At 34.1% G+C, this 143348-nt stretch overlaps 13 protein-coding genes, 3 long non-coding RNA genes, 3 other non-coding genes and 3 pseudogenes across 24 annotated transcripts; 10 read left to right on the forward strand and 12 right to left on the reverse strand.

Moving 5' to 3' along the window:
- Positions 1-9043: 9043 nt before the first annotated feature.
- On the reverse strand, positions 9044-10584 carry LOC106446652 (probable sarcosine oxidase). The gene has a single exon (XM_013888435.3). The coding sequence runs from the start codon at positions 10489-10491 to the stop codon at positions 9160-9162; it is 1332 nt and encodes a 443-aa protein (XP_013743889.3). The 5' UTR covers positions 10492-10584; the 3' UTR covers positions 9044-9159.
- A 5647-nt stretch (positions 10585-16231) lies between these two features.
- Positions 16232-16942, reverse strand: LOC106448605 (glutathione S-transferase T3-like). The gene has a single exon (XM_013890468.1). It carries the CDS (start codon positions 16940-16942, stop codon positions 16232-16234), a length of 711 nt encoding a protein of 236 aa, XP_013745922.1.
- A 2368-nt stretch (positions 16943-19310) lies between these two features.
- On the forward strand, positions 19311-20745 carry LOC106423168 (glutathione S-transferase T3-like). The gene is made up of 4 exons (XM_048755979.1): positions 19311-19351; positions 19478-19559; positions 19624-19628; positions 19962-20745. The coding sequence occupies exons 1-4, from the start codon at positions 19311-19313 to the stop codon at positions 20743-20745; spliced, it is 912 nt and encodes a 303-aa protein (XP_048611936.1).
- A 6270-nt stretch (positions 20746-27015) lies between these two features.
- LOC106446653 (serine/arginine-rich splicing factor RSZ22A-like) lies at positions 27016-29488 on the forward strand. Of its 2 annotated transcripts, XR_001288809.3 has the most exons (7): positions 27016-27162; positions 27266-27354; positions 27440-27528; positions 27615-27864; positions 27950-28075; positions 28204-28406; positions 28496-29488. XR_001288809.3 is itself a non-coding variant. In XM_013888436.3 (6 exons), exons 2-6 carry the CDS (start codon positions 27266-27268, stop codon positions 28238-28240), a joined length of 591 nt encoding a protein of 196 aa, XP_013743890.1. In that variant the 5' UTR covers positions 27016-27162; the 3' UTR covers positions 28241-28509. The 2 variants fall into 2 exon arrangements, 1 of the variants encoding a protein (XP_013743890.1); XM_013888436.3 differs by having other exon boundaries at positions 28204-28509.
- Positions 29489-29703: 215 nt separating this feature from the next.
- On the forward strand, positions 29704-35270 carry LOC106449924 (probable cyclic nucleotide-gated ion channel 14). Its single transcript, XM_013891585.3, has 7 exons — positions 29704-30821; positions 31087-31630; positions 31726-31938; positions 32373-32674; positions 32752-32863; positions 32946-33182; positions 33302-35270. Exons 1-7 carry the CDS (start codon positions 30793-30795, stop codon positions 34049-34051), a joined length of 2187 nt encoding a protein of 728 aa, XP_013747039.1. The 5' UTR covers positions 29704-30792; the 3' UTR covers positions 34052-35270.
- Positions 35271-35523: 253 nt separating this feature from the next.
- LOC106446660 (ubiquitin carboxyl-terminal hydrolase 19) lies at positions 35524-39365 on the reverse strand. The gene is made up of 11 exons (XM_048756396.1): positions 38981-39365; positions 38185-38374; positions 38008-38096; positions 37833-37918; positions 37572-37734; positions 37375-37498; positions 37076-37233; positions 36883-36967; positions 36592-36807; positions 36439-36500; positions 35524-36321 (listed from the first exon to the last, which is right to left on the reverse strand). The coding sequence occupies exons 1-11, from the start codon at positions 39232-39234 to the stop codon at positions 35817-35819; spliced, it is 1932 nt and encodes a 643-aa protein (XP_048612353.1). The 5' UTR covers positions 39235-39365; the 3' UTR covers positions 35524-35816.
- Positions 39366-41154: 1789 nt separating this feature from the next.
- Positions 41155-42794, reverse strand: LOC125586361. The gene is made up of 3 exons (XR_007322854.1): positions 42614-42794; positions 41505-41700; positions 41155-41377 (listed from the first exon to the last, which is right to left on the reverse strand). It is a non-coding gene; the product is annotated as an uncharacterized LOC125586361 (long non-coding RNA).
- Positions 42795-43020: 226 nt separating this feature from the next.
- Positions 43021-44616, forward strand: LOC106446663. Its single transcript, XR_001288810.3, has 5 exons — positions 43021-43174; positions 43329-43658; positions 43745-44062; positions 44151-44222; positions 44344-44616. It is a non-coding gene; the product is annotated as an uncharacterized LOC106446663 (long non-coding RNA).
- Positions 44617-44841: 225 nt separating this feature from the next.
- Positions 44842-49464, reverse strand: LOC106446657 (B3 domain-containing protein REM14-like). Of its 3 annotated transcripts, none has more exons than XM_048756398.1 (8): positions 48950-49464; positions 48584-48869; positions 48382-48503; positions 47883-48296; positions 45946-47794; positions 45602-45863; positions 45245-45450; positions 44842-45165 (listed from the first exon to the last, which is right to left on the reverse strand). In XM_048756398.1, exons 1-5 carry the CDS (start codon positions 49001-49003, stop codon positions 47531-47533), a joined length of 1140 nt encoding a protein of 379 aa, XP_048612355.1. In that variant the 5' UTR covers positions 49004-49464; the 3' UTR covers positions 44842-45165; positions 45245-45450; positions 45602-45863; positions 45946-47530. The 3 variants fall into 3 exon arrangements, with proteins under 3 accessions (XP_048612355.1, XP_048612356.1, XP_048612354.1); XM_048756399.1 differs by having other exon boundaries at positions 45245-45445; positions 45578-45863; XM_048756397.1 differs by having other exon boundaries at positions 45578-45863.
- On the reverse strand, positions 44923-45806 carry LOC106446658 (B3 domain-containing protein REM14). Its single transcript, XM_048755980.1, has 3 exons — positions 45578-45806; positions 45245-45450; positions 44923-45165 (listed from the first exon to the last, which is right to left on the reverse strand). Exons 1-3 carry the CDS (start codon positions 45804-45806, stop codon positions 44923-44925), a joined length of 678 nt encoding a protein of 225 aa, XP_048611937.1.
- Positions 49465-55123: 5659 nt separating the features above from the next.
- On the forward strand, positions 55124-55270 carry LOC125586802. The gene has a single exon (XR_007323330.1). It is a non-coding gene; the product is annotated as a small nucleolar RNA snoR2/U65 (small nucleolar RNA).
- Positions 55271-55322: 52 nt separating this feature from the next.
- LOC125586756 lies at positions 55323-55407 on the forward strand. Its single transcript, XR_007323291.1, has one exon. It is a non-coding gene; the product is annotated as a small nucleolar RNA snoZ7/snoR77 (small nucleolar RNA).
- Positions 55408-55465: 58 nt separating this feature from the next.
- Positions 55466-55553, forward strand: LOC125586769 (annotated as a pseudogene).
- A 166-nt stretch (positions 55554-55719) lies between these two features.
- Positions 55720-55812, forward strand: LOC125586765. Its single transcript, XR_007323298.1, has one exon. It is a non-coding gene; the product is annotated as a small nucleolar RNA snR60/Z15/Z230/Z193/J17 (small nucleolar RNA).
- Positions 55813-57343: 1531 nt separating this feature from the next.
- On the reverse strand, positions 57344-59891 carry LOC106446655 (B3 domain-containing protein REM14). Its single transcript, XM_013888437.3, has 7 exons — positions 59598-59891; positions 59220-59502; positions 58954-59063; positions 58590-58860; positions 58389-58483; positions 57848-58297; positions 57344-57768 (listed from the first exon to the last, which is right to left on the reverse strand). Exons 1-7 carry the CDS (start codon positions 59649-59651, stop codon positions 57502-57504), a joined length of 1530 nt encoding a protein of 509 aa, XP_013743891.1. The 5' UTR covers positions 59652-59891; the 3' UTR covers positions 57344-57501.
- A 1374-nt stretch (positions 59892-61265) lies between these two features.
- Positions 61266-63812, reverse strand: LOC106446656 (annotated as a pseudogene).
- Positions 63813-69782: 5970 nt separating this feature from the next.
- On the forward strand, positions 69783-77124 carry LOC125586362. Its single transcript, XR_007322855.1, has 2 exons — positions 69783-75756; positions 76060-77124. It is a non-coding gene; the product is annotated as an uncharacterized LOC125586362 (long non-coding RNA).
- Positions 77125-80462: 3338 nt separating this feature from the next.
- On the reverse strand, positions 80463-82241 carry LOC106448608 (B3 domain-containing protein REM12-like). The gene is made up of 4 exons (XM_013890471.3): positions 82101-82241; positions 81280-81441; positions 80790-81170; positions 80463-80714 (listed from the first exon to the last, which is right to left on the reverse strand). The coding sequence occupies exons 1-4, from the start codon at positions 82239-82241 to the stop codon at positions 80463-80465; spliced, it is 936 nt and encodes a 311-aa protein (XP_013745925.3).
- Positions 82242-86582: 4341 nt separating this feature from the next.
- On the reverse strand, positions 86583-90764 carry LOC125586363 (annotated as a pseudogene).
- Positions 90765-91206: 442 nt separating this feature from the next.
- Positions 91207-99022, reverse strand: LOC111205417 (B3 domain-containing protein REM14). Of its 3 annotated transcripts, XR_007322856.1 has the most exons (4): positions 96009-99022; positions 95538-95671; positions 92405-94836; positions 91207-92302 (listed from the first exon to the last, which is right to left on the reverse strand). XR_007322856.1 is itself a non-coding variant. In XM_022701197.2 (2 exons), exons 1-2 carry the CDS (start codon positions 92456-92458, stop codon positions 91997-91999), a joined length of 360 nt encoding a protein of 119 aa, XP_022556918.1. In that variant the 5' UTR covers positions 92459-92847; the 3' UTR covers positions 91220-91996. The 3 variants fall into 3 exon arrangements, 1 of the variants encoding a protein (XP_022556918.1); XR_007322857.1 differs by lacking the exons at positions 95538-95671; positions 96009-99022 and having other exon boundaries at positions 92405-94623; positions 94747-95524; XM_022701197.2 differs by lacking the exons at positions 95538-95671; positions 96009-99022 and having other exon boundaries at positions 91220-92302; positions 92405-92847.
- Positions 99023-116360: 17338 nt separating this feature from the next.
- Positions 116361-119688, reverse strand: LOC106448610 (B3 domain-containing protein REM10-like). The gene is made up of 7 exons (XM_048755981.1): positions 119678-119688; positions 119403-119524; positions 119176-119277; positions 118820-118980; positions 116901-117183; positions 116693-116802; positions 116361-116591 (listed from the first exon to the last, which is right to left on the reverse strand). The coding sequence occupies exons 1-7, from the start codon at positions 119686-119688 to the stop codon at positions 116448-116450; spliced, it is 933 nt and encodes a 310-aa protein (XP_048611938.1). The 3' UTR covers positions 116361-116447.
- Positions 119689-124704: 5016 nt separating this feature from the next.
- On the forward strand, positions 124705-127812 carry LOC106448612 (glutamate receptor 2.3-like). The gene has a single exon (XM_048756401.1). The coding sequence runs from the start codon at positions 125489-125491 to the stop codon at positions 126179-126181; it is 693 nt and encodes a 230-aa protein (XP_048612358.1). The 5' UTR covers positions 124705-125488; the 3' UTR covers positions 126182-127812.
- The last annotated feature ends 15536 nt before the right edge of the window (positions 127813-143348 follow it).

Below are 143348 nucleotides of genomic sequence, written 5' to 3' on the forward strand. Positions count from 1 at the left end.
ATCATAGACCCCGACCGACCTGACGGAACTCTCTGGTATGTATGTTACATTAATTTTTTTAAATTCATTTGTGACTTTAATAAATATTTAAAACTTTAAATTTGTTTTTTTTTTCAGGTTTGGGGTTGATAACTGCCTTGCAACAGAAGTAACCGAGACGATTAAAGGTTACTTCTCCATGGCACATCCCAACTGGAAATCCACTCCGATCTACATCAGAAGGACGTGGTTCAAGATTTACGCTGTAAGTTTTTACAATTTATTCCTGATTTATATTTTTTAAAATTTTATTTTTCTAAACTAATTATTAATATTTTTTTTTTTTGCAGCAAAAATTTAATTGGTCCATGGGGGTCACTGAGAAGGTGCGGAAAGAGTTTATCGACAAGGCGAAGAAACGTTTGTTGGACACGGTCTCCAACTGGAAGGGTGACTGGATCGTGAAGGGCTATGAGCGGGGCAAACCCTCAACCATCACCACGGACGTGTGGGATGGCCTCATCCGTTATTGGAGGGATCCTGATGCCATGAGAGTCGCCCAGTCTTGCTCCGCCTCCCGTAACTCGGTAGATGAGCACGGCCACAGGGCGATGCAACATAGTACGGGCCAAAAGCCACACGCCCGCGTCCGTTTGGAAATGGTACGTAATTTAAATATTTAACTTTTTGATTTTTAATATATATATATATATATATATATATAATAAAAACTTTCTTAACTGTTTTTAGGCCAAGGAGTTGGGACGTTTACCGACTCTTATGGAACTTTTCGATCGGACCCACAAGAACAAGGCGGGCGGATTTGTAGATGAGAAGTCTGAGAAGATCTACAATGATGTGGCAGCTCGTATTGACGAGCGTGAGACCCAGCTGGCGCAGGAGTCCGCCGACGGATCACCCGTCGTCTTATCCACAATAGAAGTGGATAGAATTTACGAGGAGGTAAATTTTATATAAATTTTTTATTAATTCCATTTTACTTTAAAATTTAAATTTAAATATATATTTTATTGTTTTTTAAGGTCGCTCCTAGGAAAAAGGGACGTGTGTTGGGGATTGGTTCCGTCAACGATGTTCCGAGAGCGACTTCCTCTTATGGCCAGAGACGGGATGATGAAGTCTCTCAGCTGCGCGACGTGTTGGAGACGACACAACATCAGCTGACGTCGACACAAAACGAGTTGGCCTCGACAAAAACGTCGTTCACAGCTCGTATGAGTGGTCTCGAGAACTTCTTGGACGTCATAGCGGCCACAAATCCGGAATGGGAGGCCATGTTCAGGACCATGAAACAACAAAACCCCATTCCAGGCGAGACATCCGTGCAAGTCAACGAGGCAGATCTCTCGAGAAGGAGCGAGGAATTCTACGACGCGGCAATGCAGCATTAGTTTTTTTTTTTGTTATTGTATTTTAAAATTCAAAACTTATTTATATATTATATAATTTCATTTTGATTCGGCCAAAAAAAAATTTTCTATTCGATTTAATTTCAATTAAAATTTTATTAATAAATTAAATAAATATAATTTTTATTTTATTTTTATTTATAAATTCAGTAAATAGAAAACAAAGTAATTTCGTCGCTAATTCCCGATGTATTAACGAGGAAAATTAACGACAAAATCTCGAGGAACTATTAACGAGGATTTTACGTGGATTCTATTTCGTATACTTTACGATTCAATTACGACGAAATATTTTCGTGTTCTTTACGTTTTTATTACGACGAATATATTTAGAGGTTTTTGCGGGTCTTTTACGACGAATCCTTTTCGAGTTTATTACGAGGAAGCACAACGACCGCGTTACGTGGAAAGCCCACGTGGTCTTTACGAGGAAAACTTAATTCTTCTTTACGAGGAAAATATAACCTCGCTAATGGACGAGGAAATGGCGACGAATCTTCTCTTACGACAAACGTATAACGACGAAACGCCTTTTATCGCCATTTCCTCGTAACTCTTCTTTTACGAGGAAACAACGACGATTTTGGCCGTCGTTAAATTTGTGTTTTCTTGTAGTGTATAGTTTAGAACCTTACTTTAGATATGATGTATAAAGACTATCTCTAACTTACATCTATATTTATCTCTATATTTTAAATATGTTATAAAAATGGATTTGCTTCAATATGTCTTTATAATAGATTTTTTTAGAAGAAAAAAATATATATATAAATGCTATTTCCATTCTAAATATAGAGGCCAAAGTATCATTCCTATATATTTTTCCTAGAATTAGAGCAATTTTATTATAAAATTATATATTGAAAAAAATTCACCTCAATAATAGAGTTTTCTATTTTAGAATAAGATATTGAAATGTACATTGGAAATGTTTTAAATTCTCAATTTTGAAATACTTAGTTATGTTATCCAGATAATTTTTGAGAACTCCACCTAAATACCTCCAATAATCATACTACCTCCGTTCCCGAAAGTAAGATGTTTTAGATTTTTTTCTTGTTCCACAAAGATAGATTTTCTATATTGTTAAGGTACTTTTTTATACTTTTGAGGAACATTAATTGAAAATATTTGAATTGATTAAATTTCATTGGTGGAAATTTATTGGAAAGTGCATAATAAAGTAAAAAATAAATTAAATTATAAACATTTATTAAATTCTTAATAAGCGTGCATACTCTATAAAATCTTACTTTCAGAAACAAACAGAGTATGTTCTGAGACACGCTACGACTAGAAATTAATTAACGTCACTGAGAGTGTCACTTTTCCCGATTAACACTTAATTATCATCTTACGTAAATTTGTAACATTATCAATTTCTAAGCACTTGAATGTAAAAATAGAAATTATCTGATTGATTGCGCGGGCGAAGTTGATTTAAAATAATACCGAAGCACTAGTCGTATCACGAAAGATTATTTGGTTGAGGATTTGATTCTTTTGTTTCGACCAGTACATTAAACATCCACCATCCCTCTCTTTTAATTCTTTTTTCTTATCTGCACAAAATATCATATGTCCTTAAGATCCATACCTAACTCATCTTATCGTGCCTTTACCAAAAACACTTAATTTTTTTTTTTTTTTTTTTGCTAACCGAATAACCTAGCCCCACCGAAATGGTCCAGACTAGAGACCGAAGTGAGCATGGACGCTGCCAGGGCGTCACCATGTGGCTCACCGTGTAACGGTCTTCGGTCTCGGGTGCTGCAGCCCACATGTAAATTCCGCGGTGGCCAAGGCTCGAACCCAGAGGCGGACACTACAGCTGGAACTCGTATACCACTAGACCAAAGCAACTTGGTTAACACTTAATATTATTATTATTATTATTTTTTTTAACACTTAATATTATTGAAACATATGCCTTCTGAGTCAACCCGACAAACTGTTCTCCTCGGTGTCGTTTGTTCTTTCGAGTGTCGAACTTTGAAATAAAAAAAATACATGTTTACTAGAATTATCTTGCAGTTTGGTTCCCAAGAGTTAGGCTTTGAAATGGGGATGGAAGTTGTAGAACCTTATGTTCGCCAGCAAGAAAAGGATTGCACATATGTTCCTATATATTCAAGGGTAGATTTTGATACATTTTTCACAAGTTAAAAGAGATGATTACTTAAATAACAGTTGTATGTTAATTATATGGTTTTAATTATAAAAATTTATTCAGAACAGCCTAAATTTATATTTTTATTATTAAACTAACACATTCTACTGAAGACTTTATCAGAATGACTTGCAACTTCTGATAAAAAGACATTTCTATCAATTATCAAGTTATCTTCCTGATAATTATAGCCAAGCCATTTTAATTTAGTTTTCAACTAAATATATTCATTAAAAAATTATAATTTAGCAATTAACATTAAAAATATAAGATTTGTCAACACAACGATGCTCCCTTCTACTCGTTAGTCATTACCAAAAATGCTCTCTCATTGGGGAGCCTGGCCCTCATTTCATATTTTCGGCGGCTCCAGTTTCTCTCAGTCGCTTCACCTGCAACCACTCCATTTCTCGAGCTAGTCCTCTATTTTGATCTTTGTTGTCTTCTCGTTGCTGATCATCACAATCTGCTTCTTTTTAACTATAATAAAATTTGTGTAATGTGAAATAAATAATGTTGTATGTAACTAAGTGGTCTTAGCCTAGTGGTAAAGGGGTTCCAGCCGGAGCTTCCGTCCTAGATTCGATTCTTTTTGGCCACCCATAGACGCTTTAAATGGTAAGAAAATTTAGATTTTTATGAACCTCTTGGTGATTAGTTCTTGGGTCTAGAAAACCTTTGGAATCGTACCAAAATCATCAAAAAATAATAATAATAATAATGTTGTATGTTTTATTGGTAAATTCGAAAATAATTTGTTTGATATTCGATTATATAAATGGATATGACTTTGTGGAATTTGTTTGTTCTATTTTCTGCCATCGTTTCTTTTTGGTTTCTGCGATTCATGTGCATTGGAGTTTTCTCTCTCTCTCTCTCTTAGAATTGGTATACTGGGTGTGATTACAAGAGTTATGACCCTAAGACTTGGATTTTCTTGGACAGCAAAGTGTTCATCGCAATGGTAAATAATATCCTCCTGATTTAGTGATAACAAGAAGCGCCTTACTGATATTGATCACTTGTATGCAGGCCATTTCATAAACGTGAATCATTGTGTTGCTCTGCACATTGAATTATGAATTATGATAGCATTCTGTTTATGTTCACTGCTAAAGGATGAGAAGGAAGTATTTAACTATTGTACACTATTCACTAGAATGTGATTTCTTCTACTGTTCGGAAAAGAGCAAAATTATGGTGGAAGTTAGCAGCAGGTATATAATATTTGACGAGATGGGATAGCCACATATTCCTATGTCCAATCCATTTACCTGCAGTGAGTAAGAACACATCCAACCATGGATTATAGACAAAGAATCTCAGAATAAAAAAATAAAAATATGAAAAACATGAAAGAGGAGAGAAGTAGTATGAAAGAGGCAAGAAAGAACTTCTCATTTTAGAACTTTAGTATATTTTTAAGAACCCCATATGACCATATATCCATTTCTAATTGGATTTACTTAATAAATAAAACATAATTAATTATTAAATTAAAAAGATTTAATTAAGACTAGTTTTTGTTTAAGATACCCAATTTGAGTATCAACCGATAAGGTTGCCCTAATTATGGATTCACAGAAGTAGTAAAAATTAGGGGTGGGCGTTCGGGTACACATTCAGATTCGGTTCGGGTCTATTCGATTTTCGGGTTTTCGGTATCAAAGATTTCAGCTTTATTGGGATATTTCTATATTTTGGTTCAGGTTCGGTTCGGATCTTTGCGGGTTCGGTTCGGGTTTAGATAACTCATTTGTTTTTTTAGTTTTTTAAAAATTCATTATATACTTTAAATTTTTCAAACTCTATAAAAAATAATACATACATATAAATTTGAATAACATATGTCAAAATACCTAAACTTAACATATAATTTGGTTTGGTTTGAATATTTTGGAAACAAATCAATAGATATTTCAAGTATTTTTGGTGTTTTGAGTTTTTTTTGGGTGAAATTTTAAATTTATTGATCAATCATGAGAAAAGAATTACATTTACAGAAGAATCAGGCTATGAAGAATATACCGATATAAAAGAATGAATAAGAAAAAACTATAGAAAGACCACATTCTGCCTAACCCGTGAGCTGAAACCATCTTTGTAGAAGTCCATCATTTCTATGATGCGGACCATACTTCAGCGACACTATTCTGTTTCTCATTGATCTATTAATAACCTTATGCATCTGGTTCGTAGACGTCCATTTACCTTGATGTCACCTGGAATTTCTTTCTCTCCAAATGTGATAAATGACTGTTTGGAAGATCATCTTGATTAGGATGGAGTCAAATCTATTTACCCTCTTGTGTTTAATCGTATTAAGTGTAATAGACCAGTCAGGGTTAGTCATGCTGCCAAAGAATCCTCTCACCAAACCTTCCCAAACAATGAAAGAGTAGGGACAAGCATTTACTTTTGACTATTGATATATAATTTTAAGTATTTGGACAACTTTAAAGTATCTTATATACTTTGAATGTTTTTAAATAATACATTAAATCTAAAAATAATTAATATATTTAGGTATATAATTTTTTCGGATACATTTGGGTATCCAAAATACTTTGGTTCGGGTCAAGTTTGGTTTTGGTTCTCTAGATACCAAAATTTTAAACCTGTTCGAATATTTAATCAATTTCGGTTTGGATTCGCTACTTTTTTTCGGATCGGGTTTGGTGGATTCTTTAGATTCAAGTTTTTTGCCCAGCCCTAGTAAAAATGATGTTAATTTATTTTGTCATTTACAACTCGTTCTTTGATTTGTTTGACGAATTTTCTCTTTTTCTTGTAAATTTTGAATTGCTCACATAATACATGTTTCATTTATTATTCATTTCAGAACTGTACTGTGATGTTTTAACTAATTTCTTAATAGCAATTCAGATAAAAAGAGAAAAACTGTTAATGAAAAATCTTGGTTCATGATTTTGCAAAAAACTTTAACAGAAATTTGCTTTCCAAAATTTTATCTTTTATGTTTTTTGAATTTTAGAATTCGTGTTATATTTTTATATATATTTATGAAGGTAAAAATATGTATTATATATGTTCTACGATATTGTTTTAAATTCGTAAAACATATTGATAATGGAGAATACATATTCTATACTATTAAAACATATTATTTGTCCAAAAAAAAAACTATAAAAACATATTAAAGGTTATACGGAATACAGAAGAATGGCGCAGGGCCTGTTCTTAATTTTGTAGATATTAATAAGAAAAGAACCTTTTTGTACGGAGCAGCCCATTCGGAGCCCCTATGTTTGAACATTTGAAAAGATATAAAGTTTGTGTTTTGTGTTTGTGTGTTTATTTTCGTTGAGGTTCTCTTATATGTAAAACATGTCTCTGTTTTGTGTTTTTCTTTTTATTTTCGTTGAGGTTCTCTTAAAGTTTTGCCTCAAAGGAAGTGAATCATCGATAGTCTTAGACGCATATATGACTGTGAGAACGGAATCATCAGGATGAACCATGATATGTCAAAACTGTAGGTCATACTGATTTATAGTCTATAAAGCTCATGACATAATACTTTTGCCATTCACTCATTCTCTTTGCAGGTTTCCAAAACTATTAAAGTAGATTCAAATATAAGTGTGGTGTTCGTGTCATTAGTATGTGATTATGGTAGCCTTTTTGGTCCTAAATTTCTTATAGCTACTTGAATATCATTATTTTTGTTGTCGGTAAGAATTAGTAGAATTTAATAAAACGAAAATATTAATGGCTGCTACTCATATTCGTGTAGGTGTTCACTGATACATATTACAGTGGAGCTGTGAATAAGTTCTTTGTGACTTTTTAGTTTCTGATTGGTTGTTTATGGCTAGTCCATCGGTTCTCATGTAGTATAGAATTGTTTCTGGTCTAATAAAAGACTATTTTTTTCTTTCAGGCTTTCTTGTGACCGAACACGTATGAGTTGGATGGCTATTATTGTAATGAATCTTCGCTGTCTAAATCTGAGGTGTCAAGTTACTGCCTAGGCTCAGAGCGATGGCGCGGTAAAGATTTAATTTGGTTAGAGCAACTCCAATGGTAAGAGGGACTCTAATGAATAATTTTATAGTTAATTGGATGATTTGAAAAGTTTAGAACTCTTGTTAGTGTAATTGATTTTTGTATGGTCCAATGAGAGAACTCTTGTTAGAGGTTCTTAATTTTTTTTTTTTTGATAACTTAAAGTAAAATACTGTATCAAAGAGTCAATCATTCACCAATTGGTCATAGCACGAACAATATATACTTGCCCAAAATCACTAACTAATAACAAAACCAAGAGACAGCTGAATGAGATCATACCTGCAATTTGCTTTTAGCGATTGAAAGTGTTGTGCCGCCAACTAGCAAAGATCTCATCTCTGCACTCAGACTATCCTCTTTCGTTTTAACATCTTGTTCAGTGAGTTTACAAGCAACTGATGTCTTCTCCACAAACATCTTTCTTGCTTCCGGCCTCTGACGCATCTCTTCAAGTTCATTAGTACGTCTCAAGCAATTAAAGCTCACTGAGTAGATAAAAACAAAATATAAACTTCTTATGGTGAAAAGTCTTGATTTTTTAACTAAGTAGTGCATTATTAACAACAAAAGGCCACTCCTTTACGGGACTATGTCCACACTACTAGTCCTCAAAACACATCTAATTTCTTTGAGTGAGTTTCTACCTAGCTTCAATCACATTCCTAAAGACACTGTCAATAATTAAAAATTGATGCTTTACACTCTGAAATTGATCAAAAAAGCAAATGGGTAAGAGGAAAAAAACCTGAATAAGCGACTCAAGTTTGGGCTGAAGGGATAGCTTCTTCTCCGTGGCTAATTTGAGAGCAGAAGAAAGACTCTCCATAGCCGCGTTAGCTCATGGTCGAACTCTTCCCACTCAATAACCTTCACATCCTCTTCTTCTCGATCGCTTCTTCTCAGCTTTTGGGACGAGTTTGACCCCGTTTCTCTTTCCATCAACAGTTCTGTCGGAGACTACGTTGACGCAAGTCTCTACGATAAGATCCATATATCTTCTTCGTTCGACTTTCATCACCAATTTTAAGGAGCGTGAATCGGATCAGAAAATATCGAAAACCCTAAATTCGATCAAGTGGTGATGATTCGTTCGACTTAGCAAGAAACGAATAAGAGAGGTATGACATGGATCCGTGGAATCGAAGTATTGAGGATGAAGAAGCTTCTCAAGCTTATCTGTCCTTCAGATTTTGCATAATTTTTTTGAAGGTTAGGAAATGCGGAGAGAGAATCTAAAAAGACTACAGCCAATACGCATGAACCACGTAGGGGTCTTTACTGATTCTTCTTCCTCTTAGTTTAGCACCGGTTCCGTCTAATTATAGCCTTTTTCATTTATTTTTTTTCCTTTTTTTTCTTTAGAGATTCTGCCTAATCATTCAGAAAAGATTATCACCACACGTTCTATTATGCTTTATGTAAGTGGCAGTTGAAAAAGACTTGAAACATATATATATATAATAAAAGTTTTACACTCTTCTTCTTCAACAAGCTTGTATTTTTATTCAACAGTTGACACTTTGTAATCAAATGTAACAATACAAATTTTATTCAAAGGCAACTACCAAGTATCACCTGGTCAGGATACTCTTTGGCATTCCCTTTAGGATTCTCTTCAAACCTCCGGAGACTAAACTGCTTCATCTCAACTCCTCCTCCAGCTTCTCCCTCCGTCGCCAGCTCCGCCAATATCCTCCCCACCGCAGGCGCCATCTTAAACCCATGACCAGAAAACCCGCCGCCGACCACCACATCTTTCCCAAACTCCCCACCGAGAAAATCAATGACAAAGTCCTCATCTGGCGTCATTGAATACATACAAAGCTGAGTCGCTACAGGTCCTTCAGTATCAACCATCCCTCCAAACCTCTCCTTAATCCACTCTTTAAGCTCTTCTAGCTTCACTCCCGGCCCCCATGGCCTCTTGTCTGGATCGCAGAGGTAACCACCGTGAACCGCCACTTTGATAAGTCCCGGATACTCCAGAGATGGAGTTCCATACACGTAAGGAGCTCCGTAGGACGCGAACGTAGGGAACTCTGAGTCTATCGCGAACTTGTCCTCGTGGCCTTTTTTTATTCTCCAGTAACACACCGTCGTCTCAAGCGGCTCCACCGGAAACTCTATCCCGGCCACCGTTTTCACCAGCTTACCTATCCATGCACCGGCAGTAACAATACACTTTTTACCGTGGAACTTCTCTCCTTTCACCGTGCTGACTATTACCCCTCCCTCGTTTTCACCGTCTTTCTTTATGTTAGCCACTTTGGTGTTGTCTCTCAAAACGGCGCCGTTCTTTAACGCCAGCGTCTGGAACATGGAGACGGCTTTGGTCGGTTTGATAACTCCGCCAAGGTCCGTCGAGACTCCGATCCAGTTCTCCGGGATATTGATCCTCCCGGAGAAATATTCAGACACGGTCTTTGAGTCCATGACCCTGTGAGCTAAGCCGTGTTTACGACACGTGGCGACAACAGAGAGGAGGCTCCGCTGGTCCTTAGGGCCCATGTCGAACTGCTGAGTTGGGAAATGGACTTTGTATCCGATCTCGGACTGGGCCTGAGCCCATAACTGAGCTGACTCGGAAACCATGGTGTAGTAGTAATCCTCCGGGTAAGTGGCGCGTATGGTACGTGACTCGCCGTGGGAAGAGCCACGGTGGTGGAGGAAGTCGAATTGCTCGAGGAGGAGAGTTTTGTGGCCTCTTTTGGCCAGCTGGTACGCTGCAGAGCTTCCCATAACTCCTGCTCCGACGATAATCACGTCGAATCGGTGGTCGCCGGAATATTCCATGAGGAATGTTAGTGAGAGAAACAAAGAAAGAAAGAGAGAGGGTTGATTGAAGGTCGGATAAGCGTATGGTTGGTAATGGTATTGCTGCATTATAAAAGCAAAATGTGTGACAAGTGGACAAAGCTGATATTATAATCACGACACTGCCCTTTGGTCATGTCTTTTTCCTTCTACCTTCTTCGTTGAACATGTCAAATAATCATAACAAAATCACGTTATGCATGACGGAAACAAACAAACAAAAAGAAGCAAAAAAACTAAAATGTCTTACTAAGACAAAATCGTCCAAGTACATTAAACTTAAAAGTTGTCATAAGGCTTGGTATCTTTGGGATATTCGATGTTGTAAGTGGCCAAATTTGTACTCGATGAAGCAAATATCACGTTCACGACAGTTACTATTTCGAGACGGCTTTTATGTGGGGATGGATGAAAGTTGCCACAGTTCATGAATGTATTAAATTATTAATGACCTTTAGTTATCTAATAAAATATTAGTAGTAGTTAACCACAGTCAGCAACAAGTAATCATATTTATGTTTAAACACAGTTCTTGTTTCTTTTTCAACAAAAATAATTCTACCTAAAAATTTAGGTACCCAAATTGGTGATAGATTAACAATTGGTGAAATAGAAAACTGAAAATCGCATACCCTTTTCTGTTTCTGAGTATGTTTAACCACAGTTTAAGTGCCGATTATCCCAATATATATCTTCCAGTGTGATGAATAAGCCAATAATATCGTTAATCTATAAAACAAATGGTACGATATTAGTCTCAAGAAATTTATATATGCTTTCCCCCAAGTCAAGTTGATTTTTTTTATAAATACGGTACATTAATCTTTTTAGTTCAAAAAAAAGTGTGCGCTTGATGTTGGGTTAGGATGGGTTGGGTTTTATTGGCGTGAAAGGATCGCACAGATGATTCTGAGGCGGATTGTTCCGAGCTGCCAAATAAGTAAGAGAATCAATTGGCTTGGCCAGCTTTTTCACGGAGCTATTTCCAAATGAATAAGTTCAGCGATCTTCTATTTGTTTGATATTCCGTTGTTTTTTTTTTTTTTTGTAATAATTATTGTACTAGATTATCTTGATAAAAATAACAATAACACTTTTAAAGCAATTTTACCTCTTTGAAGGGATTATATCCCTACGAGTCATTAATATATGGAGCTTTTTAAGTCAAAAAGAAAAACAATTGTGCAACTTTGTAAAGCTATTCTTATTTATAACACTAACCCGTAAACACACTGTTTTTGTGATTTTCTCCTAACTAGAATTCAAACTCTACAGTTGTGTTTTTTTTTTAGGAAAAAATCTACAGTTGTTTGATATTCGATATTTCAGTTTCACGATCTTTAACAATATAGAAATGATAACAACAACATTTTTTGTGAAATCGTGATTCTGAAGTTTGTTTTTACTAGTTGTAGTCTCGGGGAATATGATAGAATGAATATAGAGTCATTCCCTCTTTTCTTAGTGCTCACAATTCGTTTTCTTGAAAAGACAAATCCCTTATCCAGTTGCTTATTAGATCAATATCATAAACGAATATTGAACATTCATAAGACACTCGTACACTCATTGGCGAATCTAGGTACACCAAGAAGGTGGCAAGTGCCCCATAAAAATTTCAAAATTGCATAATATACCTCAAGTTTTAATTAATTTTCCCAATTAAATATCATATTTTAGCCATGTTTTATGTTTACATGTGATTTGCCCCCATTAAAACAAAATTCTACATTCGCCACGGTACACTCCAAACGTATATGTAGCTTATTAGCAATAGACAAATCATTATTGTCCACAATTTACAATTAGCTAGATCTAGTGTTGACAATTTGTTATAGGATTTTGAATGTATATATTCTTTAAAAAAAAATTGTGCAACATTATAATACACATTAGAAAAAAAAACAGTAAACTAAAATGATTTGTTACAAAAACAGTTTTGTCAAAACTTATAGGTTCAGTTGTGCATAACTCATGTGTTGTTTTATAACTTCATATTTTATTAATCATAAGCTTGTGTTTACATAGTCTTGATGAAGATCTATTATAGTTGGAACATAATAATGAAAGTAGTAAGGAGGACTTGTTATTATCGATCTGATTGGTAATTGCCGTAGTTTTAAAAAATTTGCTGTAGAAAAAATTCTGTAGACTTTTTGTTGTGGCTTTAGATTTTATTGCTGTAGAGGTTTATGGAAAGCTCCAAAAAAATGCTCTAAATTTTTGGCTCTACAGAGCACTCGTACAGATGTAGGTTATTTTAAAAGCTGTGATTTTTAAATTTTTATTAAAACTTGATTGCTGTGAATTTAGTGCTCTAGAAATAAATAGAGCTGTGGACAGCACCCACAACCACTTCCAATCACACTCATGCGTATAGAGCATGATTATCCCATGACTCTTAAGGGGATTTCTTAATGATTATTTTAAACTTTAAATGTAATTAAGTGGGGTTAAGAACTAGGGGTGTTCAATCCGGATATCGGTTCGGTTTCGGTTCGGTTTTTTCGGTTTTTCGGTATTTCGGTTAGTAAAATATAACTACCATTCTAAATCCATATTTACTTCGGTTCGGTTTGGTTTATATACCGTCGGTTTTTGGTTTATTCGGTTTTATACCAAAAAACATAATTCTTTATTTTGGGAACATATTATATGAATTTTAGAGTCTTGTTGTCAACACATTCATTTATTAAAAAATATTATAAGTTTAAATAAAAGAACAAAAATAAAAAACGTTTCTATCATCTAATAAAATAATCAAATCTATAATTAAAATTAAAGCTCAAAATTTTGATGATAAAAATAATTAAAACAAAAAATAAAACATAAGCACGAAGCACAAAAAATAAGTTATTATATTCTTTCATATTTAGCGTTCATCAAAGTCATGTTTCTTCTATTAAACACGAAACTCTATTCGTTTATAGATAATAAAAAAATTGTGAAGAATTTCCACTAATTGCTATCATCAAATTTATAATCTTTATTTTAATTTAGTAAATGCTAAATTAAAGCAAAAAGATCAAAAGAATACTAAGAAAATAAGAAGCATGTTTGCGATGAATTGTTATTTAATTATAGTTCAAGTGTTTTACAAATCAAGACTATTTTATTACTGTAAAAAATATGGTAATAGTTATTAGCAAAAAAATTAACTTATGATTTTCATACGTTGTTATAAAATATATACATATTTACATGTTTCTATTTTTTTATCGGTTTTATTCGGTTTATTCGGTTTTATCGGTTATATACCGAATCATATCCAAATACTACGGTCTTTTAAAAACCATATCCATTCGGTTTGTATGGTATATACCAAATCCAAACCATGTTATCTATTTCGGTTTGGTTCGGTTCGGTACGGTTCGGTTTTGCCATATTGAACAGCCCTATTAAGAACTCTAGTTAAGAAACTCCCATTTTGAGCGTCCAATGGGAGTTTCTTAATTAGGGTTTCTTAAAAAAAAAAAAAATTTAAGATAAAATTTATTTATTAAATAAAACATATTAAAAGATAACATTTAAAACATAGATTTAAAAAAAAAACATAAAAATAAAGACTAGTACAATAATCGAGAATAATTTGGAAACACATCTGAGTTTAGTAATTGTCTTCTTGACGTCCAAATTTACGACATATATGTTCAACCAAATCAGCTTTCAGTTGTTGATGCATTTTTCTATCACGAATTCTTGTTCGAACACCCATCATATTGGCGATATTTGTAGGTATATCTGTAGAATACGTGAGATCCACATGTGAAGTTCTGGTGTCTCCTCCTTGTTGGAACTCTAAAACATCAAACTGAGTGTATCTATCTCGTTCGTCTCTACTATCATATATGGAGTATGATACATGCTCTCATAATCTTTCCGATTTTGACTTTATCCCAAAAAAACGCTGGATTTTTAACAATGGCTAAGCGAGCTTGCAAGACTCCAAAAGCACGCTCGACATCATTTCGGACAGCTTCTTGATGTTGAGCAAATAATCTCGCTTTCGGCCCTTGTGGTATTGGAATAGATTGGATAAAAGTTGCCCATTTCGGATAAATACCATCGGTGAAATAGTAAGCCAAATGATACTCACTTCCATTGACAAAGAAAGTGACTTGAGGAGCTTGACCGTTTATTATGTCATCAAAATCAGGTGAGTGATCAAGAACATTTATATAATTTAAGGTACATGGGGGTCCGAAAAACGCATGCCAAATCCATAGATCATACGAAGCAACCGCCTCTAAAACGATTGTGGGTTTTCCTGAACCACATGAATATTGACATTTCCAAGCGGTGGGACAATTCTTCCACTCCCAATGCATACAATCGATGCTTCCAATCATCCCGAGAAATCCTTGACGCTCACCAATATCAAGCAGACGTTGGAGATCAGCGGAGGTTGGTCTTCTTAGGTACTCATCGCCGAATAAATATATTATTCCTTCCACAAAATGTTCCACGCATGATCGAGTCGTGGTTTCACCGAGTCGGAGGTATTCGTCAACAGCATCAGCCACAATACCATATGCCAAGACACGAATGGCTGCCGTACACTTCTGCAGTGGAGAGAGACTAATCCTTCCGAGAGCATCCTTCTTTTGTTGAAAGTATTCAACTTCATTGGAGAGTAGAACAACAATATGCATGAATAATAGCTTACTCATTCAAAATCGTCGTCTGAATAGATTTGCGAGATATGTTAGAGTCTCACTGAAATAATCATTCAATAAACGTACATTGCCTTATTCACGATCTCTTTCGATGTGAACTCTTTTTTCCTCTTTTTCCTTGCATCTTCTTTATCACCGTAATTAATGGAAAATTCTCGAAAGCTTGATCAAATTGTTGATCAAAATGTTGATCAAAATATTGATCGAAATTTTCATCATCTACTCCCTCAAACGTGTTATGAGAAGAAGATGTCATATATTTGATCAAATTGTAGAAAGTTTTTTTGATTCTTTTGGGAATAAAAATTTGAAGAAGAAGAATGAGAGATAGAGATAATGGAACTTTAAAGGAGATTGACAGATAAGAGTGTTTACGAATCTTTTGTGAATATTATTTGTGTTCAACGAGAAGGAAATTGAGAGAATGGAACTTTGAAGGAGAGTTGATAAGAGGTAAGTCGAATCTTTTGTAAATATCTTTGGAGAATGAGAGATAGAGTTGGTGACTTCTAAATATAGAGAACGAGAGTTGGTGATATCATATTGCACACATGACATAAGTTCATAATAATACAAAGGAAACAAACACTCGTGACTTGTGACACGTACATAATAATACAAAGGAAACAAACACTCGTGACTTGTGACATGCATAAAACAACAAAGCACACAAGTTCTCGTGACTTCTCCTGCACCCGTGACTTCTCTTGCACCCGTGAATTCTCTTGTCTATCTACACCATTGAAACAAGAACATTCGAACAAGAACAAGAACATTGAAAGAAGAACATAGAAACTGCTCCTATCTCCAACTGACCATTGAAACATACATTATGCAACATAACACATAGTCCGAAGACACCTAGAGCAGAAACACATAAAACATAACCGGTAACAGAGCATAAACACATAAAACATAATTGGTAACATAACATAAAACAGAACATGATAGACTGAAGACACATAGCCTAAAGACACTCGTTTTCTACCCCAACATCTCTGTAATTAGCTGAGTCTTTAGAGCTTCCTCCACCTCAGATATGAGCTCTTTTTTTATAAGAGACGATCAAGCAGTCCCATCTTCGTGAGTCTTTCTTTCATGGCCAAGTCTTTCTCTCTGATAGTCCACATGCTCTAAAGCTGAGAGACAGCCGTGTGATCCACTACACTCCTCTTACCAGATGCTCCTTTAGCCACCTTAACACCAGGAGGACGTTTTGTTGGATGATAACCTAGGTTCGTAGTTGCTTGAGAGCTTTTGGATTGTGCTCCATCCGAACACCTTCTCTTCTTACCGCTTACATCCATCTTAGCAGTTGCAAATTCGCTCCATTTCTGGTCATTCCTTAGCTCCTCCCAAGCGTGGTGAAGGGTAAAATTCTTCTTATGATCATTGTAGAAAATCTCGTGGGCCAGTTTAACAACATCAGACTCACTCTGGCCACTTGTTTTTTGTCTCGTTGCAGCCTCATAGGCTCCACAAAACTTACAAATGAGATCATTCAGTTTATGCCACCTCTGCTTACACTGAATTGCCTGTCGCGTTTCACCTCTTCCAACCTTTGGAGAAGCTGCAAAGTAAGCAGCAATGCGTGACCAGAAGGCACCTGCTTTCTGCTCATTCCCTACAACCGGGTCCTTGCTGGTGTTTAGCCATGCGCTAATGACCACTACATCATCCGAGACGCTCCATTTCTTCCTTTCTCTCTGATCTGTAGGTGAGTCTTCGCAGAAGCTTGAGGTTTTTGTTGCTTGAGGTTTCTGTTGCTTGAGTACTAAAGAAATGGTGTTCTGATGACCAGACATCCCCACCATGTGAAAACCTCTCATAAGGAAAGGGTACATGGACAGTATCTTATTGATTGTTCAACAGATCAACAAAATTTGAGGGCTGAGTATATGAATTCGGAGAATCCATATCCTAAAATTTCAGAGAAGATAGAAAGAACAAGAGATGTGTTTGAAGACGAATGAAAAGGGAGATAGTGTTAGAAGATGAAAAGAAAGAGAGAAAGCAACGGTTTTAATAGATGAAAAGAGAGCAAACCATATCTTAACTCTATCAGTTGAGATGAGTTGACACATATCTAAAAACCATTTACAGTAAAAGAAGCATTCATCACAAGCATTCATCTTCTCATACTCACTAACCACAACCTAACCAACATTTATTAACCTAAGGACAATTCAGACAGAAGCATTTAACAAAAAAGCAAGGAAATGAAATCAAGTTTTACCTCACTGACAGTTTCAAATTGGAGTTGTGGTTATGGAGCTTGCTCGGCTACATCACTTGTTGTACATCCTCACCTTGCCGAAAACTGCTCAGTTTAGAAACACCAGTTATGGAACAAGAAAAAGATGATAACAACATCACTAAAAAGACTCACACTTCCCTCTCGCTATAAACTTAAAGAACATGACTTAAAGAACATGACTAAAATGACTCACATTAGATTGTCACCATTATGTCTGGTAGAGACGAAGCCAATGCAGAAAGATGTTCCTTGGAGTCCTGTTGAATTGAAAACCATCATCATTAACACAAAGTATACACAGTCATAACCAAAGAACACAGAAAGAGTAAAAGCTATTATCACCTAATTAACGTAATCATCATCCAAATCACCACAGTTATCAACATTTCCAAAGATAAGAATCGAGAGAGGCGTCGTTGGTGGTGGGTGGGTTTCGATAGCTCTTCTGACGGAGATCACGAGAGAAGACCGTCGTTTTCGCCGTGACTTGCCGACAGAGTCGTCCTCTGTTGTCGGATTCAATCGCTCTTCTTGGAGAGAAGACGAGAGAAGCCGGAGGAGACGCTGGGAGGAGCGACACCCGCTTCGGTCGTCGGCGGTGATGGGTTTCAATCGCTGAGAGACGACGGAGGAGACGCCGTCACTTGCCGACAAAACACAGAGAAGACGCCGTCTTTGGTGGGTTTCAATCGTCGTCTTTGGTGGGTTTCGATACACTGTCGGACGGAGAACACGGAGTAGACGCCTTGTGTACCGACACCCGCTTCGATCGTCTCTCACGGAGAAGCCGAAAGCAGAGGTTGTGGATTTCGATCACCGCATGCGGAGAAAACAAGGGAATAAACAGAAAGAATCGAGAGATGAGAAAAAGAGAAAAAGAAAAAAAAAATTAAATCCCTCCTCTCGCTGACACATGGTTGTGAAACCTCTTTCAAAATCGGTTTCCAAATGCCCAATTTAAAAATCGGTTACTTTGCTTTTAATGAGTTTTGATTTAATTAAATCTATCTTTAATGCTAAAAAACTCTGTTTAGAAACAGCGATAATTATGGTTTTATATCTGAGTTCTTATTCTTACTCAGAAAGGAATAGATCATAAGAGCATGTTTATTGCTGTATCTTAACAGCATATCTTACATTAAATGTAATTAAAAGAATTAAACCAAAAATGAAAAGCAGAAAACGCGTCTCTTAATTAAGAACAATAAGACACGGTCCCTTAGGGGCACGTGTCACGCCTCAGTTTGGCAGAGGATAGGTGGAGACCTTGGTCCCGTCTCATTTGTCGCGTCTGTTTCTCTTTCTCTCCGTCTCGATTCTCTCCGAGGCGAGAAGACGATCTCTCATCGTATCGGCGGTGAAGTTTCTGTCGGTGACTCTCGTGGACGAAGGAAGACGGCGGGTCTCTTTCCGGTGCTTTCCTCCACCCAGGAAGCCGGGGACCTCTCTATCTTGGTGGTTCTCTGAGGCGAAGACCAAACGGTGAATCTCAATCGACTGCTCCGCCGAATCGAAAGGTAAAGCTTCGTTGATATGTATATATGTTTGAAGATTTCGATTATGCATGTCTCATATCGTGTCTTAATTTGAATATCTATATTTGAATGTTAATTTGTTTTGATATTTTATGTCTTCCTGTCTTTAGATTGATATATCAAGAGGCGTGATGAAGGGGTTAAGGGACGATGAAGAAACTCGACACTGATGGTTCCAGTTGTGCATCAAGGTAAAAGCCATCAATTTCCTCGGTTGAATTTGATAAAAATCATGTCTTAGGTGTCTTTAATTGGTTAAAGCAAAGTCTTGTAAATTATGGTTAAATATATCGATTAATGATGTCTTAGATTGTGTCTTAACATGAATCTCTATGTAAAGAACTTTAATTTGTTTTGATCTTTCATGTCTTTGTGTCTTTGGATTGAATGATCAAGAGGCAAGATGAAGGTTAAGGGACAATGAAGAAACTGGAGACTGATGGTTCCGATTGTTCATCAAGGTAAAAGCCATAACTTCCTCTATTGAATTTGATCAAAAATATGTCTTTGCTATCTTTAATTGGTTATAGCATTGTCTTGTGCCTTATGTTGTGGTTTATGGTTGGGTTTTTATTGTCTCTATGTAGACTGGAGCGTAATGAAGACCACATGACTGAAGAATTCTCCACTCTGACCACAGGAAAGAAAGCTAAACGATTGTTCATCAAGGTAAAAGCTTTCTCTTTGGTCTGTTGTATTTAATAAATGCTATCTCTTTGGTCTGTTGTTATAGGTTTGGTAATAAATTCTCTGTTCAAGTGGTTAGTGTTAGATTAGAGTTGTAATAAATAGATTTTTATGGTTAGATAGAAATCAATTGTTAGATAGAAATGAATGGTGTAGATATATGTCAACTCGTGTGATCAATGCTTTCATCCAAGGTTTGCGTCTTTAAAAATCTTCCCTTCTCCTCTTATTCAAACCGTGTTCTTGTCACTTCTTTTCACTTCTGTTCTTCTCACTTCTGTTCTTCTCGCTTCTGTTCTTTTGTTTCTTTCTCCCTTCAGCGTGCTTCAGTATGGATTCTTCTCCATCCACGCATACTTCAAAGTTTGTTGACTTACTTAACAGTCAACAAATCATTTCCTTCGGTAACTTTGAAGATTGTGTTGAACAATCTTCAAACTTTGGCCCTACTCCTGCCCAGCGTAGAGAAAGGAGGAAATGGACGCCTACGGATGATGTTCTCCTCATCAGCTCGTGGTTAAACACGAGCAAAGACCCTGTAGTGGGCAACGAGCAAAAATCAGGAGCATTTTGGACACGAGTTGCGGCCTACTTCGCGGCAAGTCCTCAAGTTGCTGGCTGCGAACAGAGAGAGGCAGCCCACTGCAAGCAGCGTTGGCACAAGATGAACGACCTCGTCTGCAAGTTTTGTGGATCATATGAGGCGGCTACTAGAGAGAAAAGCAGTGGGCAAAATGAGAATGATATTCTCAAATTGGCTCATCAGATATTCTACAACAACCACAACAAGAAATTTACACTTGACCACGCTTGGAAAGAGCTCCGGAACGACCAGAAGTGGTGTGAGCAATCCACTGCCAAGACCGAGGGAATCTCAAAAAAAAGAAAATGTGAGGACGGTGCAGATTCATCAACCTCTCGAGCAACTGAATCCACCCGTCCTCAGGGGGTTAAGGCTGCAAAGGCTAGTGGGAAGAAGCCGATGGTAAAGGAGAAATGGCTTAATGATTTTCAGACAATGTGGTCTATAAAACAACAGGATTTGGTCATCAAAGAACGGTTGTCTAAGATGAGTCTACTTGACAATCTTATTGCCAAAAAAGAACCGTTGGGGGAGTCTGAAGAAGCCCTCAAGAATAAGCTAATTAATGATTTGTTGTCTAATTAGTTTAGCTCTAAGCGTAGTTGTTTAAATTTCCCTTGTTCTTGTTCTTGTTATGTTGTTGTTGCTATGTTGTTCTTTGTTCTTGTTGTTGTAAAATGTTATGTGTCGGTTATGGCTAAAATGTAGTTGTTTAAACTTCTTGTTGTTACATGTTCTTGTTGCTAAAATGTTTCTCGGTTATGGCTAAAATGTTTCTCGGTTATGGCTAGTGGTGTTGATCAAATGTTCTGTTCTAAAATGCAGGTGTGTGTTCACAGCATGGAGCATTGGGAGTCCGTGTGTGCTGACTTCTTGTGTCACGAAAATAAGGGCATAGCTGGTACTCTTGTGTTGCTGTCTTCTTGTGTCACATTATTTATGTTGTTGCTGTCTTCTTGTGTCACGAGTTTTGATTATCAGAGCATTTTTGGCTCTTGTTGTTGTACCCTTGTCATGTATGTCTTCTTGTGTCAAGTTATATATGTGTGTCATGTATGTACTTTTTATAAATTTCAGATACAATACTTCTCTTTATATATCAGAAACAATCACTAAACTTTCTCACATTCAACTCTCTCATATCTTTCTCCTCATCATTCTCGTTTATCATTCTTCTCTTTACCATTAACCAATCACTAAACAATCATTCTTCTCTTTATCATTCTCGTCTCACATCCTTCTCACCATTCTCTTCGCTTATCATTCTCGTTTATCACCATTCGCTTATCATTAACCAATCACTAAACAATCACTCTTCTCACCAAATAAACCTCTCATGGCATCTTCTTCACATCACAATTTCGACCGATCACTTGATGAAGCTTTTGATGAAGCTTTTGATGAATATTTCGATAAAGCTTTTGAAAATTTGTGTAATGTGAATGGAGATCAAGAAGCTGAAAGGAAGACAAGAAAAAAACGAGTTTTTATCGAACGCAATCGTGAAGAAGGCCATATCCGGTTGTGGAATGATTATTTCAGTGACACTCCAACATATCCTGAAAATCTATTCCGACGACGATTTAGAATGAACAAGCCATTGTTCATGCGTATTGTTGATCGTCTCTCCAATGAAGTTACATTCTTTCGTCAAAAGAAGGACTGTATCAGAAGGCTTGGTCTCTCTACACTTCAAAAGTGTACAGCAGCTATTCGTGTGTTGGCATATGGTTCTGCGCTTGATGCGGTCGACGAATACCTCAGGCTCGGTTCAACCACTACTCGGTTATGTGTGGAAAATTTTGTGGAAGCAATAACAAATTTGTTCGGCGATGAGTACCTAAGAAGACCAACACCAGATGATCTTCAACGTCTTCTTCATATTGGAGAGCTTCGTGGATTTACCGGAATGATAGGAAGCATCGATTGTATGCATTGGGAGTGGAAGAATTGTCCCACCGCTTGGAAAGGGCAATATTCTCGTGGCTCGGGCAAACCCACAATTGTTTTAGAGGCGGTTGCTTCATATGATCTCTGGATATGGCATGCGTTTTTTGGACCTCCAGGTACCTTAAATGATATTAATGTTCTTGATCGCTCACCTGTTTTTGATGACATAATAAATGGTCGAGCTCCGCAAGTGAATTTCTCGGTCAACGGAAACGAGTATAATTTGGCTTACTATCTCACCGATGGTATTTATCCGAAATAGGCAACTTTTATCCAATCTATTCCAATTCCACAAGGGCCGAAAGCAGTTTTATTTGCTCAACGTCAAGAAGCTGCCAGAAAAGATGTCGAGCGTGCTTTCGGAGTCTTACAAGCTCGATTTGCCATTGTTAAAAATCCGGCACTTTCTTGGGATAAAGTCAAGATTGGAAAGATTATGAGAGCGTGTATCATACTCCATAATATGATAGTAGAAGACGAACGAGATGAATACACTCAATATGATGTTTCGGATTTCCAACAAAGAGAAGGCAGCGGAAGTTCACATGTCGATCTCACATATTCGACAGATATCCCAACAAATATCGCCAATCAGATGGGTGTTCGAACCAGAATTCGTGATAGACAAGCACATCAACAACTGAAAGGTGATTTGGTTGAACATATATGGCGTAAATTTGGACATGATCAAGACAACAACTGAGCTTCGATGCCTCTTTCAAATTATTATCGTTTTTAAGTAATCTTTGTTTTATGTTTTTATGCTTTAATGTTTTTATTTTAAAATTTATGTTTCAAATAATATGCTTAACTTTGTTTTTTTAAAAATAAAATTATGTTTAATAATTTTTTATTTTTAAGAATCTCTAATTAAGATACTACCAATAAACCACTAACATTAAGGATCTTTTAACAAAGTAGCTTAACTTCACTTAAATACTAAAAAAATCATTAAGAGCCCTTGAGTGGGGTTTACCAATAAACATGCTCTAAATGTCATAATTGAGTGCCGATTTTAATTTTAAAAATCTTTAGTTGAACTTGTCTCCATCTGAATAGAAAAAGAAAGAGAACGGAATAATTGCTGTCGTCATACTCTTCAAGTGGATTCTCGACGTCATTTCAATAATACACTAAATAAAACTAATCTATAATCCCTTTCACTAAAACGTTGTCTTGGGTCTTGCTTAACCAAAGGTGCGCACTAAACAACAAATAAGTAAGAACAAAATAATATGATCAAAAAAGTTATCCTTTCTATATTAAAAGATAAACATTATAATATTTGAATTAGCCATGTATCATCACCACAATGAGTTTTGCAATCCTTAAAAAATATATTGGTCCATTTTAATACATAATAAGTTTTTTATTTATGATTCCCTATATATTAAAAGAGAAGCATTACAACATTTGAGGTAGCCTTTTACCAAAAAAAAAACATTTGAGGTAGCGATGTGTTATCACCACAATGACTCTTAGAATCCTTAAAAAAATATGTCGGTCCATCTAAATATATATTAAACTTTTTAATAAACTAACCACAAATTCGTTATTAATGTTTTTAATTTTTCTTAAATAAAAATTACGAAATTACCTAATGTGGCTAAAGTATATACGGAAATTAATGATTTTGAATAATAAAAATTTGATAAAAATTAATGTATTCTCTATCATATTTGTTTACTTTAAATTAATAAAATAAATTAAATAACTACATTAACCATGTAATAAAAATTTAATTTTTTATGTATATGTTATATTTTGATTTTTTTTTAAACGACTATAAATTACCAAAACTATTAAAAGGCTCACATTCAATTTTTTGTGATCCATGGTTCAAAGGTTTTTGTTATGATCAAATATAAATGATTACAAAATCAAATAAGCAAGAAGTCACATTTAATAAATATTAAGTGTAAACGATATATATATTAAAGTTAAAGTATATACCATCTAAAATATATAAATATTTTAATTTCGAAATTTGCTTTGAACAAATATTTTGGTAAAAATTATTGAACAAATATTGACAACTTAATATTTAAATTTTAAACTTAGCTTTGAATTTTCTAAAAATTACTAAAACTATTAATCACACAATGAAAATTTTGGTATCAGTTATTTAAAGTTTTTGTTATAAAAAATACAAATGATAAAATAACCATATGAGTAGAAAACATCATTTAATATATATCAATACTAAAAATACATACTATATATATATATATATGTTAGCGTCATTTAAATTTAATTATATACAATATAAAATAGAAAAAGTAATTGTGTAGATTAATTAAATTTATTTATGTGTTGACATCAATTTAATTATATATGTAATAGTTACAGACTTTTTAATTATTTAATATATATTTATTATTTTATAAATATGTAAAAGAACATATAATATATAAAAATAATATATATAACGTTCGTCCCGCGAAATACGCGATCTTAACCTAGTATATAGTTATTGCTTTGGAGGTTATTGTATATTATTGGTTTTTCCCAAACTAGTCTATGTAATTAATAGATTGCCACGTTAAACTTTTTATTTTCGCATTTTGATTAAAGGCTTGATTGGTTTTAAAGTACAAGTTGTAACTGTAACTACGAAGATTTGAGAATATGGATGTATGTAGTTATAAACGTTATTAAGCTATTTATACAATTATTATCACAACATTTAGTAGTTGGAAGCTAATTCACGTTAATTTCAAAAGTCAATGAATTTATCTTTTGTAAAATATTTATTGATTCACAGTATGTCTTCCCATATTTATAGAATCCGTATATATTTTTGTGGGATGATTTATCGAGATTAATATTAACTTTTGGCTAATATTGTTTATGTATTTTCTGGATTTGTAACTCATTTTTTATGTGTTATAGTGTCATATTTTGGATTTGTCATTTTGATGTGTTATTGTGTGACTGTGGAATCTCTTTTATATTTTATTATATGGATAACAATCTGGATACTAATATTTCTTTCATAGTATATTTATAATTGTTTTCAGAAAAGTGAAACTGAAAAAATGGCTTTCACGTACCATAAATTGGTTTCGTCATCTCAACTTTATACATGAGTTAACTCTAGTATTTTAAAAGTTATGATTAGTGAGTTAAAATGTAACGAATCATTATTTCAATGACACCATAGTCTGAAAAAACTACAAAATCAGTAAATATTCAACTTTTTGAATAGCAATTTTTTTTAAAAAAATTGAATTACAAAACCATCACATCAATAACAAAATTTTATATGGAATTGTAAAATCATCACGCCAATAACACAAGACTTTTAAGAAATTAAATAATCATATTACTAATAACAATAAGATTTAAGAATTCTTCAAGTCTTTACAAATCAATCTCCCACTGACCCTCCTCAAAAATTGGTGCACCTACAAAATACTTATGATGAGTTTGACTATCAGATACAACAACAATTTAATAATAAATTATCAATATGTTTAGCAAAAAAAATATCAAGCAATATAAAATTATTAAATATTAAAATTTAGCTTAATAAAATTAATAACAATCTTATTTTTTTTGTTACACATAATAAAAATATATGGTTATTTTCATTGATTTCAACTTTAGATGAAAATTACAGTTTTATTTATAAGACTCGAATTACCCTATATTTTCTCTCTGAAATATTTGAAAACTAAAATTATTTGAAAACTAGAATTGAACCAGAACCAGATTGGATTTGAATTTATTTTGGGTATTATTCGGTTCTCAATTTTATTATCCGAATTAAAATCCGAAATAACCGGACCAAAAATATACGAAATCTCATAAATAACCGATAGATCCTACATCTCTAGAACATAAAACCCCGAAAATGAATTAACATAGTCGAATGGAAAACTGAAATGCTGAGAACTAGGCGTATATATCAATATTAATACTTTTATGTTTCATTTTAAGTATCATTGCAGGATAATTATTTTTGTTACAATGTTATTTTTTGTTTTTAATGCAAATTTTTTTTTACTAATCTATCACTTTTACTCCTACACAAATTAAGAAAAATAATAAATGTAATACAATTTTAATAATTAAATAAGATTTAAACTAAACATTTAATTATAATTTTTTAGTTTGTGTTAAAAATCTAAAGCGATATTTAATTTAGAAAACGGAAAAGGGTTCAGCTAATTTTCGTAGAGCCGATCATGTGAAAACGATCTAACGTCTTCAACCGTCACATGAAAAGCGGACATACTCTTCATGTGTGCCACCATTTTTTTTAAGTACTTATATATAAAATCTATTCGAAGAATCGAGAATCAGATACGGTCACAAGCTTGTTTTGAACAAAATGTCGAAATCTGACTATTACAAACCTAGCTTCGCGCATCCACTAAATCCGATACGTTCCGCTAGTTTTTTTTTTCGAAATCCTTCGATATCGGTAGCTGTTCTCAACCATCAACGTGACTCTCAGAAAAGTGAGGTTCTCCTCGTTTTCTCGGATGCCGGGAGTTCCTTGACGTTTCCGGAGTAGCTAGTTCCCACCATTTCTCTCTCTTCTCACCACCGCTGATTTTTTTTTTTTGGTAAAAGTGCCACCATTTATTAAGAGGCTATTCAAACCGGAAAATTGATTTATGTAGAGTGTAATGAATTTAAAAATAGATAAATTTTTAAAGTTAGTTATGTGGATTCTGCAAATACTATAATTTCATATTTTATTAGATATTTTAATTCCGAAAATTTCAATAAAATCTCAAAATTTTCTGTTTTGCCATCTCTCAAGATTGTATATTTTAAGAATTCATTTACAAATAATTCCATGTGTTTAAAAAAATTTCAATGGGCCTTATCGTTTTGTTTTATTTAAAGGTTATATATACTGTGAGAGAAAAAGTATAACTGTTTTTTGATCAATGGAGGCCCATGTAAGCCCAAAATAAGGAACGAGGACTTTAAAATTGACTTCCATCCCCATTCTTGGATTCGATAACCTCATAACCCTAATATCACACGCCCGAGGAGAAGCCGTCTCTCTCTTCTCACCACCGCTGATTTTTCCAGGTGATCACTCTCTCTCTCTCTCTCTCTCTATATTCAATCGAATCTGAATTGGATCGAAATATTTGAATCGAAGTAAGTTTAATTTGCTGAGGTGATTGAACAGATGTCGCGTGTGTACGTTGGTAATTTGGATCCGCGAGTTACTGAGCGTGAGCTGGAGGATGAGTTTCGTGTCTATGGAGTCATCAAGAGGTAAGATTCTCATCTCATTGAAGGGCTTTTGAGATGTAAAGTTTGCATTTTTCATTCTTTTGTTTTGTGTGTGTTCTATGTGCAGTGTTTGGGTTGCAAGACGTCCACCTGGTTATGCCTTCCTTGATTTTGAAGACTCAAGGGATGCCCGCGACGCCATCCGTGATTTAGATGGTAGCAAGATGGATCTTTTGTGTTATTACGGTGCAGCTGATGAGCTATTATGTGGCTTTAAGAGTTTGATATACTGTTTGTGTTAGGCAAGAATGGATGGAGAGTAGAGGAGTCTCATAACCGCGGTGGTGGTGGAGGCCGTGGTGGTCGTGGAGGAGGTGATGGTGGTCGTGGCCGTGGTGGTTCTGATTTGAAGTGCTACGAGTGTGGCGAGCCTGGTCACTTTGCACGTGAATGCCGCTCTCGTGGCGGCTCTGGGAGGCGTCGCAGTCCTTCTCCCCGTGGTCGCAGCCCTCCTAGATACAGAAAGAGCCCAACCTATGGAGAAAGGCGCAGGTTATTGTCCCCCTCTCTTCTTTCTGACTTATCAATGTGGGTCTATCTCAGTGAACTGATTCACTGACTTGTCTTTTGGTTTCAGGAGCTACAGCCCTCGTGCAAGGTCTCCTCCTCCTCCAAGGCGTCGCAGTCCTTCTCCTCGTGGCCGCAACTACAGTAGGTCACCACCACCTTACAGAGGACGTGACGAGGTGCCATATGCTAATGGGTAATCTCCCTTTGGCTCCAGTTATTTACTCTAGAGATAGCTTCATATGTATATTGATCCTTCATAGGCTTATATGTTAGGTGTTGGTGATAAATACAAAGTTCATGTTTGTGTAATTGTTTATGTAGAAATGGCCTGAAAGATGTGCGCAGAAGCCGGAGCTGAGTGGTGAGGGATGGATGAGGAAACCTACTGTTTGCTTGCGACGTCAAGAGGACAGCTTAAGGAAAACTAGTATATGTATTTCACTAAAAGAATCATGTTTTTAGCTGTTGGGTGGATTTGGATATGCTTGCCTACTTTTGTCTTCCGTGGTTATGTCTACCGTTAGGTAAAAGTATTTTTTAATATTCCTACTGAAGTTCTTAAAAGACTTAAAAAACACAAGTTCTGAGTGTTTTTGTTTTTTATTATGTCGAGGTTTCTTCCGTGTTTCTACTGCTTCATTGCTTATCTCTGCTTCTCTACTCTGCCTTGGGGCTTCTTCGTTGATTGATTGACCTGCAATGGCTTCTTCATAATAATTTACTGCATTGTGGATCATAATGTTTTTTTCGGATCTCTCTCTGCTGCTTTGTTGCTATCTCTTCTTCTCTGCTCTGCCCTGAGGCTTCTCTTCTTAGGTGATTGACCTGCAGTGTCATCTTCATTGTAGTTTACTACGTTGTGGATCTACTTGTTTCTGCTTCATTGCTATGTTCTTCTCTGCTCTGCCATGAGACTCCTTCATTAATTGATTGACATACAATGGCTACTTCATAATAGTTTACTACGTTGTGGATCTTAGCGTTTTCTTCGGGTCTCTACTGCTTCGTTGTTCATCGCTTCTCTGCTCTGCCCTGAAGCTTCTTCGTTAATTGTTTGACCTGCAATGGCATCTTCATAATGGTTTACTACTGTAGTGAATCTCTACTTGTTTCTTCTGGTTTCTACTGCTTCATTGCTTATCTCTGCTTCCCTGCTCTGCCCTGCCCTGAGGCTTCTTCTTAATTGATTGACCCCCCGATGGTATGTAGTTTACCACATTGTGGATCTCCACTTGCTACTGCTTCTGCTTCCTCGTACGTTTGGAAGCTTCGTCAGCTCTGATCCTACCTTCTTCAAAACTCCTCTGGCCTTTCTTCTGAGAGTTTCTGAGCCGTTTCAACTTTCAAGCTTCATTTGTTACACACTGTGGCAGGTAGTTATTACATTCCAGATGTATTCTTTGAAAGCATGATAGCTTTTGACCAATGGCATTATAAAAATACTCTGTTTTAAGCCTGTTCCTTACAGGTTGGTGCAAGAAGTGTTTTCTTTTAATGGCACATACTCTAGTTTAGACCAGGTTTTATGCATGTCTTCTAGTAAAAGTTGATCTGAGTCTTGCAATGTAACATTTTTGTAACAAAGATTGTTTCGCTTGTTGTCTTCCTTCTTTCGACCAAATCCTTTATTCCGACTTTACTCCCTTTTGTTAAAGACTGTAGTACACATACAAGAACCGGATTTCAGACAAGTCGTTCGAACCAACCCTAATGGGGATGAAACCGAACCAAACGTACAGTCTGGAAAATTGTCCTAATGCACTTAATGCCAAAATACTCAAAACTTATAAGACCTAACCTGAACCCGAATATGATATCTGAATGCCTTATCCTCTACATACAAGTAACCAAACTCTGTTTTCATTCCTTTATTAACGAAAAGTTTCGGTATCACTGAAAAAAAGAACAGAAATCCAAATATATTAATAAAATATTTTTTGTCCTCTTTCATGCTTTTCTTGCAAATAAATCGGTCTATTCACATGGCCGGCTGATAAATGAGAAACGAATTTGGGAAATAAATCACAAACTGCCACTTGTTAGAGATACTCTCTCAATCATGTTGACTGAGGTATGATAAACCAGTATCCTCGTCTCATATATATGACATTTACTTTTCAATCTCATTCCATTCTTACTCATATATGTTACTATATAACTTTGTAATGAAATCATTTGTTACCTTTTTTGAGACCATAAGAGTTTAAATTCATTGAGTCTATCACAAATAGTGAGCACAAACGATTCTTCCTTTAATAATCAAATTAATAAAATAACATCAAATCCGTTTAGTATGTTATAACCGGCGTCATCGTATTAAATTAATCTTAATTGTAAATATTGTTAAAAACTATTGAAAAGGGAAAATTCTAAAAAAGATTATTGAGATCCACAGGCATCAGAAAACCTTCAGAAGAACTGATATCATCTCTCTACCAAAATATATAATTTACATATTATATACAAATGGTTTTGTTCTCTACTGTTTTTCTTTAAAGTGGATTCATGAATCTTTCTACACAAAACGAGTGTTGATCTTAGAGAGAACCGTCTTCTGCAGAAACTGTTGGTCATTGATCGTCTTTATATGCGTTAATGGAACGCACGTTCTCTCTCTCTTAAAAACATTTAAATTAATCAAAACTCAACAAGTAGTAGTAGTCTTTCACTCGTTCTACATCTCCTAACGTGAGCTGTTTAATTAATCTCTCTCTTCTCCCTCTCCATCTCTTTTGTTCTTTCACGTGAAGTCAAACTCAATAAACTCTGTTACAGCCCATGAATGATCTCCTTCTCTCTCCCTGCCCTTGTCTGAACATGAAGAAGTCTGCTCAACATCTCATCCTCTGATTCGTTTCCCATTACCCTAAACAAGCAGAAGAAGAAGCTTCTGCTTTCAACATTACACACATGGAGTTCAAAAGAGACAATACTGTCAGGTTCTAGATTTTCATCAAAAACATCTTTTTAGAAATTAAATAAATAAAAAAAGATTTAGATCTTTGGGTTCTCAAAAGTTGAACTTTTGCAATCCCAATAAAGTTTTGATCTTTTCTTTTTGCCTTCTTAGGGTTACCTTTATGATTTTTTTTGTTCCTTTTGTAACAAGTTTCCTCTTGGATTGGACTAAGTCTTTGATTATTGATTTTTTTGATCTCATTGTTAAACCCCAGTTCTTGTTGTTGTTTGTTTGGTCTGAAACAGATTCTATGGAGACGAGAAGCAAACCCTAGAAGTAACAGAGAAGCGTCTACCATTACCAATGTTCAAATCATCAGCAGCTCCATTTCAAAAACAAGAGTTAGGAATCTCGAAGAAGAGTATCTTCAAGATCCCTAGGTTCGGTAGATTCAAAGTCTTCCCGGAGAATTTCGAGATCGAGAGAGACAAGATTCTAGATCCTGGTGGTGACGTGGTGCTTCAATGGAACAGAGTTTTCCTCTTTTGGTGTCTCGTCGCTCTTTACGTAGACCCTTTGTTCTTCTTCCTGTATTCAGTCAAACGCACTGGACGATCCTCTTGTATGACCACGGATTTGAATCTTGGAATCGTCGTTACTTTCTTCAGAACGCTAGCGGATCTCTTCTACGTCTTGCACATTGTCATCAAGTTCAGAACGGCTTACGTGTCTCGCACTTCGAGAGTGTTTGGTCGTGGAGAACTTGTGAAAGATCCTAAGTTGATTGCTAGAAGATACTTGAGATCAGACTTCATCGTTGACCTCATCGCTTGTTTGCCTCTTCCTCAGGTATTGTATTACTACTCAAAAAAAAAAAAAAACCATTGACTTGTTTTCTATTAGAGAGTTTGAAAATGAGTATAATCAATTCTTTTGATATGCAGATTGTTAGTTGGTTTATTTTGCCATCAATTAGAAGCTCTCACTCAGATCATACAACAAATGCACTTGTCCTCATTGTTCTTGTTCAATACATTCCTAGGCTTTATCTCATTTTCCCTCTAAGCGCTGAGATTATCAAAGCTACCGGAGTAGTCACAACCACAGCTTGGGCCGGTGCTGCTTACAATCTTCTTCAGTATATGCTTGCTAGTCATGTGAGTCACTAAGTCCTCTCTCTAAGCAATTCACATTTAGTCACATGCTAGTAATATTAGTCACTGAGCTTCCTTCAAAGTAAACACATTATGTTATCCTTATACTGTTGAGAAAATTCGCGAATTAAACTCGAAGAAAGCAAAAGGCAACTAAATCAAATTCGATTGAGGAAAATACCCATTTTAGAGTTTGTTTATTGATTTTGTGAATGAATAAATTATAATCCTAAGATCCGTATTTAAATTGCTAAAAACCCGAGTTTTCTACAAAAGCTGATTTTCTAATCCTAAAAGTAAAAACTAAATGTGGTCTTTTATTGATGCACCGAGATTTAAATAACTTCTAAAATCAACATATGCATTCACCTAAGTTTAAAGGTTGGTTTTACTTTTATGTAATGTTTTCCTTATGCATTCACATTGTTGTTGTGCAGATTCTAGGAGCGGCGTGGTATCTACTGTCGATACAACGGCAAGCTACATGTTGGAAAGCAGAATGTCATAAAGAATTTGCGCCTCTAGAATGTGTTACAGATTTTTTTGACTGTGGTACATTGCACCGACCAGACCGGAATAACTGGCAGAACATAACAGTGGTCTTCAGCAACTGTGATCCTTCGAATGATATCAAATTCACTTTCGGGATCTTCGCGGATGCTCTCACCAAGAACGTGGTTTCTTCGCCGTTCTTGGAGAAGTATTTGTATTGCTTATGGTTTGGATTACAGAATCTAAGGTACATTCATTCCTCTTATCCATCGCTTACCTGTTTTTTGTTGTTGTTTTTATCCTAACGTGTCTTTCTTGTTAAAGTTCTTACGGACAGAATCTTGATACAAGCACCTCTGTTCTTGAGACCATGTTTGCTATCCTCGTGGCTATCTTTGGTCTTGTTTTGTTTGCTCTTTTAATCGGAAACATGCAGGTAAAATGTGAATCTTATTTCTTGTTATCATTGGCTAACAAGATCGAAAATGCTTGACTTATGTTTTGTTTAATATATTTAGACGTATTTGCAATCGATCACTGTGAGGCTTGAGGAGTGGAGACTGAAGAGAAGAGACACAGAAGAATGGATGGGACATCGTCAACTACCTCAGGATCTTAGAGAACGAGTGAGACGTTTCGTTCAGTATAAATGGTTAGCTACTCGAGGAGTTGATGAAGAAACCATTCTTCATTCATTACCAGCAGATCTTCGAAGAGACATCCAACGACATCTCTGTCTTGACCTTGTTCGTCGTGTAAGTATATTCTATAAGGGACAAAGTCCCACATCAGAACTTGTCATTTTCCCGTTGGTTTTGAGTTGGAAGCTCATCTAACTTTATATATTTATCGTTGAAATAAATATATTTTTCAGGTACCGCTGTTTGCGCAAATGGATGATCAGTTACTAGACGCGATATGTGAACGGTTAGTGTCATCTCTAAGCACACAAGGGAACTACATTGTACGCGAAGGTGATCCGGTGACGGAAATGCTCTTCATCATCCGTGGAAAGCTCGATAGCTCGACGACTAACGGAGGCAGAACCGGTTTCTTCAACTCAATCACACTCAAACCAGGAGAGTTCTGTGGAGAAGAGCTTCTTGCATGGGCACTGCTTCCAAAATCAAAAGTAAACTTACCATCATCTACAAGAACGGTGCGAGCTTTAGAAGAAGTTGAAGCCTTTGCTTTACAAGCAGAGGATCTCAAGTTTGTTGCTAACCAGTTCAGGCGTTTACATAGCAAGAAGCTGCAACACACGTTCCGTTACTACTCTCACCAGTGGAGAACGTGGGCTGCTTGTTTCGTACAAGTGGCTTGGAGACGGTATAAGAGAAGAATGGTGGCTAAGAGTCTTAGCTTGGCTGAGTCATTCTCATCTTATGAAGAAGAAGAAGCTGTTGCGGTTGCAGCTGAGGAGATAATGAGCCAACAAGGAGAGAGACAGAGCAGTAATCCATCGCGTCATTCTACTTCTATTGGGAAACCACATTTTGCTGCAACGATACTTGCTTCGAGGTTTGCTAAGAACACGAGGAAGACGGCTCATAAGTTGAAAGACGTTGAGGTACCTATGCTTCCTAAACCGGATGAACCTGATTTCTCTGTGGATGGAGATTAACCCGTTTTGATATTAATCAAAATCTATTTAAAGTTAGAAAACCATTTTGTTAAAAATCAAAACTTTGCTGCTTAAAGTTAATTTCAAAAATGGGTAGCAGTTTGTATAAATACATACTACACATCTGACTTTTTTATATTCAGATTCGAGATTGTTTTTATCAATTTTTGTATGAATTATATTCGGATCAAACAAAATTGTTATAAGGATCTGCATACATTAAGTTTATATCGAACTAATAAATGAAAAACAAACTACCAATAAAAATAAAGAAAGCTAAAAAACAACCTATTTAGAGCTGATTCTTTCATTAAGACAGTAAAAACTCCATAAAAGAATAGTAGTATTAAAACTATAATACCCCATCTGTTCCAAAAAGATGTATATTTTAGAATTTTCACACTTATTAAAAAAATATATTAAATTTAGTTACCAATGTAATATTTTCATAATTAATTATTCTCTATGACTTTTAACCAATACAATTTTAATATATACTATTATATTTTTAAAATTTTACAATTTATCATTAATTAATGCTTTAAAAAAAATATATAAATTTTTTTAATGAAAATTTATTCTACAATATGTTTTTTGGAATGGAGGAAGTATTTTATAAATTAAATTAATCATAAAATTTCATATATTAACATGTTTTTATGTGAAGTAAGAATAATAATTGTTTTTACTGTTAATATGTTAAATACATTTTATAAGCTTGTTTTTTCATATTATTCTTATAAAATTAGTTAGAATAAAAAGTATATGCATCGTACATATGTGTTAAAGGCAATTATGAATGGATTCCGTTGTGCCGATGGGTCAAGTGTAACTACGATGTATCTCACCATAGAGGCTCCCAACCCTCAGGTATGGGTCGGATTATTCGAAACCATTTAGGCAATGTACATGAATGTGGTATGGATAAATTTGAAGGACGTCACACAGTGGAAGAAGGAGAATCAACGGCATTGATTTGGGCTGTGCAAGCTACATTTTCCTTGGGTTACAAGAAAGTTATTTTTGAAGGAGAAAATATCCATGTGAATAAATGCATCAAGGGTCAAGCTTTCAACTTACGCCTTCCTCAATTTATTCATACCATCGCAGCTTGGAAGAATCATTTTGAAACAACTCAATTTGTTTATAGGAATCAAGCCTCAAACTCATGTGCTGATCTATTAGCTAGGAAATCAATTAATTCTGAAAATCTATGAGTGTGTTCCATACTTGTCTGAGATTTTTAATCTCCAATGTAATGACAGATCAATCTCCATATAATAATAATTGTTTTTACCTAAATATGAAATCATGCTTTGAACCTTTGAGCCGTTTTATAGATTCGGTATACTATACCGTGTTAATAAAAAAAAAATGGACTGACCAAATACATCTTTGTGTACTTTATTTGAACCAAATGAGACGAGGAAAAAAGGAGAGTGATTCACTGATTCCATTCCAAACCATGCTAATAGTCTAATTCGAACCGTATTTAACCGGTCCAACAACCAGAGTTTGATTTCTGTATTTTCCAAACCAAAACAAGCACAAAGGTATCACTGAGTTCGTCCTCCACTAATCGTTCTTGCTATAAGAGTTTTGGGTCCAATGGTAAAATCTATTTAAAAGGACAAATAAAAGTCAAAAGAATAACTCACTACGTACTTCCGGATCCTGAAGTTTCTATATCTCACACATGACTAAGTAAACTTCAGGCACACCAAGTCGCAGCGGCTAAAACAAATTTGCCAGCATTATTGTTAAGTTAGAAGCTCCCTTGCTGATCTTCACCATCCTTTTGGATAGATTCAGCATTATCAATCATCTCAGTGTCTGAATCCTCTTTCTCTCTGTGTTTGGACTCTGTAGTAGCAGACAGAGATGAATTAGTAATGTCCGAACAAGGAGAATCAACAGCCGGATTTTCAACCGTTGGATCTTCTTTCCCATTTGCTACTGCTGCTTCTTGATGATCTGTTCCAGAATCATGTTCTATGTCAATAGAAGGGTTTGATTCAGAATCTACTGTATCAACCCTTTCAGCAACTTCAGAGACAGTGGATGATGCCGAAGATGATGAATCTTTTTTGCATTCAGGGTTTTCTGAATGTGAGATGATGCCGTTGCACATCGAAGACACACTGGCACCATTTGTTCCCTCCCCGGAACTCTCAACAAAGCCATCTTCGCCAGCCTCTGAGTCCACTGTATCTGTTTTCTTCTCGTCTTGAACTTCTTCTGATCTAAGACTTGATGGTCTGGCCTGAACCCTGCACCAACCAACAACCAACATAAAGAAACCATAATCTGTTAAAGCTGATTCTCTTAATACAAGAGGAAATATATTTTTCTTGTCAACAAAATAGTTTATAATGTCAAGGCTCTACCTGCTGTAGAGAAGCATGTATGCTCGTTGAGAAAGGACATCTTCTAGTTCAACTTTTTCCACCTGCGTATATTTTGAGACGGGATTAGAACATCTCTGAAACATTCTAGTTTTCTCATAATGGAATCCTCGTTGGTAAAAAGATGATTCCTACCTCAGAATCGTCTATTCTATACCAGTCTCCTCGGAAGTCCTTAACGTAGCAGATGTAGTGGCCGAAAAATGAGGCATTCAACATATCTAAATGGACAATCACAGCGTAGAGTTTGTATACATCTGATCCTTTTCCTCCACAACAGCTCATGTAAGGGCCAAGATCAAATGTCTCGGGAAAGCTAATTCTTTTGTTCAGTTTACCAAACCTCCCACCCTGTAGATAGTTTTAGATTTATTAGACAACCAACGTCACTAACAGACAGGAATGTGAGAGGAATGGAGCATAAACCTGGAATCTTTTTAAGGCAACTGTAAGTATATTAGGGGCAGAACGGATTGAAAGGCGCTTACATGCCTTCACGTAGTCATTACATCTGGAAATGAGGGAATAAGACTTTCAGAAACATTGTCCATTCACAAGATGAGCATATCAACCATGTCTCTGCTAAAACCTAAGGCTGTAGAAGGAATGTAAAAAGTACCTATCACATTTGTAAAGGTTATCTCCCTGAAGCCATTCTTTAGCTGTGAACTGGTCGAGACATTCCTCCAATGATACCGCATCCCCGTGGATCTCAACGGTTAAGTCCATCATATTTTCGTATTGGTCAGAAACATTACTGCAAACAGTACACTGGACCTGCAAAGGTTAAATAAAAAAGCTCAGCAGATGAATACATCACAAAAAGTGTTATGATGGATAAATAAGTCAACTAAAGTGATAATCTGGCATCTCTAAATATGTATTACTTAACGTGCTACTGGGATTGGGAAACATCACCTGTGACTGAAGGAGACCACCAAATATGTATTGTATAAGGGTTGTTTCTTGAGCACGAGGAGGCACCACCTTTTCTCCACCGAATTCGTCAAGGCAAACAGATTGCATCATGTCAATTACAAACCTGAAGTTTATAAAAGCATTAGCTGAAAGATTGACAGAAACTTCACCAGCGAGTAACAATAAAAATTGCTGACCTCATCAACTCATGAGCATCTTCCTGTCTCCCATACCCAAGATTCCCACCAATGTTAGGTAACCGCGAAATAATGTTCATTGGTGAAAAAGGAAACCGGCTTATGTTTGCTCTTTCGAGATGAGTTTCAAACTCGCAGAGAAAGCACCAATCATTGCGCCTGCCTGTCAAAACAAACCACAGACTCAAAGTTGAAGCACATACAGAAGCCCCCAATGGAGGAGATGTGAAGCATTGACATTCCCTTCAAACAGAAACTCACATTCTCTCTTGTGGCCTCTCTCTAGTAGGTACGCAACAAGAGGGCGTGTCCAGGAAAGGCATTGCAGAACCACATTAGCAAAACAACTGAAACAAGATTAACAAGATCAGACTGACGCATACAAAATGAACAATTTGCTTTGAAGCTAAACTATAAACACAGAAGAACGCAAAACCTGTTTCCACAATTGGTGAGCCCACAAGGAGCCAAACCCGGTTTGTCCCAGTTGAAGTACTGAACAAAGGTTTCATATGGGAAAAGAACCTGCAGACAGAACACATCAGACTTGTCACAATCAAAACTATCAAGAAGAAGGGTGTCAACATCAGATGAGCAAAAGATGAGACATTACGCCTCCTGGCTTGATGATTTGGCTCAGCTTAGGAGACAATGCAGTCTTAGACGCAGAGCCATTCCCAAACAGAGAAGCTTTCAAACCGAGATCATCTCTTCTCACCGGTGATGAGCCAGTAGTAGTCTTAACCACCTTGCACTTTAGTTTATGCCCCCCGTTCCAGTCTGACCTTTGGCACTCGGCAGAACTAGTAAACAATAACAGAGAGAATAAATGAAACGAATTTAAGAAACAGATGCAGTAAAGCATCACAAATATCAAAACTTTAAGACAAAGCAAGACTGTCCTGTCCTGTCCCAACATTATAAAAAAGCATTGATAATTTATAGCAAACAAAAACCTAAATATCAACACTTTCGAAAGCAAGACTGTTCTGTAATAACTTTGGAAAGCACAATGTAAAACAAGTAGTATGATGACTTATTAGGTCAACGACGGCTTCTTTTCAGACAATCTTGTTCTGTAATAACAAAGCAAGATTGCTCTGTAATTGCAAAAGGTCATACAAACTAACTTTGGTCAAACAATTAGCAACGACCATGTTCCAACTCTATCTCCAGCTACGTCAACATCAAATCCAAGACTGTTCTGTAATAACTCTGAAAGCACAAGTAGTAATGATTCCTTATAAGGTCAAAGACGGCTTCTTTCAGACAATCTTGTTCTGTAATAACAATTAGTAACGACAATGTTCCAATTCTACCTACGTCAACATCAAATCCAAAAAACCCTAACTTGGGGCGATTGAGAATCTAGAAACCCTAATTCGGAATCAAGGAGAAGGAGGAGATACCAGTAACGAACGGATTTGCAGCGAGAGCACTTCTTGGTGGTGAGATTCCCGCAGACAGAGCATTCAGACGCGTCCGGAACCATGAAATCTCGGCGGAGGTCGCTGTCGAAACCGCCGGAGCCGCCGCCGCCGACCTCGAAGTACTTGGCCGCCGTTCGTTTGACAAAGAAGAGGAGGCCGAAGGAGAGGAGGAAGAGAGTGAGGACGAGCTGCGTGAAGGAATTGAGATCCCACGTCAATCCAACTTCGTGCATCTAATATCCTCTAACATCGATCTCCAAGCTTAGCTTCTTCCTCTTTCTCAGATTCGATTCGGAGATGCCGAGGGAATCTCCTCTGCTTTTCTTTTAATACTCTGTTTTGTTTACAAATTAAACAAGATTGGGCCTCATAATAAATCATCTTGTCATTACGACCATGACATGACGGCCATTTAATTACATTTATTTTCTTTTACTCTATTTTTTTTTTTTTCTAAATTCATTTGATTTAATATATCAAAATTAAACCCATTTTACGGATCATTTAGCTAGGTTTTATTTATAAATTATACCATTAAATATTTGATATATATATATATATATAGTAATATAGTAAAACCAATTTCTAACTGATTAATTCATAATATTACTATATACTATAAACATAACTAAATTATGAAACCACATAATAAATATAGTTAGTTAATTTAATAATTTTATCAGTTTTATAAATTTAAAATAAAATTAAAGATATACACATAAAACGTAAATTCATTTTAAACATATCTAAATTTAGAAATGTGAATAATCTAAAAATAATTATTTAAAATTAATATCACCTAGCTTGTAAAATATAATATACCAAATATCAAAAATAGATTGATATATTTTAATTTGTTAAAATAAATGTTAAAACTATTTAATACTTTTATTATTTAATTATATAGTGAGACAAATTACAATTTTGTTTAAAATTGCAGTTTTTGCAGATTATTATATTAAACATGAGAATATTTAAACTATTATAAAACAAGTTAAAAATATTAATTCATTTAAATTATAAAATATTAAATCTTACACTAATGCAAAATGCATTAAATAAACGGATTATACGATTTTGACTATCACATAATTATATTTGTATAAAGTTCTAAATTTAGTTATAAAATTATCAAAAACGTGTATATTAGAACAACATTATCGGTAAAACTATGAGGAGTTCTAAAAGAGAAAAATATAATAATATTCTAACTACATGATTGTATATTTATTTTTTAGAACCTATTGAAAAGTTAACAAAGCAACATATGTTCTTTTGCGATCTGTACCGGTTCTAAAAGCATGTTTATTGCAGGTCTCTTAGGTTAGAGTTTTTAGCGTAATATAAAATACAGTCTCTTAGCTTTTAACTAAAAAACTAAGAGACGTCTTTTAAATAATAGATATAAGAGCATGTTTATTGCAGGCCTCTTAGGTTGGGGTTCTTAACGTAGTATAAGATACGGTCTCTTAGCTTTTAACTAAAAAAGCTAAGAGACGTCTTTTATATCTCTTATTTAAAAGACGTCTCTTAGCTTTTTTAGTTAAAAGCTAAGAGACCGTATCTTATATTACGATAAAAACTCCAACTTGAGAAACCTGCGATAAACATGTTATAAGAGTTGAGTTTTACGACTTTTACTCTTTTTCTCTTTTGCTTTAATGATTTTATCTTTTCTTTTATTTCTTATAACTCCTACTAAAACGTAACGTTGGAGGTGCTCTTATACAGTTTGGACTTCAAGTTCAAGTACATCAATCGTATGAAGGAAAAACCTTTTTGTAGGTGTGGTAAGCTGGCATATTAGTAATAGTGTAATACTAATGTCACCTTAAGGTCTATAACGTTGACTCTCTTTGAAATGAGAGCATCTTCAGACTAGAACTAGTCACATATCATTCACATATTTCACACCGTAATGGCCAAAGGTTTCCCACGGGAAACTTGTACTTAATATACTACAATAGTGCAACTGAACCTTGCAAAAAGAGCATGTCCATTAGTAAGAGACTATTAAAAGTTCTGATGAATTATTTATTAGTTAATTTTGTGATTTGAAAACTTAAGAACTCTTGTTAATCTAATTAAATTGTTTCTTCTCCAACGGGAAAACTTTATTGAGGTTTTTAAATTTTTTTTTTTTTTTTTTAGAAAGTTGAATGATTTTATTTATAAGATGAAAGAAAAGTTTGATCAAAGGTGTGAATGAACAAAGAGTCATGATAAGAAGTTTGATCAGATGGTATCAACGAATGGAACATGAAGAAACATGCAGACAGATTGTAAAGTGAATCTCACTACGAGTCACCTGATAAGCCTCTGCGTTCCAATCCACCATCAGGATCATCCTGCTCTTCATAGCTTACATCAGAAATCCTTGACCGCAAAAAGTAGAAAAAACAACTCATGAACCCAATGATTAATGTGTAAACAGTCTTAAAACTAGAGGAAATTGCAGAACCTTGAGTGAACACAGGAAGATGCATGAGCGTAACAAACATACCAAAGAAACGAAAAAGCCATTAGCCCCATAACTGTGATGGTCCACCAGTAACATGTCAAAGCTATGTCATTATATCTTCCACCAAACATCTTTTCTCTCAAAATCCTTCTCCGTCTAGACAGTAAAGTCAGCAGAAAAAACATTGTGATCTTCGATTGAAACATCTTTTCTTGTTTCACATGATTTGTTCGGTGCTCTGTTCATAGAATGAAAAATGTAACCTTTCACAAAAATTGGAACAGTTCTCACAAAGAGTTTATTTCCTCTAGTCAAGATTTAATATACAGAGAATCCCTCATCTTATACCTTAACAACCTGAGTTAAAATTCTCCAACGCATAATCATAACTCGTCATACAAGTAACTAAACACCTCAAAACCTCACTAATCTCTCCCACCATTAGCTTCCCATCATCATCATCACCACCCCCTGAAACAAACTCAGAAGAGCCTTCAGAGAAACGTCGCATAGTCCCAACTTTGTTGCAAGCGCGACATCTTCCCCACCATTGCCCTTCCGAGTGCCCACAGCTCTCGCAAACCCAGGAAGTTTTCACTTTACCTTTCTTCTTGTTCATAACCACTTCACCTGGATCCCATCCCCGAGCACTTGAACCGGCGGTTTTTCTGTGCTTCTCCTCGGGTTTGTCTTCTCTGCTCGAAATCGCGCCTTTTGCGATTCCACAAGTCGTCTGTGTCTTTGAATCGACGTCTGAGATGGAATTGGCGGTTTGATTGGAGAGAGAGAGTCGAAAGCGGAGGAGAGGCGACGGGGGGATCGTGACTGGAGAGAAGGAAGATCGGAGGAGGAGGAGAGAGTTGGCTCGAGTGTAGAAGCATCTCAAGCTATTCATATTTGGGATTGACATCAACCACCCCCGGAATCTTGGCTCATTTTATTGAAGAGGAAGACTGAGAGATCGAAGAAAGAGGAAGAAAAGAAAAGAAAAGATGAGATTTCACGGAAACCCCGACGAAGGAGAGAGAGACATTCATTGTGGTCGAATAGGAAGCTGCGACGTATGGGTTCTTAGGCCATCTTTAACGGGGTTCCTTAAGCCCAGTCTCTTAGCATATTAAGATTTAAAGAAAATAAAAAATAGCAATTACCCTCAGGAACGTCTCTTGATCAAGAGACAGAAGAGACCGTCTCTTCTGGACACACGTCGTTCTCCGGACTCTCTTCTCCTTTTTCCTTTGTTCTCCTATTCCTGGCGGCGATTTTCGAAACAGGTGGTACCTTGATTGCTTAATTGATTAGGGCAGAGAGAGAGAGAGAGAGAGAGAGAGAGAGAGAGAGAGAGAGAGAGAGAGAGAGAGAGAGAGAGAGAGAGAGAGAGAGAGAGAGAGAGAGAGAGAGAGAGAGAGAAGAGAGAGGAGAGGAGAGAGAGAGAGAGAGAGAGAGCTGAGAGGAGAGAGAGAGAGAGAGAGAGAGAGAGAGAGAGAGAGAGAGAGAGCTCTCCTCTCTCTCTCGCTCTCTCTCTCTCTCTCTCTCTCTCTCGAAGAGAAGCTCTCTCGATAGAGAGAGCTCTAGAGAGAGAGAGAGAGAGAGCTTCAATTGAGGAAGACGATGAAGTAAAGCAAAGAAGTAAACCTGATTCTAATGAAAGAAGAGAAGAAGAACCAGAAATTGGTTGTCCCTCGCATCATCCTCCGCCTCCACCTGATGAGGTAAATCTACGCCGGGACTCTTTGCTCTCGATAATCTCCCTTTGAGCTTAATTGTAAAAACTAAGCTTAATTGTAGTTTCTTCGTACTCTTTTTTTTTAATCATGGGTTATGTTGATTGGATTGAAAGTTGTGACCTTTGTATGTTTCTGGCAGTTGTTCGACCTTGATACTACAATTGATCCTAGCTATGTAATCTCACTGATAAGAAAACTCCTTCCAGTCGATTCTGGAAGTGAAGAATGTGATCAAAGAACTGAGTTAAGGCATATGAATGCCAACAATGCGGTTTAAGCTCGGTTTGGAGATGAGTTTGTGGATGCTGCTTCTAAGGGTTATCCAGAGAACATGGACATTGGAAGTAACCATAACGAATCCACTTCCGAGGAGAAGGACAAGGCAAGTTCATCAGTGGAAGAGGCATGGAAAGAGCATGGATGCGTTTTGTGGGATCTTCCCACCAGTGAAACCCACGCTGATCTTATGGTACTACTTTACACTTTGAAGTAATGCCTTTTTCATTTTTTATGGTACTACTTTACACTTTGAAGTAATGCCTTGCGAGAATCAAGGTATATGCTTTATCGATCTGCTTAACCCACCAGCAGAGCTTGAGAAGAGGAAGCACAAGCTCAAGCATCTTGTTCAATCTCCCAACTCATTCTTGCTTCCAACCGTGGTACTGTCATGGAGCTTGGTATCACTCTATTGTCACTTATGGTCTCGTGATGCAGCTCTTAGCTGGGTCTAAGATCATTGAGGTTGAAGAGGTGGGCAGATACTTCTTCATCTCGTGAAGAACATCCTCCTAACATAGATAAACGCTCGCTTCAGGATCTGCTCTTCTTTCTCCATGTTCCTCGAACTGGAGGCAGGACTTATTTTCACTGGTGATGATCTCTCTCTCTTACCAAAAGTCTTTTTTTTATGAGTTAATTGAAAAAGATTTGTATTTGATTAATGCTTTGTTTTTGTTAGTTTCTTGAGGACGTTGTATGATAACGCTGAGGAATGTCCTCGTTCTTACGACAAGCTCCACTTCGATCCAAGGTATCATCTTACTCGATGGATTGCTAAGTTGACTTTTAGATAAACTTAGCACAGACATGAGATCAGTAGATAGTTCGAAACCTTTTCAACATTTTGGCTCATCAGTTACTGACATTTGTAGGAAGCAAAAGTGCAAGTTGTTGGCCACGCATGATGATTATAGTTTAATGTCTAAGCTTTCACTGCAAATCCACCTTTCAAGTCAGTTTCTTTATTTTCTTTTCATCGCTCTCTGTCTATGAATATGAATGTGTTTGATATTAACTTGGATTGTCTACGTTGATGTTTTCATATGTTTGTTCTTTCTTCTTTTTCTCATGTTCTTCCTTAACATGTGTTCTTGTTAATTCTTTTGTAAGAACCTATAAATAAGAAATTCCCATTGGAACATAAATATGTTGGTGTCTCTTAACTAGGTTTCTTAATTAACATTTAATATTTAAAAATGATTAAGAGACCTAAAGTGGGTCTTTGGGATAATCATGCTCTTACCACCTCTTAAAATCCCAAATTAAAGATCGGTTCTCTGCTTTCTTTTTCTTTTTCATTTATTTTTTTCCCTTTATTTGTTTGGAACCTCTTTTAAGAACTCCCAATGGAGTTGGTCTAAGGCCAGTCATTGATTCACGTCTTTGGCACTTAAACAAAAGACAAAACATTAAACTCATATACAATTTCATTTAGTTGCTAACTTTTTCACCTAGGAGCATAACTTAAGGACACAACTTGTGTTTCCATCCCAAATCAGCTTGAACTTGATCGATTCACCTATCTTCAAAAAGTTAGCTTTGAAGAACTTTTTCCAGCCTCCTATCATTCTTAATCTTTTACCATTGTACTCAGACCTCAGATCTGTAGGCCACTTCACATCGTTTTTATCCAGCAGAGCCAATTTTGTTTTCACATTGATACCACTGTCCTTCGTGAAAGCCATGGGAAGATACTGCGACAAAGATTCAAACAAAAGATTCAGTATCGAGAGAGTGTAAAGAAGACAAATGGCTTGGATTGATAAAACTGACCAGTCTAGAGTTTTTGACGTCCCAATATCTGATAGTCAAAGTCACAAATCTGCTTTGGGATGTTAAACCCTTTTTATCTTCTCTATCTATACGTTCCTGTGAGCTTATGTGGTTGCTCTCTTCATCGCTTTCCAGTCTGACATTAGCCACAAAACAAGAGGACTCTGCTTCTTCTCTTTTTGGGTTCTTCTTCTCTTGAATCTTCTCTGAAAAATGAAGAAGATTAATCTCACAAGTAAATAGTTGGAACTTTGTTACTTGAACACATCTCTTGTTAAAACTGTCAGTCTCAGACACACAGCTTTTGAAAGAGACAGAACACAAAGAACTGACCGAGGTTGTTGTCTTGGTCTATACCCGATCCATATTGAATCTCACAACAACTGGGTCCGAACAGTGTCACGTGGAAAGACATGTCTTTCTCTTGTCTGAAAACGACAATGTCACCAACTCGTAGATCATGTGCAAGAGCAAACTCTTTCCAACCTTCAGTGAGTCTCCGGCCATCTTCTATCTTCACTTTCCAGGTCATCTCCGACGCCTCTGATCTCAGCTTCGCCATATTTTTATGCTCGTTTCTTCCTTCCATATGCTTGGAGAAGAAAGCTACAGGAATTTTCTGAAGCAAATACCAAATCAGAGAGAGAGAGAGAGAGAGAGACATGTATAGAAAATGGAGGGGAGACGGAGAGAAAGAGTACCAAGTGGGTGTGGAAGCCAGGAAGAAGAGGCTGAAAGAAATGTTTATTTGCCATTCTCCGAAGCTTCAGTAAGACTAGAAAGGAAATATGAACAGTCCTTAGCCAAACCCTTGACTAGATAGAAGCTTTGAAACTTCAAATCACAGAGATGATCCGTCTTCTAGCTCCTCCTCAAGTCAAGTGCCTGGGGAAAGCTTAATTCATTTTTCTAATGGGCTTTTGGGCTTATGAAATTTAAGATTTTTATCTTTGTAATTTGTAAACATATTTTATTCCAATTGTTGATTTTTTTTCTTCCTTTTGGGGTTTATGAAACTTCTTATCTTGTAATCAAATAAGAGCAAATCAACGAGTTCTTATGTAAAAAATGTAGGGTTTTTTAGAATAAAAAAAATACAATAATAATTAAAAGTGAAGAGAGAAAATAGAATAAAGTTTTCATATGATAACTTTTTAGAAACCTATTAGAACCCATATGACACTTAGAAACTATAGATTAACTCAATTTATATTTTACAATTAATTTTTAATTATTTAATTATAATTTTATAAAATGATAATATATTTTTGTTTAAGAAACTCTTTTTGAAATTCTCATTGATAATGTGACTCAAAGCATTTTTGGAGATGTTTGGCTCAAAAGTTTGAGAAACTCCAAAATATTATATTTCTTGTTTAATGTTTTGTTGATAATTTAGTATGAGGATGCTCTAATCGGTGTTTTATAAGTAGAGCCGGGGATTTAAATGTTTATCCGCGGGTTTTGTCTCGTTTGATCCGCTGCGGAACGGATGCATGTTCACATATTCAAAAGATTTAATATACGGATGCTGGTTGAGTGAACAGACGAGTCAGAATCACGGTATCTGTAAACAAAATTATAAAAAGAGATATTTCTTAAAATATATAAAATATTAAAAATTATATGATTTTCATTATAAATATATTATTTTTATTATTTTTTAGAAAAATAATTATTTTATTAAAAAAATTATTATCTGCGGGTTCCGTGCTTACCCGCAAATTTGAACGGAGCAAGTGCGGGTACATAAATTTTTCTTCTTCAACACAGCAGAAAAAATGACTCGACCCATTGACATGCAACCCCAGCTCTAGTTACAAGAGAGGTGCTCTTTGGTTTGTGGTAGGGGGATTTTAAGAGATCTTATGCAATGGAGAAAACAAGAAGGTTCTCCTTCTACACAGCAGAAACTGATCAAGGAGATTGACAAGGCCATGAAGAACAGATTTAGCTCGCTGAGGAAGCTGTGAGACACTCGGTTTGAGGAAGGGCTACACAACTGGCTAGCCTCAAGACCAAACAGTTGACGATATTATGGTTTCATAGTCTGTAAAAAGTTAAATTTCAATTCTTGATCGCATGACTCGGATGTAACAACGTTTTTTTGTTTGTTTGAATAATTTAACATTCATACAAAAAAAAAGAGAAAAGAAGAGTGGATAGAAGTTTTTGGAATGATTGGTTCATATGGTGTAACCAAGCTGGCATGACTTAAATTCATTTCAGGTCCTCTAGGGAACTTACAAAAAGCTTAAACATCACACTCAGAAATCAGAAACAGTTTCATCTAGTCTCTTGCTTCACCTTAGAGCAGAACTTAAGGACACAACTTGTGTCTCCATCCCAAATCAGCTTCACAATGATCGATTCGCCCATCTCCACACAATTAGCTTTGAAGAACTCTTTCCAACCCCCTACCAGTCTTATTTTGTCACTTCTCTTCTCAGACCTCAGATCCGTAGACCACTTGACACCGTATTTGTCCAACAGTGTCATTTTAGTTTCCTCATTGATGCTATGCCTCCTGGTAAATTGTACAGGAAGATACTGCAACAAAGATTCTAAAAACAAATTAAAAATGATTCAATACTCAGATAGAGTTTAATCCGACAAACTGCATGTCAATGAAACTGACCAGTGTAGATTTTTCAACTTCGTAAGGTTTGAGAGTTAAGGTCACAAACAGGTTTTGGAATGATGAAGATGATGCTTTCCATATTGAACTAGTCTTCTTGAAGCTTTTAGATTCTGTGGAAAGAGGCTCTATTTCATCACCTTCTGAGCTATCTTCAGACTCTGTGGAGGAGGGAGACTTATGTAGAAAAAGAGTTCCTCCTCTTTGTATCAGTTTGAAAGTGAAGAAACATCCAGCTTTAAGTCCATTGGCTCTACAGAAGCGTCTCCATCCTCGTGTGATATACATAGTTCCACATGAATTCTTTCGTTTCAAAATTAAAGTCCACGAAGTACCCTTTTCATTCATCAGAACAATGATCTCTCCACTTCTTGACTCTATACCATTAGCCCTTGCAAAACTCTTTGGAATATTCTGGCAATTCATTACAAAAATGGATTTGATCAAAATCAGACCCAATAATGCGAGTTTTTGGTTCACATTAGGAGTAGTTAGATACCAGCATGTCATATCGCAGGCTTGAAGGCGTGACGTTAGCCACATAACAAGATGGCTCTAGTGTACTAGACTCTGCTTCTCTTTTTGTATTCTTCATTTTCTTCTTGCTGCTTTGAATCGTCACTGCAAAAGACAAGAATAATACTTCAGTCATGTCTTGAATGTCAGTCTCAAAGTCACAGTTATTACAGAACAAAACTCACCAAGCTTGTTCTTGTCGTCCAAACACGATCCATATTGTATCTCACAGCAACTGGGTCCGAACAGTGTCACGTGGAAAGCCATGTCGTTCTCTTGTCTGAAAACGACAATGTCACCAACTCGTAGATCATGTGCAAGAGCGAACTCTTTCCAACCTTCAGTGAGTCTCAGGCCGTCTTCTATCTTCACTTTCCAGGTTATCTCCGACGTGTCTGATCTCAGCTTCGCCGTGTTTTTATGCTCATTTCTTCCTTCTATATGCTTGGAGAAGAAGGCTACAGGAATTTTCTGAAGCAGCATGCAAATACAAAAGTAGAACCATCAAAGAGATAGAGAAAGATTCAAAAGGAAGGAGAGAGATTGAGTACCAAGTGGCTGTGGAAGCCGGGAAGAAGAGGCTTGAAGAAATGTTGATTCGCCATATTCTCAAAGTTCCTTTACCTCTTACCATCTACACTGCAACTTCATAGTGGAAAGAGTGTAATAAACGCAACATTTCACTAAGATCAGAGAGCTTTTAATGAATTTTTGTGTCAGAGTTTTTCCTGAACTTCGAGACGGTTTCCATTGGTGAAAGCTACCAATGATAGTTAGTAACTTAATACTCCCTCCGGCTATGAATGTAAGATTGTTCTATATTTTTATTTTGTATACAAATGTATGATGTTTTGAAATATAATTAATGTATTTATTTTTAAAATTTAAACATAAATTGAAAAGTAAAATTATGAGTAGTGAAATTTTCTTGATATAATAAAAAAATAACAATTAAAATAGTGTATCTATTGTTTCTTAATATGTGTGTAAAACTTTAAACATCTTATATTTAAATCCAGAGGGAGTATGTACATATTTATTGTTGAGCTATTTGTTTAGTTTTCTTATTATGTATATTCATTAAAGGGCTTGGTTTCAGAGGAAGACTTGTGAACTCTACATGCAAAAGTGACTTTAGACTTCAAAAATTAGTAGTCAGCTGAAGGAACAGAACAAGCATGCATGAACTGAAGTCCCCTTAACACTTTATATATATATATATATATAACTATATTATTAAAAGAGAAGTACCCATTTGAAAATGCTCTTACTTCATTAATTAAACTTCCTATTTTTTGTTTGTCCTTTTCAGTTACATTAATGAAATATCCTTAAATGAATTTAAATTACCTATTTTATTTCTTGTCTTTTTAGTTACATTAATGAAATATCCTTAAATGAATTTAAACTAGCTATTTTATTGATTGTCTTTTTCAGTTACATTAATGAAATATCTTTAAATGAATTTGGACGTAATGTCATTTAATCAACAAAAAACTCATAAGTTATCTTTACGTGCATAATTTTAATAATGGAGATTTTTCAAAACGTGCATCATTAAAATGTTATCTAAAACTTGCAGCACTAATATATAACATGCATCAATAAAACTAGATTTTAACCCACATAATCGAACGTGTATTATTTTTTAATTGATTAAATTTAAAAATTATTATTTATTCAAAAAATATTTAAGAATTGATATGTTTTTTAAAAAAATTTATGGTATTTGCTCCTATCGGTAGTATAACTTTAAACAAAATTTTAGCATAATATAACTCATTTGTCGTTTGCTAAATTTATGGCTTTTATTTATAAATTTTATTATTTAATTATAATATTTTCATTTTATATTTGAAAGATGAATGAAAATTTTTTTCTAGCAATATTTTTTGTATATATATATTTTTTTAATCAATTTAAATTGTTATTATCATTGAATATAATTATTTTTGACATAATTTTAGTTTTCGTTTACATAAAAACTAATCATATTTTAGGATAATTATAATTTAAAATATTAATTTTCAGATTTTTCAAAAAACGTCTAAAAATATTTTCAAAGGTTTTGTTATAATTGTTTTTAAAAAAATATTGAGTTGCATTTCAAATAAAAATGTAAAGATATTTAAAAATATTTCTATTATTAAAAGAGAAGTACCCATTAAAAAATACCCCTAAGTTTTCTAACTTATTTACACTTCCATGCCATTGAGAATTAAATTAAACTACCTATTTTAATGCTTGTCTTTTCCAGTTAAATTAATGAGTTTTCCTTAATCAAATTTAAACTTAATGTCATTAAATAAACCTACATAATTTAATGCTTGTCTTTTCCAGTTAAATTAATGAGTTTTCCTTAATCAAATTTAAACTTAATGTCATTAAATGAACCTAAAAATACATCATATTTAACGTAGCTTATTACGTACGAGTAAGTCCCAATAATGAACTTGAATTTTATTTTTACGAAAACGTGAATCACTTGACTTATGTAATATTTAAAATATATTAACTACAATATAACAAATGCATATAATCTACCTATACTTTAGTTTGAAATGATCATGTTCAAGTTTTATATAGTCAACTTATTAAATGCATCGATCGATGTACAATATTCAAACCACCTATAGTTTTCGTTTTCTTTATAGGATGTATCAACCAACCATCATCCCATTGATTTTCTAAGCTTAAAAAAAACAAATTAATAAATACAAACTCAAAATCCAATATCTTCTATTAATCAAAATATAATATCTTCAATGTCATATCTTTAATGTACCTATTAAATATAGAAACTGTAACCATAATTACACTAATTATAAGAATAGATTTGATTCCAACCAATTGATCTATTACTTCGGTAATTGATTTGCTTGCAGAAGAGGAAACAATAAATTTAAAATTTATAAGAATATAAAGATATAGAGATTCCAACCAATTGCCTATATTTGCGTATGATTTCCGCATAATAAGCTTCAAATTGAACATTGAAAAAGATAGAGAATTTTTTTTTAATATTTTACCGACACTAACTTAAACCAAACGAAGAGTTAAATGTAATTTTTTTTGTTACACTTCCCGGAAAAAACGGTTACAACATGAACTTTCATAATATGGCTTTTTAACATATTAATGTTATGGACATTTAATAATTATCTTGACGAAAAACAAAGACTATAAATAATTTATTATTAATAAAATTATGAAATTATTTACAATTTGATGACTAATTTATCGCCCTTTTTTATGTTAAATTTTTCATAGAAGTTTAAAAATTATTTTATTTTCTTTAAACATGTATAACTAATTTATAATCTTTTATGCCATACTAAGTCATAATATAATATTTCTTCATATTTTACATTAATAACCATTGTTTTTATATATCGTCTACAATTCTCTAATTACGTCTATTTGTTCAATTTTTTATATGATATCAAATATTCATCGTAAATAGATGGTTTAAGATGCCAAAAAATTATTTACTTGGTGAATATAATACATCAAATATTACAAATACATTATTTAGTTAAATAAATAACCAAAAACCGAAAATTCAAATCCGCGCTGGCGCACGGGTCAGGGTCTAGTATTTTTTTTAAACATTTACTCACTAAGTGGTAACTTGCGCCTTGCGCGGGGTGATGGATTAAAAGAGATTATAACTTTAAAACTATATAGACTAATTTATTGGGGTATTTTAATTATATTTTATGGAAATACATCTAAAAGCGTAAGTAAAGACTTATATAAATTTATTATGAATTTAAGATGAAACAAAAAAAAGCAAGAGCATTATTGTTTTCATAATATAAATTATGAATATAAAATAAAATAAAACATATGCAACAGAATAATAAAATATGAAAGAAACAAATTTATAAAGAAACAAATAAAAAATTGATAAAATTACCACAACTACTGTTAGAAGTGTCTTCAGAACTCGTGGTTTGCAATTCTATAGAAAGCCATAACAAAGTATCAACTTACCAAACTAAACACATATATTTACCAAATTCAGTAAACGAAATGTTATACCTCTTTCTGAAAACATCGATTTCTGGAACATCGTTAGGTTCAAAAATAATTTTTGAAACCCATCATTGTTAATCACATTCTTTAATCGACCTTATCATGATAAAAAAACAATGTAAGCAAAATCAAAGACGAAATTCATGAATTTTTTTTTGTATGTAGAAAAATAGTAGGTTTTGATGTGGATGAATTTCAGTCTAATGTTATATACAGGGATCACTTATAGGGTTTTGCTTATGAAAGATTAGAGAGAAAAAAGTATTATCTCGCCTAAATCAAATCGAATTAATCCCTAACTTTTAGCTACCAATTTTAAAATTATGGAAAGTAATATAATTAAGAAATCAACATATATGAAACAAAATTAACTTTGTAAATTAACTTGATCGAATATAACCAGACTGACGTGTTGTGATGGGTTGAGTCCTTAATTTCAGAATCTTGGTGCTTAATCTAAGGAATTGAATAGAATTTGTATAGAACTTTAAATTAATAAATAATTGTAGCACAAATTGTTCTAATTTCCATACGAATACTGGTCTGAGTCAAAACTTTCCTATAATAATTTTTCGAATGCTAATTTGTGAATATATAATGGAAAGTAAATAAATTTAATAATATTTGCCCAATATATATGACATTCAATGTCGATCTTCCGCGTTCTAGTGTGAATCAAGAAATAATTTTTCGAATGCCCAATATATATGGCAATTAATTTATACATTCAATGATTTGAAATATTGGGCAAATATTATTAAATTGAATTGAAAAATTGCCATATATATAGTCACTAAATTTGTTTGGGCACCACCTAGTACATACAAGATTAAAAAAGGATTAGATTATGCATTATATTATATATAATATTTAAACTATACGCTTACATAGTACGTATACCATTAAAAAAGAAGTTAGATTATGCATTATATTTATGTAGTAAACTATAGTTTATTAGAAATATAGCAACTTTCTACAACGTTGATCAATATATGGTCCTATTTTTTTCAAACTACGAAATGTGTTATCACTCCATATAAAACTCATACACCAATATTTTATTTTGTAGAATGTAAATCATCCAATAAGAAATATATGAAATAAAAACTTGTTTACAATGCGATAATGATTACAATACAGTTGACTACTATTGTTAGGTTGCAAAAAAAAAATACAGCTAAGAAATAATGAGAAGATATAAGCATGAAAGCAATAAATACATTTTTAAAACTCGTATGAAAATAAGAGATATATGTATAATCCATCAAAACCAATTATATTATGCATAAACATGAAACTTAAATGTCCAATGGCACTATATGTAATTAGTCTAGACAAGCAAGGGTTATTCACTAAATGCTACGAGAAGAGCTCTCATGATGACACATAAGTAATGGCAATCTTGATAATAACACATGAGACAAAGGTTTATTATTTAGAATGCTCCTCGAATAATAGTAAAGGGATGTTGTTCTGACTATCAATGGAGATCATGTGGATCACTAGTTTCTGTTTATATTAAGTTACTAGCAGAGTCAAATGCAAGAATAGAAGTTGTCTTCAGTATGGCATAGTGGAGGACATCGCAGCTAAACCTTCAGAAGCTATGGCAAAATTAAAACAAAATTTATCGGAACAATATCTAACAAAAAATAGACATACCAACAATGTGACACCCAAGAACACAGCCGCTTAGGAGACAACCATTTACATAGACAAGGTTGTGTGGTGTTGATAGTTTGGATCCAACAATTGACATTAATTGATTTCTCTTAGTCGTCTATATTTATAGGTGTTACTTACATTGCTGGCCAGCCGGTGAACAAAATTGAGTTCTGAGTCAATCCACAACCATCCTGAATCTCTTTAGCCCTGCATGAGAAATATATATGCCTATAGAATTCTCAACAAACTTAAAAAAATTCATCATGGAATGCTCACAAATGTTGGCAGCATGTCACTCAGAAGGCATATAAAACCTCTTTTCACACTGAATTTACAAAGTTGCTGTCCTGATTATTATGATCACTGTTGATATGTTTTTGGCAGATATTCTGTGTAGCTGATCCTTGTCATGACAAGGCACTGCAGCAGTTTTAGAGCTTCCTTTTTGGTTTGGTATCGGAAGAGAAATTAGAGCTAATGGCTAAAAAAAATGTAGAACTCTTTTACATGAATGTGACAGGAACTGGTTTTGTCTTTTTGTATGAGCTACTGTCTTTTTGATGAAATCTCTAATGTCAAAAATATGAAACTGAAAAGTACATACTTCTGCGGATGTTCAAAAACCTTTTTGTTATAGTTCATCATCAAACACAGTCCACAAAGTATTAAGAAGAGTGGGAATCACCATGTCCTCTCACTCAAAAACAAATGAGTAAATTGACGACAAAAAAGGAAAAATGGTAAAAGAAAATAAATAAAATCAACCCCAAAATATAATAAAATCATAACTTTAATAAGCTTGTGTATTAGGGTTTTTGTGTTATGCCGCCTCCTACCCTACCCACTCTATATATAAAATCGAGTTTGTCTTCTTTGTCTAACATATCTTGTTTCTTCTCTTCTCTTCTCTGATATCATATTCATACTAGCAGCGGCGGATTGAACCAGAATTGCATCCGGTTGCTGTTCAATTCCTTTCGCTTCAGGTTCGAAGCTTATTTGGCTCTGATTCTGATGAAAACTGTCCGATGCCACGTCGACGATAGCTTTTTGCTGGCTGTGATCGTCGATGCTACATTGGACATAAACAGATGTTTGTGTTTCGCTTTTCTGATAGGAACCTGTTGATCGATCTTGTGATCTACGGGGCCATTTCGGCGATTACATTTTTTTTTTTTTTGTTAATCAAAATTGTATTTGATTTGATTAATGGGGAAGTAATCGATGATGATTATTGCAAAAAAAATATGGAATTACCGTCTGAGTTTTAATTACTTTGATGTGAAAAACGCTGACTTTACTGAGATTACTTCCCAAAAGATTTGTTTTTGTTTTTGTTTTGTAAAATTGATTTTGTTTTCAGAGGACAGTGACGATTAAAAGGTCTCGTTCGTCGTAATATCGGCCGTAAAAGGTCTATTTGCCGACCATTCTGTTATATTCTCTGAGTCCTAATTGTTTTTTGTTTTATTGTTCTGTTTGTTGATTCTATTAGCATCGGCCGATGATTAAATCGATTAAGACAAGCATATGTCTAAATTAATTCGTGTTGATAAACCTAATCATCTCAATGAGGCGTATCTATTAACTTTCTGCATTGTTTGGTTTAATTACGAAGGAGGGTCAGGTGAGGAATAATAATGCATAGTTCAGATGATCACCATGATTACAAATCTGTAGCATAGTCTTTCGCTCCTATCTGATGCCCCTCCTATAACTTTTGAGTTTTGATGTTTGGTTTGTTATTCTTCTTCACTCTGTAGTCATCAATTTGCTCGTTGACTTATCTCTGAGAACATTTGGGGGTGGCCTCAGGTATCTAACTTGTTGGTTTTCTCATGAAACCTAGCAAAATCGTCATGTTTATTTTGGGCTTTTAGTTGTTTGACCTGGGTAGGGCTTTGGCACAAAAGTTTTTATCACTTCGGCTATCAGATATTCTTGTTGGGTTCCTGGGATTTTCTATTGACTTAGCTTCATCAAGTAGGACAAACTTTGGTGGATTCTTGAGATTCGTTATGGACTCTTTTGATCCTTTTTTGATTGAATCTCAAGGTGGATTCTTGAGATTCGTTATGGACTCTTTTGATCCTTTTTTAATTGAATCTCAAGCGGGAGATCCATTCGAATCCAATCATTGATGAGAATATCCAGGAACATTGTTTTGCTATGGATTTACGACTTCATCAAATTTTTGTCTTTTTCATTACAGTTTTCCGCTTAGATTTGCATGTATGTGTCAATGTGAATAACACTTGATTAGACCACACATGAATGTAACCCTCATATTGCAGACTAGTTCCAATATATGATATAGTTCTCCATTAGTCTTGTGCCAAGCATTGACAATATGCTAGACACCACGAAGATCTTGGTATCTTATAAACATTTTTTGCAGGAATGTTGTAAATATAGTGATGGTTTGCCCGGTAAACTTGACAATTTTTGATCCAACCACAAAAAACGCATTAAAAGACTCGAGGGCTTCCTTCGCAGTTTGTAAATCTCCCATTAGAACTTTCAACTTGCATGACAGTTTCAATAGACCAGGCAGATACCGGTCTTAATCTCATACTGTCTCAACGTTACAACTTGCGACGAGATGATGGATCAGAAGACTGATACTAGCGGAGTCTCGTGTAACTTGAAACTCTGCATGCTTCCAATGACAAATAATACTCAGGATCCTACCTTGTAATTACATTCGTGATTGTTAAAGCTATTATATCGTTTTTTGGGCGAGAGAGAAGATTCTATCAAAAATTTGATTGTTAAAGCTACCAACGAAATTACATTTTTAACTACACAAACTATAAAAGTTACGTTTTATCTCAATGCCTTTAATGTTTCTCTAGTATCTTTCTTTGGTGTTGTTTTTTCTGTATTATCTTCGAGTATATTTAATACTGTCTCACTTTCGTAATAGTTGATGTTTTAGAAGATGTTTGTTGTTTCAAAATAGATGAAGTTTTGATATATTTATATTACTGTATTTTTAATTTTATTGAAAACTGTGTAACCAATTAGATTACTGCCTCTTAATACATAAATTCAACTAATAATAAAAATGTATGAATTATTTGATTAGTCACACAACATAATAAATGTAAAAGGTGCTTTGGATTATGCAAACATCTTACATTGTGAAACAAACATTTTTTGGTAAAACTACTTGCATATCAAAACAGAGAGAGTATTATATTTGCAAAATTATTTTTTAGAGAAAAATAGATTTCTTAATATTTGTGCAATGAATCAAACATCTTGTATTCTGAAACAGATCCGGTTGACAAAAGAAAAACATTCACAAATCCCAAACAACAAAAAGGCCAAACGTTGATTCATTTTAATTCGTCATGGGAACTTAAAGAAAGCTAAAACATAGTACACAGATACAGTTTCATTCGGTCTCATGCTTTACCTTAGAGCAGAACTTGAGGATACAACTTTTGTCTCCATCCCATATCAGCTTCACAATGATAGATTCACCTGGCTTCACACAGTTAGCTTTGAAGAATTCTTGCCAACCTCCTACCAATCTTATTTTATCAATATTAGTTTTCCCAGACCGCAGATCCGTAGACCACTTGACACCGTTTTTGTCCAACAGTCTCATTTTAGTTTCTTCATTGATGCCGTGCCACCTGGTGAAGCGTAAAGGAAGAAACTGCAACAAAGATTCAAAATAAAGGATTCAGGACTGAACAGAATGTAAAACGACAAAGGGCTTCAAGTGATGCACTAACCAGTAAATACTTTTCAAGATTGAAAGGTCTAAAAGTAAGTGTCACAAATCGGTTTTGGGATTGTGAAGATGAAGCTTTCCATGTCGATCTATGCTTCTTGATTTGTTTCTCATCTTGGCTCCCCTCTTCATCGCTTTCTGGTTCTGTGGAAAGAGACTCCACTTCATTAGCTTTTAATGAGCAATCTTCTTCTTCTTCTTCAGTCTCTTTAGATGACAAACGTAGAGCCAGAGTTCCTCCTCTTTTGATCAGTTTGAAAGTGGAAGAACTTCCAGCTCTAAGTCCATTTGCACTACAGAAACTCCTCCACCCTTGTGTGATATACATAGTTCCGCATGATCTCTTTCGTTTCAGATTTAGCTTCCACGATCTACCCTTTTCATTCATTAGAACAATCTCTCCACATCTTGCCTCTAGACCATTTTCCCTTGAAAATTTCATTGGAAGACCCTGAAAAATTCATTTATAATAATACAACATGAGTTCTATCCAATTCACACCATTGGTATATTTTATCATTCAAAATTAATAGATTAGATACCAGTGTGTCATAACGTAGGGTTGCACGCGAGATATTAGCCACAAAACAAGAGGGATTTAGTGAGGAAGACTCTGCTTTGTTCCTCTGAATCTTCTCTGAAAAAAAAACAAATCAACTAGCAGTCAAACTGATTCTCTCTACTTACAGACCCATGTTCCAAAACGAGCACCATTAGTATGACAAAGAACACAAGCAACTCACCGATGTTTCTCTCTTCTAACTCTGACTCTGTGGAGGACAAACGAAGAACCGGAGCTCTCCCTCTCTTGATTAGTTTGAAAGTGTAGACGCCTCCAGTTTTAAGACCATTGGCAATACAGAAACTTCTCCACCCTCGTCTGATGTAAGTAGGTCCAGATAGCTTTTGTTTTAAAGCCAAAGTCCATGATTTACCCTTTTCATTGATCAGAACGATCTCTCTTCCACATCTTGTCTCTAGACCATTTGCCCTCACAAAACTCCTTGGAAGGTTCTTAAAATTCATTACAATACAACATGATTTTCTTATATATATCAGATTTTAGTATATGTTTTTTCTCGCTTGTTCAAATGAAGAGTAGAATACCAATGAGTCATAGCGTAAGGACGAAGGCCAGATATTAGCCAAGAAACAAGAAGGATCTAGTGAAGAAGACTCTGCTTCTCTTTTTGAATTCTTCTTCTTTGGAATATTCCCTGAAAAGAAAAGAATAAAACTCACATGCAAATACTCAAACTAAATCTCTCTGCTTCGACATGCATATTACAGTTTAAACTTTGTTAGTTGAGCACATTTTCTTAAAAGCCAGTATGAGATTCAGAGTTTTAGACAGAGACAGAACACAAACTCACCGAAGTTGTTCTCTTCTTCTGAACACGACTCATATTGAATCTCACAGCCACTGGGTCCCAAGAGTGTTACGTGGAAAGCCATGTCTTTCTCTTGCTTGAAAATGAGAATGTCGCCGATACGAAGATCGTGTGCAAGAGCGAACTCTTTCCAACCGTCAGTGAGTTTCTGGCCATCTTCTATTTTCACTTCCCAGGTTATCTTTGACGCGTCTGATCTTAGCTTCGTCGTATGGTGCTCGTTTTTTCCTTCTATATACTTGACGAAGAAGGCTACAGGAATTGTCTGAAGAAACATGCAAATACAAAACCAAACCCATTTCTCAGTTAGCTTCTCTGAGAGACATAGACAGATATAGAAAAGGGAAATAGAGAGAGTACCAAGTGGCTGTGGAAGCCAGGAAGAAGAGGCTTGAAGAAACGTTTGTTCACCATCCTCGTAAACTTCAGAAACTCTGAGGCTTCAGTTCTTGGAAAAAATAATGTAATAACCCAACTTGAAGACAGCGATCATTTATTGTAGAGCTTCTTTCTTTTTGGTTGGTTAAAGTCAAACAAGGGATCTTTAATGCTCTTATTTATTGTCATCACTTCTTCTCATCACTTCTTCTCATCACTTTAACATATTTTTGTCTAAATATTTGCATTTATTAGTCTCCTGAGAACATAACTTGACGACAGGAGCTGCTTTGTCATGTTCATTAATGGACTTCAAAGGGAAAGATTCTCCTAACTTTAGGCCATTTCGCTTCACAAAACCCATCGCAACCATTTTCCAAAGCTAGTTCGGTGTTCCAATCGGATTCGTTTCGGTTCAGATTTTTGGTAGCATTCTCATAAGTCGCATTTGACTAGCATTTGGTTCGATTCTTTCCAAGTTAGGTTTGGACCAGATCATAACCAATGTTTAAAACAATTCAAAAATATTTTTAAAACAGAAAAATCACATAAAAAACTTTGAACCTTTTTCACTAATACTTTTAACTTCAAAGTGACGTTTGTCACAAGAAACCTCTAAAGTCAAAAGTTGACCAGTTGTACATGTAAAAAGATGATGTGTCAGGTGTTTTTCAAAAAATTAATTAATTATTTAATTAATAATATAAAATAAAAAACAAATTCAGAAAATAGATAAAAATCAGAAAATTAAATAAAAATTCAGAAAACCAAAGAAATCAGATATTAAATAAAAAAATCAGAAAATTAAATAAAGATTTATAAAAATTAAATAAAAATAAAAAATAAGTAAAAATTCAAAAAATAAATAAGATTAAATTAAAATACAAATAAATAAATAAAATTCAAGAAATTAAGAAATTCAAAAAATATTTTTTTAATTCAAAAATTCAAAAAATATTTTTTTTACATTACAAGATTTAAAAATATATATATATCATATCATCGTTGACAATAACAGTTTCAAATATATCACCAATGACGATGATGATTTCTCACATATAACCATTAATAATAACGTTTTTGGAATATCTCCAATGATAATTTCTGACATTATCGTTGAAAATGACAAAAATTACTTTTTTGAATTTTGATTTTTTTACTTTTCTGTACTTTAATTTGATCTTATTTATTTTTCTAAAATTTTAGTTAATTTTTTTGTTTGTATTTAATTTTCTAAATTTTTATTTAATTTTATGATTTTTTTTTTAAAACTGAACTTTTATTTAATTTTCTGATTTATTATTATTTTTTTTTTATTAATTAAATAATTATTTTTTAAAAACAAAATTGACACATCATTTTTTACATGTTTAGCCGATCAACTTTCATTTTTGGAAGTTTTTATGATACAAATGTCAATTTGAAAGTTAAAAGTGTTAGTGAAAATACTTCAAAGTTTAAAGTGTTAGTAAGTTACACTTCCGAGTTTTTTTATGCAATTTCCACTTTTTAAAACTGTTCAATTTGACCAAAAATATATATATTTTTAATGATTCCAAAAATGTAATTAAAAATTTGTCGTTCTATTAGAATTTAATTATTTTATAAATATTATATCTATGTATAATTTTTTTTTGCAGAAGATTCGAATCAATCAACATTTTAGGTAAATTGAAATATCTCAAGTTATATAAAATTTAACCGATCAACATTTTGAACTAAAGTTAGTCTAACGTTCACAAATCCCACAAGTAGGCAATTAGACTTCTTGAGTTAAAGCCAATCATTACAAATCTCACATAGAACGAAAGCACAAGCACTTGATTCAGTTAAATTTGTCTTGCACAGTGGGAGCTTACAAAAAGCTTAAACACTAACACAGTTTCATTATGTCTCATGCTTCACCTTAGAGCAGAACTTAAGGGCACAACTTTTGTCTCCTTCCCATATCAGCTTCAAAACGATCGATTCACCTATCTCCACACAGTTAGCTTCAAAGAACTCTTTCCAACCGCCTACCAATCTTACTCTATCACTTGTTTTCTCAGACCGCAGATTCGTAAACCATTTGACACCGTTTTTGTCCAACAGCGTCATTTTAGTTTTCTCATTGATGCCATGCCTCTTGGTGAAGTGTAAGGGAAGAACCTGCAACAAAGATTCAAATACAAGATTCAAGACTCAACAGAATGTAAAAACACCGATGGTTTGGAGTGATAGATACTAACCAGTTTATAACTTGTGAGATTGGAAGGCTTAAGAGTTAATGTCACAAAGTTGTTATCGAATTGTGAAGAAAAACGTAGAACCAAAGTTCCTCCTGTTCGGATCAGTTTGAAAGTGAAGAAACATCCAGCTCTAAGTCCATTGACCCTACAGAAACGTCTCCATCCTCGTGTGATATACATATTTCCACACGATCTCTTTCGTTTCAGATCTAGCTTCCATGAAGTACCCGGCCCTTTTCATTTGTCAGAACAATCTCTCCACATCTTGTCTCTAGAGCATTTGCCCTCACAAAACTCTTTCGAAGATCCTGAAAATTCATTATAACAGAACATGGTTTTGATCAAATTTATAATGAAAGAATTTGGCTCAAATTAGGAGTAGATACCAGTCTGTCATCTTGGAGGCTTGAAGGCGTTACATTAGCAACATAACAAGAGTGATATAGTGAAGAAGACTCTGCATCGTTTTTTGGATTCTTCTTCTTCTCTGAAAGAAAACTCTAAATCAATCCATGTGGTAATGTAATAGTCAAACTGATCACAAACATCTCCATATAAATAGTTAATGTAATAGTACAACTCACCCAAGTTGGTCTTGGTCCCTTCATCACTTTCCGGTCCTGTGGAAAGTGATTCTACCTCATCACCTTCTGAGCTCTCTTCTTCTAAGTCTGAGCCTGTGGAGGACAAACGAAGAACCGAAGTTCTCCCTCTTTTGATTAGTTTGAAATTGTAGAGACCTCCAGTTTTAAGACCATTGGAACTACAGAAACTTCTCCACCCTCGTCTGATGTAAGTAGATCCACATAGCTCTTGTTTTAAAGCTAGCGTCCATGATCTACCCTTTTCATTCATCAGATGAATCTCTCCACATCTTGTTTCTAGACCATTTACCCTCACAAAACTCCTTGGGAGGTTCTGAAAATTCATTACAATACATACAACATATTTTTGATATATACCATACCTCAGTTTAATACAACATATTTACAGCATCACAATCATTTTTGAGTATTTTTATTTTTTTCAAATCAGCAGTAGAATACCAGTTTGTCATGACGTAGGGTCGCGGGGGAGACATATGCCACAAAACAAGAGGGGTCTAGTGAAGCAGATTCCGTTTCTTTTCTTGGATTCTTCTTCACTTTCTTTTTCTCTGGAATATTCCCTGTAAAAGAAGAGATAAGTCTCACATGCAATTACTCTAACTGATTCTCTATACTTCCGTATGCACATTTCTTTAATGTCAGTCAAAGATTCATTGTCACGCGCAGAGTTAGACGGAGACAGAACACAACTCACCGATGTTGTTCTCTTCTTCTGAACACGACTCATATTGAATCTCACAGCCACTAGGTCCCAAGAGTGTCACGTGGAAAGCCATGTCTTTCTCTTGTCTGAAAATGAGAATGTCGCCGATTCGGAGATCGTGCGCAAGAGCGAACTCTTTCCAACCATTAGTCAGTCTCCGGCCATCTTCTATTTTCACTTCCCAGGTTATCTTTGACGCGTCTGATCTCAGCTTCGCCGAATGGTGCCCATTTGTTCCTTCTATATACTTCAAGAAGGCTACAGGAATTGTCTGAAGCAACATGCAAACACAAAACCAAACCCATCTCTCAGTTAGCTTCTCTGAGAGACAGACATAAACATATATAGAAAAAAAGGGAAAGAGAGAAAGTACCAAGTGGCTGTGGAAGCCAGGAAGAAGAGGCTTGAAGAAATGCTTAATCACCATTTTCGGAAGCTTCAGAAGGCTTTAAGAACTCTACTCTGCAATCCCATGGAGAAAATAATATAAATAAACCAACTAGAAGACGACGTTTCATTGTCCTATTTATTGTATATCTGGTTTCTTTCGTTATATGTATAGACCTAGGACAATGACACCAAATTTGATATAAAAATTACAATAAATTTAGTATTTTGATGTTATAATTTTTTATCATCTTTAATAATGACATCAAATTTTACACCAAATGTAAAATCATATATTATTTGGTGTTTTTAGTTTTTAAAGTTTTATATTTTTATTATTTGTAATTAATCAACATTATCTTGTCACATTTAAATTCTTATTTATATTTTTTATTATTTGTAAGTGATAAATAATAATAGTCATTTAGTGATTTATTTTGAAAATAAAAATTAAAAAAATATTTTTTAATTATTTGAAAATAAATAAAAATATAAATAACATTATATATTTACAATAGCAATAAAACTTTTTATTAAATGAAACATAATAAAATATAAATTTTAAAGATTTGGTGTGATGAATAGTATTACACCATTCATATTTTATTTACAAATTTGGTGTAACACTATTCGTCACACCAAATCTTTAAAATTTATATTTTATTATATTTCATTTAATAAAATTTGGTGTAATACTATTCATATTATACTAAATTGGGTAGGATAATATAAAATTTAATATTTTGTTAGAGATAAAATTACACCAAATTTAATATTTTGGTGTTTTGTTGGAGATGGCTTTACTGAAAGAAAAAAGGTCAATTCTGAATACAACAATTTTCGTCGTGATTTTTTTCTACCTCAACTTTGATTTCATCTTAAACTAACATTATTTCAAATAAATTACTTGAATTATCAATTTTGATTTTGGCTTAGTTTGATAGTTCATGTAATCTATACTAATAAAAGAGACTAATCGAGGCTTCCGAGAACGTCCATATTGTTTTAGAAATCTTTTTCGAAAATAAGCCATGTGGCATGACTAATATTATTATCTTATTACGCTAAATCACATTACAATACTACACATTATTACCATATATACATTAAATCATACGAAAATATAACTAAATCTACATTTAAATATGTAAATATATAATATGCGAATTATATATACAATAATAAGTAAATACACAATTTAAAAAAATATATAATATACAAAAATAATATTAATAAGTAAATACATAATATAAAAAATAGAAAAAATATATTAAGCATTAAAATTTATCTTAAAATGTAAATACACAATTAAAAAAAATTAGAAAAGTACATTAAACCTTAAAGATCTATCTTAAAATATAAAATATAGATATTAAGTGAACATATAATATACGAAAATAATATTAATAAGTAAATACATAATATAAAAAATGGAAAAAGTACATTAAGCACTAAACATCTATCTTAAAATGTAAAAAAAAAATAAAGAATGGAAATATTACATTAGATATCTATCTTAAAATATAAAAATTAAATATATGTAAATATACATTTAAATATGTAAATATATAATATACAAAAAGTAATAATAAGTAAGTACATACGAAAATATAAGTAAATATACATTTAAATACGTAAATATATAATATACGAATTATATATACAATAATAAGTAAATACACAATTTAAAAAAATATATAATATACAAAAAATAATATTAATAAGTAAATCCATAATATAAAAAATAGAAAAAGTACATTAAGCATTAAACATTTATTTTAAAATGTAAATACACATTTAAAAAAATAGAAAAGGTACATTAAACCTTAAACATTTATCTTAAAATGTAAAATATAGATATTAATTAGGGTGAATTTGCTGAATATTCATAAGAGGCAAAAGAATGAAGAATATAGCCATTATATAGTAATTCAAGATGGATGAGACAATTTACGCAAAACATAACTAAAATCTCTCTCCAGGTGCCTGCGCTTGATGTTGAAATGCAGAAGATAAAATTATCATACTATACTACACACTATTTAGTATAGTCACACGAATAATTTCACTCTAACTATACTATATTTCATTTAGAATAGTATGGCAATTGATGTTGGTTACCAACATAATGAAACACAACCAAATAAACCCTAAACCCGCTACCTAAACCCAATACCTAAACCCAAACTCTAAACACTAAACCTTAAACTCAAACTCTAAATTCTAAACTCAAACGGTAGATCCTTAAACCCTAAACCCAAACCGTATACCCTAAACCCAAACCCTAAACCCAAATTCTTAACCCAAACCCTAAACACAAATTCTTAACCCAAACCATAGACCCAAACGGAGCTACCTAAACCCTAAACTCCCCTAAAACCAAATTCTAAACCCTAAACATAAACCGTAAACCCTTAAACCAAACCCTAAACCCAAATTCTAAACCCTAAACCCAAACCGTAAACCCTTAACCCAAACCCTAAACCCAAATTGTAAAACCAAACCATCACCCATAACAGAGCTATCTAAACCCTAACCTTGAAGGTCTAAACCCTAAACCCAAACCGTAGACCCTAAATCCAAACCCTAAACCCAAACCTTAAACCCAAAACCTCCCTAAACCCAAACTCTAAACCCTAAACCCAAACTGTAAACCATTAACCCAAACCCTAAACCCAAATTGTAAAACCAAACCATCGCCCATAACAGAGCTACCTATATCCTAAACTTGAAGGTCTAAAATATACTATATTTCATTTAGAATAATATGGCAATTGATGGTAATTACTATATTGATGAATGGGAAAAGGAGAAAAATGGAGAGGTGAGGAGCAGGAGGGGAGAAAGAGGAAGGAGGAGGGAGGAAAGATAGAAGTATGGAGGAAAGAAAGGAGGAAGGGAGAGAGAGACAGAGAGAGACCGGGGAAGGGAGGAGATGAGAGAAAGAGTAGAAAGGAGTGTAAGAGTGAAAGCGACATAGGAGGAAACTATACTATTTTGATGAATAGATTAGTATACTATAATGTAATGTTATTCAAATATTGTATTAAAGCTATATAAACTGTCAATACAAACATGTTCGTGAATCTCCATTAAGTTAGAGCATTCATTCAACACAATAGCAAAATAATACCCTTTATAAAGAATGAAATTTCAAAACGCAAATACACATTACCACTCAATGTATAAATTAGGTGAACTATTCTATTTTAATATAGTATAGTATAAACTTCGGTCGAAATGTTTAAAATATCCGATTAAAAATTTTCAAATTATGATATATGTAAAAAAATATGTATGTTTTTGCCAGCATAGTTATTTGAATGAATTATGTTTGACATAAAAGATATATACAAAAAAAAAATTGACAGGGGGAGAAGAAAAACAAAAGAAATGAAAGAAGAAAAAGAAAGATGAACATATGATCAAACGGCTGAGGATGATCAAGGGTAAGTGATGTAATATTACATAAGATATACAAAATATTATAGCATGCTTGTTACTATGTGCATAAACCTAATTTTTTTTCTGCTATGGATATGTGTCCTAGTTCCCCTATTAAGTAAATATATAATATACGAAAATAATATTGATAAGTAAATACATAATATAAAAATGGAAAAAATACGTTAAGCATTAAACATCTATCTTAAAATGTAAATAAAAAATGGAAATACTACATTAGACATCTATCTTAAATTGTAAAAATTAAATACATGTAAATATGCATTTAAATATGTAAATATAATATACAAAAAGTAATAATAATTAAGTACACAATTTAAAAATAAAAATACTACATTAAAAAGTATTATACAATATAAAAAATATAAATACTGCATTAGTCAAAATAGAGTTGGTATAAATTAATCTATCAATAATAGGAATCCAAAAGAATGTAAAAGAATTATCTTTTAATTGTAAACATTGCATTAATTTTCTTATGAAATTGTTAAATTTATAAGAATTATCATTTTATAATTAATTATCTATTTTTCATATTAAAAACTAAGTGTTTTCCATATACCGTGCACATAAATATATAAATCTATTTATCAAAAGAAGCCACATGGTATTATAAATAGGTAATAAATAAATACACAATATAAAAAAATAATAAGTTAATATATAATATCAGAAACATAAATATTACATAAAACTTCTATCGTAATATTATAATTCGATGTCAGAAAAATAAAAATATATAATAAGTAAATATTCAATATAAAAAATATAAATATTACATTAACATTTGAAAATCAATATAAAAGCAAGAAAAAATAAACAATATAAGAAATGAAAAAACTAAATTATACATAGATCTGAAAAAATATATAGTAAAATAAATAGTAAGTAAATATGAATATAAATATTACATTAAGCATCTAAAGTAATATTAAAACTAGATCTCGATCCGCGCAACCGCGCGGATTTTTGTTTTCATTTATTTTTATATAAATATATTGTTTTCAATTCTAATTTGGTATATATTATAATAAATATGTGTCTATCAATTTTTAAAACATAATAAGTTTACTGTATATTGTTTTCATTGAATAGATTGTTTCAAACTTTCACATGTATTTGTATCTTCTATATATATATTTTCGGATTATTATTTCATTATTATAATCGTAACTATATATATAAATATTAGTAAAATATTGTTTTATTGTTATATTCAAAGATATTGTAACATTTCACAAATTTAGAAAGTTTTTAAAAAATTAAAATTTTCGCTTCATAGATTTATATTATTGAGTAAATAATTAAACATTTAATTTTTGTTAAATTTTTAAAATAAACTATATAGTTTAAAATTTGTTTTTATTTGTTTAAGCTAATAAAGATTAATCATTGTTAGATAATATGATTTTTGTTATTTAAAAAAAAATCTTTATAATTTTAAAAGTTAACATCGACAAATATTTAAATATTTAGCATATAGAAGTATAGTATTACAACATTAAATTAAATCTATTTAATTTATACTATCTATAAATCCAATGGATCATCTATTGTTTAAATCCAATTATTGATAGTCCAATAAAATTTTCTGGTAGGCCCAAAATTTAAATGATAAGGTTAGATGTTAAATGTAACAAGACTTTTCAGGAATAAGTCCATTAAGTCCATTTTTTTAAAAAATCACACATGAATTTCAGCAAAAAAAAAAAAATCACACATGAATCAATGTTGTGACTTCTGTTTTAATATATAAGATAAGTAAGTTAATAATATAAGAAAAAAATAATACTAAATAAATATAAGTATAATATAAGAAATATAAATATTTCAATAAACATCTATAATGTTATTATAATTTGATATAAAGCAAGAAAATTAGAATAGGTATATATACAATATAAGAAAAAAATAAATAATAATTAAAGATAAAATATAAAGTTGGAAAAACTAAATTAAATATCTATCTGAAAAATGTATATAAAAAAAAATATACAATATAAGAAATATAAATATCAAATTAAACAACTATCATAATATTAAAATAAATAAATATACAATATAAGAAATAAAAAACTACATTAAACATCTATCTGAAAATTGTATACTAAAATAAATAATAAGTAAATAAAATATATAAAAATAAAAATATTACATTAAATATTTATCATTATATTACCATTAGATATAAAAGTAATAAAATTAGATTAAGTAAATATACAATATAAGAAACAATCAATAATAAATCCCTTTATAAAAAACAATAAATAATAAGTAAATATACAATATAAAAAATGGAAAAACTACATTATCCATCTATCTAAAAAATATATAATTTTACAATTTTATTATTTCCAAATTTCTAAGTAAATTTATAATATATAAATCAATAATTAATAAATATAAAATATAACAAATAAAAATATTACATTAAACATTTATCGTAATATTATCATTTAATATAAAAGCAAACAAATTAGAATAAGTAAATATAGAATATAAGAAAAATAAACAATATGTAAATATACAATATAAGAAATAGAAAAACTAAATTAAACATCTATCTAAAATTTTTATAATAAAATAAATAATCAGTAAATATACAATATAAAAATATAAATATTACATTAAACATCTATCGTAATATTAGAATAAGTAAATATGCAATATAAAAAAAATAAAATAATAAGTAAATATGAGTAGAAGAAATACAAATATTACGTTCAAAATTTATCTCAATATTGTTATTTAATATAAACGGAAAAATATTAGAATTAATAAATATAAAATATAATAAAAAACTAAAAAAAATTAAATGTACAATATAAGAAAAAGAATATTACATTAAATATCTAGCGTAATATTAGTTTACGTAAATATACAATATAGAAGAAATAAATAATAAACAAATATATAATATAAGAAGTAGAAAAATTATATTAACTATCTATCTGAAAAAATGTTAAATTAAATAAATAATCAGAAAATAATACATTAAAAATATATTTTAGTATTACCATTTGATATAAAACAATAAGAATAGTTAGATAATTAACATTTGAAAATTAATATAGATCCGCGCGTAGCGCGGATAAATCCCTAGTTTTTCTAAAAATAAATAAACTTTAGTTTAGGATGAAACTGACACAGTAACAAAGTTGAGGTTGGAAAACGCACAACTAAACTTGTTAAAGTTGGAATTTGTTAAATATTAATTATCTATTAGGAAAGTGATAAGTTCAAAAAGAGATAATGCTTATCATATTATGTTTTGTCTTCTTGTCTAAGTCGGTCTAATCACACCGACTTGTATTTCCTATATAAAGACTTTGTACGTGATGAATGAAATGATGAAAAACAAGTCTTTGGACTCTCTCTTTTGTAATACATATATTTCTTATACAAGTCAACATCTCATATCCCTCTCTCTCCATCGATCAACATATATTTATATATAAAGAAAATAAACAACATCAGATCCTTATTATACAACACGTTATCAGCACGAAACTCTGACCAACTGAAGCTTATCAATCGGAAAGTTCTTAAACCAGCCGAGGTAATTTTTAAATTTATGTATTTCAATATATTTAATTTATTTAAATTTTATTATTATTTCGGAGTGAGAGGCTGGACCTTCTCCGTTTATTTTTCGGGATGATAGACGCTGTCTTCCCCGACTGATCGTTATGGTAGGCTATTCCTTCACGATCATAGAAACACGTGGTAGGCGTTGCCTCCGTGAATAAAAAAAATAAAATAATGGTAAAAAATGGTAGACTAAGTCTCCTCGGACCTTGAAATAAGTAAAAGTCAAAATGGTAGACCATGTCTCCTCGGACTTTGAAAAAATGATCAATATGGTAGTCTAAGACTCTTCGGATCATGTGGTAGGCTAAGCCTCCAATTATATATATGCTCTTTAAATTTCTATAATTTAAATTTATGCCTTTAGTTTCTGCATTTCAATTTCCGTCTTTATATATTATTGTTCTATGAATTCGGTTATCATATCAAATTTGACAAAGCTCAAAATAAATGCCCTTGATATTACGGGAAATAGTTATATGACCTGGGCAGTGGGTGCAAAGATGCACCTGAGAAAAAAATGAGCATTGAGAAATCATCGATAAGTTGAAACTATATCGGATGAGAAAAAGATAAAGCCATGATAATTTACACCACTTTAATGATGGTTTATAAGATGAAGTGTATCATGAGAAAAATCTAGAAGATCTTTGAATAATCAAATCCTTGAAAGAAAGGATTCACCAAATTGTTCGAGTTGATGTAAATCCTCCGTGAGAATTGAAAAGAAAAGAAACTCATGATACTAAACCATCAAATCGGTCCTTCTTGAAAAGGACAAGGGTGTGGATGCGGTTGAAACCGCTATCGTGGTCGTGGAAGAGGACGAGGAAGAAGATTCCATCCCTATGAAAATAATGGAAACTTCCACGAAAAATGAAAGTGGTCGGGTGATAAAAGGCAAACAGAAAAGGTTTGCTATAGATACGGCCAGATAGAAAATTGAGTACGTAGTTTTCGTACGCCAAATATTTAGCCGATCTATATCGAGATTCAAAAAGAAAAAGACAAAGGAAGTGAAATAAACTTCATCTCTTATGAGCCCGGACCATCTTTTCATAGCTTGAATACTCATCTTGATGATTCAGATTTTCTGGTTGGTCCAGAAAATGAAAATAAAATATCGATGTGATATGAGAATTATCTTCCTGAATAAGATTTTGAGATTCAGGATGAAGATAGATGTACCTGGCAGATATTGGGTCATCGTACATTACTACTAAAGGTAACAAATATTTCTCCTCTCTTAAAATAAGTAAGTACAATATCTATTACTATAAAAATTATTATTGGCTCTAGAGGAGCTTATGATGAAAAGACATGCATAAGAAAAGGATGGCAAAAGTATAAATGAGTGGTAAACCTGAAGTTTACTGATATATAGCCATCTCCAATAATGTTATCCACATTATTGTGAAATACTGAAAAACTAGAAGTTTTTCACATATAGCATGTCAAGAAAATAAAGGAAGCCATCATGAGTGTTGAATCATCAAACAAGTTCATAATATGTGATTTCTTTAAGCAGACCCCAAATTAAGATCTCACTCAACGAGAAAGAGCCGACGAAAACATTTAAAGATAATTCGGCTTGTGTCCCTCAACTCAAATAAGGTCACATTAAGATTGACAGAACGAAGCATATCCCTCCAAGATTCTTCTCGTACATAAGGGAGCTCGAGAAAAATAAAAAGGTGGATATCGAATATGTACGGTCATGCGACAATCCGGCAGACTTGTTTACAAATGTTCTTCCTACGACAACATTCTGAAAACACGTGTATGGTATCGGAATGCGGCATTTCCGTGACCTATGAAGAGAAACCTATGCCCACTATTCCCAGGGGGAGATTACGACAGTATACTCTTTTTTCCTTGTCATGGTTTTTGTCCCAATGGGTTTTTCCATGACTAGGTTTTTAACGAGGCACTACGTAATACAAAATAGATAATTAAGGGGGAGTGTTAAATATTAATTATCTATTAGGAAAGTGATAAGTTCAGAAAGAGATAATGCTTATCATATTATGTTTTGTCTTCTTGTCTAAGTCGGTCTAATCACACCGACTTGTATCTCCTATATAAAGACCTTGTACGTGATGAGACCGACTTGTATCTCCTATATAAAGACCTTGTACGTGATGAATGCAATGACGAAAAACAAGTCTTTTGACTCTCTCTTTTGTAATACATATATTTCTTATACAAGTCAACATTTCATATCCTTCTCTCTCCATCGATCGACATATATTTATATATAAAGAAAATAAACAACATCAGATCCTTATTATACAACAGAATTGATCATTTCCGTGTTTATTGAATACTTGATTTCTATTAGAGATGTTAGATGATCCATAGTCTGTTTATGGCGATTTTTTATTTTTATTTTTCAAACCATGGGGACTGGCCTGCTACAGATTGCAGTTCTAGAACATATTTCTAAGCCCGTACTGATTTGTCTAGCGGGCTTGCCCATTGGTTATAGAAAATTTGATTCAAAAATTGTTTGAATGTGGAAATCCCTTTAGTTTAATGGTTTAATTGATAGTTTTATAATGTTTTTACTCTATAAAGTCTGAGTTTCAAATCATAGAAAAATGAATTATACGGATCAAAAAATAAAATAAAAAACTATAGAAGATTTTCAGTATGGTGTAATCAAACGTGAATCCTCATAAATCATATAAATTGTTGGCTTAAAAATATTTTTTTTATTTTTCATTGTAATAACATAATTAACTAATGTTAAAAAACTGTTTGAATATGTTTTGTGAAACTTCATGAAATACGCTAGCATCTCTAAAACTTATTGTCAAATTTTCTTGTGGAAAACAAATGAAATATTTCATCGGCATGTAACTATTTCCATTCATAGAAAAATTAACCAAAAATTGACTGATGTTTGTAATTCTGGTAAGAGCTATATTCTGCTAGGCTCTGTTAAATTTCAGTTTCAAGTCTTCATTCGATTCATATGGCTTCAAGCCACTATGTAAAGATATATACTTGTTGATGCACTTACATTATTATCTACCAAAAATGTCTTATGTTATGCCATTACGGCATTGAAACCTGGAGCTGTACGTCTATTTTCAGTAAAACTGAAATCTTCTACTTTATTCTCAACCGAGATCTATGAAATCAGATCTACCATAATCTGATCGCTTTTTATGAATATGCTAAATATTGTATCCTGGCATAAATAAATTAATATAAATATTTCCTAATTTTCACAATATAGAAGAAATAAATAATAAACAAATATATAATATAAGAAATAGAAAAAGTATATTAACTATCTATCTAAAAAAATGTTAAATTAAATAAATAATCAGAAAATAATACATTAAAAATATATTTTACCATTTGATATAAAACAATAAGAATAGTTAGATAATTAACATTTGAAAATTAATATAGATCCGCGCGTAGCGCGGATAAATTCCTAGTTTTTCTAAAAATAAATAAACTTTAGTTTTGGATGAAACTGACACAGTAACAAAGTTGAGGTTGGAAAACGCACAACTAAACTTGTTAAAGTTGGAATTTGTTAAATATTAATTATCTATTAGGAAAGTGATAAGTTCAAAAAGAGATAATGCTTATCATATTATGTTTTGTCTTCTTGTCTAAGTCGGTCTAATCACACCGACTTGTATTTCCTATATAAAGACTTTGTACGTGATGAATGAAATGATGAAAAACAAGTCTTTGGACTCTCTCTTTTGTAATACATATATTTCTTATACAAGTCAACATCTCATATCTCTCTCTCTCCATCGATCGACATATATTTATATATAAAGAAAATAAACAACATCAGATCCTTATTATACAACACGTTATCAGCACGAAACTCTGACCAACTGAAGCTTATCAATCGGAAAGTTCTTAAACCAGCCGAGGTAATTTTTAAATTTATGTATTTCAATATACTTAATTTATTTAAATTTTATTATTATTTCGGAGTGAGAGGCTGGACCTTCTCCGTTTATTTTTCGGGATGATAGACGCTGCCTTCCCCGACTGATCGTTATGGTAGGCTATTCCTTCACGATCATAGAAACACGTGGTAGGCGTTGCCTCCGTGAATAAAAAAAATAAAATAATGGTAAAAAATGGTAGACTAAGTCTCCTCGGACCTTGAAATAAGTAAAAGTCAAAATGGTAGACCATGTCTCCTCGGACTTTGAAAAAATGATCAATATGGTAGTCTAAGACTCTTCGGATCATGTGGTAGGCTAAGCCTCCAATTATATATATGCTCTTTAAATTTCTATAATTTAAATTTATGCCTTTAGTTTCTGCATTTCAATTTTCGTCTTTATATATTATTGTTCTATGAATTCGGTTATCATATCAAATTTGACAAAGATCAAAATAAATGCCCTTGATATTACGGGAAATAGTTATATGACCTGGGCAGTGGGTGCAAAGATGCACCTGAGAAAAAAATGAGCTTTGAGAAATCATCGATAAGTTGAAACTATATCGGATGAGAAAAAGATAAAGCCATGATAATTTACACCACTTTAATGATGGTTTATAAGATGAAGTGTATCATGAGAAAAATCTAGAAGATCTTTGAATAATCAAATCCTTGAAAGAAAGGATTCACCAAATTGTTGGAGTTGATGTAAATCCTCCGTGAGAATTGAAAAGAAAAGAAACTCATGATACTAAACCATCAAATCGGTCCTTCTTGAAAAGGACAAGGGTGTGGATGCGGTTGAAACCGCTATCGTGGTCGTGGAAGAGGACGAGGAAGAAGATTTCATCCCTATGAAAATAATGGAAACTTCCACGAAAAATGAAAGTGGTCGGGTGATAAAAGGCAAACAGAAAAGGTTTGCTATAGATACGGCCAGATAGAAAATTGAGTACGTAGTTTTCGTACGCCAAATATTTAGCCGATCTATATCGAGATTCAAAAAGAAAAAGACAAAGGAAGTGAAATAAACTTCATCTCTTATGAGCCCGGACCATCTTTTCATAGCTTGAATACTCTTCTTGATGATTCAGATTTTCTGGTTGGTCCAGAAAATGAAAATAAAATATCGATGTGATATGAGAATTATCTTCCTGAATAAGATTTTGAGATTCAGGATGAAGATAGATGTACCTGGCAGATATTGGGTCATCGTACATTACTACTAAAGGTAACAAATATTTCTCCTCTCTTAAAATAAGTAAGTACAATATCTATTACTATAAAAATTATTATTGGCTCTAGAGGAGCTTATGATGAAAAGACATGCATAAGAAAAGGATGGCAAAAGTATAAATGAGTGGTAAACCTGAAGTTTACTGATATATAGTCATCTCCAATAATGTTATCCACATTATTGTGAAATACTGAAAAACTAGAAGTTTTTCACATATAGCATGTCAAGAAAATAAAGGAAGCCATCATGAGTGTTGAATCATCAAACAAGTTCATAATATGTGATTTCTTTAAGCAGACCCCAAATTAAGATCTCACTCAACGAGAAAGAGCCGACGAAAACATTTAAAGATAATTCGGCTTGTGTCGCTCAACTCAAATAAGGTCACATTAAGATTGACAGAACGAAGCATATCCCTCCAAGATTCTTCTCGTACATAAGGGAGCTCGAGAAAAATAAAAAGGTGGATATCGAATATGCACGGTAATGCGACAATCCGGCAGACTTGTTTACAAATGTTCTTCCTACGACAACATTCTGAAAACACGTGTATGGTATCGGAATGCGGCATTTCCGTGACCTATGAAGAGAAACCTATGCCCACTATTCCCAGGGGGAGATTACGGCAGTGTACTCTTTTTTGCTTGTCATGGTTTTTGTCCCAATGGGTTTTTCCATGACTAGGTTTTTAACGAGGCACTACGTAATACAAAATAGATAATTAAGGGGGAGTGTTAAATATTAATTATCTATTAGGAAAGTGATAAGTTCAGAAAGAGATAATGCTTATCATATTATGTTTTGTCTTCTTGTCTAAGTCGGTCTAATCACACCGACTTGTATCTCCTACATAAAGACCTTGTACGTGATGAATGAAATGACGAAAAATAAGTCTTTTGACTCTCTCTTTTGTAATACATATATTTCTTATACAAGTCAACATTTCATATCCTTCTCTCTCCATCGATCGACATATATTTATATATAAAGAAAATAAACAACATCAGATCCTTATTATACAACAGAATTGATCATTTCCGTGTTTATTGAATACTTGATTTCTATTAGAGATGTTAGATGATCCATAGTCTGTTTATGGCGATTTTTTTTTTATTTTTCAAACCATGGGGACTGACCTGCTACAGATTGCAGTTCTAGAACATTTTTCTAAGCCCGTACTGATTTGTCTAGCGGGCTTGCCCATTGGTTATAGAAAATTTGATTCAAAAATTGTTTGAATGTGGAAATCCCTTTAGTTTAATGGTTTAATTGATAGTTTTATAATGTTTTTACTCTATAAAGTCTGAGTTTCAAATCATAGAAAAATGAATTATACGGATCAAAAAATAAAATAAAAAACTATAGAAGATTTTCAGTATGGTGTAATCAAACGTGAATCCTCATAAATCATATAAACTGTTGGCTTAAAAAATATTTTTGTTATTTTTCATTGTAATAACATAATTAACTAATGTTAAAAAACTGTTTGAATATGTTGTGTGAAACTTCATGAAATACGCTAGCATCTCTAAAACTTATTGTCAAATTTTCTTGTGGAAAACAAATGAAATATTTCATCGGCATGTAACTATTTCCATTCATAGAAAAATTAACCAAAAATTGACTGATGTTTGTAATTCTGGTAAGAGCTATATTCTGCTAGGCTCTGTTAAATTTCAGTTTCAAGTCTTCATTCGATTCATATGGCTTCAAGCAACTATGTAAAGATATATACTTGTTGATGCACTTACATTATTATCTACCAAAAATGTCTTATGTTATGCCATTACGGCATTGAAACCTGGAGCTGTACGTCTATTTTCAGTAAAACTGAAATCTTCTACTTTATTCTCAACCGAGATCTATGAAATCAGATCTACCATAACCTGATCGCTTTTTATGAATATGCTAAATATTGTATCCTGGCATAAATAAATTAATATAAATATTTCCTAATTTTCACAATCTTAATATTTCTATAATTTCGATAAGTAGAAAATGGACATTTTAACTTATTAGTTTTCGTCGTTTATGGTTTTCGTAGTGCCAAACCCATGTTTATACCGTTTGCATATTCTTGTCGGAGGTTTATCTATCTAAGAACAAAAATAATTAGAACAAAACATGTATTTTGTCAATTGTTTTGAATGAGGGAATATGTATTTATAGAATAATGTGAATGTATTCCTGATAGATTTCTGACGAATTACAAAAATTTCATTAAGAAATTTGAATTTATGGATATATTATTTCTCGGAAATCCGTTCCAGAACTTCGTTTGAAAAGCACTTTTTCATCGGAAAATCATACGTAGTGATATATCTTTCTGTGGAGAAATTTTTGACGGAAAGAAAAATTCGTAAAAAAATCTCGCTAAATTTATGACAATTTCAGACAGGTTGATATTCCGTCAAAAAATCCCGCTAAATTTGTTTGTATTTTGTAAGTGATTAATTTGTCATCTTCTCTTTTGAGGAATTTCTCAACAGGTTAAATTGGACTTGTTATTTCAAGACATTGTCTTGATTTCGTATTTTTTTATTTAAGTTCTTTTTATAATTTTAAAGGTTTAAAGAAAAATACGGACCATTTGGACGAACTATATATTACTATCAGCTTTTTATAGATTTAGAGTAAGCTTTTATAGGGCGTCTATTACTATCAGATTTTTAAATTAAAACTTAAGTTATTATTAATTTCTGTAACTTCTTTATATTATTAATATATAACTAATTAATACTATCAATAATTAGTAGTTTGTTAATTTTTTTTATTTTTATTAATTCTAAAAGTAATTATCAATTTACTATTTTAAAATAATTTAATCTTTCATTTATTCTCTAATATTTTAATTTTATATTAAATTTGATTTAAAACTAAATTCAAGTTATACAACAAAAAGTTACCATTATATATTTTAATAAAATAAGTAACTCATATTTCTATTACAAAGTTACTATATAATTTACTGTCTTTTACCATATAATTATTACTCAAAAGTTGCATCAAATCACCGTATATACTGTATAAGATTTAATTAGTTTTTAGATTTGGTTTAGGTTTAGTACTTATGCTCAAAGTTTATCTTTCTTTTGTTAGCTTAATACTCTGTCACTAGGATAAGACCTGCCTTTGCGCAGGGTGAGCTCATATATAAAAATTTAAAATATATAGCATTGACAAATTAAATATGTATATGTGTTTGAATTTTTTTAATATGCATACAGTTATGTTTTCTTTATAAAATCATCTATATGTTGGATTAAGCATTTGTAATTGTAATTTTGGACCGAAATCTATTTTGAATTTATGATGAGCTTAATCGATTTGGGCTTAAAAATTTTATTACCATGTTTATACCTATAAAAACAATAATATGGTCATCAAGTAAATTTTTATTACAAAAACAGGTTCTACAATTTTTTTAATACTTTACTTTAACATCATTTAGAACCATTTTAATGGTTTTAGAACCAGCAGCGTAGTATTATTTCCAAAATCGATTTACTTTGACCTTAGTCTTCCACATAGTTTTGAAGGGTTTCAACTGGATAAATTGATGAAGCCCATTTTCTTGCTTTAAGTCGTTAGCTGAATATATATATATACATAATTTAATTTGAACATTTATTAAATAAAAAACCATATTAATACAATTTTATGATCATTTGTATATTGTTATAACAAAACAAATTAAGAATTTCTAATAATTTATTGTCGTTTTTAAAAATTCAAAATGTAACATATAAGAAAATATTTTTTTTTAATTATATGGTTAATATGATTGTTTAATATCTTTTAATAATATAAAATTAAACAAAAAGAGCTAAGATACAAAAATTGTTATCAAATATTTATTATTCTTAATCATTAATTGTCATATATATGTTAATCATATTAGGTAATTCCGTAACTTTTATTTAAGGAAAGTGCGAAAATATTTTTTTGTACACTATTTATCAATTTGATAGTTAGTTTAATAAAAGTATAATATAAATTAAGATGGACCAATCTATTTTTCTAAAAATTCTGAATTTTATTCTCATTGTGACACGTGGCTACAAAACAATGTTGTAATGTTCCTCAATTAATATATAAGAGATTGTATTGTTATGGTTTAAGGTATGGATTTAGCATTTAACTTTCCTTTATTTAGTCATATGTTGTCTCACCACTGTGAAATTTTTAAAAGTTGAGTTTAGGCTATAAAATTTAGGGTTTAAGATTTGGATTCCGAATTTATGATTTATCTTTTCTTGATTTAGGATATCAAACGGACATAGACTTATTAAAAAAGTTTCTCATATGGAAAATGAGAAAGTGTTAGGGTATGCCAAAAAAACTGATTAACGAAAGACAATTGCTTGAACTTAATTGAAACGATGCGATAAGATGAAAGTTTACCACGTTCAGAACTAAACGAACTTGGACAAGAGACAGCTTGTCCAATAACATGAGTCACAGTTTCATGAAAATATATGAGATATAATCATATGGCCATTTCGATATTAGTTATTTATCAGAACCGAAAAACATAACAATATGAGATACATAATCATATGGCCATTTCGATATTAGTTATTTATCAGAACTGAAAAACATAACAAACGAAAAGAAAAAAAAAACATAACAAACGAAAAGTCTTTGTTTGATGGGAAGAGTAATGGAAATTCAAATGCTTTTAATTAAAACAATTTTTCTCAGTTCCCGGAGTTGGGACTGAACTTGAATACCGGACCTGTGTCCTCTTCTTCGTTAATGAATACTAGGCTGAATGAATCACCTAACTTTACACCATTAGCCTCACAGAAATTTCTCCAACCAATTCCAACAGCCACGGTTCCATCTCTTGACAAAAGACATCCCCACCACTTCATTCCATCCTTGCCAAGCAAGGTTATCTTTCCAAGCTTCTTGATGCCAATAGCTGTCACGAATTCACTTGGAAGATGCTGCAAAATATATAATTTATTTAAAATACAATTTCTAATCCACCTCTTTTGCAATAATTGTTTTATTAAACTTACCAATGTACATGCTTTGACATCTTTAGTTTCAAGGGCCAATGTCACTACTCGGTTTTGGACGATTGAAGATGTATCAGTACTTCTCTCTTTCTCCATGGCTTTTGAAGGCTCACCTCTCTGCTTTCTGTCACTGGCAGACTCTGTGTTGACCAAGCTGAGCATAGGAATTTCATTTTCCCATACTAACTCCAAGGTAAAGTATTCACCCGTCTTTAACCCGTTTGCTTTAGCAAACTCTTTCCACCCCTTTCCAAGACACAGTGAGCTTCCGGATCTCTCCTCGTAAAGATTCACTTTCCACTTTACACCATCTTTTCCTACCAGAGTTATCAGCCCTGGTTTGGTCATGCCATTTGCTCTCATAAATGGCACTGAAAGATACTGAAAAATGTTTAAGCGGATTGCGTAAGATTAATTTCAGAGAAAGTACCATGACCAAACTAGGGTTGATCTAACCATGAATAAGAGTTGATTGTTAATTAGAACTCACCTGTCTATATTTTATGAGGCTGTCATGTGCAAGTTTTAACTTCATAAACTGTTTTTGGCTTGGGGAAGTTGGAGGACGTCGTCCCCGACGCTTCTTCTTGTTATTATCACCTTGTGTACCATCATGGTTAGATTCTGTGGGGCATAAATCTTGTCGAAGACACTGCACAAAATATATTAAAGGTTCAGACCTTTTCAGCATTTACTCATGATGCCAAGCTGTAGAATATTTAACAAAAAGCTCTATTCATGACTTAACGATGATATAGCTAGAACCAGATACTTCTCTACGCATGAAATAAGGAAGGGGAAGTAGGAAAATAAACCAAACCAATCCACTACAAAACGACATGTTGTGTTCAAATATTTTGCACCATCTTCAAGACATGCACAAACTAATCGGGAAAAAACTAATATTACATGTTGTGGTATCGTGTTTCGAAGGATTATGGATTTCTCCTTCAGTCTTTCTGTATTTAATAAAAAACAAAATAAACTAATATTTAATTTTTTTTGAAATCTAATCAAAACCACGTTTAGGTTAACTATTGAATTTCTTTGGAAAGACAAAGGAACCAAAACCATGTCAGTGTTTCCAGACTAAGCCACAAGCATAGGCAAAAGAACGGACAGCTTAGAGCCATGATTTTAAGCGACAATTAATGGTATGTAGGGCATTATAAATAATAAGGGCACAAAGTTTTTAAGTGATCATATAAGGCATCAATTTTTTTTTTGAAAATGTTGGACCAACTATTACCATAATTTTTGTTTACAATATTAACGAAAGACTAAAAGACAATATGCAAAAAGTACAAATACCTGAGTATCTTTGCGTACATTCGAAGCCGTGACAAGAGCCAAAGGACAAGGATGGTCTGATGAAGAAGAATCAGCTTCTGTTTTAACTTTTGTTTCTGAATTGTTCATCTTCGCTTTCTTTTTCCCTAGCAAGTTCTGCATCAGTAAAAAACGACCATGTTAAAACAAGTTATGTATCGAGATGTAATCTGCGTTAACACATAAGTTGTATAGATATTAGTTGTATAGATACACACGTCTAACTCAAGGCTATTTTGCAGATGCAGGAAATCAGAAATCTTTCTTCAACGATTTAAAAGACTTTATATCACTATTTTCCAGGAAAGGATTTTTATTTCGAATATTTGAATCAAACAAAAAATAACTATTCTAGAGCCGTAATTTCAATATAAAATGTTGTTTAGTCACATACTACAAAAGATAAAATTGTTTACAGACGATATGATTCTCCACGCTTAGAGAGATGAAACAAACCTACGATGCGGCAACAAGAATAAAGGTGAGCTCCTCCGACAGAAAGAGAGGCGGTAATTTCCTAGACCTTATCTTGAAATCTGAAATCAGAAATCTGGGTGCTTAATTACACCAATGGTATATGATATAAATATGGCAAAGCTTAATAACTTTTAGTTGTCTTTTTGCAATTTAATTCATAGTGTAGACAAAAAAATTAATTAATTCAAAGTTAATAGTATGGAAAACTATAAACTCTGGTCAACAAGTACAGATATATTACTGAAATTGAAAATGAAATACCAACTTTGTGGTTGACTCTTATCATATGTATTACTACATAAAAGATTGCAAGTTTTGTTTTGTTTTTTTTTTACTAAAGATTGCAAGTTTTGTTTTCTGATTATTATGAAAGATTTCTTTAACTGTTTGCGTATAATCTAAAATAATTTGAAAATCCTATCAATACTATTAAAACAGAAGACCATTTTTTGAGGTGTCCTCTTATTTTCAAAGTAATTACATAACTATGCCACTGATTTTATTTAAACCTATACTTTTACTTAAATAGTATATGCCACGAAATCCTTTTATTCCAACAAACAAAATATTGCCTTATTTCTCAATGCATTTCAACTAAATCATAAAAGCCTAAATAAAAACTATCTATATTATGTGTATTAGCAATATCAATCATAAACCATATGTCTGACGTTTCGAGGAAGATGAAGATCAAAGTTAGGCGTTTTGCACGAAGTGATTACGAAAGCGATTTCTCTAAGGTTTCCTCACAATTGACGACAGAGGTTTTGTTTGAGGTTCAATTAGTGTTTCAGGGGGTTTTTCCTTGTCTTCTGGCGAGTTAATGGATGTTGAGAGATCTTTTCGCTGAGCATCAATATTTTCTAGAATCTCTGGTTGCATTATTAAGGCCAGGTGAAGATACGAGAATCGCTTCCATTAAAATTGACCTCAAAGGTACTTTCACGTTTACAAGGAGACAGAGGTTTCATAAAGTTTAGCGTGTGGTAAAACTTTGGATCAGTGATTGGGATGTCCAAACCCGAGTGAAGCTAAAGCAAAATAGAGATTTCATTTGAAGATTTTTGGCACTATAAGAGATTTGAAGCTTCTATTCATAGGTTTCGAGATGCCTTGAGACTTGCTTTTTTTTAAAGAGGATATCCATATTTGAGGTCTTTTCAAGGTTCTTTGGTTTAACTGTAGGGGATGATGGTGATTTTTGATTTTGTTATGACTCTTTTGCGATTAAGCGGCAGGGGAATGATCTCATCTAAATCTCAGAGTAGAGAACCGTACTTGGAAGACTCTGCAGCTTTATTCAACAGATCTCTGATTACTTCGGTGGTGTTGGGGAAAAAAGAAATTGGTGGTTTCAGTTTCTGGAAATGAGGAATACAAGAACTCATAAGTCATAAGAGTGTGGTCAGAGAACTGAGGTTACAGTTTAAGGAATGGAAGAAATATTTTGGAAGGATCATAGTGTTCACGGTGTCTATAATAACGGATTGTTGCAGTCAGTTATTCTCATACAATTGAGTTAAGCAAAAAGAGGCACTTACACTCTATCTGGTTTATTGAGGATGATTAGAAGTAACTGTACCTTTATATTTTTGCTTTAGAAATAAAACTGTAAATTTTTTTTTGCTGCGGCTGTAGATAATTTTGCTGTAGAATATCAGCTGTAGGTTTAAAAAGATTCAATGACTTACATATAAATTTTCTAAAGCAAAAAATAAGTGCTCTAGATTTATGGCTTTCTACAGTTATAAATAAACAAAAAGGAAAGAAAAATCTGTAGCTTTAAAAAATCTTTAGAAAACATGATCGGGAAAAATTTAGGCTGTAGAAATAATTTAGGCTGTAGAGAGATCTTACAACTCTTCTAAAGCACTTGCCAATCAACTCCATTACGTTTTGGGAAGATATGGAAATGGGAGAGTTTGGGTGCGAATGCATAAAGGTTATGTAGTAACAACATATATATTTAAGTATTAATATTAAAACACCAAATCACCAAAGATATTGCTTATGAGAAAATTGTAACAAGGAAGTTTTCAAATAATAATGTTGTAATAATTAAAAATAAAATAAAATAAAATAAACAAAAATATTATTAGCTCCACTATTTTGGTATTGATTACAATCTACAAATATATTAAAAATATTATATTATCTATTAATATATATGAACTTAATTATTGGTAAAAAAAGAACTAAAATTTTGTTACGATTATTAAATTATTGAATCCACAATATATATCAACTTTCATTGTATCTATACAAATATTCGTTGCAATATTATTGACCTTCTAAAAACTTTTAGCTACACTATAATTATAAATACAAACTTACCTAACGTTTTTTAAACAGCACAATTCCAACAAAAAAAAAACACTCATATAAGCAATACATTTCTACATCATGATAAACTATGGATATCATCTTAGCATATGAGAATGTAAGTATTCTTAAGCCTTTATTTCTCTTAAATATATACAATTTTATATTTAGTTTTGTACTAACTAAATCGAGAACCAAAAACGTAGTATTAAAACAGAACCAAAAATGAAACCAAGCAAAAAAAAATGAAACGAAACCAAATCGATGTTTAGAAATATATGAACGGTCCATGTATCTTTGAAATAGATAAACGGAAACCAAATCAGAACCAAACCGAAAAATCAAATGGGTACTAAGATATAGTTTATGTACCTAAAAGTATTAAATATTTATTTTCCAATTATCAAATATTCTAAAATTACTACCTATAAACCGAACTACCAAAAATATCAGATTATTTTATTAACTTTTATCCAAATATTTTAAATTATCATAATTTCCAGATAGAACTGAATCACCCAAGTATTTTTTTTATCAGGAACATCTAATTTATCCGAGTTAATCTAATTTATCCGAGTTATCTGATACCCTAATTGATTTTGACACAAATTATTGAAAATTATCTGAAAAATAGAAATCGAACCAGAACAGAGAACTAAAATATTAGCTGGTTTTTAACATTGTTATCCAAACCAAACTGAAAACTAATAACCAAAATCCAAATTCATAAATAATTGAAAGGTTCCTATATCTCTTGAACTAGAAACAAAAAAAAACGGAAACCAAAACATAACCGAATAAAAAAAACAAATAGTAACCAAAACTAAACGCCTAGGTCTAAACAAATTAATGAACAAACGGACGGATTAATAAATATGTCAACAAAAGATAATTTCGCGCTTTCAAAGCGCGGATCAAAATCTAGTTTTTATTAAAATAGAAGTCACTGAAGTAATTTGGTATATATAAATATCACTTATATAAGATTTTCTAGATTATTATTATAACCTACTGAAAAACGTACATGAAGATATTGCACATCACTCAAGTCAGAATATGAGAGATATCTCTGTTGATGTTATGTAGATGGAGTTTGGAAATAAATGAAATATCTTCACAAGGAAGTATGGTTTTGCAACAAAGAAGTTTTCATCGATAACATGATGGGATCCATGAATATCCGAAGAAGTTTATTATATTTACATGCAGAATGTGAAGCTTTGATATGGACAATGAAGTACATGAAGATCATGTATATCACACCGGATGTGATATTCTCACCGGACTATTCTCATTATGTTCTATACCAACCGAATGCCCGTCTTTCACTACTTAGTTAAAAGAATTGCAATGATGTAATCATATTTTTAAATTTTGCAATCCAACATATTCCAATTGCAAAATAATATAATGGCTGATAAACTTATACATGGTGCTTGGAATATGATTTTTTGCTATGGTGTATATTGATACAGTTCCACTGAGTTGGCTTTTGATTGTAAAGCTACTATCAAAATTACATTTTTTAGTAGAATTAATTTTTTAAAAATGTTCATGTTTCACAAACTATCAAAGTTACCATTATCTCAATGCCTCTAATGTTTCTTTAGTGTCTCTCTTTGGTGTTGTTTTTTCTGTGTTATGTTTGAGTACTACTAAAGGTAATATAACATTCACAAATCCCGTTGACAAAATAAAAAACATTCACAAATCCCAAACTACAAAAAGGCCAATCGTTGATTCATTTTAATTCGTTATGGGAACTTAAAAAAAAGCTAAAACATAGTACACAGATACAGTTTCATTTGGTCTCATTCTTCACCTTAGAGCAGAACTTGAGAACACAACTTTTGTCTCCTTCCCATATCAGCTTCACAATGATTGATTCACCTGGCTTCATACAGTTAGTTTTGAAAAACTCTTGCCAACCTCCTACCAGTCTTATTCTATCACTAGTTTCCTCAGACCGCAGATCCGTAGACCACTTGACACCGTTTTTGTCCAACAGTGTCATTTTAGCTTCCTCATTGATGCCGTGGCTCCTGCTGAAGCGTACAGGAAAATACTGCAACAAAGATTCAAATAAAGGATTCAGGACTGAACAGAGTGTAAGACGACAAAGGCCTTCAAGTGAATGACACTGACCAGTATATACTTTTCAAGATTGAAAGGTTTAAGCGCTAGCGTCAGAAATCGGTTTTGGGATTGTGAAGATGAAGCTTTCCATGTCGATCTATTTTCTTGATTTGTTTCTCATATTGGCTGCTCTCTTCATCGCTTTCTGTTTCTGTGGAAAGAGACTCCATTTCATTAGCTTCTGATGAGCAATCTTCTCTCTCTTTAGGGGACAAACGTAGAACCTGAGTTCCTCCTTTTTTGATCAGTTTGAAAGTGAAAAAACTTCCAGCTCTAAGTCCATTGGCACTACAGAAACTTCTCCACCCTTGTGTGATATACATAGTTCCACATGATCTCTTTCTTTTCAGATTTAGCTTCCATGTTCTACCCTTGTCATTCATCAGAACAATCTCTCCACATCTGGTATCTAGACCATTTTCCCTTCAAAATTTCATTGGAAGACCCTGAAAAATTTATTTATAATAAATAAAACATGAGTTCTATCTAATTCACACCATTGGTATATTTTATCATTCAAAAAATTAATAGTAGAGTACCAGTGTGTCATAACGTAGGGTTATTAGCCACAAAAGAAGAGGGATCTAGTGAAGAAGACTCTGCTTTCTTCCTCTGAATCTTCTCTGAAAAAAAAAAAATCAATTCAAGTGGTATTGTAGCAGTCAAACTGATTCTCTCTACTTAAAGATCCATTATTTCAAAATAAGAGAGACACAAAACAAAACTCACCGACGTTTCTCTCTTCTGACTCTGACTCTGACTCTGTGAAGAACAAACGAAGAACCGGAGTTCTCCCACTATGGATTAGTTTGAAAGTGTAGACGCCTCCAGTTTTAAGCACATTGGCACTACAGAAACGTCTCCACCCTCGTCTGATGTAAGTAGATCCACTTAGCTTTTGTTTTAAAGCCAAAGTCCATGATTTACCCTTTTCATTCATCAGAACAATCTCTCCTCCACATCTTGTTTCCAGACCATTTGACCTCACAAAACTCCTTGGAAGGTTCTGAAAATTCATTACAAATTTACAATACAACATGACTTTTTGATATATATCATACCTTAGTTTTAATACAACATATGTTCAAATGAAGAGTAGAATACCAATGTGTCATAACGTAGGGACGAAGGCCAGATAGTAGCTAGAAAACAAGAGGGATCTAGTGAAGAAGACTCAGCTTCTCTTTCTAAATTCTTCTTCTTTGGAATATTCCTCCCTGAAAAGAAAAGAAAAGAATAAATCTCACATGCAAATAGTCAAACTGATGGGAAACTGATTCTTCCTTCTCCCACATGCACATTGCAGTTTTTTTTTTGAGCAAACACATTACAGTTTAAACTTTAAACCTTGTTCGTTGAGCACATTTCTTAAAAGCCAGTCTGAGATTCAGAGTTTTAGACAGAGACAGAACATAACTCACCGAGGTTGTTCTCTTCTTCTGAACACGACTCATATTGAAACTCACAGCCACTAGGTCCCAGGAGTGTTACGTGGAAAGCCATGTCTTTCTCTTGCCTGAACATGAGAATATCACCTATACGAAGATCGTGTGCAATAGCGAACTCTTTCCAACCATCAGTGAGTTTCTGGCCATCTTCTATTTTTACTTCCCATGTTATCTTTGACGCGTCTGATCTTAGCTTCGCCGTATGGTGCTCATTTGTTCCTTCTATATACTTCAAGAAGAAGGCTACAGGAATTGTCTGAAAAAAACATGCAAACACAAAACCAAACCCATCTCTCAGTTAGCTACTCAGAGAGACATAGACATATAGAAAAAGGAATAGAGAGAGTACCAAGTGGCTGTGGAAGCCAGGAAGAAGAGGCTTGAAGAAACGTTTATTTGGCATCCTCATAAACTTCAGAAGCTCTGAGTCTCTCGAACTATAGACTTCAATTCTTGGAGAAAATAATGTAATAACCCAACTTGAAGACAGCGATCATTTATTGTAGACCTTCTTTCTTTTTGGTTGGTTAAAGTCAAACAAGGGATCTTAATACTCTTATTTATTGTAGAGCTTCTTCTCTCTACTTTACACATTTCTGTCTCTAACTTACATTTTTGCATTTATTAGTCTCCTGAGATCATAACTTAAAGACTGGAGCTGCTTTGTCATGTTCATTAATGATCTCCAAAGTGAAAGATTTTCCCAACTTTAGGCCATTCGCTTCACAAACGATTCTCCAGGTTTGGTTCGGTTGATCCATATTTTCGGTACTATTCTCATAAGTCCTATTGGAGTTTACTAATTTTCGGGTAGGGTTAAGAACGAATTATAACCATTATTTAAATTCATCCAAACAATCTTTTAAAAACTAATTAATTTGACCAACATTATTCAAAATATATGAAATTTTCCAAAAAATCTGCAGATTATTAATCAGTTATATATTGTTATTCTGCAGATTTTCGTATATGTGCATGAGATTTCAAAAGATTATCCGTTATGTTTGTCCATGCAACTCCAAACTATCATCATTTAGTTATATTTTATTTTCTCAAAACAATATATACAATTTTTGGAAGAATATATACAATTCAACATAAAAAAAATTGATAACTAAACTGATCCAAAGTTTTATATCCAAAATTCAAGGTTTAATTCAGATAACAACATAATTTTACTGACTAGTTATTATAGTTATTACGATTTAGTTATATTATTTCAAAATATTATAGTCGTAATTTATATTATATTCTCAATATTATATTATTTTTATTCATATAAATTACAACTAAAAACTCTAAAACAAATGAAAGTAAAATATTGACTAGTTATTACAATTTAGTTATTTTATAAATATTTATATTTATATACAATTTTTTGAAGCAGATTTTGAACCGACATTTTAGTTTTTCCTAAATTTATAAAATTAAAACATCTCAAATTACATAAAATTTAACCGATCAACATTTTGAACCAAAGTTAGTCTAACGTTCACAATCGCAAAGTAAGCAATTGGACTTCTTGAGTTAACGCTAGTCATTACAAATCTCACATAGAAAGAAAGCGCAAACACTTGATTCAGTTAAATTTGTCTTGCACAGTGGGGACTACAAAAAGCTTAAACATTATTACACTCTAGGGATGTTAATGTAGGGTAAAATAACCCAGCCCAACCCAACTCACAAATAACCCAACCCAGTTTATACCCAACTTGCAAAAACCCAGAAACATCAAGGTTGAAATCCAAACCAAGAAAATAACCCATTATAGTATAGGTTTACCCGTGGGTACCCAAAGTATTATCTTATTTACTCTGAATATCATGTAAAATATTAATATCATTAATGTGAGCTTTAATATATTTGCAATTTTATAGAAAACTTGTTTCAGCGCAAAAACTCGTTTACGATTTTGGCGGAAAAACTCGCTTTTTCGGAAAAAAAAATATTTTGCAATTTTAACCGGAAAACTCATTTTGCGGTTTTAGCAGTAAACATCGCTTTGACAGGAAAACTCATTTATGGTTTTAACGAGAAAACTTGTTAAGTTGTTTTTGTGGTTTTAGCGGAAAATTTTCTTTTTGCGGTTTTTGGTCGGTAAATTTTTTTTTTTGGTTTTGGTTGGAAAACTCGATTTTTGAGGTTTGCGGGAAAAATAATCTTTCTGGTTTTAGCCAGAAAACTCGTTTTTGCAGTTTTGGCGGAAAAAACTTGTTTTTACGGTTTTGGCAGGAAAATTTGTTAGTTTTGGCGGGAAACCTGTTTTCGATTTTGGCGGGAACAATCTTTTTGCAAATTTTTGGCGGAAAAACTCGGTTTTACGGTTTTTGCTAGAAAATTCGGTTTAGCGGTTTTGGCAGGAAAACTCGGTTTTGCGGTTTTGGCGGGAAAACTCGGTTTTGCGGTTTTGGCGGGAAAACTCGATTTTTCGTTTTTGGCGGGAAAACTCGATTTTTCGTTTTTGGCGGAAAAACTCAGTTTTTCGGTTTCTGCGGGAAAACTCATTTTTATTTTGACGGAAAAACTCGATTTTTCGGTTTTGGCGGGAAAACTCGGTTTTTCGGTTTCTGCGGGAAAACTCGTTTTTATTTTGACGGGAAAACTCGGTTTTTCGGTTTTGGTGGGAAAACTCGATTTTTCGGTTTCGGTGGGAAAACTCGGTTTTGGTTTCTATGAGAAAATTTATTTTACGGTTTTGGCGGAAAAATTTATTTTTTGGTTCTGACGAAAAAAAAACATTTTTGCAAATTTTATATAATTTAATTGAAATGGTCAAAATCTATATATATAATTGAAAACTCATGGGTACACCATTACCCTTTTGTATTTACCCAACATAAATATGAGTTTTAAAATTAATACCCATGGTTGACCCAATTAATCTTAGATGGGTTAAAACCCAACCCATTGTTATTGGGTTTTATTGGGTTTGGGTAAACCCATGGGTAATTACCCATGTTAACATCCCTAGATGTAAGAGCACCCTCAACGCGGGATGCAATGAGGGTTTTTAGGGGAAAAGGTGGTGTGGGGTCCACCAAAAAGGGAGAGACGGTTTTCTCTGCGACGTATTTTGCACTGTTTTGCGGGTCTCACTGACACGTGGCAGCCCCATTTGATTCATTTTTAATTTTTTTTTAAAATTAGAAAAAAAAAATAGGAAACCCAAGTTGGATATTTGCGTTGAAGATGCTCTAACTATTTCTACATAGCTCTTGTTTCAAAGCCAGCGTCCATGATTTACTCTTTTCATTCATCACAACAATATCTCCACATCTTTTCTCTAGACCATTTGCCCTTACAAAACTCCTTGGAAGATTCTGAAAATTCAGCATCACAATCATTTTGAGTATTTTTATTTTGTTCAAATCAGCAGTAGAATACCAGTTTGTCATGACGTAGGGTCGCGGGCGAGACATAAGCCACAAAACAAGAGGGAGACAGAACACAACTCACCGATATTGTTCAGTCAAAGATTCATTGTCACGCGCAGAGTTAGACGGAGACAGAACACAACTCACCGATATTGTTCTCTTCTTCTGAACACGACTCATATTGAATCTCACAGCCACTAGGTCCCAAGAGTGTCACGTGGAAAGCCATGTCTTTCTCTTGTCTGAAAATGAGAATGTCGCCGATTCGGAGATCGTGCGCAAGAGCGAACTCTTTCCAACCATTAGTCAGTCTCCGGCCATCTTCTATTTTCACTTCCCAGGTTATCTTTGACGCGTCTGATCTCAGCTTCGCCGAATGGTGCCCATTTGTTCCTTCTATATACTTCAAGAAGGCTACAGGAATTGTCTGAAGCAACATGCAAACACAAAACCAAACCCATCTCTCAGTTAGCTTCTCTGAGAGACAGACATAAACATATATAGAAAAAAAGGGAAAGAGAGAAAGTACCAAGTGGCTGTGGAAGCCAGGAAGAAGAGGCTTGAAGAAATGCTTAATCACCATTTTCGGAAGCTTCAGAAGGCTTTAAGAACTCTACTCTGCAATCCCATGGAGAAAATAATTTAATAAACCAACTAGAAGACGACGTTTGGTTCTCCTATTTATTGTATATCTTGTTTCTTTCACTATATTTATAGCATCTATAACAATGACACCAAATTTGATGTAAAAATTACGCCAAATTTAGTGTTTTGAAGTTATAATTTTTTGTCTTCTTCAATAATGACATCAAATTTTATACCAAATGTAAAATTATAATCCCCATATTTCAATATAGATGATGTTTTAGAAAGACTATTTTGTTTCAATTTACATGAAGTTTTGAGATTTTAAGATGAATTTTAACTTTATCGGAAACTGTTCAACCAAGTAGATTTTACTATTATATTTTACTGTCTCTTTTATAATAGGTTAATTGATTTTAAAATTATATCTTTATAATACTTTTTTAGAGAAATTTAATTTTCTTAATCTTTGTGTATTACTACGAAACATCAAGTATTATGAAATGGAGAAAGTATATCATTTGGTGTTTTTAGTTTTAAAATTTTATATTTTTATTATTTGTAATTGATCAACATTATCTTGTCACATTTAGATTATTATTTATATTTTTATTATTTGTAAGTGATAATCTATTTTAACTTAAAACTTAACTCATATTCTTTAAAACTTAACTCATATTCTATAACAAAAAGTTACCATCATCTATTTTAATAAATAAGTAACTCATATTTCTATTACAAATTTACTATATAATTTACAGTCTTTACCCTATAATTATTACTCAAAGTTATATCAAATTACCGTATATACTGCAACTCAACTTTGATGATAAAAAAATATACTGCAACTCAACTTTGATGATAAAAAAATATACTGCAACTCAACTTTAAGATTGATTTTTTAGATTTGGTTTTAGGTTTAGTAATGCTCAAAGTTTATCTTTCTTTTGTCAGCTTAATACTCTTTTATTGTATTGTTATGGTTTAAGGTTTGAGTTTAGCATTTAACTTTCCTTTATTTAAGATTACTCATATATGTCTCGCCACTATGAAAGTTTTAAAATTTTAGTTTAGGCTATAAAATTTAGAGTTTGGGATTTGGATTCAGATTAGGATTTATCCTTTCTTGATTTAGGATATCAAACGGACAGAGACTTATAAAAAGTTTCACATATGGAATATGAGAAAGTGTTAGGGTATTCCAAAAAACTGATAAACGAAAGACAGTTGTTTGAACTTACGTTAAACGATAAGATAAGATGAAAGTTTACCACGTTCAATAGCAAACAAACTTGGACAAGAGACAGCTTGTCCAATAACATGAGTCAAAGTTTCATGAAAATATATGAGATACATATATGAAATTATATCAGAACAAAACAACATAACAAACGAAAAGGTATTTGTTTGAAAGGGAAGACTAATGGCAATTCAAATGCTTTTAATAAAAACATTTTTTCTTAGTTTCCGGAGTTGGGACAGAACTTGAATATCGGACCTGTGTCCTCTTCTTCGTTAATGAGCACCAGGCTGAATGACTCACCTAACTTTACACCATTAGCCTCACAGAAATTTCTCCAACCAATTCCAACAGCTACGGATCCATTTCCTGACAGAAGACATCCCCACCACTTCATTCCATCCTTACCAAGAAAGGTTATCTTTCCAAGCTTCTTGATGCCAATAGCTGTCACGAATTCACTTGGAAGATTCTGCAAAATATATAATTTCAGATAAAATTTCTAATCCACCTCTTTGCAATATTTATTTTAATAAACTTACCAATGTACATGCTTTGACATCTTTAGTTTCAAGGGCCAATGTCACTACTCGGTTTTGGACGATTGAAGATGTATCAGTACTTCTCTCTTTCTCCATGGCTTTTGAAGACTCTCCTCTCTCCTTTCTGTCACTGGCAGACTCTGTGTTGACCAAGCTGAGCATAGGAATTTCATTTTTCCATGCTGACTCCAAGGTGAAGTAGTCACCCGTCTTTAACCCATTTGCTTTAGCAAACTCTTTCCACCCCGTTCCAAGACACAGTGCGCTTCCGGATCCCTCCTCTTTTAGATTCACTTTCCACTTTACACCATCTTTTCCTACCAGAGTTATCAGCCCTGGTTTGGTCATGCCATTTGCTCTCATAAATGGCACTGAAAGATACTGAAAAATGTTTAAGAGGTTTCGTAAGATTAGTTTCAGAGAAAGTAACATGACCAAATTAGGGTTGATTGTTTAAACTAATTAACCATCTGGAATAAGAGTTGATTGTTAATTAGAACTCACCTGTCTACCTCTTATGAGGCTGTCATGTGCAAGTTTTAACTTCATAAACTGTTTTTGGCTTGGGGAAGTTGGAGGACGTCGTTCCCGACACTGCACAAAATATATTAAAGGTTCAGACCTTTTCAGCATTTACTCATGATGCCAAACTGTAGAACACGTAACAAAAAGCTCTATTCTTGTCTTAACGATGATATAGCTAGAAACAGTTATTTCTCTACGCATGAAATAAGGAAGGGAAGTAGGCAAATAAACCAAACCAATCCACTACAAAACGCCATGTTTTGTTCAAATATTTCGCACCATCTTCAAGAAATGCACAAACTAATTGGAAAAAAACTAATATTACATGTTGTGGTATCGAGTCTTGAAGATTCCGAGTTTCTGTTCCAAACTTTTGGATATTTAATTAAAAAAACAAAATAAATTAATATTTAATTTTTTTTGAAAGAGAGGTTTTGTCAAATCAAATCTCAAAACCACATTTAAGTTAACTATTGAATTTTCTTGAACTTTTTTCCAGACTAAGCCACAAGGGGATTTAAGACACGAGGGGATCCAAATCCAAAGCATAGGGAAAGGAACGGACTGCTTAGGGCAATGATTTTAAGCGATAATTTAGTTTATGTAAGGCATTATAATTTTTTTACATGAATAATAAAAGCACAAAGTTTTAAGTCAGCATATGGCATCAATAAATTTTTTAAATTTTGGACTGGCATAAATCTGTTACCATCATTTTTTTTACAATATTAACGAAAGACAAAGAACAATATGCAAAAAAGTACAAATACCTGAGTAGCTTTGCGTACATTCGAAGCCGTGACAAGAGCCAAAGGACAAGGATGGTCTGATGAAGAAGAATCAGCTTCTGTTTTAACTTCTTTTTCCGAATTGTTCATCTTCGCTTTCTTTTTTCTAGCAAGTTCTGTATCAGTAAAAAATGACCATGTTAAAACAAGTTATGTATCGAGATGTAATTTGCGTTAACACATATATGATAAATATAAGTTGTATAGATACACACGTCTAATTCAAGGCTATTTGCAGATTCATGAAATCAGAAAATCTATCTTCAACGATTTAAAAGACTTTATATCATTATTTTCAAGGAAAGGATTTTTATTTCGATCGAATAATTGAATCAAACAAAAAAATATTCTAGAGCCATAATTTCAATATAAAAATGTTGTTTAGTCACATAATACAAAAGATAAAATTGTCTACAGATGATCTGTTTCTCCACGCTTAGAGATGAAACAAACCTACGATACGGCAACAAGAAAAGGTAAGCTCCTCGCAGAGAAAGAGAGGCGGAAATTTCTTAGACCTTATCTTGAAATCTGAAATCTGGGTGCTTAAAAATTTCTTACACCAATGGTATATGATATAAATATGGTAAACTTAATAATTTAGTTGTCTTTTTGGAATATAAAATAATTCAAAGTTCTGACTAAAAAAGTATGGTTCTGGTCAACAAGTATAGATATATTACTGAAATTGAAAACGAAAATACCAAATTTGTGGTTGACTCTTATCATATGTATGACTACATACAAGATTGCAAGTTTTGTTTTCTGATTATTATGAATGATTTCTTTAACTATTTGCGTATAATCTAAAATAATTTGAAAATTCTATATTTATTAAAATAGAAATCACTTAAGTAAATTTTGTATATATATCATTTGTAGAAGATATATAGATTATTTATTATAATTTTACTGATCGATATTTTTATTTTGGGGTTCGAGGAAGCTATGTGGATTTAACAACGGTAGGTTGAGCTAGTGGTTTAGTCGTTGGAGTAAGTTCCATTGCACTCCTAATTCGATTTCCGTTGGGATGAATGCTTTACGCCATATTCGATATTAGCCCAGACACTTAATGGTTTACAAAAAAAAAGTTATGTGGGCTTAGACATAAATTAACAATTTAAAAAGCGTACATGAGGATATTGCATATCACTCAAGTCAGAATATGGGAGATATCTGATGATTTTATGTAGATGGAGTTTGGAAATAAATAAAATATCTTCACAATGAAGTATGATTTTGCAGCAAAGAAGGTTTAATCGACAATATGATGGGATCCATGAATACCCGAAGAAGTTATCATATTTACATGCAGAATATGAAATTTTTATATGGATAATGTAGTGCATGAAGATCATACGTATCACGGATGTGGTATTCTCACCGGACTATTCTCATTTGGTGTCTACACCAACCGAATGCCCAGCTTTAATTACTTAGTTGAAAGAATTTCAATGATGTAAGGATTTTTTTTTCATATTGCAATCTAACATATTCCAAATGCAAAAATACATATATATAATGACTGATAAACTTATACATGGTGCTAGGAATTTGTTTTCTTTTTCTATGATATATATTCAGTTCCACCGATTTGGCTTTCAGATTTCCAATCTATATAGAATTATCCTTTGTTCGAAAAAGAAATGTGACCTATTTCTATGAACGTGTGTATTAAGGTATAAGTTAATGAAATTGAATTTTACATAGAAATCCACGTATGTATAGAGTTATGTTGTTATGTTTCATCTTAATATTTTTTTTTGTGTGTTTATGATTTAACTACAAGCATGAATTTATTTTTCACATGTACTCATATTTTTATTTTAATAAATTATTAGTTAATTAGGGGTAACTGTCTTGGTACGAAATGAAGTAGTTGTGCTATGTGAGTGGGATGACTGTAACATCTCATTTCTTGTATATGGTGGTGCATGTGTAGAAATCTTAAAAAGTTGATATGATTATGTCACCAAAGTGCATTTATTTTTTTTGTCACTTGTCAAAAGAGAACTCTAAAGCTAAACATTTTTGAGTTGGACTAGCTATACTACCACACAACAATGTGGGGTAGTATTTAGGGTTCGAATCATCACGGATAAAGGTTACACTACCGATCTACGGGAGAAGAGAAGAGCTAGAATGAACAAAAATTGTAGAAGAGAATGTAAAAGAAGTAATGAAAATGAGAGTTAAATTTATAAACTAAAACCTTTGGCAGCGGGTAATTCTCAAAAAACTTAGATCATCAAAATGATTGCTAAGCAAAGAAATGTAATTATTCGAACTCAGACAACTTGATTAGATTAGACTTCCCTTGAATTACTGATCCCTATGTGAGGACATGTGAAGACTAACTTATGTTGAATCCAACAACCTAAATATTTATTATAAACATGTTCGATTTGTTCACGAAACTTCTAACATAAAATTTCATTTTCTAAGATTATTCCACTAATCTAAGTTCATTAATACATTTTTTTTTTGATCAAACTAAACTTGCATTAATTTTAAATGTGTTTACACTCCAACAAAGGAGGATACAAAAAGGCTATTAACAGCCAAACAAACAACAACAACAACATAAGGGATAGAATGACGATACAAATCACAAGAAGGAGCCATATGAAATCGTACCACAACAACATCATAAGCTTCTTTAAAGACCGCATCTAGTGTAACCCGTAGGACAACACACACTGCACCATACGCAGAGAAGAGCATTCGATGGGAGGAAAATCTTTGCAATACCAACGAAACTTGTTCATCCAATTTACTCCATATAAGAAGAAATATTAGGAAAAAAGACTGATTCAAACGAGGGACAAGCGGGAAATTAAAACCCGCCACATCCATATTCATCGGGATAAAGATGACAATGAATTTCTATTCTACCTGCCACCAAGAAGAGAGATACACAAACACAACACCAACATCCGGAATCACTACAAGAAAACACAAATTTAACGACGGCCAAAATCGTCGTTATTTCCTCGGAAAAGAAGGCTTACGAGGAAATGGCGATGAAAGGCGTTTCGTCGTTATATGATTGTCGTAAGAGAAGATTCGTCGCCATTTCCTCGTTAATTAGCGAGGTTATATTTTCCTCGTAAAGAAGAATTAAGTTTTCGTCGTAAAGACCACGTGGGGTTTCCACGTAACGCGGTCGTTGTGCTTCCTCGTAAGAAACTCGTAAATGATTCGTCGTAAAAGACACGCAAAAACCTCTAAATAAATTCGTCGTAATAAAAACGTAAGAAACACGAAAATAATTCGTCGTAATAGAATCGTAAGTAAATCCACGTAAAATCCTCGATAATTGTTCCTCGATATTTCGTCGTTAATTTTCCTCGTTAATACATCGGGAATTAGCGACGAAATTACTTTGTTTTCTATTTACTGAATTTATAAATAAAAATTATATTTATTTAATTTATTAATAAAATTTTAATTGAAATTAAATCGAATAGGAAAATTTTTTTTGGCCGAATTAAAATGAAATTATATAATATATAAATAAGTTTTGAATTTTAAAATACAATAACAAAAAAAAAACTAATGCTGCATTGCCGCGTCGTAGAATTCCTCGCTCCTTCTCGAGAGATCTTCCTCGTTGACTTGCACGGATGTCTCGCCTGGAATGGGGTTTTGTTGTCTCATGGTCCTGAACATGGCCTCCCATTCCGGATTTGTGGCCGCTATGACGTCCAAGAAGTTCTCGAGACCAGTCATACGAGCTGTGAACGACGATTTTGTCGAGGCCAACTCGTTTTGTGTCGACGACAGCTGATGTTGTGTCGTCTCCAACACGTCGCGCAGCTGAGAGACTTCATCATCCCGTCTCTGGCCATAAGAGGAAGTCGCTCTCGGAACATCGTTGACGGAACCAATCCCCAACACACGTCCCTTTTTCTTAGGAGCGACCTTAAAAAACAATAAAATATATATTAAAATTTAAATTTTAAAGTAAAATGGAATTAATAAAAAATTTATATAAAATTTACCTCCTCGTAAATTCTATCCACTTCTATTGTGGATAAGACGACGGGTAATCCGTCGGCGGACTCCTGCGCCAGCTGGGTCTCACGCTCGTCAATACGAGCTGCCACATCATTGTAGATCTTCTCAGACCTTTCATCTACAAATGCGCCCGCCTTGTTTTTGTGGGTCCGATCGAAAAGTTCCATAAGAGTCGGTAAACGTCCCAACTCCTTGGCCTAAAAATAGTTAAGAAAGTTTTTATTATATATATATATATATATTAAAAATCAAAAAGTTAAATATTTAAATTACGTACCATTTCCAAACGGACGCGGGCGTGTGGTTTTTGGCCCGTACTATGTTGCATCGCCCTGTGGCCATGCTCATCTACCGAGTTATGGGAGGCGGAGCAAGACTGGGCGACTCTCATGGCATCAGGATCCCTCCAGTAACGGATGAGGCCATCCCACACGTCCGTGGTGATGGTTGAGGGTTTGCCCCGCTCATAGCCCTTCACGATCCAGTCACCCTTCCAGTTGGAGACCGTGTCCAACAAACGTTTCTTCGCCTTGTCGATAAACTCTTTCCGCACCTTCTCAGTGACCCCCATGGACCAATTAAATTTTTGCTGCAAAAAAAAAACATTAATAATTAGTTTAGAAAAATAAAATTTAAAAAAATATAAATCAGGAATAAATTGTAAAAACTTACAGCGTAAATCTTGAACCACGTCCTTCTGATGTAGATCGGAGTGGATTTCCAGTTGGGATGTGCCATGGAGAAGTAACCTTTAATCGTCTCGGTTACTTCTGTTGCAAGGCAGTTATCAACCCCAAACCTGGAAAAAAAAAACAAATTCAAAGTTTTAAATATTTATTAAAGTCACAAATGAATTTTAAAAAATAAATGTAACATACATACCAAAGAGTTCCTTCAGGTCGGTCGGGGTCTATGATCGGTAAGCCTTCTCTGCCTGGCAAACCGAGAATGTCCTCAACAGTGTACTGAGAGTAAGGACAACTCGCTGGCACCATCAAATCAGCATGAACCTGATGGGCGGGCATCTGAGGAGGCACATGAGGAGCTGGCATCGGAGGAGGAGCTACCGGAGGAGGCACATGAGGAACTGATGGCGATGCCGTAGAAGAAGGCGAGACTCTCTGAGAAGATTGAGTCTCGGGGACGGTCTCCTGCTGACCCGAAGAACCAGGAGCTGAAGAAGAACCGGGAAGTGAAGACGGGTCTAACCGACTACCCGGTGGACCGAACATCTGCGAGTAGTGAGCACTACGCTGGTGCCTACGAATAGTCTGCAAAATTTAAATTTCTAAATTAAATTCAAGAGTAAATAAAAAATTATGAACAGTATTAACTACGTAATTAATAAAATGAGGAAACCTAAATTTTGTAAACTAATTTCGTAAACTAAATTCCCTAAACTAACCACCTAATCTAAATTCCCTAAACTACTTAGAGAGGAAAGAGAGTTACCATGTTGAGAGGAAATAGAAAGGCTCTAGAGAGGAATTAGAGAGGAAATGAAGAGGGCTGCGGTTTCGCCTATATATAGGATTAGTGTTCGTCGACAATTCGTCGCAAAATAACGAGGAAAGACAGAGGCCCGTCTTTCGTTTTGTCGCAAGGCCCAAGCAAATTAACGAGGATATACAGAGGCCCGTCTTTTATTTAACGTCGTTCTTGCGACGATTTTTGTTTTATCATCGATTTTACGTGGGCCCGTCTTTTGTTTCGTCGCAAGGCCCAAGCAAATTAACGAGGATATACAGAGGCCCGTGTTTTATTTAACGTCGTTCTTGCGACGATTTTTGTTTTTATCATCGATTTTACGTGCAAATAGCGAGGCTTTTTTTGCTAACCCCTAAAATTTTAAACCCCAAACCTCAAACCCTATCTTTCTTATCTCCAAACCTCAAACCCTATCTTCCTTATATTTCTTATCTTATACTTCATATATTTCTAACCCTTTAACTTCAATATATATATTTTTTTGAATTTGAAAGGTTTAATACGTTGGAAAACAATTTTACAAATTTTGAATTTGACATATCACACAACAAATCAAACACACTCTACAAATCATATATGAAAGGTTTAAAAACATAAAAAAAAAATTGAAAATTAATTTTTTTTTAGTTTATATGAAGTAGGATGGGGAGTTTTAGGGTTTGCACATTTGGGGTTTAGGGATTTGGGTTTCATTTTAGTATATTTACCGACGAATTAACGACGAAAAGTAAAATAAAAAAGCTAACCTCGCTCATTCCACGTAAGTTAACGAGGCTCTTACGACGTTTTAGTCTTACGTGGAATAAGCGAGGTCCGCTTTTTTAATTATAAATCGTCTCTTATTCCACGTAAGTTAACGAGGCTCTTACGACGTTTACTGTTGCCGTGGAATATGCGAGGTAATGTATTATAAATCGTCGTAAATTTCCCGTGAGATAACGTGGAAAGTACGACGACTGTCTCTAAACCCCTAAAACGAAACCCCAAATCCCAAACCACATCTTCTTTATCTTCTACTTCATATATCAAACACTTCTATCCTTTAACCTCAAGCAATTCATTCTAATCCAAACCGAAAATTATAAAAACACAATTCCTTTACTTATAATTAATGTCGATATCTTATTTATAAATAAACTCCCATTATCTTTAATTATATATAATAAATCAAACTCATACAAATATGAAATACATTAATCGGATTCATCGACATTCTCGTCATCACTTGAAACATCATCATTTACATGAAACTCGTCTTCAACAGCTTCCTCCGTGGGATCTTCGGTAAGATCTTCATACTCGTGATTATGCGGATCAATGAGAAGGATGTCATCAATTTCTTGTTCAGGTTCATGAACTTCATTTATTTGTTCTTCTTGCAATGGTGGTTCTTCTCCTACGATGATTCGTCCTCGAGGTGTAACTTTGATCACGGCTAACCAATTTATACCCGACTCTCTCATCCGTGGGTATGGAAGGAAGCTAACTTGGTCTGCTTGTGAAGCTAAGATGAAGGGCTCGAATTTGTTGTACCTCCGGCCACCGTTGACATCTACTACACCGAATTTGTTCAACCGAACACCTCTATTGACGACGGGGTCGAACCATTCACACTTGAAGAGGACGCATTTTAGCTTCAATATCCCTGGGAATTCGACTTCAATAATCTCCGTCAAGATTCCGTAGAAATCTGTTTCTCCTTTCACACAAATTCCATAGTTACTGGTTGCCCGCTGTTTACCATACTCATATGTGTGAAAAGTATAGCCTCGTGTGAAATACATCTGTGATGTGGTGACCTTTACAAGTGGAGATTGAATTACTTCGTGTAACCACTTAGGATAATCTGCATCGTCGTCATAATCAACCTATTTAAAAATAAAAAGAACGTTGAAATACAAATCATTCATGTATGAAAATTTTAAAAGTATTTGATTAATACCTGATTCTTCAACCACTTAACAAAGTGTTGATCTTTTCTTTTGTCTACGTCACTTGTGGATATACCAGGAAATGTTTCTTCGACTTGTGAAACAAACATGCTGTAAATTCACATTTTACATGAATTAATCTCTCTCAATTATATAATGTATACTCAATTTAAGTTACCTTTCAAAATAACGCATCAATGGATCCTCGCAATTGAGTAGAATATAGGTGTGTGCACTATGAGCGTCTTCTTCACTCGACCACCAAACCTGTTTTGATTTCCCACCAAGTCGTCCAATCTGGCTAAAGATTTCTGGAACACCAACAACTGCATATGTGGGCGCAACGCCACCATCATCATATCTTCTTGGAGCTCTTCTTCGTGTACGTACTTTTGACGCAAAGTAGTACGATGTGAAGTGAGAAACTTCTTCTGTCAAACTTCCAGCAATTATAGAACCTTCAACTTTGGCGAGGTTCTTTGCTTTTCCCTTCAAATATTTCATGGCTCGCTCGTACTGATACATCCATCCGTAATGTACCGGTCCACGAAGCAATGCCTCATATGGGAGGTGGATAGCTAGATGCTCCATCACGTCAAAAAAGCCTGGAGGAAATATCTTCTCCAAGTTGCACAATAAGATAGGAATGTTCTCCTGAAGCTGTTCTACGACTTCTTCTTTAAGAGTGCGTGTGCTCAAATCCCTGAAAAATGCTCCAATGCCTATTCCAAAAACAATTAAACACATTGTTAGTCAAATACTATTATTGTAAACTAAACCAATTTAATATTATTGTCCTATTGTAAACTACCTGCAAGTGGTTCATGTACGTTTGTTGGAAGTAGCTCCGCAAATGCAAATGGCAGAAGTCGTTGCATAAAGACATGACAATCATGACTCTTCATCCCGGAGAACTTTTGACCCTTTTCAACACATCTTGAAAGATTTGAAACATACCCATCAGGGAACTTCACTTCTGATGCCACCCAATTGAACAAAACCGACTTTTTTTCTGAAGACAATCTAAAAATTGGAACGGGAACTTGGCCATTGCTTTTTATATGTAACTCACTTCTTGAGCAAATATCCGGCAAGTCCAACCTCGATTTTATGTTGTCTTTTGTCTTCCCTGGGACATTCAATATTGTATTCATGATGTTCTCAAAGAAATTCTTCTCTATATGCATCACATCAAGGTTGTGGCGCAGAAGGAGATCCTTCCAATATGGTAACTCCCAAAATATACTCTTCTTGTGCCAGTTGTGATGAACACCGTAAGAATCAGGCATATTACGAGGGACATGCCAATTACCACCCCAGCGAACTGTTTCGTTAGCTCCGTAGTAGTCGATTTGCGCTTCAATTTGTTCTCCAGTTAGATATGGAGGAGGAGTGTCTCTCACAACCTTTTTGTGCCTAAACAAATTCTTGTTTCTTCGGTACGGATGGCCAACTGGAAGAAATCGACGGTGACAATCGAACCAACTTGTCTTTCTACCATTCTTCAGTTGAAATGCATCTGTCGTTCCATTACAATATGGACAAGCTAATCTCCCATGTGTAGTCCATCCAGACAACATCCCATAGGCAGGAAAGTCACTTATGGTCCACAAAAGCATAGCTCGCATCGTAAAATTCTTCTTCGTTGAGCAGTCATACGTCCTCACCCCTGTTGACCACAAATCCTTCAACTCTTTTATCAGTGGTTGTAGGAAAACATCAAGTGACCTTTTTGGATGCTTCGGACCGGGTATTAATATGGTCAAGAATAAAAACTCCCGTTGCATGCACATCTCCGGTGGCAGGTTGTATGGCGTAAGAAAGACAGGCCACAATGAATATTGTCTCCCTGACATTCCAAATGGACTAAATCCATCTGTGCATAATCCGAGGTACACATTCCGGCTATTGCTAGCGAAATTCGGATGTACTTTGTTAAAATGTTTCCAGGCTCTTGCATCTGATGGATGAGTCATCTCACCATCCGTCTGAGTATGCTCGGCATGCCACCTCATCTTTCCAGCAGTCTGCTCCGATTGGTACAATCTTTTCAATCTATCTGTAATTGGTAGGTACCACATCCTTTGGTACGGTACCCTATTACGTCCCCTTCCTTGCGGCTTGAATCGTGGTTTCTTGCAGAATCGACATTCTTCCAACTTCTCATCATCTCCCCAGTAGATCATGCAGTTGTCGATGCAAACATCTATCATCTCCGAAGGCAACCCAAGACTATAAACCAGTTTCTGAATCTCATAATAAGAATCAGCAGACTCATTGTCTTCCGGCAAATACTCTTTAAATAAATCTGCCCATTCGTTCATGCAACTTTCAGGTAGATTGTGATCAGTTTTAATATTCATCATTCTAGCAGCCAATGACAATTTAGAGAGACCTTCTCTACAACCACTGTAAAGTGGTTGATTTGCCGCATCTAACATTTCATAAAACTTTTTTGAATCTATGTTAGGTTCTTCATCTTCATCATCATGAGCTACGAATGCATCAGTTACCATATCATGAACCCTATCATAATCTACCATCGGCTGATCCTCCTGATGGTAACTATGTGCATTATGCAATTGATGATCAACCGGTTCTTCTTGAAAGTTGTTATTACTACTACTAGCTTCATTCTGATCATAACTATAACCTTCTCCATGTTGAAACCAGATATAATAATTTGGCGTGAAACCTCTATTTACTAAATGCTTCCAAACATTTTCACGATTTGCCAACTTTGAATTGTTACATTTCCTACAAGGACAGAATATTTTACCGCTTTCTTGGGCGAGCGGTGTAGAATCTGCTTGATGCATAAAACGCTCCAACCCAGCAAGATATTCTTTCGTCACTCTCCCGTTAGCATCTCTATGCATATACATCCACCTCCGCAACTCGAAAATATTTCCCAAGCCCGACATTTTTTTCACTTTTTTTTTCTTGTTGGTGTGCTTAAAATTATGTTCAAACCTCCATATATATAGAAAATTTTCGAATCTGGTAGTTGAATTTTGCTAGGAATTTACGACGAAAAATTAGGTTGGTGGCAAAAAAAACGTGTTAAGTTGGTGGATTTCTCGTTCTTTCCTCGTAAGTTATTTCCTCGTAAAAATCATGCTAAAATTACGACGAATTTGCGACGAAACACATTTTTCTCGGAAAAACCACGTTAACTTACGACGATTTTACGAGGAAAATCTTTACTCGGTATTTTACAAGGCCATTACGACGAAACTTTATTTCCTCGCAATTTCATCGTTAAGTCATCGTAATTTCACGAGGAATAGTTTTCCTCGTTAAATTTCCTTGCTAAAACTGTGTTTTCTTGTAGTGAATGAAACCCATAAGAGAACTGCATACTGCGTGCAGACGCTCGCGCCAAGGCGATATAAATGCTACTAAAGGTCACAAAGGTAGAACCAAATGAGACTAAGCCCATCGGTATATCACCAGCTAAGATCATGAACCTCAATTCCAACATCACCCATACAGATAGCTGTCTAAACCATTCTACAGTAGCAGAATAAGTAGTAAATAAATAGCTAATATGAGCATGAAGGACCTTACAAGGACCACTGGTAGGGAGGTCGAAACACCCAAATAGAGACCTGTATATCACAGGATAATGGAGCCCGTAAGCGAAAAAAGTGTCATCGACACACCCAAATAGATACCTGTATAGCACAGGAGAAAGGAGCCCATAGGCGAAGGAAGTGTCGCTAGCAGACACCGGGAGACCACCACCACCACTTTTCTTTGTTGCCATCCTAGATGGAGGCTTTAGAGTTAAGATATGGGTAAGAGCTTGAGGAGATGGTATGAATGGCCGAAGAACAGTGATGATTCCACAAACACGAACCACAAGATTTGGATATAAACCTTTAGAACCAAATCTTGTGGCACCAAAGAACACAAAAGAAACAACACCACCACTGGCCAGATTTGGAAATCGAGTTTCCAGATTCTGAATATACGCTTGAGAGAGGGTGAATGGTGTGTCAAAGTGCAGGTGAACAACGAGGCGGAATGAAGCGTCGGGAGGATCCGGTGGTTCTGTCCGGGAGAGAGCTTCGAACGGCACCGGAGAAAACAAACACGGCGGCAGATCTGGTGGTTCGTGCGGAGTGAGAGCTTGCGCAAGAGACGACGAACACGGTTGCGGAGAGAGAGCTTCGAACGGCACCGGAGAAGGCAGAGACGGCGGCGGATCTGGAGGAGGGCGGGGTCGCAACGGAGGAGACGAGGGCCGGAGTGACGAAAGACGGGACACCATCACTATCAGAGCCATGGGAGAGCTGTTTCAGAGTGTTGGAGGCTGGAGAACTGGATTGAATCTGAAAAGGAAATCCATGGAGGAGGCCACTTATTCATTAATACATCTAAATAGTCAATTTCGGTGCATTAAAAACATAGATATCATAAAATAGGTGATCAGTCAAGTTTAAGTATTACGAACAACTATAATGAAGAACCAGATTGATATTCTCCTAATCTAACAAATCAATTTCGAAAAGCCATATGTTCTTTCAGATAACCCTAAGCCTAACTAATTCACTACTCAAACATGGAAACAAAAACACATGAAGCTGATAAATAGTGCATTATAACAAGAAAATTTTACATTCAGACATACTTTTACACTTTCCATTTACACTCAGACATACTTCTACCATGTGGAGTACTTTATCTCATAAAAATGTCTCTTATACCTTCCAACTAAAACAATTAAAAACACAAGTTAACTAAATTATTTTTCATTTTACTTTTATTACGCTTTAAAACTCAGATCTAAAAACATAATTTATTTTCTACTTCTTTTTTTAACCGAAAATCACTTTACTCTTTTACAAACCTTAATCTGATAAAGTTTCTTCCTTTTCATTCGATTATACACTTGCGACGAATTGCAATTGTTGAAACAGAGACGGAAGTGGTAACGGAGATGGTGGAGAATCATCTTATGGTGGTGGAGGTCATGGTTACTGAAATAGAACTGACGAAAGTGATAACACAAGGTAAAGATGTGTATGGAGGTGTTGCTCAAGGTGGAGACGGTCACGGAGGAGGTGGTTTTATGGTGATGGTGTTTATGGAATGAGTGAAAAAAGAAGACCCAGAAATGGAAGTAGACCATAAACCATAAGGTGTGGAGGAGGTGGCGATAGAGGAAGTGGCGGCGGAGAAGCTTATGAAAATGGTTATGAAAGTGGTGGTCACACCTTTTTTGATTAACCACAATACCTCTAACTATGTCCACATCACTACTTCTCTTGACCACACCTAACCTGCATACAAAATTATGTCTTCAACCATTAATTTCTTGACCACACCTTATCCAGAATAAAGTGTGTGTTCGAACACAAGTAAAAAGAAAGACATAACACTTAATAACCTCAGCCTTCAGATTTTTCTTTCTTATCTTTAATCCAACGGTTGTTATAAAAGTCCACCATTCAATAAAGTTACCATTTAATTGCAACAAGAGAAGTCTAACTAGTGTGTTTACCTTTTATAAATTTGGTCGCTATTATCATTGTTCACAGAGGTATGATGAGAATCTCAACTCAACACAGAAGGCCAAAAGTACACCACCAGCATAAAATGCCTTAAAGTGTTATATATCCAACCCAAAGTATGTTTACATGTAATGCTTTCTTATAACAATGTAAATTAAATACATAGGTTCAAAAATCTTTTCTAGAATAGAATACGAAATTGTCTCTATATATGATGTTATAAATATCCAAAGCTATGAAAACATATGTAAAGAAAAGTGTAGCCTAACAACGGCTGAAAAAAAAAGGTCAAGATCACATAAGGATCAAATTTTAGGCAAAACCAGATCGAAAATAAGAAAAATGTTCAGTAAAACGCACATGAGATTTAATCTAATCGTTGGATCGACCTTCATCCACTTGTATGAAAAAGATAACTAAATTTTCTATTTCATGTCCAAATATGATCTCAATCTGCCAGTGGGAAATCTTCTACGCATTGCTAAACATCTAACACATCTACATAATTATGCATTTTTATTTAGTTATTTGCACTCAGATTGTTTCCCTTGTTTTCACATTGACCTAAACCTTAAAACGATTCGATAAAAGACTAAAAAAATTATGAACATGTTGTGAAACTAGAGAATATAATCTGTATGTTTCTGTATTATTCATAAACATAAGGAGCCATTTATATATAGGGAGTTACACCGTCATAGAATAATGAAAAGACTAGAAAAGGAAATACAAATATGAAAATAGTACAAATCATAATCTAAGCAGGAAAAAGAAAATCAAAGGTCTCTTGCCGTCTCTCTCTCTCTCTAACGGTATGGGCCGGTTATGGACCGGGCCGGTTATGGACATTCACAATATGATTTATAACACTTCCCCTTGGATGTCATAACCATACATAGTTTGTAATACGCTTTGGATGTTGCCTCATTAAAACCTTACCAGGAAAACCCAGTGGGACAAAACCATGGTGAATGAAAAAGAGTGCAACACGTATTACTCCCCATGTTCTATACCTCACTGAAGGTCTTTCAGTCGACGCATCCCAATCTGATGCGTGAGCTTTCTGAACGTGCAAGTTGGAAGCGACTTGGTGAATAGATCAGCTGAGTTGTCACTTGAACGCACTTGGACTACTTGGACCTTGCCGGCTTTCTGTAGCTCGTGTGTGAAGAAGAACTTAGGCAATATGTGCTTCGTCCTGTCTCCTTTGATGTAGCCGTCCTTAAGCTGAGCAATGCATGCTGCATTGTCCTCATACATCACGGTTGGTGCGTCCTTGCCTTCGGACATCCCACATTCAACTCGAACATGTTGGGTCATGGACCTCAACCAAACACACTCGCGGCTGGCCTCATGTATTGCCAAGATCTCCGAATGGTTTGAAGATGTGGCCGCGATCGTCTGCTTCATGGAACGCCATGATATGGCCGTTCCACCATGTGTGAACACATAGCCTGTCTGTGATCGAGCATTGTGTGGATCCGAAAGATAACCTGGATCAGCAAAGCCAACTAACCCTTCTTTGTTATGGTTAGTATAAAATAAACCCAAGTTTTTCGTTCCTTGCAGGTAACGAAGAATATGTTTAATCCCGTCCCAGTGCCTTTGGGTTGGACAAGAGCTAAATCTAGACAATAGATTCACGGCAAAACATATACCTGGTCGTGTGTGACTAGCCAGATGCATCAAAGCTTTTGTGGCACTGAGATATGGCACTTCGGGACCAAGGACATCTTCATCGTCCATCTTAGGACGGAATGGATCAGTGTCCAGGCCGAGAGACCTCACAACGATGGGGATAGATAAGAGGTGAGACTCGGCCATGTTAAATCTCTTGAGTATTTTTTCTGTATATGCCATTTGATGCACAAGGATTCCATCTCTTGTGTACTCAAGTTGTAATCCCAAACAGAATTTCGTTTTTCCTAGATCTTTCATCTCGAATTCTTTCTTAAGATATTCAACTGTTTGGGAGATTTCTCCAGATGTTCCTAGGATATTCAGATCATCAACATACACTGCTATGATCACAAAGCCCTGGCCGAATTTCTTTATGAAGATACAAGGACTGATCGGATCATTCTTATATCCTTCTTTCACTAGATACTCACTTAGCCTATTGTACCGCATTCGGTCTGATTGTTTCAATCCATAAAGTGACTTGTTCAACTTTATACAATGTTCGCAAGAACTCGATTTGTTTTTCAATTTAATACCCTCTGGTACTTTCATATATATCTCATTATCCAGTGGCCCATATAAGTATGCAGTTACAACATCCATTAACCGCAAGTCTAATTTTTCTCTTATAGCCAGACTTATCAGGAATCTTAAAGTAGTAGCATCCACCACAGGGGAGTATGTCTCCTCATAATCTATTCCTGGTCTTTGTGAGAATCCTTGTGCAACAAGCCGTGCTTTATATCTCACTACTTCACAATGTTCATTTCTTTTCCTCACAAAGACCCATTTGTATCCAACTGGTTTAACATCATATGGTGTTCGAATTATAGGACCGAAAACACCTCTTTTCTTTAAAGAATTTAACTCCCCGTTTATAGCTTCTTTCCATTTGATCCAATCTGATCGTTGAGTGCACTCATAAATAGACGTGGGTTCATGATCCTCGTTTAAATCCATAAGTTCAAGTGCTACCTTGTATGCAAATATATCATCAATGTCGACATTCTTTCTGTTCCATTGTATCTCAGACAAGACATAGTTTATTGAGATCTCATTATTATCAGTACCTTCAGTACCTTGAATCTTGGCGTCCCAAGAATCAGTATTAGATACATCAGGGATGGCCGCATCTAAGCATTCATGATCGGCCGCGATCGCTATTAGGGTTTTGGGATCGGCCGCGGCTAAGTCCTGGGATTTAGGAACTGCCGCGGTCGCGTCTAGGGTTTTAACAACCTCGGTTTCAATCTCTGCACCTTTCTTAGTTTTCCGAGGGTTCTTATCTTTGGAACCTATTGGTCTACCACGTTTCAAACGTTGTCTAGATTCTGTAGCAACTTGATTGTGTCCCTCTTGAACATCAATTCTTATTGGTGCATTAGCAGCTGGTATATATGACTTAGTCACTCTTTTTGGGTCAGCAAAAGAATCTGGCAATTGATTAGCTAGCTTTTGTAAATGTATAATCGTTTGGACTTCTAAATCACACTCTTGAGTCCGAGGATCTTGTCAAGATAAGGATGTTTGATTCCATGTAATTTTTTTTACCAGCTTATTATTATCTCCCCCTAATGTTGGATGTTCGGATTCATCGAAATGACAATCCGCATACCTGGCCTTAAATAAATCACCTGTAGTTGGCTCAAGGTACTTAATAATCGTGGGAGAATCATATCCAACATATATCTCCATCCTACTTTGAAGTCCCATCTTTGTTCTCTGTGTTGGTGCAATTGGCACATAGACGGCACAGCCAAATGTTTTAAGATGAGATATGTCTGGCTCATGACCCGTAAGCAATTATAATGGGGAATATCTATGTTCACTAGACGGTCTTATACGAATCAGTTCGGCCGCGTGCAAGACCGCGTGTCCCCAAACTGTGGCCGGAAGCTTAGACCTCATAAGCAATGGTCTAGCTATTAGCTGAATTCGTTTTATGAATGGTTCGGCCAAGCCGTTCTGTGTATGTACACGTGCTGATAACGTGTTGTGAAACTAGAGAATAGAATCTATATGTTTATGTATTATTCATAAACATAAAGAGCCCTTTATATATAGGGAGTTACACCGTCATAGAATAATGGAAAGACTAGAAAAAGAAAATACAAATATGGAAATAGTACAAATCATAATCTAAGAAGGAAAAGGAAAACCAAAGGTGACCAACTCTTTCTCTAGCCGTCTCTCTCTCTAACGGTATGGAACGGTTATGGACTTGACCGGTTATTGACATCCACAATATGATTTATAGCAGAACACACATTTTTATTTGACAGAAGGCTCAAAACAAATGTTAGAAGCCGATAAAAACACAGTTGATTTCAGGGAAAAAAAACTATTTTGCGATCTTCACGCAAATATGATTTCTATTTTTAGAATAATTCTCTAGTCTTGTTGATGTGATGTTTGTCTGCCCATTTATAATTTACATCAAGATTTTTATTTGGATAAGGGCATTTGCAACATTTTCTAATTATGACTAAATCATTTTTATTAAAATATTTCAATTTGGGTCAGCCAACTAATTTTAAAATTCTGATTAATTTTTCAATATTATTAATATAGTTGTTTATCTGAATGTTTCTCATTTTTACCAGTAAACGAACATTAGTTCTATTTTTCTAGCGGATGGTTCGTCTTAATAAACAAATATTAACATGCTCAAAAAATCTAATACATCAACTTTTTTAAATACTAAGGAACTATGTATTTAGATGGATAAATCTCTTAAAATACTTTAAAACAAAATTTTATGACTAAAATAGCTCATATATACATTTAATTTAAACAAATATTTTTAAACTATTTTGTTTAAATTTATTATTTTAAATTTTATACAGTAAATCTTAAATTCTAGACCCTAAACCCTAATCCTCAAACTCTAAAACTTACCCCAAAAACTAAATCTTAATTCTAAACTAATTAACTCAAAAGGGTGTATGTATTTTTAAACTCTTTAATTAATGCTATTTTGGTCATTTTTTCCTTGTATTTTATTTTTGTGAACAAAACTTTCTATTTTGATTCTTATAGTTTATTTCATTAAAAATTAAGTATTATTTAAACTGTATGTAGGTTCTTAACTGTCGTTTGTTCTTTGATTTTTCTAATCATTATTCTTCTGATTTCAGATTCTTCAAATACGATATTTTCGGATACGACAGTAGCCAACATAACTAAATCAATTGAAGAGTAACAAAAAAAAAAAAACTAAATCAATTTAAGGACATTAGGTTTCTTTGAGCAATGATCGATCCTCGCCCAAACAAGTAGTTAAACAAAGTTTCTTGATATATGGTTCTTCTCACCTTTTGGAACAGAAATTAAGAACCGGAAACTGTGTTTTCCCAAACCAACTCCAAGACAAAAGACTCACCCATCTTTACGTCGTTAACCTCACAGAAACCTTTTCAATTTCTTCCTAAACTCATTGTTCTTCTTTCATTCTTATTCATCAGTAGTACCGTCGACCATTTTATACCGAACCTGTCCCTCATCATTATCTTCCCTGCGTTGTTGATTCCATTCCCTTTCGTGAACTCCAACGGAAGATTCTGTAGATTCCATATATAGAGACATATTCAATATAAGTGAAAATAGAAAAAAAGAAACAGTCTTGTTGTGGAACTTACCAGTCTACAAGTAGGAACAGGGATGTTAATAGGGGTAATTACCCATGGGTTTACCCTAACCCACTAATAACGGATTGAGTTTTTACCCATCTAAGATTAATTGGGTCAACCATGAGTATTAATTTTAAAACTCATATTTATGTTGGGTAAATACAAAAGGGTAATGGTGTACCCATGAGTTTTCAATTATATATATAAATTTTCACCATTTTAATTAAATTATATAAAATTTGCAAAAAGTTTTTTTTTTCGTCAGAACCAAAAAATATTTTTTTCCACCAAAACTGCAAAATAAATTTTCTCACAGAAACCAAAAACGAGTTTTCCCGCCGAAACCAAATAATCGAGTTTTTCCGCCAAAACCGAAAAACTCTCGTCAAAATAAAACGAGTTTTCCCGCCAAAATGAAAAACCGAGTTTTCCCGTCAAAATAAATACGAGTTTTCCCGCCGAAACCGAAAAACCGAGTTTTCCCGCCAAAAACGAAAACCCGAGTTTTCCCGCCAAAAACAAAAACCCGAGTTTTCCCGCCAAAAACGAAAACCCGAGTTTTCCCGCCAAAACCGCAAAACCGAGTTTTTCTGCCAAAACCGCTAAACTGAATTTTCTAGCAAAAACCGTAAAACCGAGTTTTTCCGCCAAAAATTCGCAAAAAGATTGTTCCCGCCAAAATTGAAAACAGGTTTCCCGCCAAAATCTAACAAATTTTTCTGCCAAAACCGTAAAAACAAGTTTTTCCGCCAAAACCGCAAAAACGAGTTTTCCCGCTAAAACCATAAAGATTATTTTTCCCGCAAACCTAAAAAATCGAGTTTTCCAACCAAAACCACAAAAAAAAATTTACCGACCAAAAACCGCAAAAAGAAAATTTTCCGCTAAAACCACAAAAACAACTTAACAAGTTTTCTTGTTAAAACCATAAATGATTTTTTCTGTCAAAACTATGTTTACTGCTAAAACCGCAAAATGAGTTTTCCGGTTAAAATTGCAAAATATCTTTTTCTCCGAAAAAGCGAGTTTTTCCGCCAAAATCGTAAACGAGTTTTTGCGCTAAAACAAGTTTTCTATAAAATTGCAAAATCTTGTATATATATTAAAGCTCACATTAATGATATTAATATTTTACATGATCTTCAGAGTAAATAAGATAATACTTTGGGTACCCACGGATAAACTTATACTATAATGGGTTATTTTCTTGGTTTGGATTTCAACCTTGATGTTTCTGGGTTTTTGGAGGTTGGGTATAAACTGGGTTGGGTTATTTGTGGGTTATTGGTTCTCAGTTCAGATCTCGGGTTTCATACTTCTGGCCCATAAAGGAAACTGAGTGCTATGTGCTGTAGGAGTAGCGGTTAATGTCACAAATCGGTTTTGGCTTGTTGTGATATTTTCTTCTTTGATGGTAGCTTTTGAACGTGTTCTTATCTTGATAGCTTCTTTGCTTTGACTTGTGTCATTACGGTTAGTTTCTACGCCAAGAAACTCTTTTTCGGTAGCTTCTAAACCTTGCCTTGTGTCGCACTCATCGCTAGGCTCTACATAGTGGAAAAAAACATCTTCGGTTATTTGATTTTTCTTTCTTGAAGCAGCTGGATCAATAGCTCTTAAACCTTACCAACTTTATGCAGATATTCACTGTTCAAGGGGAGCAGATGGATCACAGGCGTTTCTTCATTTTGCACCAATTTGAATTTGAACATGTCTTCGGGTTTCTTCTTGTTAGCAACACAGAAACTTCTCCAGCCTCTGTTCATGTAAAACCTGTTGGAACTCGTTTTTGACAAAGTGGTGCGTACCATTTTTCCGATGGATTTTTCGACGGAGACGTCTGTCGGAAAGACCGGAATTTGGGCACGATGTAATCGTCACCGTGAACACTATGAAATAGTGTATTTGTTGGTCAAAATCGAAGTTGTTTTGAATAAGAAATGGAAGTGTAAAGTGAGTGTTTTACAAAGCTTGTAAAATTTTGAATTTGGCTAAATATGAAATTAGCAAATGTCTCACTTTATATATTTAGGGTTAAATTAAAATTTGTTAGTTGGACATTATGTCTAATAACTTATTTTATGATTATCTTATATTTATTTAAATATAAAAGATTTTAAACCCATTAAAAAGATTATTGTTATTTAACTTAGTCAAACTTACAATATATTTTTCTTGAATGCATGTTATCAAAATAGTTACAAAGAATCAATTTCTCTTTATGACATTTGACGTGATTCAATGCTCCATTTATGGCTTACGTTGGACCTGTTTTGTTGATTACAAAAGGGAGCTTAACTCATTTTTTTAGACACATCCAAGACAAACAAAACCACTTTTTCCTATTTTATTTTTTTTTGTGTCTGAGAGTATAACATAGAAATAGGTTCGACAGGCTTTGGTTCTCAAGTACTGTGAGACTGAAGATATTGGCAGTTGTATCCTGGGATTCTTAAACGTATCAAACCGGCACACTGCGGGCGTTTAAAGGATTAAGGAAAGAGATTTAATCTCGACTCTTCTTCAACCTAGTTCTTTTCCAACTACGGTATTATATTGTTGTATTTTTTTTTATTCATGTTATTTTGTAAACTTTTTGCTTTACATATCAAATTTGCCTATCTAGTAAATTTGGTGCCTACAAAACCGGCCTCTACATGACTCGTATGTCAAACCTATCTTCCATGATTCTCCCTCTTCATTCATTAAAACAATCTCAAATCTCTTCAGCAGACCATTTGACATTGCAAACGTTTTAGGGAGATACTGCAGTTAAGAACAGTCTTCATGAATATGAATGAAACAGTTCTCACTCGAATCAAATATTACTATATATAAGTAAGGAGTAATAGTGGAAGGATTATAACCACTATGTCGCGCTTTAGATTTGAAGCCGTGACGGTGGTCATAAAGAAAGATTGGTCTGTTGAAGGGTCTGTTTCTGCCTTTGGACTCTTCTTCTTTCTTGAGACCTTCTCTGTATTACAAAGATTCTATGTCGGTAGATTTAAGTAATCTCGGGGTCATGATTCTAAATGTGGTAATAATATATCTAATACAAAACTTAAGATTTACCCTTTTTGTCCTCTTCTTCATCGCTATATCCTCCATATTGAATTTCACTGCAACTTGGTCCTAGAGCTGTGACATGGAACACTAACTCTCCTTCGTGTCTGAAAATGACAGTGTCACCAAGTCGGAGATCATGTCCGACAGCGAAATCTTCCCAGCCGTCAGAGAGTCTTTGGCCGTCAATTTCTACTCTCCAGGTCGTCTCTGATGCGTCTGATCTCAGCTTAGCCGTTTTACGTTTGTTATTTCTCTCTAAGTGCTTCAAAAAGAACGCAACAGGAATGTCCTGAAAACATCATGCACAAGATTTAAAAACAGAACCAACTTGATCAGAGCGACAGAAGAAGAAACAGAGAGTATACGAGGTGGTTGGTGAAACCGGGAAGAAGAGGTTGGAAGAAATGTGGGTTGATCGGAGAATGAAGAGGTGAATTCGCCATACTCGAACACAATTATTGAAGCTGTTTTTTTTTCTTCTTCTCGGAACGAATATGTTTGTGTTTGTAGACGGATGCAGAGAACAACAATAACAAAATGCCAAGAAAACACTTCTTTCATCTCAGATTTTCCAAACAGTAATTATTTTTGAAATTTTTTTATTTTTTTTTCAACAACATTCATCATGTGAATTACTGCAACAACTTATTCGTTCAAATAAACCAAAAAGCTGTATTGGGACCAACCAAAAACACTCATGAATGGGAGATATTCATCAAATAAACCCAACTGGACAAAGGCTAATGAAAGATTCGGCACCCTATGAACCCCCCAATAATCATTCTCTAAGAGCAAGTCCATCCATTAGAACCTCTAAGGGGCTCTTATGATTAAATTAGTAGTTAATAAAGTGATTTGAGAAGTTAAGAACTTTTGTTAGTGCAAATAATTTTTTCCTCCTCCAATGGGAGAACCTCATAGGGATTCTTAATTTTTTTTTTTTAAGTAGAATGATTTAAAATAAAAGCATACATAATTTTTTTTTAATAAAAATGACATAAAAGCATATCAAAAACACATAAAGTTAATAATTTCTTAATTTTTTTTAAGTAGAATGATTTAAAATAAAAGCATACATAATTTTTTTAATAAAAATGACATAAAAGCATATTAAAAATACATAGAGTTAATAATAAGAACATTTGTTTTGTTAAAAAAAAAAACACAAAACTGGTAACTGAAACTCTTGCTAGCCGCTTTGCAATGAATGACTAGAGTAAAGCCTTCGGGTAAGAAAAAAAAAACACTTTGATAGGCTAAGCTTGGACCGGGAGATGTGGCCAGTGGTGAGAGGATAGAGAAACAACAAAGGATAGAGCAACATTCAGATGAAAATAGCATATTGGAAACCATTTTAATTTGTTTTATCAAGTCACTGGAATGTAAATGACAAACGAATAAACCCCATTCAAATACAAATACAAAGAGACAATCTTGCTCTGTTCTCAAGATAAATCATTGATTAAATAGTGTATAGTATCTGAGATTCTTCTTCAGGCGTAGTTCAACCTGAATATATCGTTGAATACGTAAAAACTTCCTTGTGGCATCGACATCAAGTGAAACATCAGCATCACACAAAAAGAAGATTGTTTTATATAGCTGTCTTAAAACAACAAGATCAAAGATAACAAACATACAAGATCAAAAGACACCAAAAACCAAACAAAAAGTCTCTGATGTGAATCAGGAATCATAGTTCTAATAGGCAATGACAGATAAAAGATCTTGAACTAAGGAAACTTGACAATAACTCAAATGTCTGAAACAAGCACATGTCAAACAGATCTATCCCATGCTAATACCCACGCTTACAGATCTATCAACCACTTTAAACCCTGACCATCTAACTATTCAAACCCTACCATCTAACGCTTCAAACTGAACAGCAAGAACGAAGAAACAAAGTGAATCATTAAACTTACAGGAGGAGTGTAACCAGGAAGAACTTGAGAGTGTGCAACCAAGAAGTCTCCGGTTTCAACAGGACAAGTTGTCTCAGAGCAAAGGTCATGAGTCTCAGAGTGAATGTGCCATCCAAAGTATGTAACTTCAATCACCAACTTCCCACCCGTAATCCCACGCCCTTTTATTTAAAAGAAAAAACACATATCATAAATGAATTGTTCATACTCCTTGAGAATCTAGTAAGAGCCTACAACCCTCAAAAGCAGTAATCACATTGTCTCTCTCTATCATAAGTTCATAACTAACACATTCATCATCATCACAAAGGAAACATCTTTCATTGGTATCAATGTAAAGTAAAAAAAGAAGCAACATGTGTTGGCAGAGATGGTAAAGGTAGCTGGCTCGCCTCGAGCTATAGGATTAGGCGCTATATTAACCTCTTTCACTTTTACTCCGTACTCTGCATTCTTCTCTGCAATTCAAGAAGAAAAAAACCGAAACTTTGACACTATGAAACGATCAATTACAAGATGCAGGCATCACAAGAAGAAAGAGTAAAAAAGCTAAAAAGAAGGGACGGAGGAGTGTTAAACGTACCACAATATTGGACATCAGTGGTGGAAGCTCGAACAATAGGAGAAGAGAGACGAGGAGACGAGATTACAGAGTCAAAGCTAATCTCAAAGAGAGAGACGTGAGAGATGCAAGACTCGTCACAACTTCACCCTCCCAGACTTGAAGTGGGGAGTTCAGCGAAATCTAATCTCACGGCGGTGCTGACAATTGGAATCGAAGATTGGAGACGGAATGGTGGAGATCAGAGGAAGGGATCGAAGAGTATATGGAGAGAAGATGAAGGAATCGACCAATACAAAGAGGACATGTATGGGGTGCTTAGAGCACCATTATCCCTAAAACCTATTTAAGGGTTTCTAAAATTTTTTTTATTTTTATTTTATTTTCTTTGTCTGATTAAAAAAAATTAAAAATTAAAAGCGCACAAATCGCGTGCCGCCACGTGTCGGTGGGGCCCGCGAATAGTGTAAAAAACCCACCACAAGGGGGTCCTTATTTCATGACTTTGGGGACTGGTTTTTATGGTTTGGTGGGGCCACACATTGCTTTTTTGAAAGAAACCCCTTTTAGAAACCCCAATAATGGTGCTCTTAGTGATTCCAAAACCTCTTAGTTAGACACCGGTTCTCTTGTTTTTTTTTCTTTTTTCATTTATTTTTTTGGTTTTTTTTAAGAACCCCTTTAAAGTGTCTAATGGAGGTGGTCTTAACAATGAGATCCTTAACAAAAAATAATTAAATATTTGAATGGGTTTCACAAAAAATTAAGGATCGGTGATAGACAGCACAAAATAAGAACCGATTTTGGAGGGGTTTTTACACTGTTCGCGGGTCCTACCGACACGTGGTGACCCGCGATTGGTTCGCTTTATAATTTTTTTTTTTCAAACAAAAAAAAACAAAAAAAGTTTCCTAAAAAAACTTGCCACCGGTTCGAGCTATAATTATTCTCTAAGGGAGCATCAGTTGTTTACTAAGCTGAGTAAATTTAGTTTCTGACAGATGAAGACTGAACTTTTGGACCATGTAGTTTGCAGTTACTGTAGAAAGAAAGACAGTTGGCTTTGAAGCTTTGGAACAGACAAATTTATTGTGGAAAATATGCAAAGCGCAAGATAAAAATGAGACTTTATGTAAGCAGATCGGCATCGAGCGTAATGGATATCATACATCTTAAATTTTATAAACACAAAAATTGTTAAAAATTATCTTAAAATGTTTATGGATTCTAAATTTCCGGATCGATCAAAGTATATTGAAGTAAGATGATTTATTATGTAATATAAAATCTTGAGAACAATTTCTCTTTAACAATTTTTCTTTGTTTTGCTACACTCATTTTCTGTAAATTAGTCATTTGGATCAAAATCCAGATTAACTTAACTTGAACAGTCAAGATCTTTTTTTTAACATGTGGTCAATATCAATTACAAAAAAGCATGTAGTCAAGATGAATTACTAATTGAAGTGTTTAAAATGAATCTTATATAGTAATTGGATTCAAGAGTTAGACGTCGATCGTTTGCTTGTTAATGTAACTGCAAAGCCAAATACAAATACAACTCTAGCGATCGTGTGTTTTGTTTGTTATTGTAGAAATTGTTTTTCTTGAAACTACAAACAAAATTGACCAGAAGAAAGTATCACGTCGATCTAGTTTATAACGTTATTTCCCAAACATATTTTAAAACAAAACAGTGTGTTCAAAAATTTTTTTTTTTAAAACAAAACAAAGCACAAAATATGAATAACATCCGTCCATTGCCTTGTTTTCCCGGTAAAACTGAAAAATACTCCCAGGGTTCTACAGCTTTGCACGTAGATTAAGGAAACTGATATTATTTCCTCTATTTGAACTTTTTCAATTACTCTTTTTTTATAACCTTTTCAACTTATTAAAATAATTTATTCAGTATTACTCTCTCTGTTTCTGAAAGTATGATTTTCTAGATTTATTTTTTGTTCCAAAATGATAGATTTTCTAAAATTTTAATGTAATTTTAGTAGTTAATGTTGAAAAGTTGTATACTTTTAAGAAACATTAATTAAAAATATTTGAATTGGTTGAATATTATTGGTTGATATTTATTGAAAAATGTATACTAAAATAAATAATAAATTCAATTGTAAACATTTATTATATTCTTAATATGCGTGAATACTTCAGAAAATCATTCTTTCAGGAACGGAGGGAGTATAAGGGTAAAAAAAACTCATCTTTTGTCATTATTAGAGGTGGACAAAAAAATCAAACCAAACTAATCCAACCGAAGTTAAACTAAACCAAACCAAACCGTGTTCTTTATATAACCTAATTGGTTCGTGTTATACCAACCAGAATGGTTTTGTTCATTATTTACGTGGAATTTCGTACATATCAAATATAGTGATATAAAAAGCACTAGAATGTCAAGTATTACCGAATAGTGGGAGTATGGTTTTTAACTAGAAGGCAAAAGAATATTGAAATAGTTTTGTGGTTTTAGTTAAAAATGAATATTATCATCATTTCAAAATAGCTACATCAACAAAACAAATTTGGGAATGTGAATGTTTCTTCAATGTATTATTATATTATAGATGAATGCCATATTTTCCTCTTTTTGTAAAAGACATACTATTTTTAATTCTTTTTTTTCGTTTAGAGCAGAATAACTTTTAAATAAATGTGAATGTTTCTTCCATGTATCTATACTATTAAAGCAGGATCCTATTGTGCTTTTTACCTTAGCCTACCCTTTCTTTACTAACATTGCATGTTTCATTAAGGGCAATCAAGTAATATTAATAACACATCTATATTGGGCCATTTTTTTGGATCAAGCCCACTGTCCACATCAGATCTCTCTTGGACCATTTGGACCGATTAAAAAATCAGATCCAATTCTCACATTTTTTTTTCTTTTGGGCCATTGAGTCCAAGTTCAAATAATTTTTTTCTAACCATTCTAAATTATTATTTTTTTTCTTAATATAATTTAAGCATTCATAAAAAAAATTGATTTTTTCATTGAAAAGTATAAATCTTTATTAAAAGTATATAATTATTTTTATTAAAAATATTAACCACATAATAAAATTAATTTATCAGAGTTATACCAACTTAATTCATTAAAAAATACAGTTTAATTTTTTAAACATAAATAGTCATATAAAATGAAACACGATAAAGAAAGATAAAAAGTTTAAGTCTTTTATAAAATAAAACACAAATATATGAATTATGACGCTAAATATTTGTCAATTGAAAAAAAAAGGAAAATAAATCCGCGCTTTGAAAGCGCGGATCAAAATCTAGTCTATACTATTAAAGCAGGATCCTATTGTCATAATTACCTTAGGGGCATGTTTCCTTCACTAACATTGCATGTTTCATTAAGGGCAATTAAGTAATATTAATAACAAATCTATATTGGGTCATTATTTTTGGATCCAGCCCAAATCAAATCTCTCTTGGGCCATTTGGGCCTATTAAAAAATCAGATTCAATTCTCACCTTTTTTTTTCCTTTGGTCCATTGAGTCCAAGTTCAAATAATTTTTTTTCAACTATTCTTAATTATTATTTTTTTCTTTTCTTAATATAATTTAAGCATTCATAAAAATAATTGAATTTTTTTATTGAAAAGTATAAATCTTTATTAAAAGTATATAATTTTTTAAGTAAAATATTAACCCCATAATAAAATTAATTTATCAGAGTTATATCAACTTAATTCATTAAAAAAATAAAGTTTAATTTTTTAACATAAATAGTCATTTAAAATGAAATACGATAAATAAAGATAAAATTTTTAAGTCTTTTATAAAATAAAACACAAATATATGAAAATGTGACATTTACTAAATATTTGTCAATTGAAAAAAAAAACAAAAATAAACCCGCGCTTTGAAAGCGCGGGTCAAAATCTAGTTTGTCTATTATAGATGAAACACATATTAATTTTCCTCTTTCTTTTTTTTTTAAAAAAATACTATTTTTACTATAAATATAGAGGAAAATGCAACATTCAGGCCAAGAGACTCAACCGTTAATTAATTTGATTGGTGCTATCACCCAAAAATGGCCTTTAATTACACTTTATATTAATAAAAATTGATACAGAAACATCTACATCCACATTCTTGCCTAAGTTAAAATACACAGAACAAATAAATCATAACTGTGTCTAAGTTAAAATACAGAGAACAAATAAATCATAATCAATCAACCAAATAAAACCATTATATTTACATGCTTTAAAGCAAAATCATCGATCAAAAATTCAACATCTAATTCTTTCAAAAAGCTTTTCTCAATTGCTATTAAAGCTACACTTAATCTTTCTTGTGATATTAATGCTTTTAGATATGAATTCAAAAGCTTCAGTTTTGGAAAAACTTCTTTATGCAGAAACAACAGTAATACGAATAATGAGTAAAATTCTATACATGTTTATTATTAGGAAAACTATCAAATTCTATAAGAAAATTTAAAACATCACATGTTTGGTTTGGTATGAATTGGAATGGTTCAGGATTTTTTTAAAATGAAAAAAAATTAACCATTTACCGAGCCAATAACCAATTTTCAAAAAGTCATATGAATTGACTGAATATTTATCCGAATCTAAACAAAAACAGAAGTTTGGTTTGGTTTGGTTTGATTAGTCTTTGCAGGCCTCTCTCCCATTTACCGTGTGGCAATGCATATTTTATTTTAAATTGATTAAACAAATTTGAAAATTAACTGAATATTTTTAAATAATTGAATATTGTTTAGTGTTAAGAAAGATTTTAGTTGCATAATATTTATTATGTGTGACTTAAATAAAATTATTATAAATATTTTATGTAATTTATCTTTCTAATAATTTGGTTCATATTATAATCAGTTTAAATCTGTTGTTTAAATCTACGGAGATAATATATATCTTCAACATTTTCATAACTATTTTAGTTATTATATTTATTGTATAACGTAGTCATTTTTAATGTATCTTCAGATAATAATATATGTATAAGTTATTATTTAATTTAATTTTTAGTTATTTAAATTTTTTCGATATGATTTTTAATTAAATCTCTGTAGCATATGTCTTAGATATTATTTAGATATATTTTAATAAACTTTTAATTATAAAATTTATTTAATGTTAATTTCTTGAATTTTATTTATATACAGTTTTTAATTTAATATGAAAGTTTATTTAAATTTAAATGAATGTAATTTTTATTTATGAAAATATAAATAAAATAATCTATTGGTTGAATTGATTTGATATCGATTGAAATTATTCATAGTATCTAAACCTGAAAAGTAAGTCATATTTTAAAATATTTTTTCATAAATTATTTGAATGTTTTTGTCAATTATTTGATTTAATAAATAATTTGAAAGAAAATCTAGAAAAAGTTATTAAAAAGACGAGACCTAATATTTTATATTGTTTGGACTCTAGATTAATTATTGTGTTGTTTGAAAACATATATAATAGTATAATATTGTTTTCATAATTACGTTATAATAGATGGGTTTACTTAATTTAAAATTCTACAAAAAAAAGAAGGTTGAGTTCAAAGGAATGATCTGTTTTAATTCAAATAAATCATTAGACAATAAAGTATGTACATGGAATTATACTGTCTTACTTTTATACTACTTGCTTTTTTTTTTTTTCTGTAAGATCAATAAATTAACTTATTTGAATACAATATAGAATGCTAAGTCGTCTCCTACAAAACTAGAATCCTACTCACTAAGGAATTATTTGTCTTAGAATTGGCCGGACTTTGAAATTGTATTTGATTCTTATCTCTTGTCAGTTATTATATTTGATTGCTTATTAGGACTTAGTCTAGATGTGAATTTGAAGAAAAAAAGTCAACACACAAAACTTTTACTATACATAGAAAGGTACACAGATCAATCATTATTCATCACGTCTCATACTTCAAAGTTAAACACATTTTTCATCTTATAAGAAACCCCCAAATGAGGAACAAGAGAGTCTTCTTCTTCTTCTTCTTCTTCTTCTTCTTCTTCTTCTTCTTCTCTGTGTGTTTTTTATGGAACTTGGTAGAGGACAGAACCACAGAAGAACCGAAGTCAATGTGGGTGCTGTAACTGATGTCGGGATTACACACTCGGAGGTTGCCATGCTATGTGTCAATTTGTCTCTTTCCGATTTTTATTCTTCTCGTCCTGAGTTTCAGACAAGGCTTGTTGTCAACGTCGGTGAATATTTCTGAACTTGAAGCTCTTGGTTCATCACAATTAGGTCCAAAGCTTCTCCAGACACTATCAAGAGTTCAATTCAAAGGACTTGCAGGAGATTTCCGTTTTATGAATGGACAACTTCAACCATCAGTGTTTGAGATTATTAATGTGGTCGGAACGGGAGAAAGGTCAATAGGATTCTGGACAGAGGAAAATGGTCTTGTCAAGAAAATAGACCAAAAACCGCAAAGTGTGGAAGCTTTATCTACTTGGAAAGATTATCTTAAATACATTATATGGCCTGGAGAGGCTGATTCTGCTCCCAAAGGATGGGAGATTCCGACTAATGGGAAGAAGTTGCGCATAGGAGTTCCAAAGAGAACCGGTTACACTGATCTTGTGAAGGTCACAAGAGATCCTATCACCAATTCAACGGTAGTCACAGGTTTCTGCATAGAATTCTTTGAGGCTGTGATTCGAGCAATGCCTTATGACGTCTCCTATGAGTTCATACCTTTTGAGAAAGGCAATGGTGAAGCAGCCGGCAATTACAACGACTTGGTCCACCAAGTGTACCTTGGGGTTAGTAAGATTATTATATAATCTTCCCTTAAAAGGGCAGTTACAAAAAATATCTTAGTGACTCTTCCTTCTTCTCTCTATTGTAGAGATATGATGCGGTTGTGGGAGATACAACAATACTGGCAAACAGGTCCTCTTATGTCGATTTTACACTCCCTTTCATTAAATCAGGTGTGGGATTGATTGTACCAATGGATGACCTAGTGAAGAGAGATCACTTCAGCTTCTTGAAACCTTTGTCATGGAAACTATGGGTTACTTCCTTTGTCTTTTTCTTCTTTATTGGCTTTACTGTTTGGGTTGTTGAGCATAGGGTTAATCCTGACTTTCAAGGACCGAAAAGATACCAAGCTAGTACCATATTCTGGTTTGCTTTCTCTACCATGGTTTTTGCTCCAAGTAATCAATCTTTCCTTCCTATTGACATGTTTGTTTTTTGTATTTAATGCAACATTTAGATGTAGCATCTGAATACAATATCTTGATATTGTATCAAAATGTTGTTCATTTTTATAGATGCTAAGCTTTTAAAAAAATAATTATAACAACATTTGAATACTAATTAATAGTTAAAAACTAAAAATTTATGATTTTATTCTCAATAATGAACTAATTATATTTTTAGCGGAAACTTAATTTTTCGGTTTTGGCGAAAAAACACAATTTACAGATTTGGTGAAAAGACGATTTTTTTTGTTTGGCGGAAAATGAATTTCGCAGTTTTGGTGAGAAAAATCAATTTTGTGGTTTCGGTGAAAAGGTAATTTTACTGTTTCAGTAAAAAATTTGATTTTGTGATTTTGGCGAAAAAACATTATTTTGAGATTTGGTGGAAAACACAATTTTCCGTTTTTAATGCAAAATTCAGTTTTGTCGTTTTGGTGGGAAAATGTTATTTTACAGTTTTTGCGGCAAAACGTTATTTTATAATTTTTTCGGAAAACATAATTTTGCGATTTTGGGGGATAATGTAATTTTGAGGTTTTAGCGGAAAAAATGAAATTTTACGGTTTTGGTAAGAAAATGTATTTTATAGTTTTGTCAGTGGTTTTGGTGAAAAATGCGATTTTGCATTTTCGGCAGGAAAACACGGTTTTGGAGTCTTGGTGAGAAACTCAATTTTGCGTTTTTCTCGTTTTGACTACAAACTGTGATTTTGTGGTTTTGGTGGAAACATGTTTGCGGTTTTACGGGAAAATGTGATTATATGGTTTTGGCGGAAAGATCTGTTATGCGGTTTGGCAGGAAGATCAATTTTTTTTTTGTTTACGCGAAATGTAGTTTTGTGATTTTGGTGGGAAAACTGATTTTACACTTTTAACTGAAAAAATCAATTTCAGAATTTTTGCAAAAAAACAATCTTATGGTTATAGGTAAACATAATTTTACTATTTTAAAAATATTCTAAAAATAATAATTAATATAAACTAGCTATTTTTATGTTTATATTGAAGGGTATTTAAGTCTTTTGGATTTTGTGATGCAAATGTTGCATTCAAAACTCTATAGTTTCTGGAATCTCAAATATTTATATTTGCTAAATGTTGTTGATGTATATCCAAATACATTATCAATATGCTAGTGTATTCGCATCCATATGCAGAATAAGAAATTGCCACAAATACCACATTTATAGTACCGCTTTTCATGTTACTAATCACTTTTATTCTCATTTCTAATGAAGGGTATAAGACACTTATACCCTTAGGGTTAACTAATATAGACTTAGGGTTTAGAGTTAAGGGGTGGGGTAGGGTTTTTTGAATATGAAATTTAGGATTCTAATATATATATAAAAAAATACTTAAAAAATTTAATTTTTTTTTTTAAATAGTTTCAAACATAGTTTTCGATTTTCAAAAAGAAATTTTGATAAAAAATAAAAAAAAATTTCGAAAAAAAATTCAAAAAACAAAATTATTAAAAAGTTCGAATTTGAAAAAGTATAGTTCGAAAACATAAAATTTTTTTTATTTAAATAATGATTTATTATATATATAGATAACAAGGGTATAAGAGTCTTTTGTCATTTAATAAAGAATGTATTTTTGAAAATGTCGTTTTAGTGGTGGTAAAGATGAAAAGTGGTACCATGGAAGTGGTAAACATAAAACTTCCCCATGCCGAATTTAGCAGAATATGGCATATATCGTACAAAATCTTGACGTGTGCATATTACCTTGATTGATGCTTACTAGCGAGTTGCTGTTTTCAGGAGAAAGGGTGTTCACCTTTGGAGCGAGGATCTTGGTTATCACATGGTACTTCATCCTTCTCGTGTTGACTCAAAGTTACACAGCCAGTTTAGCCTCACTTTTAACCACACAAAAACTTAATCCAACCATAACTAGCATGCGTAGCTTGCTTGATAGAGGAGAAAGAGTGGGTTATCAGAGAACATCGTTCATCTTCGGAAAGCTTAAAGAAGCAGGTTTCTCGCCATCTACCCTTGTGCCCTTTGATACGCCAGAAGAAAGCGATGAATTTCTCAGAAATGGACCAGAAAATGGTGGAATCTCTGCAGCTTTCTTGGAAACACCTTACTTGAGACTCTTTCTCGGACAATATTGCAACACCTATAAAATGGTTGAAGAACCTCTGAATGTTGAAGGATTTGGCTTCGTAAGTCTCCAAGACTATTACTACAGTGAAAATTCATTAAATGGTGAGATCTGTTAAACTATATAATCTAATCTGTCCTTAATACATTTACATAAGTTAGTTATTTATGTTATTACACAAAGAGTTGTAACTCTTCATGTTGTGTCCTTTAGTATAAAGAGTTGTGTCTCTTATACTTGTACTGATTCGATCTCTATATAAAGATCAATCATCTGTTGTAAACACAACACCGAATCTCAATAATACAAAAAGTATTTTCAGAAAATTTTATAAGCCTGAAACGTCTATCTTATTCTTTCTCTCGAACTCGTGTGTAACACACTGTGATCATTGTGTAACACAAGCGGTTGGTAAAAGATTAACATGGTATCAGAGCTTTACGTTTGAGAGGACAAAGAACAAAGCACTAGTAAGAGGAACACTTGGCGTGGAGAAAAGGAGGCTAGAGGATTTTGTCATACGATTTCAGAATCACTCGAAACGATGAAGAATCAAGTAATTCCCATATTTGATGGAGAGAAGTACGACTTCTGGAGCATTAAGATGGTAACCATTCTCAAGACCAGGAAGTTATGGTCTGTGGTTGAAGAAGGCGTAGCAGCCCCACCAGCACAAGTGGATGAAACCCCTGAAACAGCAAGGGCAAGATCGCTTAGAGAAGAAGCGATGATGAACGATACATTGGCTTTGCAAATCTTGCAAACTGCTGTATCGGATCATATCTTCTCACGGATTGCAGCAGCATCAACATCCAAAGAGGCGTGGGATGCATTGAAGGAAGAGTATGAAGGCTCTCCTCAAGTTCGTTTGATTAAACTTCAAACATTGCGAAGGGAGTATGAGAATCTGAAGATGTATGAGAATGAAGACATTAAGGTCTTCACAGATAAGATAGTTGAATTGGCAAATCAACTAACTTATCATGGTGAACAGAAGTCGGATGTTCAACTTATACAGAAGATACTCATCTCTCTCCCAGCCAAGTTCGATAGCATAGTCAGTGTGTTGGAGCAAACAAGCGATTTGACTTCAACAAAGATGACAGAATTGATCGGGATCTTGAAGGCTCATGAAGCAAGGCTGGCTGCAAGAGAAGAAAGCACCAGTGAAGGAGCATTCGATGCTCGTGTTAAACACAAAAATTCTGGTGTTACACAAGACAACTCAAAGCGCCAGGGAGGCAAGAAGTGGTGTGGTTTCTGCAAGAGGAACAACCACAATGAGAGCGAGTGTCTGAGGAAACAGAAGAAGGATGATTCAAAGAAGGATCACAGAAGTAACAAGGAGTGTTACAATTGTGGCAAGTTAGGCCACTTTGCAAATCAGTGCTACTCAAAGAAGAAAGAGAAGGCACATGTGAGTCTCGAAGAAGACTCAAATGAAGATCACATGTTGTTCAGTGCGAGCGAAGCAGCAACAACAGTGATGGAAGATGTCTGGTTAGTAGACAGTGGAGCAACTAATCATATGACAAAGGAGGAGAGTTACTTCTCAACACTTGATAGGAGTATCAAGGTTCCAATAAAGATTGGAAATGGAAGCACAGTCATGACAGCCGGTAAAGGAGACATTACCGTCATGACTAAAGGTGGCAAGAAGACCATCAGAAATGTATTCTTGGTTCCGGGTTTGGCGAAAAATTTGTTGAGTGTTCCACAAATTGTTTCAAGTGGATACCGGGTGAGTTTCCAAGAGAAGAGATGCATCATAGATGATGCAAAAGGAAGGAGGATAATGGATATCCCAATGACTCACAAAAGCTATCGAATCAGGATGAGTTCGGCTCAGGTAGAAGAAGCCATGAGCGCTAGTGAGCAAGGAAAGATGGAGACATGGCACAAGAGACTTGGTCATGTAGGCGACAAAAGGTTGCAACAAATGCAAGACAAAGACTTGGTAAAGGGATTACCAAAGTTTAAAGTCAAGAAGGAAGCATGTGAGGCGTGTAGACTTGGAAAGCAATCACGCAAAAGCTTCCCAAAGGAATCTCAAACTAAGACAAGAGAGAAGCTTGAGATTGTACATACGGATGTATGTGGGCCGATGCAGCATCAGTCTGTTGATGGAAGCCGATACTTTTTGCTATTCTTGGATGATCATACTCACATGTGTTGGGTATACTTCATGAAGCAAAAATCAGAGACTTTCTCACTGTTCAAGAAGTTCAAAGCAATGGTGGAGAAGCAATCGGATTGTACCATCAAGACGCTGAGATCAGATGGAGGTGGTGAGTTCACTTCACGAGAATTCAACCGGTTCTGTGAAGAAGAAGGAATCAATAGGCAAGTCACCTTGCCTTATTCACCACAACAAAATGGTGCAGCAGAGCGCATGAATAGGACTTTAGTGGAGATATCGATGTTGGCAGAGCAAGACTTACCGCTCAAGTTATGGGCAGAAGCGGTATACACTGCCTCATATCTTCAAAACCGTCTGCCATCAAAGGCAATAGAAGAAGATGTCACTCCTATAGAGAAGTGGTGTGGACACAAGCCAGATGTGTCACACATGAGAATGTTTGGTAGCATATGCTACATACATGTCCCGGATCAAAAGAGGAGGAAGCTAGACGTCAAGGCAAAGCGTGGAGTCTTTGTTGGATATAGCAACCAATCCAAAGGCTATAGAGTTCTCATCCTGGAGAATGAGAAGATTGAAGTATCAAGAGATGTCGAGTTTGAAGAAAGCAAGAAGTGGGATTGGAAAAGGCAACAAGAGGTGAGGAAGACATTGGAGTTGTCTATGGAAGACTCTCACTCGCCTGAAGGACAAACCGAAGGTGCATTCAGCCCTGAGGAACAAACCGAAGGTGCATCTAGTCCCGAGGAACAATTTGGAGGTACTTTCAGTCCTATTCTCTTTCAAAATGATAATCATGATACTAGTAGTGGAGATGAAGAAACTTCTGAGGCACCAAAGAAGTTCAAGTCCATGGTCGATATCATGGAAAGGGCACCGAGAGTAGAGCTTGATGAAGCGGCTCAAGCAATAGAAGCTTGTCTTCATGCAAATGAAGAACCATACACTTATGATGAAGCGTGTGGTACCAAGGAATGGAGAGAAGCGATGAATGAGGAGATAGCCATGATTGAGAAGAACAAGACGTGGGAACTAGTGGACAAGCCAAAGAAGAAGAATGTGATAAGTGTGAAGTGGATCTACAAGATCAAGACCGATGCAAACGGCAATCACATCAAGCACAAGGCGCGGCTAGTTGCAAGAGGGTTCTCTCAAGAGTATGGTGTTGACTACCTTGAGACGTTTGCTCCTGTCTCAAGACATGATACAATACGAGCCATACTTGCATATGCGGCTCAGATGAAGTGGCGATTGTATCAGATGGATGTGAAGTCAGCCTTTCTCAATGGCGACCTCAAGGAAGAAGTGTATGTCACACAACCGCCTGGGTATGTGACACACGGGAAAGAACACAAGGTGTTAAGGCTACACAAAGCTTTATATGGTTTAAAGCAAGCCCCAAGGGCATGGTATGGAAGAATAGATTCATACTTTCTTCAAAACGGTTTTGAGAGGAGTATGAATGATGCGGCTTTATACATCATGAAGCAAGGAGGAGATGTGTTGATCGTGAGTCTATATGTGGATGATATAATCATCACAGGAAGCAACATCCAGAGCATCAACACATTCAAGGAGAACATGAAGAAAGAATTCGAGATGGTGGATCTTGGATTATTGAACTACTTTCTTGGAATGGAAGTAATTCAAGACAATGGAGGCATATTTCTTTCACAAGAAAAGTATGCAAACAAACTTGTAGACAAGTTTGGGATGCGAGACAACAAGAGTGTAAGCAACCCACTTACACCACAAGGAAAAGGAGTTGAGGATGACAAGGAGTATGGAGATCCGACTAAGTATAGAAGCATCGTTGGAGGGCTTTTGTACTTGTGTGCATCAAGACCTGATGTGATGTATGCAAGCGCCTATCTCTCAAGATACATGTCATCACCCGCATGAAGCACTACCAAGAAGCCAAGAGGGTGTTAAAATATGTCAAAGGAACATCAAACTTTGGAGTGTACTTCACAAGCGTGAAAGAACCAAGACTTCTAGGCTACACAGACAGCGATTGGGGTGGTTCTAAAGAAGACAAGAAAAGCACTTCAGGTTATGTGTTTACTCTTGGATCAGCCATGTTTTGTTGGCAGTCAAGCAAGCAACAAACAGTGGCGCAATCAACAGCTGAAGCGGAGTACATAGCCGTGTGTGCAGCAGCAAATCAAGCAGTGTGGTTACAAAGACTATTTGAAGACTTTGGTCACAAGTTTGAAAGAGGCATTCCGATCTTATATGACAACAAATCAGCAATAGCAATTGGGAAGAATCCAGTGCAACACAGAAGGACGAAGCACATAGAGATCAAATACCATTTCGTGAGGGAAGCTGAGCAGAAAGGAATCATTGAACTGAAGTATTGCAAAGGGGATGATCAACTCGCAGACATTCTCACAAAGGCATTGGGCGGTTCAAGATTTGAAGATCTAAGGAAGCAGCTTGGAGTCAAGTCGAGATATGATTAAGGAGGAGTGTTAAACTATATAATCTAATCTCTCCTTAATACATTTACATAAGTTAGTTATTTATTTATGTTATTACACAAAGAGTTGTAACTCTTCATGTTGTGTCCTTTAGTATAAAGAGTTGTGTCTCTTATACTTGTACTGATTCGATCTCTATATAAAGATCAATCATCTGTTGTAAACACAACACCGAATCTCAATAATACAAAAAGTATTTTCAGAAAATTTTATAAGCCTGAAACGTCTATCTTATTCTTTCTCTCGAACTCGTGTGTAACACACTGTGATCATTGTGTAACACAAGCGGTTGGTAAAAGATTAACAAGATCGAAACTCTTTTTTTTTTGCAGGTTTTTCCAATAGGATCACCTTTGGTCGCCGATGTTTCAAGGGCTATCTTGAAAGTAGCAGAGTCACCAAAAGCCATGGAACTTCAGCATGCGTGGTTCAAGAAGAAAGAAGAAAGTTGTCCAGACCCAGTCACCAGTCCAGATCCAAATCCATATGTTACCTCTAGACAACTTGGTGTAGACAGTTTCCGGCTTCTGTTTATAGGCGTGTTTGTTATATGCATTATAATCCTCGGAAAATTCACTTCCTGTTTCCTAAAGAAGACTGAAGGGAATGATTCGTATATCAACCGGGTAGAAAAATGTTCATGTTCGTCAAAACAACAAACGGTTCATAACAGGAGTCAACCAAGACAGCCACAATAATCATTAAGTCACGATCATAGCCGGCTTAGAGCATGTGCCCACAGTCACAGTGCATTTACACTAGGTCCCCTTTCTTTCATCATGAAAGATAATCAATATATCATGTTTTTATCATTTGATTTAGATAAAGTGTGTGTCATGAACCACGATATTATTCATATAGTTCAACTGATTTAGATACTTCTTCTTTTCCTTTGTTGAGTGTTTCTCTTTTGAGGGAAGAGGGAAATTTGTAATTAAAATAAAGTATAATCATCTCTTCATGAACACTTTCTTGAACTATGAGTGCATATGTCGAAGTTTCACGTGTAATATCTACTTTTTTTTTTTTTTTTTTTGGTAACTTTGGTATCTAGGCAGAGTCACATTACCAACTATCCCCCGTAGGGGGTCCAGTGCCCCAACGGAAGAGATGTTAAATCAGCTGTGGCCGGGGCTCGAACTCGTGATGGCGGGCACCTCAGCCGAGGTTCCTATACCACCAGACCACGAGACCCGGTTATCTACTTATTTTCTAAGAAGGATAATCTTCCAAGATATATGCCATGGAGGGTTGCACTTTGAAAGGGGGAATGCAGCTCTGGAAGATTTTGACTATATGATTCAATAGGTAGCATTGTTTAGTTGTGGAAGAGCCCATGAAATATTGAGAATCAGAAACATGGTAAATGTTTATATTTATTTATTTGTCGTTCCATAAATAGAGCGTTCATGGTTATATACGATAAAGAAGGTATCTACTTATAAGGCAATATAGATAGTCATAAGGACCATTGTGTAAATAATACAGAATACAGTATATACCCTAGTCTGTACAATGTATAAATATTCTACTGCAGTCATAATAAATCTCATCTTGGCTTGATTATCTTATATGGTATCAGAGCAGCCTTAAACTAAAAAACAAGTCGCCATCTAAAATTTTTCAAATTCTCTTCTTCTTTATCGTGATGTCGAGTTTCTCTCAAGCACCAGCATTCGCTAACGAGACAATCCAGGCCTCTGCAACTCCGACGTTACTCAATGTTAACATGACTAATATAACTAAACTCACATCATCTAATTTCATCATGTGGAACCGTCAATTAAGTTCATGCTTTGCTTGAAGGTTATGATCTCGCCGGCTACATTGATGGATCTACAATTGTTCCTCCTTCAACCATCACCACTGACGCAGGTGTGTTTCCTAATCCGGCGTTCAACTTGTGGAAACGCCAAGACAAATTGATTTACAACGGACTTCTTGGCGCCATAACCACCACGATCCAACCCATCCTCTCGGCGACGACGACATCAGCTGAGATCTGGACAACCCTCTCATCAACCTACGCCAAACATACAAAAGGCCATATCAAGCAAGTGCGACAAAAAAATAGACAACTGGAGTAAAGGAAACAAGTCAATCAACGAGTACTTCCAAGGCCTTACCACAAAGTTTGACCAACTTGCAATCCTAGGAAAACCAATGGATCTTGAAAATCAAGTTGAAAAAAGTACTCGGTGGTCTTCCTGATGAATACAAAACGATGGTGGATCAGATTGAGAGCAGAGACACTGCACAATCGCTTGCGGGGAGCTTCACGAGAAACTCATTATCCAGGAAACTAAACTCCAGTCTGCAGTCACAACAGTTACACATGCTCCGATTACTGCACACTACACTAACTAAAGATGATCCAACAACAAGTCCAACAACTCACGCCGTGGAGGATACCGTGGAAATCAAGCATGGCAACAGCAGCAGTTCAGCTCGCCATCTCAACAAACCTCACAGTCCAACGCCCCACGTAGTTACCAAGGGCGTTGTCAAATATGTGGCATCTATGGTCATAGTGCTCGAAGATGCACTAAATACACACGTCCGGAGGACAACAAGCCCCTCAGCAGCCATATGCGCCTCAGCATCTGTATGCACCTCAGGCTCTACCATGGCAACCGAGAGCCAACTACGTTGTGAATACTCCGTACAACATGACACCTTGGCTCATCGATAGCGGTGCTGCACATCACCTAACGTCGGATCTCAATAATCTAGCACTCCATCATCCATACAATGGTGGAGAAGAGGTAGCAATCGCAGACGGATCAACAATGTTGATAACACACACGTGTTCTATGTTTATCCTTACGTTATCAAAAATTCTGAAATTAGATAATGTCTTGTGTGTTCCTGCGCTTAATAAAAAAAAAATTGATATATGTATACCGTCTTTGCAATGCTAACAAGGTGTCCGTTGAATTCTTTCCTGCTCATTTTCAGGTGAAGGATCTCAGCTCGGGGGCTCGGCTGCTTCAAGGTCAAACGAAGGGTGACTTGTACGAGTGGCCCAAGCCAAACCTTAGCCCATCAGCCTATGCAACCTATCCCAATACCAAAGCCACGCTGAGCAGATGGCACAACTGGCTAAGCCACTCCTCATTGTCTACTCTCAAATTTGTTGTTTTAAAGTTTTCTTTACCTTGCCTAAACACTACTTCTTCTTGTGTTTATCCTTGCAATGAATATCTTTTGAATAAAACTCATAAATTGCCTTTTCAATAAAGTTCCAATACATCTTCCAAACCACTCCAATATTTATTCATAGATGTGTGGCAATCCCCAATATCTTCACCATAACAAATACTACCTTGTTCTTGTTGTTCATTTTATCTGATACACTTGGCTCTTTCCTATGACAACTATCTCAAGTAAAAGGCATTTTTATCCAGTTCAAACCACTTGTGGAAAACCGCTTCAACACAGAAATACAAAACCTATATTCAGACAATGGAGGGGAGTTCATCGCACTCCGATCATACCTATCATCCCACGACATTTCCCATCTGACCGCATCACCTCACACCCCTGAACACCACGGTTTATCCAAGAGAAAACATCGCCATATCGTTGAAACTGGATTGGCACTTCTCTCGACATCAAATATGCCTTTGACATTCTGGCCTCAAGCCTTCTCCACTGCAGTCTTCCTTAACAATCATCTCACACCTCCAGTCCTCTCCAACGAACCCCCATTCCAGAAACTTTCCAGACCACACCAAACTACACCGAACTACGTACTTTTGGTTGCCTCTATTATCCTTGGCTAAGGCCATATGCCTCAATACCTCTCATTAACCAGACTTGACATCTCATACGCCGTCAATAGACTCTCACAGTTCATGCACCAGCCTACAACAGATCAATGGCTTGCCGTCAAGCGTCTTCTCTAATATCTCTCTGGTACGCTAAGCCATGGCATCTTCCTCCGCAAACAAGCTCACTCGCCCCTACATGGATTTTCAGATGCTGATTGAGCTGGAGACTCCGAAGACGACGTCTCTACCAATGGCCACATCATCTATCTAGCCTCGCATCCAATATCATGGTCGTCACAGAAGCAAAAAGGCATTGCAAGGTCATCAACAAAGGCCGAATACAGAGCAGTGGCAAATACCTCAGCTGATATACGATGGATCTGTTTTCTTCTCACGGGCGTTGTCTTACCAGCAGCTCTGACCATATTCTGTGACAACATTAGTGCTACTTATCTTTGTCAAAACCCAGTCTTTCATTCGCGGATGAAACACATTGCACTCAATTACCATTTCGTCTGGGGGCAGATTCAACATGGAATGCTGCGTGTATCACATGTCTCCACACATGATCAACTTGCGGATGGACTCACCAAAACTCTAGCCCGAGCGCCATTTCAGAGAATCTGCAACAAGATTGGTGTTACTAAAGCCCCACCATCTTGAGGGGGCGTATAAGACAATATAGATAGTCATAACGACCATTGTGTAAATACTACAGAATACAGTATATACCCTAGTTTGTACAATGTATAAATACTCCACTGCAGTCATAATAAATATCATCTTGGCCTGATTATCTTATACTACTTACCAAGATCGAGAATCATACAATGATTACATCACAAAGCAGGTTAAATGGATAAATAGGATATGGCATTTACTCAAGTAAGAGCTACAATTGGTTAGGTTACAACAAGAATCTACACTAGTCAAACTGTCAGGTGCCAGCCGGCCTGAAACATCATAATTACCCACAAAATAGAACATAACACATGAAATAAACATCGATACAACATTCTAAACGATAGCCAAAACGGCGGAAACTTGTCCTAGAGCGAGCAAAAGTTGTCAATGACAGAAGTCGACAAAATTTTAGGAGCATAATCAATCATTGAAGTTAAATATCCATATTGTTTTGTAACCCCCGAGGTCGTAAAAAGAGTGATGTGGAAAATTTGATTCGATTTCGTCGATTTAATCAAAACATGTAAAAAACTGTTTTTTTTGTTGCCACATATCAATTGCTTAGCTGAAGGAGCCACATAAAATCAGCTACTTACTTATATGAAGTTTTCATGTTGTAATCAGATCTTGATGCACCCAAATGATAGGGAGGAAATAGCATTCGTCACATATTATGATACATACTGTTACAAAGTAGCGTCTGATTTTGTGAGAGCCGAAAGTCAACAAAATCAAAATTTGTAATACAAAATTTTTACAGTATTGATTAGATCAAAATTAAACGATAAACAACCAGAAAAGAATGCGTAACAGTTTGAAAGATAAAGTTTTATTCCAAAATTTCATATAAACATATGAGAGACAAAACCGTGCTGAAGGTTTGTCTAAAGAGCGTGATTACAACATGGAAGACAAGCAAGAGCACGAGGTTTAACTAAGTTTGGTAGACTAGCTACCTAAGACTAAACTCCCTTATGTAGATTTAAAACAACTAAAGCTTGATCTGCGCACCAGTGCGCGTGTTAGTTTTTTTATTATAAATTGTTTAATGACATTTTAAACACATAAATGTTTTGTTCATTTTTAGGTTCTTACACATGAGAACCAAAATCGACCGGACTTGGAAGGACCCGACTTAAATCGCACCCAAAAAATTAATATCAAAACAAAGTTTAATTTTAAGATCCAAAAAACTCGGTACCCGATAGAACCTATCCCTACCCGAACAAATATATGAATACCTATATTTAACTGATTATGTAAACAAACAAAATGTTTTTTGTTAACATATTTGAATTCCTGTCACATATGAAAATAATACATTCAAACATTAATTTGGAATATTATGGCCAAACACGTAAAATAAGTGATGTCAAATTATTATGGTAAATCCAATTAATGAAATAGTTAAAAAGTGTGGAAAGGAATGCAAAAAAAAAAGAACACACTTAAAAATAGACAAGTTATGTTTTGTACTTTTATAATAAACGTTGTCAAATTATTTGGAAAATGACAATTAATGAAATAGTTAAGATGAATGAAAATTAAGAAATAAAATATGTACCAAATCTGTTGAAAATAAGGTTAGTTCTATTTTATACTTCAGTTTTAATAAGATAGATAAATCCAAACGGATAAGTACAAAATGCCATAATATGAATATTTTCCCTTTATTGCTTGTCTTTCTAGTAAAACTACAGAATGTATGTTTTTAGATGACAAAAGAATATTGAAATAGTTTTTTGGGAAGGGGTTAAGTTAATAAATTTTGCAAAAATGTAGTAGCAGTATTTCTAAATAGGCGTTAAATTGATGATGATACTCATAGCAATCTTTCTCGTGAGAATTCATCTAAACAGTAGGCTTACCTGGAAAGTTGCTAAGCGCCTTGGATTTAAAACGTCCCATTCAGATAAGCTGTGCACGTGTAAAAAAGAGGTATTTGTTGTAAACTTAAGGATTTAGAACTATAAGTTTCTGTATATTATTAATAAATAAGTGTTCATTTTATATAGGGGTTACAAAAGAGATAAATGGAAATACAATAATAGAAAATATTACAAATCATAAACATAAACGAATTATGAAATAGAAAGGTTGTAGCCGCCTCTCTCTCCTCTCCAAGTCTCGCGGCCGCCTCTCTCTCTCTAGGGTTGGGCCGTCTCTCTCTCTAAGTGTATGAGCCGGTTATAGACCGGACCGGTTATGGACATCCACCAATTGATTTATAACACTCCCCCTTAGATGCCATAACCATACAGGGATTGTAATACGCTTAATGTTACCTCATTAAAACCTTATCAGGAAAATCCAGTGGGACAAAACCATGATGAAGGAAAAAGAGTACAACACGTACTACTCCCCCTGATGTGAACCTCAGTGGAGATCCTTCAGCCTACGCATCCCAATCTGATGCGTGAGCTTCCTGAACGTGCAGGTAGGAAGTGCCTTGGTATATAGGTCAGCTGAATTGTCACTGGATCGTACTTGGACAACCTGGACCTCACCGGCTTTCTGAAGCTCGTGAGTAAAGAAGAACTTAGGCAATATGTGCTTCGTCCTATCACCTTTTATGTAACCGTCCTGGAGCTGAGCAATGCACGCAGCATTGTCCTCATACATCACGGTTGGTTTTTTGCACTCGGCCATCCCGCAATCAGCTCGGACGTGTTGGGTCATCGACCTCAACCAAACACACTCGCGGCTGGCCTCATGTATGGCCAAGATTTCCGAGTGATTAGATGAAGTGGCCGCGATGGTTTGTTTCATGGAACGCAGTGATATGACCGTACCTCCATGTGTAAAGACATATCCTATCTGTGATCGAGCTTGATGTGGATCTGATAAATAACCAGCATCAGCAAAGCCAACTAAACCATCTTTGTTATGGTTAGTATAATATAGACCCAAGTCTTTCGTTCCGAGCAGGTAACGAAGAACATGTTTGATCTCATTCCAATGCCTCTGGGTCGGACATGAGTTAAACTTAGATAGTAGGTTCACGGCAAAGCTTATATCAGGCTGTGTGTGAGTTGCCAAGTACATTAAAGCTCCTATGGCACTGAGATATGACATTTCGGGACCTAGGTCATCTTCATCGTCCATCTTGGGACGGAATGGGTCAGTATCCAGGCCGAGAGACCTCACGACCATGGGACTTAGTCAGAGAATGGCAATCGGCCATATTGAATCTCTTGAGTACCTTTTCAGTGTATGCCATCTGATGCACAAGGATCCCATCATTTATGTACTCAGGTTGTAATCCCAAACATAATTTTTTTCCCGAGATCTTTCATCTCGAATTCTTTCTTACGGTATTCAACCGTTTGGGAAATTGTATCCAGAGGTTCTTAGGATATTCAGATCATATATTTCGATGATTATCAATATTGTTCTCGAGAACTTTCTGTACATTCAGCTCAATACCCTCTAGTACTTTCATTATCCAGTGGACCATATAAATATGCAGTCACTACATCAGTTTGCTGCAAGTCTAATTTTCTCTCTTATATAGCCAGACTTATGAGAAATCTTAAAAGTAGTTGCATCCACCACATGGGAGTATATCTCCTCATAATCTATTACTGGTCTTTGTGAGAATCCTTGTGCAACATTAGCTTTATATCTCACGATTTCTATTCCTCACAAGACCCATTTGTATCCACTGGTTTTAACATCATATGGCGTCTTAATCATATGGCCAAATACTCCTTTCTTCTTTAAACTATTTAACCCCACGTTTCCATTCAATCTATTCTACGAGTGCGCACTCTTATATTGACGTGGGTTCATGATCCTCGCTTATATTCATAAATTCAAGTGCTACCTTGTATCATCTTATGTCGACATTTCTTATTGTGTTCCATTATGTTCCAGACATGATATAATCGATTGAGATTCATTATTATCAGGACCTTTAATACTTTGAAGCTTGGCGTCCCAAGCTACATTGTTTTGTACCTGTACCTTAGAGCCGGCCGGCCTTATCTATATGTCTGGGATGGTTTTCTTGACCTCGGATTTGTTTTATCATTCTATGCACCTTTCTCTTTTGTTTCCGAGGATTCTTATCTTTTGGAACTTATTGGTCTATCTTGTATAGACTCTGTAGCAACTTGACTGTGTCTCTCTTGGACATCAATTTAGTTGGTGCTTTAAAGGCTGGTTTATATATGACTTAGTCATTCTTTTTTGGGTCAACAAATGTGTCTTGCATTTGATTAGCTAGCTTTGTAAATGTATAATCTTTGGACGTCTATTTCACATTCTTTAGTCCGAGGATCTTGCCAAGACAATGATGGTCGATGCCATTCTGTTTCTCTTACCAGCTTATTATTTTCTCCCCCTAATGTTGGATAGTCGGATTCATTAAACTTTGCAATCCGTGTTCTTGGCCACTAAATAGATCACCCATATTTGGCTCAAGGTACTTCATTATTTGTGGAAGATTCATATCCAACATATATCCTCATCCTTATCCTCTTTTAAGGATCCATCTTAGGCGGCACATATATTTGTGGTGGCTTATCCAAATATCTCAAGATGTTATATGTCTGGTTCATGACCCGTAATAAATTTGAGATGAGAATATCTATACTCACTTAATGGTCTGATGCTTATTAGTTAAGATGCATGTAAATTCGTGTGTCCCCAAGCCTTGGACTGAAAGTTTGGACCTATGGATAATGGCCAATACAGATTTATAAAAAGATTCAGCCAAGCTATATATAGTATGGACATGTGCGGATTTGTCCTCACTGCCCCCTCATGGACATACTATAATCTTTAAGTGCTTTGGGACATCATGGCCTAATGAGTTTCCCTTGTGTTTATGCTACACATGTGAGATTCTATGGGATAACTATTTGTGCCCTTTCCAATATCAATTTCGCATCATGTTTTGGACCAGGATGGCTGATCCTGTCATACCATAAAGTGTATAATTTCGTGGGTAAACCATTCTGGTTACCATGACTATTGCCTCTATCATACTGATCTTGGCATAGTCTAGATCAATAAAGAATGCATGTATATATATATTTTTTTTGGATTCATTATGGCCTTGGGCGATTTTATACATATATCTGAAGGAACTCTTTGTTTCCTTCGCCCATTGTTTCAATATAAAAACCATTCATTCTTATATCTCTATATAATCTCAGTGGGTTTTTCTGGGTGAATATAAAGCATCTAAATGATTGCCCTTATACATATCTGGCCATAGCCCTTAATGTGTACCATACCCGCAAATTATATTGGCATTTTCAAAAATCATTCATTCTTTTTATTAAGTTTTAATAAAACAAGTTCATAAAAATGAAAAACATAGAAATGAAAGACATCAAAACAAAGAACATAGAATTTAGATTACAAATGTCGAAATCAATCTTCAGAGAGATGTTTGATAAGGAAAGGTATAATTCTCGTTTTCTAAATATGGATATATTGTTTACATAGCTACCAATAAATCAATAAATTGTTTAAATTCCAGGCTTGTTATAAATCAATTGGTGGATGTTCATAACCGGCCCATACACTTAGAGAGAG

Source organism: Brassica napus, chromosome C4 (assembly GCF_020379485.1).
Source record: "Brassica napus cultivar Da-Ae chromosome C4, Da-Ae, whole genome shotgun sequence".
NCBI lineage: Eukaryota > Viridiplantae > Streptophyta > Magnoliopsida > Brassicales > Brassicaceae > Brassica > Brassica napus.

Coding starts and splice junctions, on each gene's coding strand:
- LOC106423168 (XM_048755979.1), top strand. CDS start 19,311: ATGAAGAAACTGGAGACTGATGGTTCCGATTGTTCATCAAG. Junction 19,352..19,477: donor GGTTCCGATTGTTCATCAAG/GTAAAAGCCATA, acceptor GTCTCTATGTAG/ACTGGAGCGTAATGAAGACC.
- LOC106448605 (XM_013890468.1), bottom strand. CDS start 16,942: ATGTACCCTTTCCTTATGAGAGGTTTTCACATGGTGGGGATGTCTGGT.
- LOC106448610 (XM_048755981.1), bottom strand. Junction 119,278..119,402: donor CACTGATGTCCAATATTGTG/GTACGTTTAACA, acceptor CTTGAATTGCAG/AGAAGAATGCAGAGTACGGA. Junction 117,184..118,819: donor TTCCTGGTTACACTCCTCCT/GTAAGTTTAATG, acceptor TGATGTTTTCAG/GACATTCCTGTTGCGTTCTT.
- LOC106446652 (XM_013888435.3), bottom strand. CDS start 10,491: ATGCAGCAATACCATTACCAACCATACGCTTATCCGACCTTCAATCAA.
- LOC106446653 (XM_013888436.3), top strand. CDS start 27,266: ATGTCGCGTGTGTACGTTGGTAATTTGGATCCGCGAGTTACTGAGCGT. Junction 27,355..27,439: donor GTCTATGGAGTCATCAAGAG/GTAAGATTCTCA, acceptor TTCTATGTGCAG/TGTTTGGGTTGCAAGACGTC. Junction 27,865..27,949: donor ACCTATGGAGAAAGGCGCAG/GTTATTGTCCCC, acceptor TTTTGGTTTCAG/GAGCTACAGCCCTCGTGCAA.
- LOC106448612 (XM_048756401.1), top strand. CDS start 125,489: ATGTCGGGATTACACACTCGGAGGTTGCCATGCTATGTGTCAATTTGT.
- LOC106446657 (XM_048756398.1), bottom strand. CDS start 49,003: ATGGCGAATCAACATTTCTTCAAGCCTCTTCTTCCCGGCTTCCACAGC. Junction 48,870..48,949: donor CCGGCTTCCACAGCCACTTG/GTACTCAATCTC, acceptor ATGCTGCTTCAG/AAAATTCCTGTAGCCTTCTT. Junction 47,795..47,882: donor AAGTTGAAAAATCTACACTG/GTCAGTTTCATT, acceptor TCTTTGTTGCAG/TATCTTCCTGTACAATTTAC.
- LOC106446660 (XM_048756396.1), bottom strand. CDS start 39,234: ATGCACGAAGTTGGATTGACGTGGGATCTCAATTCCTTCACGCAGCTC. Junction 37,735..37,832: donor GAGAGGCCACAAGAGAGAAT/GTGAGTTTCTGT, acceptor TTGTTTTGACAG/GCAGGCGCAATGATTGGTGC. Junction 36,501..36,591: donor ATAGAATAGACGATTCTGAG/GTAGGAATCATC, acceptor AAATATACGCAG/GTGGAAAAAGTTGAACTAGA.
- LOC111205417 (XM_022701197.2), bottom strand. CDS start 92,458: ATGGTGATTAAGCATTTCTTCAAGCCTCTTCTTCCTGGCTTCCACAGC. Junction 92,303..92,404: donor CTGGCTTCCACAGCCACTTG/GTACTTTCTCTC, acceptor ATGTTGCTTCAG/ACAATTCCTGTAGCCTTCTT.
- LOC106446655 (XM_013888437.3), bottom strand. CDS start 59,651: ATGGTGAACAAACGTTTCTTCAAGCCTCTTCTTCCTGGCTTCCACAGC. Junction 59,064..59,219: donor AGAAGAAGAGAACAACTTCG/GTGAGTTTGTGT, acceptor TTTTCTTTTCAG/GGAATATTCCAAAGAAGAAG. Junction 57,769..57,847: donor ATCTTGAAAAGTATTTACTG/GTTAGTGCATCA, acceptor TCTTTGTTGCAG/TTTCTTCCTTTACGCTTCAC.
- LOC106448608 (XM_013890471.3), bottom strand. CDS start 82,241: ATGCAGAACTTGCTAGGGAAAAAGAAAGCGAAGATGAACAATTCAGAA. Junction 81,171..81,279: donor GCCTCATAAAATATAGACAG/GTGAGTTCTAAT, acceptor AACATTTTTCAG/TATCTTTCAGTGCCATTTAT. Junction 80,715..80,789: donor ATGTCAAAGCATGTACATTG/GTAAGTTTAATA, acceptor TATATTTTGCAG/CATCTTCCAAGTGAATTCGT.
- LOC106449924 (XM_013891585.3), top strand. CDS start 30,793: ATGGAGTTCAAAAGAGACAATACTGTCAG. Junction 30,822..31,086: donor AAAAGAGACAATACTGTCAG/GTTCTAGATTTT, acceptor GGTCTGAAACAG/ATTCTATGGAGACGAGAAGC. Junction 33,183..33,301: donor GTCTTGACCTTGTTCGTCGT/GTAAGTATATTC, acceptor TATATTTTTCAG/GTACCGCTGTTTGCGCAAAT.
- LOC106446658 (XM_048755980.1), bottom strand. CDS start 45,806: ATGGCGAAGCTGAGATCAGAGGCGTCGGAGATGACCTGGAAAGTGAAG. Junction 45,451..45,577: donor AGACCAAGACAACAACCTCG/GTCAGTTCTTTG, acceptor TTCATTTTTCAG/AGAAGATTCAAGAGAAGAAG. Junction 45,166..45,244: donor ACGTCAAAAACTCTAGACTG/GTCAGTTTTATC, acceptor TCTTTGTCGCAG/TATCTTCCCATGGCTTTCAC.